Source organism: Lipophrys pholis (genome assembly GCF_963383615.2).
Source record: "Lipophrys pholis genome assembly, chromosome: 5".
Classification (NCBI taxonomy): domain Eukaryota; kingdom Metazoa; phylum Chordata; class Actinopteri; order Blenniiformes; family Blenniidae; genus Lipophrys; species Lipophrys pholis.
This window is the reverse complement of record NC_137628.1, coordinates 13,539,078-13,683,256: the sequence shown is the minus strand read 5'-3', so window position 1 is coordinate 13,683,256 and position 144,179 is coordinate 13,539,078. Positions and strand designations below refer to the sequence as shown.

The 144,179-nt window shown below is 40.6% G+C and overlaps 8 protein-coding genes across 9 annotated transcripts in view; 4 read left to right on the top strand and 4 right to left on the bottom strand.

Annotated features, from left to right (window-relative positions):
• The window catches only part of LOC308109806 (somatostatin receptor 3), a gene marked incomplete at both ends in the record, with an annotated part of 3,981 nt that extends 3,364 nt beyond the window's left edge, over nt 1-617 (bottom strand). Inside the window, one exon of the mRNA XM_080463612.1 lies at nt 1-617. This exon is cut by the window's left edge and continues 160 nt beyond it. Coding sequence (XP_080319738.1) covers nt 1-617 — 617 coding nt within the window.
• Nucleotides 618-30,715: 30,098 nt separating this feature from the next.
• Nucleotides 30,716-32,386, bottom strand: LOC308110218 (trypsin-like). The gene is made up of 6 exons (XM_080464389.1): nt 32,281-32,386; nt 31,959-32,145; nt 31,576-31,770; nt 31,417-31,478; nt 31,131-31,276; nt 30,716-31,054 (listed from the first exon to the last, which is right to left on the bottom strand). Exons 1-6 carry the CDS (start codon nt 32,327-32,329, stop codon nt 30,869-30,871), a joined length of 825 nt encoding a protein of 274 aa, XP_080320515.1. The 5' UTR covers nt 32,330-32,386; the 3' UTR covers nt 30,716-30,868.
• An 11,035-nt stretch (nt 32,387-43,421) lies between these two features.
• Nucleotides 43,422-61,571, bottom strand: rac2 (Rac family small GTPase 2). The gene is made up of 7 exons (XM_080463299.1): nt 61,351-61,571; nt 55,529-55,600; nt 52,529-52,646; nt 51,794-51,856; nt 49,129-49,288; nt 46,811-46,944; nt 43,422-44,464 (listed from the first exon to the last, which is right to left on the bottom strand). The coding sequence occupies exons 1-6, from the start codon at nt 61,383-61,385 to the stop codon at nt 46,814-46,816; spliced, it is 579 nt and encodes a 192-aa protein (XP_080319425.1). The 5' UTR covers nt 61,386-61,571; the 3' UTR covers nt 43,422-44,464; nt 46,811-46,813.
• Nucleotides 61,572-63,787: 2,216 nt separating this feature from the next.
• cyth4b (cytohesin 4b) lies at nt 63,788-76,203 on the top strand. The gene is made up of 13 exons (XM_080463298.1): nt 63,788-64,033; nt 66,510-66,592; nt 66,803-66,867; nt 68,143-68,209; nt 68,850-68,968; nt 69,053-69,133; nt 71,116-71,228; nt 71,399-71,547; nt 72,492-72,603; nt 72,776-72,852; nt 73,671-73,742; nt 73,868-74,022; nt 74,986-76,203. Exons 1-13 carry the CDS (start codon nt 64,015-64,017, stop codon nt 75,065-75,067), a joined length of 1,194 nt encoding a protein of 397 aa, XP_080319424.1. The 5' UTR covers nt 63,788-64,014; the 3' UTR covers nt 75,068-76,203.
• A 2,252-nt stretch (nt 76,204-78,455) lies between these two features.
• fam83fb (family with sequence similarity 83 member Fb) lies at nt 78,456-92,633 on the bottom strand. The gene is made up of 5 exons (XM_080464588.1): nt 91,963-92,633; nt 85,059-85,226; nt 83,569-83,690; nt 81,837-82,543; nt 78,456-79,697 (listed from the first exon to the last, which is right to left on the bottom strand). Exons 1-5 carry the CDS (start codon nt 92,455-92,457, stop codon nt 79,651-79,653), a joined length of 1,539 nt encoding a protein of 512 aa, XP_080320714.1. The 5' UTR covers nt 92,458-92,633; the 3' UTR covers nt 78,456-79,650.
• A 4,567-nt stretch (nt 92,634-97,200) lies between these two features.
• Nucleotides 97,201-111,199, top strand: LOC308110140 (B-cell receptor CD22-like). Of its 2 annotated transcripts, none has more exons than XM_080464248.1 (12): nt 97,201-97,374; nt 101,844-102,200; nt 102,302-102,526; nt 102,627-102,971; nt 103,667-103,876; nt 105,008-105,262; nt 105,932-106,192; nt 106,711-106,971; nt 107,095-107,176; nt 107,280-107,340; nt 110,258-110,469; nt 110,548-111,199. In XM_080464248.1, exons 1-12 carry the CDS (start codon nt 97,320-97,322, stop codon nt 110,621-110,623), a joined length of 2,400 nt encoding a protein of 799 aa, XP_080320374.1. In that variant the 5' UTR covers nt 97,201-97,319; the 3' UTR covers nt 110,624-111,199. The 2 variants fall into 2 exon arrangements, with proteins under 2 accessions (XP_080320374.1, XP_080320375.1); XM_080464249.1 differs by having other exon boundaries at nt 97,250-97,374; nt 102,302-102,530.
• Nucleotides 111,200-111,472: 273 nt separating this feature from the next.
• On the top strand, nt 111,473-119,547 carry LOC308110141 (cell adhesion molecule 3-like). Its single transcript, XM_080464250.1, has 8 exons — nt 111,473-111,663; nt 114,999-115,334; nt 115,503-115,715; nt 115,821-116,087; nt 117,918-118,002; nt 118,114-118,174; nt 118,810-118,985; nt 119,100-119,547. The coding sequence occupies exons 1-8, from the start codon at nt 111,606-111,608 to the stop codon at nt 119,161-119,163; spliced, it is 1,260 nt and encodes a 419-aa protein (XP_080320376.1). The 5' UTR covers nt 111,473-111,605; the 3' UTR covers nt 119,164-119,547.
• Nucleotides 119,548-122,488: 2,941 nt separating this feature from the next.
• LOC308109805 (hemicentin-2-like) lies at nt 122,489-143,282 on the top strand. Its single transcript, XM_080463611.1, has 18 exons — nt 122,489-122,668; nt 125,257-125,514; nt 125,655-125,915; nt 126,081-126,168; nt 126,292-126,425; nt 130,502-130,867; nt 133,132-133,332; nt 133,588-133,938; nt 135,416-135,637; nt 136,504-136,854; nt 138,644-138,868; nt 138,954-139,211; nt 139,308-139,565; nt 139,699-139,956; nt 141,390-141,471; nt 141,798-141,855; nt 142,746-142,927; nt 143,004-143,282. The coding sequence occupies exons 1-18, from the start codon at nt 122,548-122,550 to the stop codon at nt 143,068-143,070; spliced, it is 3,741 nt and encodes a 1,246-aa protein (XP_080319737.1). The 5' UTR covers nt 122,489-122,547; the 3' UTR covers nt 143,071-143,282.
• Nucleotides 143,283-144,179: the final 897 nt, after the last annotated feature.

Here is a 144,179-nt window from a genome sequence, read left to right as displayed (position 1 = left end):
ACAACTGGCAGCACGACCACGAAGGATCCTGCCCAAACTGTGGCGCTGATGGCCTTGGCCACATGGGGGCGCCGCCACCAGGACGATCGGATGGGGTGCACCACGGCCAGGTATCGGTCCACTGACATCACAGTGAGGCAGAAGATGCTTGTAAACTGGTTGATGGCGTCGACCGTCATGACCACCCGGCACATTAGAGATCCAAAGGGCCAGGACAGCAGAGCGTTCTGAACCGCCAAGAAGGGGAGGCCCAGCATAAAAAGCTCATCTGCAATGGCTAAGTTAAGGATGTAGATGTTTGTGACAGACTCGTTCTTGGTGTAGTTGACAATGACGTGGATAACCAAACTGTTTCCCACTAATCCAACGACACACACGATTCCATAAATAAGAGGGATGAAGATTCCAGCCAAACCGGGGAGAGAATCAGGGGTACTTCTACTGCAGTTTTGACAAGAGCTGTTCGAAGGGAAAAGACTGTTGGTTGAGTTGAAACTAAAAAACGGCTCTGATGGAGAGGAGAGGAGCAGGAAGTGGGAGTAGGGGGATGCAGAGATGTTCGATGTGGAGGATTCCTGAGGTAGCAAAGAGACTTGGGTGGCCTGGATGAGCTCCATGGAGGCATTAAGCAATACTCAGCCAGAGAAGTTGGTGGGATCCCATCAGAGACTGGTCAACGGTCCTACAAGACAAAGCAAAGTTAGACCATTTAGCTCCTTTCATTCACAAAGGTGGCCAGCTTTATATGTTGCATTGTTGGTGTTCGTCATTAATGTGACAATAGTCATGTGGATTCATGTTTATTTATTTTTATTTGTAAAAGGGTCACACGGCGGTGTAGCAGTTAGCACTTACAGAACACCTACCCCTGGTTCATTTACCAGTTTTGCAGGCGTGTCTTTGTTGAGTTTGGAAGTTCTCCCTGTGCATGCATGGGCTTGCTCTGGATACTCAGACTTTGTCTACAGCCCAAATTCATGCATATTAGACTAAACAGTGTCTATATTGACTGCAGCTGTAAATGTGTGGACCAATGGACTGTCGACCTGTCAAGATCAAACCCTGCCTTATGTAAAACATAAGTATAAGGAAAAAGTTCTTGTCTCTGGCAACCTCAATACCTAACATGTAAATGCTAACATCCAAATGAATGAAAAAGATCATTTAACCAAACTCAGTTTTTTCCAACCTGTTGAGAACACTACTTTAAACTAATTAAGTGGTAATTTGGGGTTGGAAAACATGCTTAACTTGATGTATCCCAGTTGCATTAACTTAGGAAAAAAAATAATTTGTCCCAGTGTCCTTTGCGTATTCTTTCAGACATGTGTAGATCTACTTTTATCTTACACTGTGCCCACTTATGGCTCAGTTGGTAGAGTGGCCGTCTCAATTGGAAGGTTGCAGGTTCAATTCCCATTTCTGCCTGCCTCCAAGCTGAAGTATCCTTGGGCAAGACACTGAACACCAAGCTGCCTGTGTGTATGTAGTGAGTGGCTGGTGGTGGATGGAGGGGCCAATGGTGGAAAATGGCAGCCTCACTTCCATCAATGTGTATGGAGTGAATCAATAATGCAATGGAAAGTGTCTTTGAATGTAAAGTGCTAAATCAAACCAATGCATTATTATGTTGACTTTAATATGATGAATGACTAAAACTTAAGATAAGCTTTCAGTTACTTTGATTACTGCAAACTGAAAATAAACAAGTTACCATGATCTAAATTCTTCAATTCATCAACAGCGTTGACTTCATCACAAAATCACTGTCTGACATGTTGTTGAGCTTGTTGGTGTTGGCAAGCCTCAGCCTGATGCCCCAGCATGCAACAGCATAAAGGATAGCGCTCCACAGACTCAAAGAAGACCTTCAGCATAGTGCGGCAGATTTTGAAAGACCTTCGATGCCTCAAAAAATGTAGACGGCTTTGGGCCTTCTTGTAAAGGTCTTCAGTGTCCTTAGCCCAGTCCAGTTTATTGTTTATATACACCCACAATAATTTGTAGTCCTCCACAATGTCCACATTGGCCACGTGGATGGAGACGGGAGGACGCCGACACTCAGAGCTGCAGATCGTTCTGAGATCATGTCAAATGACAAAGTTGTTCACCGTCATCCTGTACTCAGTCTCATCACCACCATCACCATACATCCAACTACTGCAGCTGCATCTTGGTTTCTACATTCTAAAGTTAAAACATCTGAATACAACACCTGAACAATAAATTGGAAAGACAGGCAGTCCACAAACCTTATGAACTGAGTAGCAACTGAGAACAAAGTCCATAAAAGGACCTGTGAACATCTGTGTAGTGTCTGCTTGCATTTTGTTTATCTTATTTATGTCATGTAAATTACATCAAACCATACAACCCTTTTGTTCTGTTAGACTCAATAGTTTGCCTATAGTTTGGAATAAAAACCCTCGAATGGTTCCATCCAAATATGTCCGAATTGTGACGATAAAATGAAATGGATGCTGCCAAAGTTGCTAATCTGGCAGAAGTTTAAAACTGTTGCAGCCACCTTCACCCGGGAACCCCGCAGAATACTAAACTGCTAATTAACTTAACTGCCTTTCTCACAACGAAAACACAACCAGCGCCCAGCAAAGATTTGATGTAAATAGTTCTATTAGTATTAGTCTTGTTTATGAAGCCATCCTGGTCTTTCTTAATGACCGCCACGCTGTACATAGGCACATGCTCATCCCTCACAGCGATGGTCAATAATTGGTGCTCTGTTGGGAACAAAATGCCCTAACCTATGAGCAGAAAATAACCGTGGCGTGTCCTCCACAACCTTGACTGAACTATATTAATGAATATTTGAGGATGATGAGAAGCAGAGAGGCGGGAAAGGCGGGAAAGGCCGGGAGATGTTTGTTTGCCAACGCTGCAGGATACAAGCAAGTCACATGTTAATGCATCTGAAATATTGATTCCATGAGGTCAGGGGATCAGTTCTTCAGTGTAAATGCTAGATGAGTGTTAACCTTTACACTCTGGAGCCATGCAGTTTGCTTCTAAGGCCCCGTTTACACAACGTTTCAACTGACAACGCATCTGTTTGTGTTTCAGTTTCAGAAAAGTTCCACATTTATACAGCAATGTTTTGAAAACAATGTCCGTTTACACGGAAACAGCAAAAATGCTGAAAATGATGTAGTTAGCATGCATGCTATGGTTTGGTGCTGTTGTTTATTTTTCTAATGATACCACACACACACATGCGCACAGAGAACAATACGCTAAACAGTAATATTGGCAAAAACACCGACATTCGTAAGGTCAGATGACAAGATGGATTGCTATTCCGAGTCCCAGGAGAAAGTGAACTGGAGTCATGACACTCTGTAGGTCGCCATTGTTCTTATTGTGTGTGTGCAGAATAACTACTACTGCTGTGGTGTGCATGCTCAGTTACAGCATTTCATAAAACTTTTACCCCGTTTCCACAGTGATGGAGTGGGACTGTTTCAAAAAGTTGCATTTTCTCCCATTTCCATGGATGTGCGGCATTTTCAAAAAGTTAAGTTTTTCTCTTTTTTCACGGAGAGCAAGTTTTTTGAAAATTTCCAACTTGGAAGCTGTTTTCAAAAACTTGCGTTTTCAGTTATTCCGAGCACCATTGTTTATTACCAATGTAAAATGTACATTTTGTTAATAAACGCCTCTTAGCTTAATTGAATGATTCCTGGTGATTATTGAGAATTAATTGTGACAATTACTGGTTACAACAGTCAGATCTCACACCTTCTCTTTTATTGAAAGTGTTAGCTTATATTTTGTAAAGGAATATTAACAAACTGAAGTAAATTCTTTCAACTGAGACTGATAGTTTGGTAATTAGTCCCTGATTCCAGGTAGTGCCCCATAATTATTAATTCATAATTTACTAATTTATTTCAACTGATAATTTCAATTAATATATATTTTTTAAATGATTCATTAGCCTTAAGTAATTAATCTATTTCTTTGTGTAATTATTAATGGGTAGATTACATTACTTATTACATAACATAAATCCCAACACTGTTCTCCCAGAAACACAATGTAAGTTTTACCTTTTCACTTCAAATCGTTGTTGTGTCAACAGCCCCTTAGTACTTTTTATCCAGTGATCAGAAATCCACCATGCAGCAACAGTATCTAATCATCCTGCTAATAACAAAAGTCTAGATTTGTATTTATGGAAGCAGCGTTACGTTGAACAGATGGACGCAGTTCGTTTCAAACCTGCATCATGAACACCAGAAAGGCTTTACCACCTAGCTTATTGTACAAACATAAAAGGTAAAGGTAATATGAACAAATTAGCAAGTCAAGCAACCAATTTGCACCGCCTCCAGAGAGCTCTAGGTCGGTTTTGAGACCACACAACGGTGGGAACAAAAAGCCATATACCCATGTGACATTATAGGTCTCTGCCCACAGAATGTCCGGAGATAACTAGTCTCTCAGAGTCAATATTATCATTGAGTGAAGGTTGTTTTCTAAGAGAATAAGAAACCGGCTTACCGACGACATCCAATTTTTGCATTAAACAGAGCCACATTATTCAAAATGCACTTCTTTGAGTATTTTTAAAGATTGCACCTGCCCCCCCCACAAGGCCTGCATGAGGAAAAAAGCAATCTTTTTTACCTTCTCTTCTTACATGTTTCAGTAAGTGTATGTCAAAAGAATCCAATTTTATTCAGGTCTTTTTATGAGGTCAGAAAAAGGCCTAAAAGACCACATATTTTATTTATAGTCCTTGAGCAGACTGCCCTGGACCGCACCGACTGAAAACCTTACTCTGCTTCACTGTGGACTGTTGCATAGTTCCCTTGCTGCTGCCAGCGTAACATTATGTTGAATGCCTTGATATGGTCCTGATACATAACCACTGTGACCATATGTAGAGGCAACGAGCTGAATCCTAATCTGCCTACTCAGTGCAAAACTGAATTGAAAGGGTATGTTGTTGTATGCTTGATCCAAGAAAAGTCTGGTTTTGGCACATTTTGACACCTACTTTAAACTGATCTAAAAAATATCTATGTTTATGTGATATCTTTAAATTCTGCTGTGAATCTCTTCTGCTCCGTAAATTTCAGGGATTTCTGGCTGCACGGTGGAGTAGGAGTTATCAGTCTTACAATCAAGACTGGGGTGGCTTCAGATTTGAGAGCTTTTCTTTTTCTTGAATTTATTCTACAAATCAACTGGGAGAACATCTGGTCCAGCTCTCTTTCCTGGCTTCATACTGTCAGTGGCCTGTCCAATTTCTTCACTACTAATTCAATTTTTTCTTTAGCTTTAAAGGGGATACATACACATCTGTTTAAAATGCCCCATAGTCTGTTTTCCTGGAATCATCCCCTGAAACGTGTGACAACTTCCTGCATTGTCTTATTGACAAGGTTCCTGCCACCGGGGCCCTGATTCCAGCTCCTGTCTCTGATCCCTCTGACTCTGCTCCTTGTCCGGTTACATTTGATGAGATTGAGCCAGGGACATTGCAACTTTTAGTGCCCTCAGGTTCCCCCCCCCAGGATGCTATCCCTCCTCATCTTTTTAAGGAACTCTTTCACAGCATAGGGCAGCTCAACCTCACTATTATTAACTGCAGCCTGTCGTCTGGTGTTGTTCCTGCGCTTTTTAAACATGCAGTGGTGCAGCCCCTGCTTAAGAAACTGACTGATTCAGCCCGAAACAAAAGCCAGACTTTCACAAAGAATGAGTATTCAATCCACGAGAATAGTCTTAAACATTGTGAAACTGGCCGTTTATAGTTTTTCCAGTGTGAATCGAGATCTCGTAAGATCGAGCGTAAAAGCGGGATCTTGCACACACAATGCCTCTGGAATCTACAGGAGTTTCTTTGAATGCAAAAAAAAAAATAATCAACAAACCCTGGGATTTAAATGTCGGAAATACTAATTTCAATGAGTGTAATGAGGAATTTCTTTCAGAATAATATTGACAATGTATTAGAGATGTATGTCAACAACTAAAACTGGGTCCTAAATGTTTCATTTTTCCCATGTGGATTGTGGTAGAGTAACTGGTAGAGAACTGTTCAGATAAGCCTGAAACCTTGTTCTATGCATCTACAGCTTGTATGACTGTTTGGACAATGTCATCTGATGAACTGACTTCTAATCTGGGCTCCCAGCTGCACTCAACTGGGATGTTAAAGTAAAAGCTTTTTTTGACCTCGGACAAAACATTGAGTGCCATAGCTATTGTTCGGGATGAAGGAGAGCAAAGTAAGTACAGTAACAGACAGTGTTCAAGCTGTACTGGTAATTTATCACAAGGCCATTTATATTGTTGAAAGTTTTCTCTAATGGACCGTCAATCAGTCCAGATTGTATCCTGTGTTCGCCCATAGTCAGCTTGGGTTATCCCAGCCTAAACAACTGTTGAATAAGGTTGAGCAAAAAAGGATGTTGAAGACAATTTAATTAGTTGGGGTTTTTTTTACCTGAAAACTGTCTTGGAATGTCAAGAACTAATTCCTGCCAAAAAAAGGAAAAAAAAGTCATACCTTTTAAAAAAAATAGCACTACATAAGAGCGTTTAGTCTAAACCACCTAACCCGAGTCCGTGTCAAGACCTAGAGTTTAAGGAGCTGGGAAAGGGTCAAGACCAAAACCACAGAATTCTAAAGTCTGGAGAAGACCAATGACCCAAGCATCCCAAGACCAGGACTTAAAGGGACAGAGACCAAGTCAAGACAAGATTTTGAAAATGTGGTGTTGAGATCCGTCTCCTGTGGTAAAACACTACGATGTAGGTTCCTGTTAGGCATCAGTCACATTCTTGTATTTCTCTGCATGTTTTTTCTGATAATTATGATTGAAATTGTACATCACCCTCTCCTTTCAGTGTGAGGGAACATTTTTACATGGTGAAGATTATTAGCACACTTGGTCAACAAAGTGAAGACGTATGACGGAACACTCACAAGTGCGAATATGAGTAAAGTAAGGCTACTGCTAGTCAGCAGGTCTCTCATCTATGTCTATGTCCTCCATCACAGAATTGACATGGAAGTTGGATGAAATGCAAAATGATTGTTCAGACTGAAATGTGTCCGATATAGGACCACATATGAAAGTGGTGTATGTCAGATGTAAAATAAAAACATGAGAAAAGAAATTTGCATTCATGAATAAAATTTGATATTTATGACATATGAGCAACAAAAAAGTCCGAATTGATCCACTTTTCCATGCAGTGTGATTATAGCCTAATTTGCATTTCATTAAATATTCACCATGGACCTCTCAGGGAGAACCGGAGGACGACGTGTCCCACAGGTCTCGACTAATGAAGTCCTAGATTGGATAAAAATACAAGTCAGTAAGACAAAATGATTATATGAAAAAGAATAAGAAGAAGTGCTCAATAAGGATTATAATATTGATGATGAGATATTAATAATAAATCCATAAGGAATACAATTCAATGATTGCAAATGTGGATAATAATATCAACCTATTCCAGTGGTTTGGAGCATGAATTAAACAAAACAGCATTGCTGAAAGGAACAACTAAAAAAACAGAAACAAGAAGACCTATGCCTGAGGCCGAGGACGATAGTTATTATATACTATTATATGTATATAATATTATAACTCAAAACAATAAAAGCCTTGAGAAAACCCTAATCCAACTAGTTGGGTCTATGTGAAAATCAAGCAAGTACATCCTGAATGGTTCCATGATCACAATAAGAGAAAAACAGCTGGAGTGCGCAAACTCCTTCTAAATCATATGAGACTCCATAAACTTCAAAAGATGAATCCTCTAAATGTCCCACTGAAGGCAGGAACTCCCACTGCAGAGCCCAAAAGAATCACCTACGCACTCCCCTACAGTCCTCCGGTCTCACCCGTCCACCATTTCCCCCTCCTAATCTCCCATAAACACAATAAGAGCAGACGAACGATCCGTCTTCCCAAAACACATCACCTCTTTTGTGTGCCTCTGTAACGATACATCCTGGGAGGTGTTGCCATGGTGACGTAAGGTCAAGACAAGGCTTAAAAGGCCCTATAGGGAGGAAATCGAGAAGATAAACGAGGGTGTGAATGCACACTGATTGAGGAGTTGGCGGCTTCTACAGTCAAATACAGACGAGAACAGAGAGCATTGTGCGGAGGCGAGTGTGTGATGAATGCTGCTGTGCATCTTTAACATGCAAAATCAGTGCAGCTGTTGGGTGAAGATACTATAGGTTTAGACACTCCTTGTCAATCAAAGAGTTGTGCGTCTTATACAGCTGATTTAAATTCCAAAATGTTCCACCTGAGCTTATTTGATTGAGTCCAAAGCTCCCACAAAATGTGACTGGTATACTATTTTTTATGACTCGAAGAACCGAGCGTCTCATGAGAACTATGGAAAAACACAAGCTGAAAAGAGTAAGGGTGGTGTTATTCTCCAGTAAAGCATTTCGTATTTGATGAGAGTACACGCTACCGAAAAAAATTGTCTTTCCTTTTTATTCTTTAGACACTTCAGTTTCACATCCCCTCAAGAAAATGTTTCTGATTGTTCGGATCATCACGTCTTTCCTTTTTCTTTTCATGAAGAGGTGAGTGGAGTATAATAGTGTGGTGAGTGAACAACAGGCAGCCCACTGGCCGCCAGATATATGGAAGCTTCATTTCTAGTAACCCAGCTGACAAAGTGAAACAGAATTAAATAGTTTTGTTTTGGTTTTTTTAGCAGGCAGTATTATAATATGGCGTTTGTTATGTTAGGCTATAGCGAGCTTGTGGACCCATTCTCAGTTTTGGTTGTGTTTGTGAATTATTATTATTATTTACTTTTTTTTTTAAATAAGGCAGCAGAAGGTGGAAGGTTCCCTATGACCCAATGCATTGATGGTCGATCTTTTACCATCCATGTTATCATGTTTGGCCCTTTCCTAAAGACCTTTTTGTTTGAGTTGAAACTTGAAATTTTGTGTTCCCATTCTTACGTAATAGGCTCTTTTAAGAAGCTGTCCATGGGTATCAGCAGTGTGTAGTTTGAAAAAAACAGCTCCCTTTAGCAGTGGCGTGCGGGGGTGTTTCAGTCAGGGCCAGCAGTAACAAATTCACTCCCTCTCCCCCCCACCCCCGAAAAAAAAAAGTATGGGTGCCTATGAGATACAGCCGCACATTATGTCCTACAGTAAAAACACTGTGTGGGTTCGGACCGTGCGAGTCTCGCGCACTACTGTCATGCATGTGCGCTCGTCTGTCTGTGCGAATGACAATAACGGAGAAAGAGGCTATACGGAGACGAATGAACGGAGCGATATCGCGTTGGTCGAACCAAACCTGACATAATTTAATCGTGGCGGCCGCCACGATTGTATGTGAAACACCACTTTATAATCAAAAACAGCACCAAATGCCAATCAGCAGCGCCAATCTAATCCAGAGAAAGGAAAGAAAACAAAACTAGCACTCACCCGTCACTTGTAGATGAAATCCATCCTGCGAACCTTTTTGATGAATGGCTCTATGCTGCTTAAACCACTGCTATTCCATGCTCTTGTACTGAAGAGTAAACATGGCCAGCAGAACAGCTTGGTGTGCTCCCAGCGAGCTGTCACCCAGTGGTAGTGTTGGTAGTTTCCCGCTTTGGTCTTCCTTTACTCACAATTTCCATTTTTTCTGCAAACTGGCGCCTTGAGAAAGGCCCCCGAAGCAGGTCCGCTATCGTATCACCAGATCTTGTTGTTAAATTAGCCGCCATCATCTCCAGAATAGCAGATAATAACAGTGCGTCGTCACGCACCTGCCCATTGGCCAATCGATGAAGCTCATTTCAATGACGACACCAAGACCAGCACTTAGAAACTCCGCTTGCCCTGGGGCATTCCGTCAATAACACATCAAAATTTGATTGGCTGATGATACTGTCACTCAACATTTTAACCCAATAGCAGCATCAAGCTTCGATCAGAGGTTAGTAATGCAGTTACTGCTGGCCCCGGCAGAGGAAAGGAGCTGTGATGCATTTAGAGGACATAGGAGATTTGAGCTCCACAAAATATAACCAGTCGTTTTCTGGATAAAGTTTCTGAACAAGCAGCATAATTGATTCCAGACACAGATTTCAGAATCACTTTTCAATTCTAAAAGAAAAGAAAAATCATTTTTGACAGGGCTAGCAGTGCTAGCGCTGCTGCCCCTGACTGCACACCACCGCCCTTTAGTGAGGTCTGACAGTCCATCTAAATGTGTCTCCAAAGTAGTTGAGCACAGCTGTTTAAAACTGTTATTGCACCTTATAAGTGCCCTCATTGAAGAGCAGATCTGACTGAACAAGCTATATAATATGGCAGATAGTCATAGTGTGCCCATCATTATTATGTGCACATATCAAATTGTGAGTTTTCAAAAGATCATAATAATCGCTTAAGTGTTATTTAGCTCTAAATAAAGCACTGCTGTTGATTCTTTCTTTGAAATCATGTCACATCGTATACCTATAGAATGTGCTGTTGAAGTCTTTTGATGTATATGTAAAAATATGGACAACTAGAATAGGCAGATGGTAGAGCACATACCTTCGACATTGTCACATTTATCACCATGGAAACCAATGGAACCGTTAGAGTGAGTTGGCATGTGATTGGCTGAGAGTGAAGAAGGGGGACGAGGCGGGGAGCGGAGTCAGCCGTGTGTTAGCAGATGGCTAACGACAGCGTCAGCCCTGACTGACGCCATGCCACGCAGCTCCAGCGCGTCTGCAATGGAGGAAATATCTTACCTTCCCAGGATCTGTTCGCTCCCAAAAATCTAATGACGACGACAAATCATCCCTGAACCGATCATGCCATTCAGGTCAATAGTTCTTGCGAAAAGTTGGTCAAATGCATACATACATACAAACCAATAAAGAAATAAACTAGAACAGGCACTCGGAAGAGCGCACATTTTAGCCAACACCACATTTGTTTGCGGAACTGAGTTGGCATCGCTCGCACGATAGCCGTTACCTCATTTAAATGCTAACCAGGTAGGTCAGGTAGCTACATCACAGTGTGAAACACTGAGCAGGGAGCATCTCCATGGCAACAGATGCTGCTCTCCTTTGACCTTCTCATCCGCTTTGTACTGAAAAAGTTTTTCACACTTTTTGGGGATTTATTCGTGAACGGTAAGCTGCTAAAGCCGCAAAATCGAATCGCTTGGTCCTTGGATGATGACAAATCATCCCAGAGTCATCGCCCTACTTTTGTTGGGGAAGGTAATGACAGGATCAAACAGTGCAGAGTGGAAGAACATGGCCAACATTTACGAAACAAGACAGACACAAAAACAAAAACACTATAAAGGTGCAAATGGAGATCGACAGCTACTTATTTACTCCTGATAAAATGAGAGTGAAAAGATACAGGACCTGATGGAATGAGGAAAATAGAAGAGCAGGGAGTGTTACTACTGTAAGTGCAGTGAAGGTGTTGACCCTCACACACCGTTAGAATAAACTGAGAAGTAGTTTATTGGTAACCACAAATGACAGGTAAAACACATTTTACCCATGAGCATTGATATTGTGTGGGGCAGAGGTCTCTAGCCTCGGTCCTCGAGGGCCCCTGTCCTGCATGTTTGAGCTCTCTCCCAGCTGCAACACACCTGATTGCAATGAGGGACTTGTTATTGGGCTTTTTCACAACCGTGGTGATGACATCCCCCCTGGTGTAGGGCTTGAAGAGTGAAACAGCTCCTTCTGATGAGATCCATTGGTTCTGTCTAATGTACAGTATCCTGATAGAAACTGTTTAGTGAGGTGAAGCATTGTTGTGAGCCGTCATTATAAACGCATGGCAAGCTGTCTGCAGGATCCCGACTTCAATTTCTTTCTTCAACATGTACCCAGACCTGTCGTCAATAGTGAGGTTAAAAGGATCAGACGTTGCTCATCTAGTCAAATTAAAATGTTTGAAGTTAGCCCAGTGAATGCGCTGCATATGAATAAACGGAACAATGTGTAGTCATATTTCTTTTTGCAAACTTTGTACAGGCACGTCGGGAAAATTAGAATATAATTAGAAAGTTAATTTCACCAATATTCCATATTGGGATTTATTTCTGTATATTTTAGATTCATCAAGTATCTCAAAATAATGCTCATTATATTTTACTCCAATACATTTTTTTCAGTTTATATGTTGCAAGATTTTCTCAGTTGTGTATTTATGTTGGAGTCAGAAGTCAGATCGGTTCTGGTCTAAACTCCACTTTGAAAGTGGAACATGTGGCACTTTCATACACTCCTGAGAAATGAGTGAAATCTCATTTAGTTCGATTGCATTTTAATATAGGAGGATGGCCTTTGAGATTTGCTTTCTAGCTAATTTATGCCATGTTTTTATCTGTTTCAATGATATTTTAGAATATTACATCACCTAAAACAAAACCAAAGAATCTAAGGCCTCGTTTACAAGCTTTAAAGTGAAAACAGAAAACTATTGTTCAATTCAATTCAATTCAATTCAATTCAATTCAACTTTATTTATTTAGCACCAAATACAACATAGTCGTTTCTAGGTGCTTTTAACAGAGAGAAACCCAACAAATCCACATGAGCAAGCATAAACAGCGGTGGAAAGGAAGAACTCCCTCTAACAGGAAGAAACCTTTGCAGAACCAGGCTCAGAGGTGGCGGCTTTCTGATATTCCCGCTGGGGTGAGGGGTCGGCAACCTTCAACGCTCATAGAGCCATTTGGACCCACTGAACAGAACACACCGAGTGCCGTAAAACCCTCCATACACTGTATATATCGATTTTAACCTCTATACTATGTAGAAATACGGAGGGATGGCGGATCCAAAATAAAAAGAATAAACAAAACAGCATCTTTAAAATTAACTAGGCATATCTAAATAAATTCATGTATCGGTGAGGACTCAAACTCTGGTCTCCTGCACGGCAAGTGAGTCATAACCACTGCTTGGAGGAAACTGAAAACACAACTTTTCAAAAACGGCTACCAAGGTGGAACTCTTTGAAAACGCTTTTAGAAATGGTGGAAGGCCTGTGGAACACTTGTGTAAACGGTGGGAACTGCAACTTTTCTGAAACTCTGCGACTGCCCTCGTGCACCACAGTTGTAGTTGTTATGCACAAGGACGAGTCGTCGGACAATAACAATGGCGGCCCCTGGAGTGTCATGACTTCAAGTCCATATTCTCCTGGGACTTGGTAGTTTGATATATAATTGCTCTCTACACACGTGTGCATAGTTTATAACAAAAACAACCAACAGCACCCACGAGTGACCCCACATGCTAACTACATAGTTTATCAGCGTTTCTGCTATTTCTAAGTACATGGACATCATTTTCAAAACATCACCATGTAAACCCAAAACTTTTCTGAAATGAAAACACACTTCACTTTCAACGTTGGAAGCTCAATTGTTTTGCACATTACCTTGAATCTATGTGTGCTCTCCTCGTCTGTACCGACGTGTCAAGACAAACTACCGGATACCATTTCTGTCACGTCTACACAGCAATCAATTTATTGTTCCCTCATAATGCCAAATGTACAATGAAATCAGTGTTTTAAACACTTTCCTGGCACTGCAGGGACAATCAGGAAGAACATAATAACAGAGGATCCTCCGTGAAGCTGCTGGACTTGTGATCACCTGCTGTGAGCTTCATCTGTCATCCTTTAAAATAGAGCGAGACAGAAAGTTCGGCAAAGCTTTTCCACAACATTTGATACCTGCTGTCTGTTCCATAAAGCACTCCTTTGATCAATTGTAATGCTCACACAGCTGTGATTTTATGAAAATTACATATTTTCAGCCCCTTTGACCTGTTACATTACTGGCTATTATCAGGCAGTAACCCCAATTCAGGAACACATCAGAATTGAAAATGTCCCTTAGAATAGATTTCCATAACGCAACTTTTATACTGACTGTATTGTCAGAGGGCAGTTTATGATTGCAGGGCTGATGCTGGCTGTGAGGAGAGCACTTTCTCCTCAATGAGCACTCTATTTACGCTTGTGTGACACTTCATAATTGCTGAGGCCAAAGCAGAGTACAAACAACCAGCTGCTGTGATCCAGAGACCTCAGGGTCACCATTAAATATATTCCCATCTGCTAAATATTCAGTTAGAGGAATTAAATTGCAAGTGGTGTCCAGGGTAAGAGCGAAACAAGAAAAACAGACTTTTAATCATTAAAATCAAATCTTTGGTGCCCAAAAAATACCCAAAACCATTGGTAACCTAAATCTTTTAAGGCATAGGTTCCCAAAATGCGGCCTGCAGGCCAATGGCGGCCCACAACAACATTTCTGCCGACAGTTGTAAATGTCCGTTTCGTGGTCTTTGTCGACATCTATAGGCTAGGCCTTGGGATAAGCGATAATGACAGGTGTGGCCTTCAGGGTCGGAACCGGGGCTTAGACGCAGACGCCGCAACCGTCCTGCCGGCTCATCCTGGCTGGTAGAGACCGGGCTTGAGTGACGCCCACCGCTCAAGTCCGGCATAGATATCGATTAGCTGTTTAGCTTAGCAACATCACCTTTGACATCCCCACGGGCCCATGTGTTGCTGATAAGTGTGCAGAGAAAGGGCAGAAAAGTGTGAATAAGTGTGAATATAATGACAACTGGTCATGAGAAATCTTCACAGTGGAGCTGGCATGTTGTGGAGATGGACCAAACAAGCCACCGATAGTCATTTTTCACAAGGAAAACCATTCCATAAGACTAAGTAACTTCCCTTCCTTACTTTTCTACAATGTTCTACTTGTTCATTCTTAGCTTAGAAACGAGACTTTCTGTGTGGTCTTTAGCTGATGGTCCAACTGTTGTCCATCCACCTCAATGTTTGTCATGGTGTGTGTTTAAAGATCATTATCTTAACGTCTCAGTCGATCAAGAGGTTTACTCAAGTCTGCTTTTCATCGTCTGATTAGTCTCGTCCAACCTCTGACAACGCTGAGTTGTCTTCAACTGCTTTTCACAGGATAGTTTCTCTTATTTAGACCATAATCTAAACTAAACTGATCATACATACATTATTAATCCCCTCAGGGGAAATTCCTTTTTCCGCATATACCCATCATATTTCTAGGATGTGGCGTGCAGCACCATTAGGGCTCTCCAGGGAGCTGAAGGGGGTCAAGGGTCTTGCTCAGAGACACACAGTGGTGACTTGTCAGCTGTGGGAATCGAAACTGCAAATTCTCGATCCCAAGTCTGCTTCTCTAACCTCTGGGCCACCACTGCCTCCAAATCCTACTCATACTAGACCTCGGTAAATCAGTAGTCTCTTACACCATCTGGCACCAACAACTTAGTCACATTATTCAAATTTCCGTCTTATGAGTCTTAAGTTTGAACCAATCATTCCAGTGACAGATGTCGGCAATCCAACATTTGTCACTAGATTATAGTCGTCTCCTTGAAGTAAACAGTAAAACTCAAGTTAAAAATATTCGTTTTATTAAGAAAAAAAGAAAAAGCTGATTGTTCAGTGCTTTTCATCCCTCTGTGAGACAGCACTGCATTTACTCGCCACTTAATACTTTTAATGATTTCCAAGCACGATTGATGGCAAACCTCATCAAGTTTATTCCTTTGTGGACTAAAATACAATTGGATCCCCAATCACCACAACCCTACCATCAGCATTGAGCTGCAGCCTTCTGAGTGGCTGTTTAAATCCTTGGAATGACAAAGATAACAGGTGTACAAACTATTGTGGCTGGTTAAATATGTCCATTGCCTGGAACTGTAAATGCTTCCCTGCTCCAAATAAATGGGCCCATCAACTCTCTAGAAACTGGGAGATATTCTGAGGTGCTGTAACAGTACTGTATCCGTTCCTGAGTATTGTTACCCATTGTATTTTCATAGCCACAGAGAATGCAAACATTGCAATAAAAACATGCAGTTTTACATTTATGGCACAACACAGCAATATTGAAGAGCCTGTAGGCAACCCAGTATTTGTTATTAATTCAGTGTCGCGAATCTCACTGTAAGCTTTGTGTTAATTTTTTCTCATTTGCGATTCATGTAAATTTATGCTTCAACACTGGAACTCCCCCTTGGGATCAATAATGTGATTTATCTATTTATTGTTCCCCAAAGGAGTCTATTTCCTATGCTGCTATTCAGTTAATGGATTCGCAGGGTTTGGGACTCAGTCTGTGGCTCATCACAAAGACCAGAGAGAGCTCAGAGGTTGGTCGGTGTCTGGTGATCAATACTCTCATGAGCTCATCATGCAGACAAAGACGTACAAAGCCGAGTCCTGCCACAGAACAGTGCTGGGTGTAGTTGGCTTTTTTTCCAGACCGCCCCTGTGCTCAGGCACAAAGACGTACAGCAGGGTGCCGTGCATGCAAATGAGTCATTTACTTCTAAGTGAGGGCCTGGGAGGAAAACAACCAACCAAAAAACTGTACTTTTCAGCACCCAGTGTGCACATAAAGTGGGTTTTTTGGAAGGTGTGGAGCTCTTTGGAGTGTGCCGACACACAATGTTAAAGGCCTGCTAAACACAAATATTGGCACCAATTATCGTTTCTTCCCAGGCGGTGCATACCAATCCCAGCCAAATTGGCCACATGCACAGAACAGAATAAAAAGCTTTATAAGCTACGGAGTTGATGTTGACCAATTAAATAAACAAGAGCGCTCCTGCATTACCATAGATGGATAGAAAGAGAGAGAGAATGGGGCAGAGAGAAAGCAGAGTCACGAGAGGTTAATTATTTTTTTTCTCTCTTTGACTGCAGCACATTAATCTAAGAAGCAGGATTTCAGTAACAGGTGCAAATCCACCCCTTTCAAGAAGAGCAGCATTTGAACAGCACACATGCCACAAATGGTTTCTTATCTGTAGGGAGAGGGTGAGGTTTTCATTACTCTCCACTTCTTTCATATATCCTTTGAGTACCTTGTCACCTGCTTTCATCTCTTGTTGCTTCTGCTTTCATTGTCTCCCCTTCACTTTCATTACCACCTTCTCTGCTTCTTGACTTTGTCTTTCCGTCATTACTTTCGACATCGAAAGTTGGGCAGAAGGTTATGATTTTGTCCACGTGTTTATTGGTTCGTATGTCTGTATTTTACTCTTTTAGCAAAAACTATGAACCTGAATTGAATAAAATATTCACAGATGATTTGTCATCATACAAGGACCAATTGATTAGATTTTGGGATGTCAACGGCAAACCGTTTTCAAATAAACCCCAAAAAACTGCAAAAAAAAAAAAATAGGCCATGCAAAGCGTATGAGAGAGGCACCTCATGGAGGAGATGAAAGAAGATCAAGGAAGATCAGCATCTGTTGCCATGGAGATGCTCCATGCTCAGTCTTTCACACAGTGATGTTGCTACCTGGCAGGCCAGTTAGCATTGATATGAGCTACCGATTAACAAACATTGCAATGCTCACTCGATTCCGCAAACAAATGTTGCATTGGCGAAGGTATGTGCTCACGGAGTCCCCGCTCTAGTTTTGTCCTGTCGTCTTTCAGTGACTTCCAAACTTTTCAGGTGTGTCTCACATTGATATTAATAACTATAATGTATATTATGAATTATAGCCTTAATCTGGATACAATATAAAGAAGTCTAATTCAGCATTTCATCAGTGAAAAGATCACTTTTGAGAGATTATTTTAGAGACAAAGGCCCAAGTCACGTTTCAAGTGAAATCCCATTGTTTTTGTGTTTTTTGGTTTCAGAAACACTGAAAACGATATTGTTTTCATGTAGGGCCACCAGTGGGCGCTGTTGGTTGTATTTGTAATGAAACCACACGCACATGCGTGCAGAGAACAATACAATATAAACATTAACAATGGGAGTAAACAGACGTTCGTATGGACAGACTATCAAGTTATTCTGTGTGACTCAACTATAAAACTACCAAGTCAAATGATAATATGGACTGGGAGTCATGACACTCTGGAGGCCGCCATTGTTTTTGTTGTCCATTTACTCACACATCGACAGAAGAACTATTTACTATGGGCGTGGAGCGCATGCACTGTAGTCACAGTGCTGCACTCACAGACGCTGCACATGCTGCTGCTCTGGTAAGGGAGTGAAAAAAAATACAAATATAAAAACTGGAAGTAAACAAAACTGTGTTAATTACGTTACATTTTTTTTAACGCGTTAAACGTTTCAAATCAATTAATTAAATTAACGACTTATTTTTGACAGCACTCGTTCTTTATTCTATCTTCTCAACTCTAACTGAATTGGTGCCCTTGTTCCTAATGCACCCTGCGACAACAAATATCTGTTGCGCAGATCGAAGGACGTGTTGTACTTGATTACATTTCTAAAGAGATGACAAGCGGGAGGCTGTTAGACCCTATTTCCATCCAATCTCATCCCCTACTTTCTTCTATTATCCTCGATTTTTCTTTCTGTGTTCAGTCACTGGCCTTTCTGTTGCTGCCAAACTGACAGACAGAAGAAAACATCACTGTGCCTCAGTAAATTCCACTTCATTAGATTTGATGTGACATAAAAAAGAATTAAGCTGAATGCAAATGGCCTCCAAACTGATGTCTGCTATCAGACTGTGAGGCAAATGTATTCAAATGAGAGTTCTGTCAGTGTGAGGATAACTGCAATAAGAAAGCAGCAACTGAACATATACTCACACATCATATATGTAAATTCACCATTGAGTAACTTCTTACAGCCATAGTGTAGAATTAATATAATGTGTTCAAAGAGCAGGGCTGCATATAATTAGGCCACGTTCACATGGCAAGTGAAAATAGAAAACTTTCGTTGTTTTTTGGGGGTCCGTTTACGCGACAAAGTAACGCCTTTTTATCCAGAAACTGATTCTGATGTAAGATGACTCTATTTACTGGAAAGGCATCTATAGTATTTGCTCATTGCCACATAATTTTGGTATAATTTATCGGTTAACAATATTTACCTCGACATGACTCGTCATACCCTCCGTGTCTCTGATTGACTGGTCAGCCCACATGCTGCAGACTAAACGTAGACATTAACAAATCAAATCAGTAAGTGCAGCGAGTTCTAGGTAATTGGAGGCAGAGTAAGGCGGGTCATGGCTTCATCATCGTAAGGGAAAACAAATACTGCAGAGTGGTGCATTGAGGGGATTCAGAAGTGGGTCTACGCAATGCTGATTAAAAAATAAGTGAGTATATGCCGCATACCAGGGTATTCACCATGTCGGTTTACTTCTGTTACAGTTTTCACATAATGCTGTTTTTAAAGTGAAATACACGGTGTAATAGTATAACCCTTGCAAAAAGAGTTCTTGTTTCTTGACAAGCAAATAGCATGTCCGCCCAATCAATTCAAGCCTATGAATATGATTGTCTCAAGCTTAATACCAGAAAAGCCTCCCTCATACCTTCAGTAGGATGAAGTGGAAGAATGCTGCCGCTGAAATAAAAGGGGCTGAGGAGTCAAACTGTTCATCAACCCCACCTGTTCCATTGAGTTTAACAAAGCCTCATCGACACCTCCTCTCCATTTAGTAAACCCTGGGCCCTGAGTGGTTCACCTTGACAACCAGCTGGACTGTTAATGTAACATTGAGGCTGGAAGGCAGGAAGCAGCAGGGCGGACTCTGCAGCTCCTCACATGTCAAGAACAAAATGTCCCTAAACCTTTCTTTATTAGTGCTCAAACTGGAAAACTAGTTTTCCAGAACCAGAAAACCAGAATTTCTTTTGACTTTTTTGTGATTGTATGAAGATTCTTTTGTCGCTCATCTGCACTCTTATGCACCGTGCCCTTCCCCGTGATTGACAGGTGGGAACTACTTGTTCTGTTTGACTCACTTTGCAATGACATGTTGGTTGTTGTCCAGCCACAAGGACACATCCTTGGTATAAGGGGGCGTTACTACGAGATCCAACAAGTCCTTCTTAGAACCCAGAAAATGCATCAATGGATAAGTGTAGGTAATGTGCTTGTGTGTTTTCCTAATGCAATCAGGTGGCATCACTAAGGTGGCCTACTGCTGTTTTAACTGCTTTAATTCAATCTAACAGCATCAAGGAAAAAGCCATGCAATCTGTACAAAAGTGGGAAAACTCAAAGCTGCCAAAGCCATGCCAGACAGAAACAGGTGATACAAACACAACATGAACAAATACGAGATATATTATTGGATACTTTGTTCTGTTGTGGAACTTTTTGAATTTAGCGACTGATGAAAATCAGATGAAAAGGACTATATCACGCTGACATAATCATAGCAAACAAGAACATTGCTATTACAGTAAAATGCAAACTGAGAGAATAGAACTATAAAATTGTTTTTTTTTTACTGACAGACCGACACAAACCAGAGTGTTACTATACAATCTCGTATCTACACATTCATTACTCTTTATCTTTTGGAAGAATTTTATCCAAATATTTAATGCGTCAGTAATGTTGTGGACCATGGAGGGTTTTGATGACACACCTGATGCATTCTTGAGTGCGTGTGGTTGGCAGAGCGGCCATTTCCCAATCGGAGCATTACAGGTTCGATTCCCATCTCAACCTATTGATATGCCAAACTGTCCTTGAGCAAGACACTGTGCCCCAAATTGCTACCAATGGATTAGCACCAGCCTCCATTGGTGTGTGAATGTGATTAACCATGTAAAGCATCTTTGGACTGCTCACGCAGTTGAAAAGTGTTATATAAGTGAAAAACATTTACCGTTTGAAAATCCTCGGAAAGAGACTTTCTGATAAATAGAACTTTACTCCAATTATTTCAAACTCAAGAACCAAGACTCATTGAGATCTAAACATACATAAGTAACGACATAAAATGTGTAAATGTGTGCTAGTTTGCGTCCTTCAGCCTGAACGCTTCCTGTTTTGAGCTTTTATCCCCAACATAACCAGGAAATACTACAGGCATTTAATTTTGTTTTAATTGTCACAAATACACCAGTGCTGCAAGTCTCCGCCTTCACAACAGAGTCCTGGTGGTTCAGGTACTGACGAACACACCCGCCGCTGGGGGGCTGAAACAGGACTGTTGCCCAGGGAAGAAGGTCGGTGCATTAAGTTCCTCGTGCTCGAGGTGCGTCCAGTGGAAGAGTCAGAACACAGGCAGGATTTTGGCTGAAACCAGTTTAAGCAGCGGCAGGTCCAGTTCAGTGTGAAGTGGGGGTCAGAGGGTCTGAGCAGACTGGATCACATCTGATCAGACTTGATTTGAGTTATCCTGCATTTTTGTCAAATTAAGTGAACGACACAGAGCAAAACAACTACCAGCAGATGCAGAGGGCAAGGAATTCACACTTTATTTAATTATTTAACAGTTTCCACATCCCCCAGTGGACGGGAAAAATTGATAGGGACCGGACAATATACAATAGCTCAGAAAAGTCCTTATTTTGTATACCATTATGCTCTTCTCCTGTGAAGTAAAGGAAAACTCAACTAGTGTCCTGTGTGAAGTGGCTTTGAGTGGCTGGAAAACACATCCTGGGCCCCAGCAAAACTGTCAGCTGGCCTGCTTACCAGTACTACGGTCAACTCCAGTTAACTATCCCGAAAGGAGCGGGCGATGTACTGAGCGGTGTTCACCAACAAAACAATCAACCAACTAAGTGACCGACGAAACAACCAAACATCCAACCAACCAAGAGAGATGAAAACAAACACTTATTGGAGAGGTAAATGACGCAGCTCGGTCTTTAGCATAAGTGCTGCCGCTGTGGTGAAAAGCATTTCCTCAGCTCGATCACCACGACTTTTGTTTACAGATTTAATTCCTCTACTTTACACTCCTAATGTTTTCAACAATAATGTATGTAAAACCTTCCATTGTGTACTTCTGTTTGCATGTAATGTCACTCACAGTATTATTCTGAGTTGTAGAACATGCAAAATACACACACATTGTACCTACATGCATTGTATCTACATGCAATTAGGCAGGCTTCGTATAGGCAATTAAATTGAGCTCTTTGCTTACGTCTGTTGGAATCCTTAAACAGTTAACCCCTAGACGCCTGAATTCCACAGTTATATAAAACAAATATTTATGTTTTCCTTTCAAGCTGATGCTAAATTATGTTAAGATTGTTAACATTATATTCAGGACTAAACATTAACATTTTGGTTGAAATCAATATTAATAGGCATATGCTGATCTGCAATTCAGATATACAGTATATCTGAATACACCTCCCATTCCGCCACTGCCACGGGTATCTTATCACCTGTTTTATTACTATCTGGTGTGTAAACATCATTTATGATATTAAAAATATAAAAAAAACAACCAGACAGCAGAAAATTAAAGCTTTGCACAAAAACACAATGTCTTTATTCCCATCCCAGATTGTATCCTATACTTTGTATATTTCATATACACTACACCACTGGGTTACATTAGGCAATATATATCCTTTCAGCTGGGGCTATGACCTCTCCTTCAGGATACACCAATTAGAAGTAGAGTGGGTGCAAATCTGTGAGTGGGACAAGACACCATGCACGCCAATTAGACTTGAAGTGAGCCCGATGGGTAAACTGGCCTATCTGCCATATGTCATATCCAGTCAAGGAGGCAAAGACAAATGTTTTTCTGACATTCAGTGATTTTTTTTCTTTTTACTTTTTAATAATAGTACTCACAGGAAATACAATTTAGAAAGCCAAATTTAGTTCTCCAATTCCATGTTCCCATTTCTAAATTTCAAATATGAAGCTGCACAGATCACATATCATCAACAGCCGCAATTTCCTCTGCAGCAACCTTTTGGGGTGGCAGGATTTGAGGCGGGGACGGTGGTAAAGAAGGCTGTCTCTCCACTGCAGACCATAGAGGAGGACAGGACACAAAGCAATCATTGTAACATATAGAGGCGTGACCCGCTGGGCAGACAGCGGAGGGCTGCTGTAATGGACAGAACGCCAATTTCTGCCCACCAGACTAACAGTAATAATCCCTCACATGTGGCTGGAGGGGAATCAACGCATTTCATACATTTGTATTTTATCTACCTCATTGTCAGTTCTGTGCAATTTATGCACTTTTTTATTCATTAATTAATTAATTTATTTATTTATTTATTTATTAAAGTCAATTGCTGGTGCTCACCACACTCTCTCATAGAGGATCAATAAAGTATTCTATCTATTGAACGATCTGTCTATCTCGTTCCCCAAGGGAGGGTTTATTGCCACTGCTGCTGTTCAATTAACAGATTTATCGAGTCTGAAGCCTGTCTGCCTCTCAGCCACAGGGCCTACACTTCAATACAAAGACTCACAGGAGCAACTACATTGGCCAGTTTGTGGTCAATGTGAGTGGATCCTCGTGTGGATCAAGAAGTAGGAAGCCAAATTTAATCGCGCAACATCTTCGAAATGTATTTGAAGTAGAAATCTGGCAAGCACGTCCAGATTATTGTAGACAAATTAAATGAGATTAGATATCAGAGGAAAACATAACACCTCGCAGCATCCCTAGTTCATGCTTTAGAAGGGAAACAGTCATGCTAACTTTGTATATTAATGTAGAATGTGACAAATCTGCTAATTACCACCCAACTACGAAAATAAATAAATAAATAAATGAATGAATGAATGAATGAATGAATGAATAATTAAATAAATAAATAACTTTCCTGCCCCAAGCGGGTGTATTACAAGGATAATTAATTCAAACAAAACTGACTAGATGAAGAGAATGAAGGAAAAAGAAATTCTGAGCCCCCCATTAAACGACATACACTGTCTTTCTATAACACTTAACAAATTGTGAATATCAGTTTAGAAAACGATTGTGGGGACTGCATAAAGAATATACAGTATATTGGTGCCGAGTTCCTGTATAACTGGTTAATGGGAACACACAAGACGTAAATCACATCACATTCTCCAAAACATTCAAACATTCAAGGTGCCGAATCCATCCATGAGGACCGGTTCGGGGTTCAGTGTCTTGCTCAAGGACACTTTGATATGTGGACGGGGGGAGATGAGAAATCAATCAAACCTACAACATTCTGAGCCACAGTCACTTCAAATATAAATGTATCAAATACAGATGAGTCAGCAGTTAATCCCTTTATGTCAAAAAACGATGAAGTTGCAAGGGGATTATTTATTTAAAAAAGACAAAAATAATTACAAAGTTTTAATATATTATGCAGTAATGGGTGTTTTGAACATGGACGTACAGTCTGCAGTATACAGGGAGAACAAAGGATGAAGCATCAGGCTAAAGAGGAGGACCATTTTGTCAAAAAAGAAAGATGGAGTACCAAGAGAGTAAAATAGAATATGGCTTCATGAAACCAATGGACAAAATTGGAGCTGAATCCATCCAAATGTACCTCACATACAGTGTGTTGGCGTTTCTTCATTATGTTTTAAATAATGGGTCCCTCGTGAAAAAGGTTGCGAACCACTGTTGTAAATCATGAATCAAGGCATGAAAACAAGAACATGGTAAGAGTGCAAGCGCATATCAAAACTACACATATTTTCACTTTATTTGAAATATTCTGAACGGCGGTATGAAATACCCCCACGGCAGGCATAACAAGAGACTTTTAACAAGAAGGTCTCAATTATCTCCATATATGGCAAAGTAAGTGCAAAGACGTTGCCTAGCAACCATGTCTTGAACCTTCATGTTTAGCACACTAGTTAGCCTACGAGACTCAATCATGTTGAAACGAATCGCTTCTCGTAAGTCACCCTCCTAGAAACATGAAAGGTTCAGTGGCATGTGGCAATTAATTCAAATAGCCAAAATAGATTAAGTAATTATGAAAACATGGATTTTGAAAAAAAAAAAAATAAATCATTGATTTGGTTAGTGATTTGTCTTTGACTTTTGCTTCAGTTACATCAAATATTGTAATGCTGGATATTTTAAGTAGAATGGAATGAATAAAATCTGCCAAAACAAAGTTGGAAATGCAATAAAATATGAACTTGATTTGATGAGCATTCACCAATTAGATTATATAATTGTGTAAGGTACCACAACATTCTTGCCAATATGCAGCTTTACTAAGGCCCTGTTTACACAACAACGTTTTACGTGACAACTAATCCGCTAAATAAAAGGAGTGCGTTTACACTGCAGCAGCGGACACAGAGACAACGATGTAGTTAGTATGCCGGGCCACTGGAGGGCGCTGTTCCTTGATTGTGTAATGAAACTACACAGACGTCTGTGCAGAGAACAAAACACTATAAACTTGAAGAAAATGGAGAGCACCCGACATCCGCATTGACTGAGGACACATCGGATGCTATCAGGGGTGAGTCTCAACTATTAAACTACTGAAATCGTTCCACCTTGGGATCCGGATTAAAAACTTTATGGATTAAGTGCATCCGCCAACTGGTGCCGTGTAAACGGACCCCCCAAAAGTGAAGAAAGTTTCGCGGATACACTCAAATGCGTTGTCGTGCAAACGGGGCCTAAGAGTAGTGTTTTCCAAAGGCCGTAGTTCGATCTTAGAAAACAAATTACATTATGTAAGGTACGTTTGGATGAGCAGTGGCTAAATTGGTAGAGCAGGTCGTTTCAGGACTGTTCAATCCCTCATCTCTTTCTGTTCGTATCTTGGTGCAAACACTCAACCCCAACTTTTTGAATTTCAGCCATCGTCATTGGTTTGTGAGTGAGTGAATGATTGTGAATCAAAAGGTTGATATTGCTGATCATATAAAAGGTGCTGGTCAAATGCGCAATATAAGTCAGTAAATCCTTCTTGACATCAATACATGGCATCAGAATATATGATGTATGGTGAATAAATATGTGATGGGCATTAATCTGTGTGTAATGTCATGTTTGGCCAGGTAGGAAACTTTTCAGAGCAACTGAACCCTTATTTACACATTGTTTTCAAGTTAAAACCGAAGACTTTTGTCTGAGGACTAGTGTCCTTTTTTTAAAACAGTGCTTGGAGGCACTGAAAACACAACTTTTGAAAATGTTACTACTGCACACGTGCACCATGTCCATTGTCAATATTTCTTCTACACATGTTTGAGTACACTGACAATAGCAACAATATGGACTCCCAGTCCAGATTCTCCTGTGACTTGGTGGTTTTATTGTTGCGTCAACTGGAATAGCAATCCTGGCCATTGTTAATGTTTTTGTGTGTGTGTGTGTGTGTGTGTGTGTGTGTGTGTGTGTGTGTGTGTGTGTGTGTGTGTGTGTGTGTGTGTGTGTGTGTGTGTGGGTTCATAACAAAAACAAGCAACAGCACCCACTTGTGGCCCGGCACGATAACTCCATTGTTTTCAGCATTTCTGCTATTAACGTGTAAACGGACACTATTAGCGACAATGTAAGAGGCGTCAAAACCTGAACTTATTATCAAGTGATACATGAGAAGTTTTCTTTCTGCAGGTTATTATTGAAAAGGTTGGAAGCTTCAGTGACCGTTCAAACTGAAATAAAAAATGACCTGGATGAACAGTGCACAGCATTGCTGGTTTACTCTTTCCTTCTCCTGCCCTCAACTCAACCTCCCAACATCCTCTGCCTCACTCTCACCCTTTTACCCCCCTGTACATTATCACGTCTCCCTCCTCTCCTCTCTCATCTTCATCAACAATAACATTTCCCTCCCAGTTCTCTCTTCAAGTACCCCCCCCCCCCCCCCCCCCCTTCCCCCCTTTCAGGTTATTTCGTGACCACTTTCGCCACTTCTCTCTCCTTTTGGCACCGCTGCTGATCACTTTATAAGGATTAGCAGCAGACAAATGATCTGTGTCACTCGTACGATGCAGCGACGACAGATAGATGATGCCGAAACAGGAAAAATGTTCCTGATTCCTGCCAAAACACATTGGATATTGCGCTTGGAAATGTAAAAATACCAGCTATAAACGTCTGTTTTGGGGGTATATGGTCAATGTTATTTGAATGACTTGAAGCAAGATTTATACTCCAAACAAACATGCATCTGATAAAGCCTGTCTAAGAACAAAACAGATAGTCCGACAGTGAGAGGAAACACTTCCCTGACCATCGAACTAACTTTGCATTTCATTTGTGATGCCACGTGCCAATTTGGGATTAAAATAGTTGCAACCTGAGGAAGAAAAGAGTACAACGAGAGAACGAGTGAAGTGGGGTAGAAACGCGCTTACCTCTGTGCACCCGTCTCTCCTCCCCGTCAGCGTGGAAATGGAATAAAATTGGCTTCAAGACTGTCGCGATCCTCGCACAGCTCCGTGTGTGTGTGTGTGTGTGTGTGTGTGTGTGTGTGTGTGTGTGTGTGTGTGTGTGTGTGTGTGTGTGTGTGTGTGTGTGTGTGTGTGTGTGTGTGTGTGTGTGTGTGTGTGTGTGTGTGTGTGTGTGTGCAAGAGCAGGGAAACTGAAGCGCAGACTTCAACCCGCCCACCCTGAACCCCGATGCGTAATTACGCACGCACACAAACACAGTCCGCACGAGCCAGAGCGTCTCTCATCACGGAAAGCAATAGTGAGAAAAATATGTACTCATTAATCATTTTTGTAATGGCACGCATGTGCTAGAAACGCAATTTCTATGTGATTCCATTTTATTTATACATTTTTTGCAATAAAAATGGGCATATTTGCGCATTTTCCCTTCATGATCCTCAATCACTCACTCAGACATTCCAATATTGACACGTGAAATGCTTCTGACTAAACACCGTTCCCATATGAACTAATTTTCTATTAAAAAAGTAATATACAATATTAGCACTGATTAAATATTTACTTTAGCTTATGGGTGTCAAACATAAGACCCTCGGCCAAAACGGTCCCTCAACAGACTCCAGTCCAGCCAGAGCACCAAGCAAATTGTGACATTTTAAAAGAATAGACATAGATTTATTTATTTTTTAAACACATTTCGTGATGGTGGGATGCTGGGATGAAAGCTTCTTGCAAAAAAGCACACTAGCATTATGGTGACTTTTGTAAAAACATGCATAATACAAAAGCTTTAGTTTTTTGGATATTTCACTGAATTTTGCACTAGAATGTTATCATAATCAAAATTGGCTTAATGTTGAGATTTAAGTCATTTTCAGCTGTAATTATTTTTTTGTTTTTTTAAAACAATTTCAGCACACACACATATTTTATTTATATATATGTGTGTGTGTGTGTGTGTGTGTGTGTGTGTGTGTGTGTGTGTGTGTGTGTGTGTGTGTGTGTGTGTGTGTGTGTGCGCGTGTGTGTATACTGAAAATAAAAAAAATTAAAACCGAGCCCTCAAAAAACAATTAAATTAGGACATATATAATGTACTAATAACCCGGTCTATAATCCGCTTTCTCATACAATTAAATGCATATTTACATGTATTTCACAAACTCCACTCTGACCTTCTCCATGTATTTCTGTATGAGTTCTAAGCCATTGGACATGATAAATAGTCATGGTAGGATTGTGATGATGAATGCAATAAATGGAGAAAAAAGATGTCTGTGGCCATCTATGTACCTTTTTATTTTTCTTGTGGTATTTTGTCCCTAAACAACTCAATGAAGTTCAATCTAATCAAAGGCGATCAATAGTCATTGTGTAAACTGAAGAGTTCAGTGCCTCTATTGGGTTCATACATTTGTAAATATCACTCTGGAGGAGTCAGTGCCTAAGTTCGTGTATTTATTTAGAGTTATTTATTTTCCACTGCCAACATTAATATGAGCTCGGCTTGGTTAAATTGCAGCATCTTGATCGATGCAGTTATTAAGCCATCCATCAGAATCCAGAGCATGTTGCAAAACAAGATCATCACTTATTTTACCATTGTCAGTTACCACATATTGTGACGCCGATAAAAAAAAAAAGAATAATTATCCTCAAACTGCAACCAGAGACGTACACTTTTGTTTCACACCACTTTCAGGCTTGATTCTTTGACTTTCTTTTCATCATAAAGTGATGGACGGCAACGTCCCATTATTACTTTGAGCCAATGACGGCACCCACCAATCAGATTAAAGGGTGTGGTATGTTGGCTCGGCTGCTGCTGGAGTTACATTGCAGTTATCAAATTGTATTTTGGCTGTGCTGTGAAAGAGATGCATTGGGTGTTGTGTTACTGTTTGTGTAAAAACTCATTTAATTGGGAGGGTGAAAGAACCAAGAACCAAAAATCCAAACAACCAAAATCCTAAAGTCCTCCAGATCAGCCGGGATCCCTCCACTGTCAGGTTTCAGTCTGCTAGTCTTGCTCGTTTCATCCCATCCTGTTTTACTTTGACACTCACTGGCCTCGTCTTGGTGGCTGCACACTTCTCGTCTGCCCTCCCTCCGTGCATCTCATTCCTTTATTTTCCTTCACCTCCTTCCCTTCCCCTGCTTGGGGATTCGCCCGAGATCCGTGAGGGTTAACTCACCCCGATCCCCCAAATCAGGAATGAGACGAGCCGGCGTCAAAGCCCTGTCCCTCCTCGTCCCTAACTTTAGACTTTTGAATAACTTTAGATAAAAACTAATGCTGTAGGTAGACAGGCAAGCACATTAAATACAAATAAAATGCATAATTAGAGGGCTACTAAACATCTGAACATCAAGGTGCCTCCAGGGATCGCCAGACCGATAGTTAGAGATAGTGCTTACGTTAAATTAATTACGTGTCATTCAAAATCAACTCTTTATTAGAAACTGCCATGGCTTCATAAGAGTACCAGGAGAATCCTGCTACTCACGTGATTCCCTTGTATAACTTTAGGACTTAATCTATGTATGACTTAATGTAGGTGTCCGCCAATATGTCTTGGAATGGACCAAAGGAGAACAGAAGCACTTTGATACAAATCAAATAAACAACAACTCATTGTGGACTGAGTGGCTGCTCAACTGGCACGAAACAGTGTTTTCTGGCAGGTGTTGTTCGAGATGTGGGAGGTTAAGTAGGCTACACACCACGAAACAAAGCGCGTCATGGTGTGATCAAATGGTGAACTTACACCAGGACGATGTGAGGGAGGAAATCAGATTCTCGGTTTTGGATTCTGCAGTGTGGAGCATGGACAGCTTCACAATCATGCCGGTGAATGAAGGATCAGTTCCAAAGTTCCCAGGAGGTACAGATACATTACAGGAGTGAAAGCCTGAAAAATTGCTCCATGAAATAGAAGCATAAACATATGAAAGAGCAGTGAACCATGTGCCATCGTCTGCTCCTGGCTATTAGACATACAACAACAGTATTTACAGATTGGCGATACTCTCATGAAATATATCAGCAGGGAGTGATCCTACTGTGTAATATAATCACACCTTCATGCTAAGATATCCTTTGTGGTTTTATGCATTGCAGCACCATAGGGTCTGTAGTTTCTGGGGGCTTTCTTTGTCCTTGTTTAATTCAAATGCAACCTTCTTGGATCTAATATTTGCATGGATATGTGATATTGCAGATTCGTTGTTTGTTTCAGACTGCAAGAGATGGAAATGACATATTTTCTGCTTCCAGACTGAGGGAGCTTCTCACCAGGAACATATTTCCACAGCTGTTGGTTTCACCCTAAACTTGCACACATTTAGTTCAATTGCTTGGCCATGGCCCCCCAAAAATTGTATTTATGCGTCATTTGTCACACAATTTGAAAATTCCGGATGGACTTTTCTGGAATTCACTGCACATGATTGATGATTATGACAGTGACAAAAAGTTCCCTTATAAATGGAACAAAAGGATAAATGGAATAAAAGTCAGCGTAGAGTTTGTTTGTTTTTTTATTTTATTTAAAGCAGCCCACTTTATTTTCATTGACACTGTGAAAAGTGAGCGAATAACAGCTTTAAAGATCAGCGTTTCTCAGCAAAAAAAATTTCAGAAGCTCAAAATTAGGAGTAGCTGCACAGCATTTTCAAATACATGCAGTTATCCACACTGCCTAAAAAGCGATTTAAGGCAATTTCTTCTGTTAACAGTGTTCTTGATCCAATTGATGTACTTGCAAACGTCCATAACTCCTGCTGGCTCGGTACAGGCGTAGAATCCATTACCGGTGAAAGCCTGGACGCCATAAATTCTGTTTTTGTACACCACACCGCCACCAGAGTCCCCCTGAAAAAGAGTTGTGTGTGTTTTAACTATACTGGTAGAACATGTAACGACTACAGGCTTCGGAGTGGCAACTCACTGGGCACACATCTTTCCCAGGGCTTTGAACGCAGAACCAGTGCGAATGCCGATAGTTTAGAGTGGAATATTTCAGAATGTTCCGGAGCTTCTTGCAGTCCACAACAGTAAGGTCGGCACATTGAAGAGTAGGGGAACGAACAGATCCTACATAATAAAAACATTGAAGGAGTCAACAAGTATTTTTGATAATGAACCAATTCTACAAATAATCAGATAAATGAAAATCAATGTCATTTCAGTTAGTTTTTTTTTAATCAGTTGTAATTAATTTAACTTTGTCTCACCTCTGCGATTGTTCTGGTCCATCTGTGTTGCACCATATCCTGCCAATCGAACCGAGGCGCCTCTGAAATACAATAAAAGAGTATGAACGTCTACAGAAAAGGTTTCTTAAAAGAAATCTGAGGTGTCAGGTTTCTTTAGTGTGAAAGTCTACGACTCACAAAGGAGGACGATTTTGACAGTCATGAGGAAGAGCTATGGGCTCAATTGTGGATGGTTGAGGCAGCTTAAGCAGCATGATGTCGTGGCTCCTGATATTGTTGTTGTTGTCTCTGTCTGTGAATATCACAGGATTAGCCATGATTCGATGAGTCGTTCCCGGCCCTGGATGAACCCCTAAAGTTGCTTCCATGATCCTGCAAAAAGAATAGGTTCTGTTCAATTACTATGGATGCCAGTGACTACCAACATGCAAACAGTAGCAGTGATAGGAAGACAATATCTAGTTCAGGCTTTTAATGCATGACAGGTACTGTGGATATAGGATCACTCTAATGTTACCAACAGTTACTGGCACTGGCATAAAAAGCTGGCACTTTCTCACCATCCGGGTATCCAGCAGTGAGCTGCAGTGAGAATCCACTGGTTATGGATCAGAGAGCCACCGCAGAGAGACTCATGTGAACCGTTTGTCGCCAGGAGTTTCACGTGGTAGTTACGCTCCCCTGGTCCACACGTGTTCCCTCCAATGAGTCTCTTCTGCCGATGCAGCGCCGAGCTCGTGCCAGGACCTGCAACAGAAAATATTTCACCTCAATTTTTTCTTCTTTCTTTTGTTTTTTGCGCGGTAGAAAACAGCAATTTACAACATGGAAATAGAAAATGAGCTACAGTAGGACAGAATCGATTTGGGAGTGTCAGCTCACCAAGCCACAGCATGAGGAGAAGAAGTGTGAGATGAGCCATCGCCCTCATTTGCTTGTTGATAACAGACGGGCCGCACTTTCTGCTTTTAAAGCATGTCCACTCAGTCTGATTGGCCAGTAAGACACGGAGAAATCTCCTTTTAAGGAATTATTAGCTCAAGGACCTGGACTAAACAAAGAAAGAAAAAAAAAACATAAAAAAAACAAACACTCATCATGTGTTAATGTTGTTTCACAACCTCAGCAGTCCTGTTGCACTGTGGTATATGACAGGGTGTTATCAACACATGCTTCGAGTCCTGTAGGGTGTATAGCGGTGCCTCCGTAGGACCGCGTGCATCGACGCGCCTTGGCTGCCTGCGGCCCGGCCGTCGGTTCACCACTCTTTCTTCCTTGGTCTGTTTTTCACAGATACTGACCTCTGCGACCTGAAAACACTCAACATGATCCGCTTTTGCATACAATCATGCATTTATCGCAGTCTAGGTCTTATCAAACCAGCTCACGTTCTTTTTGCTTTCACACTTGTTACTAAGATTCAAAGATTCAAGATTCAAAGTGTTTATTGTCATATGCACAGTAAAAAAACATGTTTCCCTGTACAATGGAATTCTTACTTTGCCGCCCACACCGAACGCCACATAAGTTTAAAAAACTATAAAAACTATAATAATTTACAAACACTGAGCAATAAACCTATATATTAAACTACGCAAAAGTACAAGTGATATGTACAAGTGATATATAGAATATACAAATTAAGATAGAAGAAAAAATATATATATATATAGTCTGTACATTAATGTGTGAGGTAGTCAGCAGTACCTGGATGAGATGTGACCTGTACGCGTGCACATCTAAAGGGCACATACAGTACAGAAGTTCTGCAAATTCAGTGTAAACAAGAGGTATGGGGGGCATGAATAGTCCATTGGTCTCCTGTCAGCTGTTTAGGAGTCTGATAGCAGAGGGAAAGAAAGAGTTCTTAAGTCTGGTGTGAACAGTCCGTGTTGGGGTGAGTGGGCTCCTTGATGATGGCGGCAGCCCTCCTGTGGACTCTGTGCTTGTAGATGCTCCGCAGAGAGGGCAGTGGAGTCCTGGGGATCTTTGCAGCGGTCTGCAACCCCCTCTGCAGATGTTTGCGGTCCATTGACAGTGGTGCAGCCGTACCACACGGTGATGCAGCTGGTCAGGATGGGCTCAACAATGCAGCTGTAGAAGTTGCTGAGGATGTTTGGAGACATGCCAAACGTCTAACCCTAACACATCAACTTCAGGGACACCATATTAATTACTCAATATATTCCACTGAACATCGTTCGTCACAAACCTTGAGACCTTGGCAGACATTCGAGACATTTTCATTGTCACCCTTTCATTTATTTCTGACCTTGGTAATATGGTATGTATGGAATTGTGTGCAATGTATGTGATTGCTGTTGAAAATATCTTTACTGCAGTTTTCAACCTGAACAGCTTTTCGGGAGCCGCCGTCCATCGTCTCCTCGCTCCATCTCATTGTGATTGAATCAATGTTGTCATCAGGCTTCCATTGCCCATTAACTAGCCAGTTATAGAAGAAGGTGCATATTTTAGATCCAATTACATTAAATTAGACTTTATTAATCCCACTTAGAGAAATTCAGTCATTACTACAGCGGTTTTACATTGTGCAAAATAGTTTTGCACACGGAGAACAGACAATGTGTATGTGTATGTGTATGTGTATATGTATATTTTCTATTTTAAAAAAAATTTTCAGAGAGGAGAAAGTAGAGCAACTAATATTATTATGATATTCTAGAACGTGCACATTGGAGGACATGCTTTTGAATCTTTACTTTGGTGTACAAACAACACAAGTTAAATTGAAAACAAATAAAACGTGATAAAATCACACGAGTAAATTGCTGGGTCATTCTTAAAGCAGAATAATGAAAGCTGTTCAGAGAGATAAACTTCCACGCAACTATTTCAAGATGGGATATTTACTCAACTTGAAACTGAGGAAGGAAGATAATACGTGATCACATTCATGAAGGCTTGTTAGAGCACGATATGTAACAACGACCCAAAATGTTAAAAAAAAAATTATTAAAAAAGGAATAAAACCCAAAATGTAGTGACTGGCCAATAATGGAACAAATGTGTTGAAGAAATAAATGTAATAAAACCCTAAATGTAATAAAACCCAAAATGTAATAAGTGATCAATAATGTAACAAGATGCTTAGCCCAAAACCTAAAAGCTTTTTGCCCAAAATGTTTCAACTTGGTACATTTTGGGTCTGTTATTACATTATGGCAAAATATTTTTCCCCTAATAGTGTAATACTTTTATTACATCATAAAGTCAGTCAATGATTTTGATGATTTGAATCCATAAATCATTGGCTCGCTTTATGATGTACTGAGATTATTACACTATTAGCAGAAAAATATTTTGCCTGGCCAATGATGTAATAACGGACCAAAATGTAACAACTTTAACTGGTCAATAAAGCATCTTGGTACATTATTGACCAGTTATTACATTTTGGGTTTTATTTATTTATTTTTTGTTACATTTTGGGTTCAACAAATTTGTTACATTATTGGCCACTTATTACATTTTGAGTTTTATTCTCTTCTTTCGTTTAATATAACATTGGTTACATATCGGGCTCTAACATCCGCTACGGTCACTGTCATGGTGCTGACAATGTGATTGTTATGCTTACATGTTTTGTTTCTCATGTTTTTGGACATTTTTTCCATTTTTCTGGCTTTAGTTTCGAGTTATTAGTCCATGTCAGGTTTACATTTCCAGTCGGTATTCACTTCTTTGTCTTTTGGTTCTGCCATCATGTCCTTGTCTTCTCCTGCTCCTTTGTTGATTACCTGGATGGTTGTCAACTGTGGCTTATTCTGGATGCCTGTGTCTGACAAGATATGTTTGTCTTCACCTCTTTCCCCCTATGTTTTATGATTTAGTTTTTGTTTTTTGTTGCCTATACTTGAGAACCAGTTTTGCTTTTTGGATCCTAACATCTTTGACACAAGGAAATCTGATGAGTTGCTCATGATCAGGCTTTATGCAACACTTCATGATGGCAGTTTCAAACTATTGAGGTGTATTTGGGAAGGGAGGTTTTGAACACTTGCAGGAAAACGATCAGGGTCTATTTTCTAAAAGGCTTTATTTTATTTTTATTTTTCGTCTGAATTTGTGGATAAATCCTTTCTGCTGGTAAAGATCATTTGGACTGATACAACTGTGGATTTATTTGGTTTTTTTGGGCAGGGGGGGTGTATATACTGTGTTAATTTTAGGATCTCAGTAGTCTTGTTTATCTTGCTTCATGGTCAGTTCTAAGAGGGTTAAGGCTCATCATACTTTGGTCCATGGAAAGACTCATGTGGAATGTAAACAAATGCAATAAGCAAATGTTATTCTTAGATTATGAATTTCTCAAGAAGGGAAAAACACGAGATCCCTGCGATCTGAAGCTTGAACACTTCACAAGCAAAACATAATGACTGCAACTGCAAGTGATTGTAAATTTATGAGCCAAAATGGAGATTCCCTCCAGGCACTCCTCAGTGGACTGGAGCAGACGATCTGCAAACGTATTGCACTCGGCCTCAGGACTGAATATGGCACAGTTCAGTCCCCCGGCAACCGGACCATTATTTGATCTTCACTTGAGCAATTAACTCCCGGGGACCTGCATAGCTTTCCCCTCGGTGGTCTCCATTCAAAGTGGCAGCAGGTGGCCCCCGCAAGGTCTCTAAGGGCTGCGGTGATAATTTTGTTGCATCATGACGGCACCGGTGAAAATCAATAACACCATTACCACGTAAACCTTATCACCTATAGCTGTTGTGACATGTATAGCACTTGTGGCTGACGTCTTCTGTTGCATTTGCGTTCCTTTTGCGATTGTATTGTTTCATCAAATCTCAGTTTCTCAGTCAAGTCAATAAAGCCATGATCTAATTTCTTCAAGTTATGAACCTCTGTGTCCGGGTCAAGTCCCATACTGACGTCCAATTTTAAATAACAACTCAACCTCAGCGTTAGATCAATGCAACAAGTCGAATCTTTTTTCACCTCCATCTTTCACCTGAGTCGGCGTTTATTGATCACAGTGTAGAGCCGATTAACGATCTTCACCAGTCATCGTTATTCCCTTCAAACACCTCCACCTCCACCAGTGTCCAGGTTCTAACATGGTTATAATCTCTTGCAGTTCATCCACAAAAACATGCTAAGAAAAACTCATATTGAGGCTTTATTCGTCAAACCTGTTCATGTACTTATTCTATATTTCATATGATGAAAGTGAAGGCCTTTCACATTTGGCTTTTTCCTGTATCAACTTTGCTTCTGGAGTTCGCCAGATATCACAAGTCCCCTGAAAGGTGATATTTATAACTTTTCTGTCTTATTCTATGGCATAAAAGATGAGATATGCATTAAATTGAGTCTGAAAGAAACAATTGGCTTCAAGCTTGGATTTCAGATTTTTTCAAATGAGCAGTAAATGACAATGGGACCATTTTAATGCAAATATCTTGCAAAGTAAGCCCTTTTTATGTCATTATTTATTATTGGCTTCAGCTGTGAACTTCATTCAAAATGGGCACAGAAATCATTTCTTTTTCTGAGTAGATCACAAACATGAGTCAGCTGTTCATATCAAGATCAGAGACTTCCGTCTTTAATGAATTTCTTCAGCTGCTGGACCCATGTTGGTGGGTAAATATTGGCAAATGTTGATGAAGCAACTGAGTTTAAATCATATTATGTCCCTCGATATCATCACCCAAAAAGCTACGTTTTACAGACGATTGCAGCTTTAATGACGCGTGGTCATTCTACAAAGTAGACTGGAGACATGAAATCCTTAACAAAAATATGAATCCAAAGGCCTCAAAAAATATCTTTCATACAGTTTGAGTGGAGGAAAACGTTCTCAGCACTGGGGCCTAGTGACCTACAAGTTGGTGATGGAGGGGTCAAGTCCCCCACCTATCCATCGTCTTGAGCCCGGTGAAGGCAGGATTCACCCTGGACAGTCGAGCACAGAACAAACACACACACACGCAGACAGACAGACAACCACTCACACTCCCAATCACACTTATTGGTAACGTCGCGGAGAGGTCTGCAACACGTTATGTTTTAGCTTCACGGTAGCAGCTCCCTGAAGCTTTCATAATGTGTCGTGTAAATAGACATTTGTTTTCATTCCACAGCTGTTTTTCAAAAATGGATGAAAATGGGTAAATAAGGTAAATCAGCTCGAACTTTGAGGAAAAGAAAAAGGAAAAAGAAAAGGAAAACAAAGGTAAGAAAAAAGAGAAAAAGAATGAAAAAAAATGAAAAAAATGAAAAAAAAAGTTGCTGGGAAAGCTAAAACTGGTCTGACTATTAGGAAACAGAGCGGCCGTAAACTGCTAAAGAGGATAACATTGCCAAGGTGTATAAAATGGCTGAAGTCAAAAAGGCTCTTTTGGTAATAAAGGTAGCAGACTCTTGATTTAGGGTCAGCAATTAACCTCACATGTGTGTTTTTGTGGAGTGTGGGAGGAAACTGGAGCGCCACGTTCAACATTCAGCGTATTGAAGGATGAAGTAAGTCTGGAAGGTTTAAGCTTCTTTTCATGAAGCTCTCTCCCGGACCAATAGAAGGAGAGGTAGGACCTTATCAAATACATTTAATATTTCATCATATCACTATATATTTATTTGTTGGCAAAAAAAAATTATTTTTAATTTATTATTTTTATACCCTAGAAATGCTAACCCTAACTTCATCCATGGGTGTTTTTCCTTTGCTGTGTGTTTTTAATTTTTTTATTATTTTAACAGGTTGGCTTACCAGTGGTTGTTTACTTTGAAGTGACTTTTTCCAAAGCCAATAGGCAGTGAGCTAGTGTGTCGAACTCTGTAGCACATGAGCACTCATTTGGACAGGCTTTACGTTAGACTCTTTACTGTTAAAAACTCTGTGAGGGAACCAGCTGTAAGTGTATCTTACGCATTTCATTAGTTTGATGTCAACATAATGTCTGCATGATTCTGCATTTATGATAAATATCTTTGTCAAACCTTACTTCTGTGTTTCTCAACACTTTTCTCAAATAATGAAAATCTTAGTGCCCTATGAAGGCAAAAAAAGAAAAGAAGAAAAAGCGTAACACTTTTGTTATAAATCAAGTGGATATAAACGTGTGTCAACTATGTCCTGTATCATGGATTTTATTCCTTTGCTCCTGATTCACCTTTCATTCTTCCAGCAGTGCTGTGAATGTTTAATGACATTCTTTAAAGGTGTTACCTGTTTTGTGTGACATTAGACGAAGCAACGTCAATTTCCAAAGAGAAAGTGGGAAACCTCTCTTATTCCTGTTTTAATATGTTTCAGTTTGCACAGTGAAATGTGTCTGAACAAGACATTTATCACTTCAAAGGGAAAAAAAATGACATTTTGCACAAACACCTACAGTCAGTTCTCAGGAGTTAGCAACACGAAGAATAGGATTTATTCATTTATTAAATAATGGTGAATCTGGTTGTAACAGTCATTTAACAAGAGTCAACAATTTGACGAGAGATAAGAAGTAGCCTTCATCACACTGTGGGGGGACTTTTATTATGGTGATTTGTCTTCAGCACAACATGCCACCATCAGAAGGTTCAATCATCAAAGCTAGATTGACACTGATAGATCTTCATGCTTTATCAAGGTTTTCTGATGCTCGGGAGGCATAAACATTTTAGTTTATTGTTGCTGTTTGTGTCACGGATGTTAGTTCCTATGGAAAAATAAATGCTCATGGATTGTTTGTTTCTCATTCTAAATTTGATCATTTTATTATTTCTGAAGCTTAGTTTGTTGGCAGGAATCAGACAACCAAATGCCAATTACAATGATCAGAAAATATCAGTCGCTAAAGCCAAGGGAATTTAACGGTTGTTGATGAGAGACATTTTCAAAGGCATTCCAATCCAACTGCTTCAGTAAAATCAATATGGAAGTATTTTTTGAAATGGGAAGTTGTGAGAAGGTGATGTTCCCTTCTCACTGTGAACTTACTTTTTCACTTACTTTCGCACACACAGTGTTTGGTGTTTTCACCTAAGAACTATTAAGTGGGGAGTGCTTGTGAACATTGGGAGTTTGTGTTAGGGATGGGTTGTGGCGCCACAGTCAGCTAGTGGATCTGGCTGAAAACAATCATCTCGGTTTTTGATTCATTGAGGCAAAGACAATTCATTTCCAGCCAAGATTTTGGAACCTCTAAACAATTTAGTAGAGGCTGTGATGAACCTGCAGAATTAGGTCTAATTTGTAGGTAGATCTGCACATTGTCAGAGTAAAAGCCTTGAGCTTCCTTTCTCCGTGACACAGCTTAAAATTCTCATTGTGAACAGCAGCATCCAGCTCCCACTGACTCTCCTCCTCTCCTGTTACTGAGAGGAGCGTCTGCACCTCGTTGAAATGCCGCCAAGCGACATATGTAAACAACAACGTGATGGTTTACGACCGATATTTATATATTGCGAGCATCGAGAGTGATGGTCGTCACTATCAATCAGCAGATGGCTGCGTTGTCAGTCCTCCTTATGAGACCCCTTCCTTGGTACCCGGTACCAAAATGGAGGGGTGACAAAACTCCGTACTATCCACAACTTTTGCCAGTGGGGCCACACGAAAACCCGTCCCGCCCCGTTCTGTCCCGGCACAAAAAGTGCGGTGGGACCGCAGCTTATGATTTGTACTGCCGCAGTGTTAACATAGTTTAAACAGTCACTCAAACCCTTTTGAGAGCCAGGAAAGCAAGCAGCCTTGCTTCTTTAATGACTTCTTGTAGCTAATGGCGCTTTTTCACAAGCTCCTACTCAGCCTTACTCGACTTGACTCGACTCGCCGCCGATATAATGCTGAACAAACGTGCTTCGGACATCAGCTCAAATAATACATTTAATAGTATATATTTTTATATGTTTATTAATATTACAACAAAATGTGGATCGTTACAATCGTGCTTCACTGTCCGGTGTTTCAGTTTCACTGCTGCCCCTGTTAACTGGTGACTTCTGCCACAAGCCTTTAGCAGCAGCTGATGTTAAAATATAACAAGCAAACAGTACAATACTTTAAACTTTAATGCAAATGCAGTTAAACGATGTTCGCCAGGACAGCTATGGATTCTGGTCGGGTTTTTAACATCTGCTGTGAAAAAGGGACACTCAAGGAAGCCGGTCACCAGTTAACAGGAAAACCATTCAATCCAAAACACAGCGGCTCGGAAACCTCCCAATAATCGTAGCGGGTCACTCCGTCGAGCTCCCTCGGAATCCTCCGGTCGGCCACTCGACAAAAAACGCCTCCACATCGTTGCCGCTCCACAGGGTTTATTTTTTGTGCGTCTATCTCTATTTGTGAGCATTTTTGTTGCGATCGGTTTAAAAAAATGACAGGGTGAATGAGTCGCCTTCGGACTCATCTGTGTCGCGATGCGCCGGCCAATCAGTGGCCTGCCGCCTGCCATCGTCACATTTTCTACTCGCCTTAGCTCGCTTTGAACCTCAGCTGCGTAGGTACCACGGAAGTTCCTGGTAGTGGGGTAGTTAACACGTAATGGAAAAGTGTCAATATCAAGTAGAATTATGTCAATTAAGCCTGAGGAGGAATTAGTAGAAAAGCGCCATATGTCACTGACAGTCAAACAGAGTGAAACTAAAAAAAAGAGAGGACACAAAATCTCTGTTACACAGACACAAAACTCTGATACACAGGTAAACGTCACAATAATACACAAAGGGTCATTAAGAACTTGCTGAATATGCACATGAACATAGCTAAAGCTAGCACATAACAACTGTGGCGCTATGCCTGATGGCTGTAACTGTCTTTTGACTGTGATCAGACGTGGACTCTCATGCAATGAGTGACGTTTGAGCCAGATCCGAGCATGTACACCCCACTTCCTGTTTCCAGCAGATGGCGCTAAGCTGATGGTCGTCATTGTGGCGTCGCTGTGATGGGGGTCGGTCTCTGATGCAATGTTTGAACTTTGAGGCCGATCAGACCATTTTCAGGCTATTTACATTGCACCTCCTGTTCCGTGGCGTGATTGGCCATTGCTGTAATGGCAAATTGAAATGTATTGTCTGTATATGCAATGAAAAATGAGATTTCATCTGTACAAAGATGATTGTGTACACAAATGTTCTCTCTCACCCTGGTTTAACAATTGCCTGTTGTCATTGGCCACAAGACCATGACAACGGCCGTCCATGAATTGCTCCCATAGTGCTACGTAGGATCTTTCGTAGATGAGAATTGCACAGTGTGTAGCGGCCAAAAGCTGGTGTGACTCTTACAATTCTGCTGCTGTGTTTTTCCTCTTCTGACAAGTTAAAGATTCATCAATCTGATTAGATTGTAAAGGATAAATAAAGAGGATTTCTCATGGCTGAGAATGAACTTTATAAATTTTCCTTTATATTAGAATTTCTGTCAGTGTCATGCAGATTGTCGCATAAAGATGCTCCAAGCCTCATGTTACTGCGACTCTTTTGTGCCTTTTGTTTTCAACCAGACTGCACATCTGAGGCACGTCTGTACCTTGTCAAGTAAGGGCTGTTCCGATCCTAATCAGAGCCGTCGGCCTCAAGAACTCTGTAGTCGTCAAGTGGAGTTTAATCTGGTCTGAAAAGGCTGCCTACCTCACTGTCGCACGCAAAAAGCCTTGCTTACAACTGGCTGCTGTTCGACAAATTGCAAAGCCCGCTGAAAAGGCTCTGACAAGACATTGATCAAAGAGGATCATCAAAAAGCTTTCCATGCTCACTTACTGTATGTTTTTTACTCTGCAATTTGTCAACAACCTGACAGAATCTTGTCTGTGGGTTGTTTTGATTTTTTTTTTTACTTGTCTGAGTGCCTTTTTTTCCATTTTAAGGCATATGGACTCTATTATTTTGTCATAACTTTCCCTTCACGTACAGCCATTTTTTTTTTCAGATTTAAAGACTGAGCATGTAGCGTCAGTTCACTAAGGCTCCGTTCACACACGAACGTTTGGAGTGAAAACGCATAATCTTTCTGTTGGTTTTTTTTGTTTACCAGGAGAATCTGAACTGGGTGTCATGACACTCTGAAGGCCGCCATTGTGGTGTGCGTGCCCAGTGTCGGCATTCTCCATGCAGTCGGTGTGTTTTCAAAGAGTTGCGTTTCCTCCCGTTTCCACAGAGAAAGATTCACAGGAAAAATTCAACCACAAGCGCCATATAAAGCAAGAATCCCCAACCACTGGGCCACGGACCAGTACTAGTCTGTGCATCCTCTGGTACTGTGCTGCAGAGATAAAACAGAATAAAATGTTTTATTTTGAAAAAGTACATTTCCATTTCCATCAGTCTGCATTGAGCTCGCTGTCTCAATTTTTTTTTTCATGCATCGTTAATTCTTCATTAAGGCCTGGAAAAAAGAAATGTCAGTCCACGGGAAAATGATGCTGCTTAAAACTGGTCCATGGTGAAGCAAGTGTTGAGGACCATTGCCATAAAGCACAAAAATGCATTTTCTTCTTTTTTTTTTTTCTGAAGATCTCTCTTACAGGGTGTAATAATTGCACCAATTACTAAACAGCTGTAAATTGTGCGTTCAATGAATTTCACTGATTCTATATTTCATGCACTTTAATTACCTGGTGGGTCTTTGAAAGACGTCTCCACACCGACTCCTTTCCCGTGAGCTAATGTCTACTGTACACAAACCCACTGTGTACACAGGCATCTGAGAGTCATTCTGCGTGAGATTGTGATCTTTTTCTGTACCCATCATTTCACATCAGACACACGCATTTAAACAAATAATGAGGGATGATTCCCACCTGGCGTGGCGATTATAAAAACCCCATTAGCGACACTGATCAGCTGGCGACTGATAATTGGCTCAAACAAAGTCAGATTGATACGATGGTCTCGGTGTCTTACCCTTTAGGAAGGCAAAGTGAGACGGATGGCGCTCGTAACAGATGGCAGGGAAAAACCATCAGATGGATCCGCGTTGCAGTGGACAGAGTCCGCACCCTGTGCTCATTCGTTACCCTGATGATTACCTGAGGCTGGCAACAAAAGACTGCAAGATAATAATTACCTTTTTATTCAATATCAAACAAATAATACACTTTATTCAAACGTGACCAGACAGCAGACACTTTTTGTTCTGTCATTGTTCATAACTCTCGAGAAAGAAGTCGTAAATCTTGCTGAAACACTGTAACAAATGCTATAGGTTTTAAAGTTTAACACAGTACACGGAAATACGTTGGTACACTTGATGAAGATTGATGAGTGAATCAGTCAATCAAATAAAACTGTATATTAAAGAAAGCATTAAAAATGTACGTAAAGACCCCATAAACTGAATAAGACCTTTACCCAGTTTTTTTCATCTCATGTCTATGAGCTAATTATGACTTTTATGTGTTGATTTGTGACAAATAATATACAAATAGACTTTTCTCCTTTTCTCTTCCAGCGTTGAATGTGTGATGACTCCTCATGCACTGATTCTCCATCCAATAGAAACTTTCTAAGCAACAGCTATAGGAGACATTTTTGGGACATTTCACTGTAGTCTTTATTAAATTGGCTTCACGTTATAATTGTAGTAATTGTTTGGTTTGTGTGAAATTATTGACATTTTCATTATGTATACTCTGCACCGCAGCAAGGAAACACTTTGATTGAAAGGATATTATGGCACTACTTCACCGCTCAAAGATGAAATGAGGCTGGATGTCACAACTTAACTAAACTGCCTTGACAGCCCCTGGTGTTTCTAACCACGACTTTGAAGTGCAGGTCCCACTTCAATGAGAATGGCTTTTGAAAGTGTCAATCAAATACGGAACACACCCTTTTAACTTTTCTGTTTCAGAGCAATACATAAATGTCCGGGATCAAACGTTGGTCACATTGGTTCACAGGGTCTTTAGGAATGCGCCTGAGTGTGCCTCACTGAAAACATAAATGCTAAATTACTGCTTTTAAAACTTTTAGACAAGACACAGGTTAAAGTTTCCATGCCGAAGTAACAGAACATTCAAATCTTCTTCTTTTAACGCGGGATCATCAACAGCCTGAAAGCCTTCTTCTCTTCTTCTGTGCTTCTGCAACACTGTAAAATTAAAGGTACACAAGTCAGAGGAGGAGAGTGAAGCGGAGCGAATGTGGCGCCCTCGGCGAGGTTTACTCACAAAAGAAAATGGATAGCATGTCTTTGATTTATGAGACAATGTGCCACTCAATTTACGTGATCGATGTAACATGCAAACATAAAAATGATGATTCCTAAAAGCACGAATGGAGAATCCAGTAGATACACGCTATCTATGCTTGTATAGTAGAATAGTACAACTTTATTGTCATTACACTGAATTGTTGATTGCAGATGCAAAGAAGCAGTAAAGTGCAGTTAAAGTGAGGGAATGCTACACTATGGAGTACTACTACTACTACTACTACTACTTATTAATATTATTAATATTACAACAACATGCTTTAGACAATATGAACAGTAACTCGGGTTAACAATGTGATATATAAAGGGCTGAAAAAGGAGCATTTTGACTGAAATCTGGAAAAATCTGGACTTATTTTATATTTTCATTTTGTAGTCATATTAATGGCCTTTGCTTTACATTTGAATCAATGTGAGCGTTTCCATTTTAATAACTTACTTCAGTGTTACTATTTGGAAGTTGAATCCCCCCCCCGCGCCTTTAGCATTTGCCTGCATTGCCTAATAGGTCAGCTGGCGCGACGCATATGTTGGTGGAACACAACAGATTTGATTTCTTTTATCCCAAATTACTTTTCATCCTGTAGATTTAGTAAAAAACAACAATAATGTTTTCATGTATCATCTGCACCTTGGCATATTAACTGTGAGCAGGATTCAGCAAGATCTTCAATTATTATGGTAATGTATTAAAAGGGAGGGGGGGGCAAGAACACCAAATTACTTCTTTCTATTCTTCTTTTCTCTTTTTTTTTTTACTCTGGATGTGTTTTTTCAGTCGTTAATCTCATACGGAGTAAAAATTGGATCACTGTCTGTCAAATAATTGCAGAATTTCAGGCTCGGTGAATTATGTGTCTGTCCTCCTCCTGGCAATTTGGAAATATGCCCCGAAGGTGTGGAAATAATTACCCAAGTGCTGTGACAGGAAGTCTTATTTCACATATCAAATGTGTCACAAGTTTAACCACCATCTGTTCCCTCCTCTGTGGCCTGTATGTGACGGTCTGACTTTCTCCGTGGCTCACTTTCATTCTATTTATGCACCTTTTGAAAGGGTCACACGAAATCTTTCATTAATGATCTGCACATGTTTTGCCGAGGAAGATGGAACGGGATATTGAAGCCATCTTTGCTCGATAGCTAATGAAAGCAAGTGTGTTTGGTATTGATCGATTCGATTACTTTATATCTTATTAAAGATTGAGCTGAGCCACAAGCCAACGGGTTTGAGATGTAAGTGGATTTACATCCATAAGCGCCAAACTCCCCTACTTGAAAGTAAACAACAAATAAAGTAGCCACCTGAAAAACCCAAATCAAAGCAGTATCATGTAAAAGAATTTGCATTTCATTTGACCTTCTGATGTATGTTCATCCATCTTCTGCTTAATCCTGAGCAGGGCCGTGGGAGCCGAGCCCAGATTATTACGGGACACACGCATACTCACACTCACACCTAGGGGCATTTTAGGTTCACAGATTAACCTCACAGGCCTGTTTTCGGACTATGGGATGAAACCAAAGAGGCGAGAGCACGAACCACAGTGCTGCCTTCTTATGATAAAGTTAATAAAGTTATCATAAAAGTCATGGGGAGCCAGCTGAGGACATGTATTATTTTGTGAGTATCTTTGATCTAAATGTCTAGTTCTATGACGCTATTACAGTTCTTGTTTTACAAATTTTACCAATGTGTTTCTTTTTTTTTTACTCTTCCTCCTGTTAAGCACCTTGAGATGTAATTTGATTTTAAAATGTGGTATACAAATAAAATCTATTATTATTATAATTATTATTGTTATTGTTGCTGTTGTTGTTGTTGTTGTGTGTTCATTAGGAGATCGGCTTCCACGTGTTTGTGCACAATATGGAGGTATAACCATTTTTTTACGTGCAAAACTCTAATAGAGCACCAATAAGCTTAACCAAGTACATCCAATATGTGTTGATAAAACCTGCACTTGTTGAAAAGGGAGCACATATGTTTTTATAACAGATGAGTTCACACAAGACCAACAAGCCACTCGTCCAAACTTTTTTCTTTGAATTAAATAATAATAAAAAAAAAACAAAGGCTCTGGTCCCCAAAATCTTGTGCTTCATCAGAAACTTCGGCTGGATGAGCTTACTGTCATCCAGTTTATCTCTTCTTTAACTTTTATGAACAGAACGTAATCGGATGATAACTCAAGTGCTAAAATGAAAACGTGTTTCTCTTACCGTTTACAGCAGAGTGCAGATCTTCTTTTTCACCTTGGTGGGCTGGGGGCAGAGGACAGCTCGGATGGCCTCATCAAACACAGTCTTCAGACCGCGCTGGGTCAGGGCGGAGCATTCCAGGTACTTTACTGAATCTAGAACACGGGAATAGACCCACACACAGTTGAAGGTAAGAAATATGCTCTGTATTGTAACCAACTTCTAAAACTGATCAGTAACACTCAACACGGTATGGGCTGAGTGTTACTGATCATAATTGAATTATTACTTAGAGTGGGACAGCATGAGTTAGAATCTGAGAGTAATGGAAACGTTTCATTCTCAAACAACTCCAGCTGTCAGTTTCACATCTGCTTGACAAAACACTGCTGACAGTATTGCACACAAGTTTTAAATTGATTGAGAAATGGAATTCTGAATGATTTATAAGAAATAAGTACATTAATTATTATTAGCAATATTAAATTGAACACACAAACATTGAAAAAAATAATTAAATGAAGCCGAATAGTCTTTTGTTGTTTTACACAACAACGTTTCAAGTGAAAACACATTGTTGTTGAATTTTTGTTTCAGAAACGTTTTGTGTTTACATGGCAATGTTTTGAGAACGATGTTTGTTTCCACGGAATCAGCAGAAAACGTAGTTAGAAAACCAGGCCATGAGTTCACACTGTTGGTTGGTTTTGGAATGAAACCACACACACACACACACACACACACACACACACACACACACACACACACACACACACACACACAGGCAGACAATGATATGCTATAAACACAAACAATGGCAAGACGTGAGTTGCATTGCTATTCTGGGTGACTCTCAACTATTAAACTACCAAGTCCCAGGAGAATATTGACTGGGAGTTATGACACTCTGGAGGCAAACATTGTTGATATTGTCCATCTACTCACACATGTGCAGAAGAACTATTTACGACAGCTCTGGGCCCTCATCTATAAAGGTTAATTATGCACAAAACAGGTCCTGAAAGATGTCTACGCCACTTCCCATGCAAACTTTGTGATCTAAAAAAAACAAAAAACGCTGTGACGATGTGCTGCAGATCACTTGTTTATTCTTTTATTAGTGATGCCACTACTATGACCACCAAATAACATCATTGTCCCGGTCTCGGCTTCCCCCATGTCTATTTCGCTCTCAGTAAAATTCAGTTGCTCGCGATCAGCAGGCTGATTGAGATTGCAAAAAATATTAACAAGGCACTTTGCATTGACCATTTATGGTAGAATGTGGGTGTGTTTGGGGTGAGATATGAACTGCGTTACCTTCCAGGTGGACTGTGATCTGTAAAGGGAAAGTGCGTGCAAAACAGTTTTACTGATCCGGATATTTTTTGGCACGTGCCATCTTTAACTTTTGGGCGCAAGTTAATTTTTAGTATGGGTACGCAATGTTTTTTAGATGAGGCTCCTGTGGTGGGCATGTGCCTTTCAGAAAAGTAGTTTTCCCCCCATTTCTATGAAGACTGTGTTTTTGAAAAGTTCCATCTTAAGAGCCATTTTCAAAAAGTAACATTTTCAGCTGTTGTGTAAACAGGGCCTGAGTTTCACTGACTTAAGAGACAACATTCTGTCTGTGTGCATAACAAGTCCTAACAAACCAAAATAAATCACCAAAAAGAGCTGAGTAGACAATCTCCATACAAAATCAGGCGTCATCTTTCCACAAAACACCCGTTTCCTCACTCCAGACATCCTGTTTTTTTTTATTTAGGGCTTCATTAGCGTCACATTGACTGATTAGAAAGGTTAGTAATCTTCAAAGCTTTGAGGTCCCGTTCACACAAAAACATTTTCAAGTGAAAACAGAAAACATTGGTCATGTTTCCAGGTCTGTTTACATGGCAATAGTGCAAAGAGCCACTGAAAACAGAACTATTTGAAAACAGCTCCCCAGGTGGAACTTTTTGAAAACTTTCCAAATCTGTGGAAACAAGGTAAACGCAGCTTTTTGAAAATGCCCCAAGTCCATCTCCGTGGGAAAGAGGGAAAGCGCAATTTTATGAAAATGCTGCAACTGTGCTTGCGCATCATAGTAAACAGTTCTTCTGCAGGAGTGAGTAGATGGATAATTACAATAATTGCACCCTCTAGTGTCAAGGCTCTCAGCTAACGACATCGACTTCAGCATTCCTGCCGTTTCCATGTAAACGGATATCGTTTTTAAAACATTGCCATGTAAACATGGAACTTTTCAGAAACAAACAACAATGCGTTTTCACTTGAAAGTTTGCGTAAACCGAGCCTGAAACCAAATCTGCGACAGCATCCGGTGCGTGACTGACCTATCTCTTTAGCCAGAGCAAGGCCTTGTGGGTAGGTGATTGGCGCGAGCTTCTTCTCCTTTAGCTTCTCGATGGTGTCCTTGTCGTCCCTCAGATCCAGCTTGGTGCCCACCAGGATGATGGGTGTGGACGGGCAGTGGTGGCGAACTTCCGGGTACCACTGGCAGGAACGGAAGATAATAAAAGTGTTGAGGATGAAGGAAACGGCAGGAGGTGAGAGGCGTTCGAGGACCTCCGGTACAAAAATGTGGATGAAAGGTGAACAAAATTGACATGAAATGAATTCAGATGGAATTCAGGAGGAAGGAAATATCTGAGTAATCTCTGATGCCTGCAGATTACCGTTTTCAGTTCATCCTCAGCTTATATAAAAAAAAATAGGTCAACAATGGCTTTCTATTACAACTCAACAATGTATTGGATAAGCAGATGCGTTTCCTGCACTCAACCCCAAGCAGGTCTTCAGAATCTGCCTACAATCTATAGAACCTTGAAAGGGACTGAAGAAGGAGCAATAGTTTATCTTCTTTCCCCTCTCTTCATTCCACCTCCTCTCATCTTTGCTCCCTTCTTTAACTCCATCATGGATTTCCTGGCAAACCGAACCTATTTGAGATCAGATTCCTCCTGATGAACCACACTTACTTTTTTCAGTTAATTATCCTTGAATCGATTATCGCGTCGACGTACAATTTGGTCAAAACTGACCAAAATCACGTGTTTGTCATGATGATAGCTTGAAAATATTTCTAAAGAGTTACATATCTCTCAAGGAAGGGATGTAACATCCTGTTATTATATTGAATAATATAATAACAGGATGTTATTATATTATATTGAATAAACTACTGAGTCATACCTGGCAAGAGTAACATGTTTTGTAAATATGACGTGGATGTTTAACACATACTGTAGAATCCAAGTATGGCTTGGATTTCCTTACTCTCATAAACTCGCTTTAATTAGTTTGGCCGATATGTGGAGGTGGCCAAATGTGGTCATTCGGCCCAACAAAGGGTTAACATTTCGACCTTTTCTTCATTATGTTGCCTCCTGGCCTCCTTTAATACCAACTAATGGAGTTGGAACCATGTTCCTGTCGTTACTATAGAGACACAGAGGTGGACCAAACTTTTAAACGATCGATTCTGCTGCATTGTTGCACTGCGCGGTTGTAGGGAGGTTATTTATAGAGCTGAAGAACCTGAGTGGTTCATGCTGTTGAGGCTTGCGTTTGCTATGAATCCACGAGAAACGGGGGAAAAGAGACCGTACAAATGTGAAAGTACTTAAAGGTATACTCCCATGTTGTCATACAATCTGTTTTTCCAGTGGATTCATGGAGGAATAATTTAACCTCTGTGACCCAGAAGTGGAATTACAACAGAGATGGATGGATTTAAAAAAATGCTTTTATTTTTGTAATACTGACCTAAAAGTAAAGCCTCGTCTCCAAAACGCGTGGGACGTGTGAAGAAAAGATTTTCATAAATGCAAAAGAGGTGATGTAAAGGTGCTACGAGTTTCAAAATTTTTAAAGTAGTCCTAAAAATAATTATTGAAGTACAACTACTAACATAGTCCTCAAAATGTACTCTGTTACAAGTAAAATGACTGTTGTTGAAAACACTCAATTGCACTTTATTAAAAATGAAACAGACATTCAGCTAATTTTCTTTTTTTTCACCGATTGATGTTTTATTTTTGAAAATCGTAGGTTCTCCATTCAATTTACCTTCATAAAATATTTGAGCAGATCTATGTGGTCGATGTTGGTTTGAGAATTCTGCATGAGATGTTTTACTCATTGACATCCTGCGTCTGTTTACATTTCACACGATCTTTCTTTTGATCGATCGTCGTAGGCGTGTGTCACTTGTCATTATGTGTGAATGCATTTCTGTTGATAAAGCAAGGGTCTATATTTAGTAATGTAATAATTTCTTGGTGAATGAGGAGAACGTTGTGTTTGTTCTGAGATCGGTGTTTCATTCAAGTGAAATCAGGATCATTTTACACATACTGCAGCCAGTGACAATGTCCTCCAATCCAAAACCACACAGAGCAAAATCTCATATAAAAATGACATGCTGTACAGTTTATTGCTAGTAAATTTAAAGTAATGAAGTTAATATCTTGGAACAGAGTCCAATAAATCTCATGTGGTTGAAAGTGGCAGTTTTTATAATTAGAGTATAAGGGACTATGGAGGACTGCGATACCCCAGATGTAGAACGGAGAGGCACTGAATGCACCAATCAAGACGTCTTTTCACTTAAAGGCGGTGAGACGAACCACCTGCTGTTTATGATGCTATGAGAGGTTTCGATCTGTGACTGAAGACGGATGAATGGAAACCAGCAGCCGCATGTGGCTCCGCTCACAATGACACAAGAGCAAATTAAGAAGCCCCATAAGAAATATCTCTGCTCTGCCTCCAACCTGCATATTGTTCAAAGACATGAAAACGGAGTCACCTACTAAGAACGGACAGTGTGTATCTTTTATACACACACACACACACACACACACACACACACACACACACACACACACACACACACACACACACACACACACACACACACACACACACACACACACACACACACACACACACACTGTGTGGGTGGCTGTTTGAAACAATGCGTCACCAACGACTCACTTTGGCTCTGACGTTCTCGTACGATGCCGGGCTCACCAGGGAGAAGCAGATCAGGAAAACATCCTGCATGGACAAACACAGAGGAGCCATGAGCTTTAAGACAGTGACACCCTCGCTCTGTGTCTCACGTGGTTAAGATGATTGAAAAGAGCAAATTTCCTATTTAAGTATCCCACATGCATGGTGTGTGGCTTTATTGATTATATTTAATCAACACGAAAATTCAGTGGTACTGTTGTTAAAATACATGGTAAGCTGTACAAATGTAAGAAATTATTGTTGACAGACAGACAGATTGATCGATAGATAGATAGATAGATAGATAGATAGATAGATAGATAGATAGATAGATAGACAGACAGACGGACGGACGGACGGACGGACAGATAGATAGATAGACAGACAGACAGACAGACAGACAGACAGACAGACAGACAGACAGACAAATCGATAGTCTTTCCTCATATTAAACTTCCTTTTATTCATTTTCTGTTCTTTTTTTGTAGAAATGTAACGAGGCTCTCTCTCTCTCTCTCTCTTTCTCCCTTTATATATAAAATATCATACATATACTTTATATATGATATTTTATATATTTAGATAAATAATTTTGTCACAGCTGGAGACAAAATGATTTTAATCTTTGTGTGTGTGTGTGTGTGTGTGTGTGTGTGTGTGTGTGTGTGTGTGTGTGTGTGTGTGTGTGTGTGTGTGTGTGTGTGTGTTGATTTATACCGTCTGTGGATAGGACAGTGGGCGGAGCCGGTCATAGTCCTCCTGTCCAGCTGTGTCCCACAGGCCCAGGTTGACCGGCTTGCTGTCCACCATCACATTAGCTGAGTAGTTGTCAAACCTGCAGAGAGTAAAACAGGGTCAGCGATCAGTCAGTCGCTCTAATTTAAGTGATTATTTCAACAATCAATCAATCAATCAATCAATCAGTGGATGTGTCACTGACATCACATGTCCAATCATCTAAAATCTGGTTTTATTGAACCGAGAGAAGAAACTTTATGGCAGAACTGCTTTTACAACCTTGATTACTTTTACTTTTTTCAAATATAAGAAAAAGGAAGGAACTATTCAAAAGACACATGAAGAAAAGACATTTTCAATATGTAAGCGTTGTTGAGTCTTCTCTTTATGCTCAAACCGGAAAACATGCAGTGAGATATAATAACATTTATGCAACACTGACCCCGTGTGGTCACCTTGCAGAACTACAGTTTATGCATCCATAACAGGAAAGTCCATTTTTAAATCCCTAAACGCAATGAGGGGCTTCTCATTTAGGTTTTTCCGCAGCTGATGACATAATCATTACATTCAGGATATTTTTAGGCAGACAACACATATAACCTTCTTCTATTACATACCTGGAGTCGAGCTTATTATGGGAGAGAAAGATTATAAAAACATTTACAGAGAATTTAGAGTCATACTTTTCCACCAAACACATGTTTTTGGACAGTGAGAAAAACACCGGAGTATGAATGATCATGCAGACTCTGCAGAAAGAACTGGACTTGAACTGGGGGTTTGTGTACTGTGAGACACCCGCGCTGACACCATGAAAACATGTACCTACTCTAAATACATCATATAACTCATTCAGAAACTTATGATTGAAAGACAATTTAACACTGATGTCTTCAACATTCATATCGTTTATATTGACTCGTTTTTATTTCAATTTATCACCAAGGTAAATGTCGTCTTTTAAATATAATTATTTAGTTTTTAAATGTGATTGATTCACAGCACTATTTCCTAAAGGTGCTGTGTAATTCCAGCCGTTATATCACTAATTAGCACATGTTGCCAAAAATACAATCGCTTGTTGTTCAGTTTGTTTTAATTAAACAGTTTCTCTGTTGTGGATTTGAGACCAGGTTAAACATTTAAAAGCTTCTCGTGAAAATCCGGGTCACATCACATAGTTTTTGTCATTATTTAACAGTGAGAGTCACAGTGAATTTAACATGATCAGTAGTACATCCTCCTTTTAGCTTCTTATGATCTTATACATTTAAACAATTTGGACAGTCTGATGTCCAAAGTTAAGGTGTTTTGTCATTATTTTGTTCAATCACTGTAAACTAGATCCCCTCTTAGTTTTATTGATTATTTGAATTCATTCGGGCTGCACAGTGTGTGTGCAGTGCTTTGCACTGCAGCTTCGGGGACATGAAACTCAGGTTTGATACTTTTTGTCTCCAGCTTCTCTAAAGAATAGACAGACATGTAAAGATAATGAACTGAACTGGCTGTGCATGTGTGTTATACTTCAGGTGGAATCCACTTCAGGCCCACTGGTCATAGCAGGTGTGGAAATGAGTATGGAAAAATGCTTTATATATATAAAAAAAAAACAATCTTAAGTTTTCAAAGGAGCTCACAACTGTAACAATCATACATAAATGATTTGGACTGGATAATGTACCAACCACAAAATCATTTGTATTTGTTAAATGTATTTATTTTTTCCATTACTTATATAAGCATAGTATGGATAAATGGAATATCAACATTAGAGCCCATATCTTTGAAATCGAAGAATTTGCTGGGAGGTGCGGTAGGAACTGGTGTCTTCAGGTACAGTGGTGAGGGGAAAAAAGCCTTTTATTATTTCGTTTTGTTTTGTTTTGTTTTGTTCCAGTGACCAAGTTACTTTGAAAATTTAAGACATTTTCCATATGAATGCTATTTTTTTTATTGTTTTGCTTTGTTTTAATATGTGGCTGGTCTGCTTACTCTAAAAGGGAGATGATTGATTTATTTTTTTCCTCCAATTTATATAAACTGTCAAACACTTGTTTCAAAAATGTCAATGTCCTGCCGTCATTGCAGTTCCTCAACTAACCTGCAGATGGAGTCATTGCTCTAGATCTTAATCCACACAGAGGCAACGCTTGTATACTGCATTTTGGAGAGTTAGTTTGTGATTGGCTGATAATTGGGCTGATATCACAACGGAATGGGCAACTGCACATAGAAAACCTGATACGAAGCACAGTGCAACCCCCCCCGTCTTTGTGATGGACAGACGAACAGGAAAGATAATTGAAGTTCGCTGTGCCATGTTGAATGTCCACTGACCATCTATCCTCACTGCAAGAAGGCTTCACACCCAACTGCACTCATCTGAAACGTTGTTTATCTGCAGCTATTTACAAATCATGCAATAAAAAACAGTACCATCAAAAAAATAAAAAAATATTTGGACTGATGCACCTCAGTAGCTCAGGGCTATGAAAACTCTGCTTAGAGAAGAAAACGACTTTTTTCCCCCACTAATTGCTGCAATTGGTTGAGTTTTTCCAAGAAAGGTTTTCTCAAAGAAATGAATGTGTTTTCCTCACCTGTGGGCTGCTGCCAGCCCGGACCTGTCTACGCAAACACTGATCTTACACACACACACACACACACATGTACACACACACACACACACACACACACACACACACACACACACACACACACACACACACACACACACACACACACACACACACACACTGTACATTTCTTGATCACCACTCATGCAACAGGTAACAGACACACTCATGCTGCACACACTGTGTGTGTGTGTGTGTGTGTGTGTGTGTGTGTGTGTGTGTGTGTGTGTGTGTGTGTGTGTGTGTGTGTGTGTGTGTGTGTGTGTGTGTGTGTGTGTGTGTGTGTGTGTGTGTGTGTGTGTGTGTGTGTGTGTGTGTGTGTGTGTGTGATACTCACACAGTAGGAATGTATTCCCCTGGGAAGGCATTGGTTGTGTAGCTGATGAGGAGACATGTTTTACCCACAGCTCTGGAATCAAGTAAAAACACACAGAGAAACACGTTAGAAAGGTGAAAAACATTTTTAAAAGGATTAGCTTTTTAGTTAATTCCACAAACCTGCAGTAACGTGAACATCAAGTTGGACCAAACGTGTCCACTGACATTAAAATTTATCATAAGATGATGAAAGAAAACAACAGTCATGTCAATGTGAATGATATTTAAGTTTGTATGTAACAATGGCAGGTTAATCAGTGAGCCTCGTCCATAAAGAAGAATAAAAGCAGAATAAACAGTATTATAACACAAAAGTTAGAGGTCCTGAAAACTATTCATCTAAATAAAATTACAAATAAAACACAGACAAAAAAAATTTGATGAACTGAAGAGGAACTGTAATACAGCAACTCATTACTGCCACCTATTGGCCATGATTGGCATTCCATACATTTTAAATACTGCACGTATAGAGCGTGACTGAAATTCTTCCAAAGAAAGTTGTCAAGGGGAAATTTGATATATAATTCAAAAGGCCGTCTTCACGGCAACATTTTCAAGTGAAAACAGAAAACTTCCATTGCGTTTTTGGGGGGGTCGTTTAAACAACAGCGTTGCTCGGAGCCACTGAAAATGCAACGTTTTGAAAACAGATCCCAAGATGGAACTTTTTAAAAACACCCGACTCATTCTCCATGGAAACGGGGGGGGGGGGGGGGGGGGGGGGGTTAACTTTTTGGAAATGGTGATTGTTCTGCTGCACATGTAGACGGACAATAAGAACAATGTTTGCCTCCAGAGTGTCGTGACTCCCAATCCGCATTCTCCTGGGACGTGGTTGCTTCATAGTTGAGAGTCACTATTATAACAATCCAGCTTGGCCATCTGTCCATATGAATGTCCATGTACTCACCATTGTTAATGTATATATCTTTCTTTTTTTCTCTCTGCAAAAATTATGCGTTTTAACTTGAAATGTTGTGTAAACGAGGCCTTAGAGTAATCAATGGAAATAGATTGTTTAATTTCATTACAGTCTTTATTATTTCATTTAAGCCATTATTACAAACAGCAGTTGGTTAGAGAATAGCCAGCAGGCTGATGTGTCATTGATTTAATTTTTCCTCTTGGTGAAGTGTATGTGATATGTCTATTTTCCTTCGTCAGTCTTTGGACATATCTTTTTTTGTTACATTGCTCTGTTCCAACATCTTCTTCCTCGTGAGTTCAGTCAGTGAGGATCAGGATCCTGGCAAGTTTTAGTGGTGCGCTTTAGCACTGTCAGCTATCACATCAAAACAAAACAAGAAAAACAGAGCAAATATCCCTATAGAGAACTACAATAAATAATAAGTCTAGTCCTCCAGTCCTCTCAGCGTAAATACGGGTACCAGCTGAAAGGATGATTTCTCTTTCATATATAACATTGGAGGTCCCCGCCCACCCTGTGGGACGCCGCACGGCACAAACAACATGGCAGAATCACAACATGTCAGTACTGAAATAAATGCCAGACTTCCTGATGTTTTTCACTTTATAATATGTCATAGTTAGCAACTGTTGGGATCCGCAGGCATTCCTGTCACTTTTCTCAGACCGCTTGAGAATAGCGGTTTTGTTTTTACCAGTGAGGTCCGCTTACGGTTTTTTGGTGAAGTGCTAATGTGCTAATGTCGGGCGGCGATGCTTACGTTAACCAGTGGTTGCAGTCTTGTCTCAATTTTCCGAAGCATGAAGAACGAGCATGTTGGCCCTTTGTGGTCGTGTGTGAGTCAAACAGGAAGTAATCCGTTTCAGAAGCATCGGCGCAACGTGAAAACAGGAACCAACCAGACGATGGTATCGGAAAGAAAAGCCTCCAACTTCATGATTCGATCTTTCTCTCATAGACCCTTTTGTTCTGAATTTGGTTCTGAACTTTAGTTTCCCCCGTGGATACATCCGACATTTAGCTTTGTAAACCTTTCAAAACAAACGTCTTCATCGGCTTTTCTTTGTTTCTTTCTCACCTGCTGCTCTTCCTTTTTTCCTCCATTGTGTCACTCAGGGTGGTTTTTCTATTGGTTGGACACCTGCAACCATAACTATGTACTTTCTGGCATTTCTTCTACATTTAGTCCAAGACACCCATTTTCTAATCACTTGGTACGTTCCAGTAAGCAGAAGCACAGAAATAGAACACTGAACCAACAAACTATACTCTAGTAATGCCCTTGGGGAAATCCTTTTTTTGTATTTACCCATTTGTGGTATGCGATGGGCAGCCACATTAGGGCCCTCGTGGGGGAGCTGATGGGGGTCAGGGGTTTTGCTCAGGGACCCTCAGTGGTGACATGTCTGCCGTGGTATTTAAAGCTGTGGAGTCCACTTCTCTAACCTCGAGGCAAACACTATCAAAACATGCTAAATTATCATTAAAGACAAAAACAATGAGAAAGTCCTCCTTCAGGAGTGGATTGAGCACACAGTCATATCCACAAATCCTAATCCTATTGCTGTTCATAAGAACCTTTTTGAAATATTTATTTTGGAAATGTGGCAACTTGCAGTCGAAAGAAACTCACCATGGTAACAATTTTCGGGGAAATGTTTGGCTTTGCTGCCAGTTCTCAGCAGTGGTGATTCCTGGTATTGCAACATGATCAACGTTCCCCCCCAAAATCTAAAAGATATATTTCTCAAAAAACCTTTAAACGGACACACCTCCAACTGTTAGCACTCTTTCCTTGTTTTAAGCCTTTTAAATAGATGTTTTATTTTTGTAAAATTCTCATGAAAGTGGAAGAAGTCCACTGGGGGAAAAAAAAACAAACGCTCATGGGTAATCAGACGCACACCTTGGGAACAAAACCAGCAGTTAAAAATGTTTTTTTTTTTTACTTCACAGTGAAAGAGTTTTCTTCAAACCAGAGAGTGACATAAGTAGTTTCAGCTCACATGTTTTGAACAACCTTTTCTTTTCTTTTTTTTTCCGGCATAAACTTCATCTAATAACCAAAGGTCTAGCTCTCATTGCAAAACTAAGTTTAGTTATGTTTCCATTTTAAAACAAGGCCTTAACCAATTCTGATGTGAAATTCTAAACTAATCCACAATTCCTCCAAATATGTCCTATCTGATGAACTTTTGTCGGAATTCGAAGAGAAAAGCTTTTAAACAAACAGTCCGTCCTTAGTGAGAAACAAGCTTATGTTCAATATATAGAGTGTGTCAAACTTCCCTACGACCTCAGACCAGCTTCCTCTTCTCGGTCTGCGCAGAGAAGCGCTATTTCTTTTTTTGGCATCTGGTCGAGTCACATGGACGAACACACACATGTTCCAACAGAACAGCCGCTGGGCTTTGTTTTAAACTTTTCAGGTCAAAAAGAAAAAAAAAGTATTACAGGCCTGGATATGTGTGAAACCTCTTAAAGACAAACGTTTGAGACATTCTGTCCAGGATTTGTCATATTCATACCTGAGTCATCAGGTGATGGCCGAGGTCCAAGCTTTTCTGAATTATGTGGAAATAAGAGATTTAATCCAAACAGCTGTGATTGCCTTCGTTCTTTCAAAAACACACATAAAACGTAAAAAAAAAACTGCAGCGAAACAAAATATAATTCGACCAAATTGTTTTTGTCACTAGAAGTCTTTAGTTCTTTTTTTTTTAGAATTGTGTGCTTTTTGTTCGTGTCTTTTAAATTTCTTCCTGATGTTATTTCAGAAGACACAGAATATATATGTATATACATTTCACTTTAGGCTACATCTTGTTTAGATCTGTCAAGGTATCCCATGACTGGTGACATTCAGCTGTTCGGTTGGGCAATTTTTTGTTGCTCTTTTCACTGAAACTTTTGTAATAGCAACTTCTTTAAAAAAAAAAATCTGGTAAAAAGAGTTCAGCTAATAAACGTCTTGTTCAAAAAGTCTGGATCCATTATAAAGAATTTAATGTTTTGGTTCTTACAATGTGAATTTAGTTTAAAGATGTAAAGCTGTTTGATGAATCTCGGTGCTTCGAAAAATCAGGAATCTTGTTTAAATGATCTGGGTTTGGTTTGAATATCTCTTGTCTTCCTTTGAAAGAACCAAGCTCCAAGTAAAGCGGTCTTTTAGAACTTTGAGTCTACTTTAGAGAACCTGGGTCTCTTTAAAGGAGTCTGCTCTGATTTATGAAGCAGTTTTTCCATTGAGGAGGTTAAAGGGTTAAAGTCTTTGTGACGCCTACAGATTTTCCCATATTATATTCTGTAGTTTGTGGTGAAACAACTAAATATTGATGGAAAAAAAAAAAAAACAATCAACTGAAAACCAGGACTAGTTGCTGCTAGTGGTTAACTTAAAGCTGGTTTTGTGTTCTCAGCCATCCACATCACCGTTTCCTTTCACCCTCTGGACTCAGTCTCTGATTACAGCATCACATTTCATCGTTCTCTGCATCAAATAACTCCTACATCCACCTTATTAACTCACAAATATGGTAATATGCTATGCCAGAAACGCAAACCCTCTCCAAATATACTGTTGTTGATTATCACTGGAGTTGGAATATAAGGTTTTCACATGACGTCTGAAGAGGAAACACATTATGTTTGTATTTTCAATGCAGAAATGTTTTGTATTTACACGGCAACATTTTGTAAACTATGTCCATTTACAAGGACATGGCAGGAACGCTGAAAACGATGCAGTTCGTACGCCGGGCCACAAGTTACTGCTTAAGTTGGTTGATTTTGCGATGAAACCAAACGTGCGGAGAACAACACACTATGGGCATTAATTTGTGAGGAGGAACAGATTGGATTGGGATTATTACGGTGACTCTCAACTATAAAACTGCCAAGTCCCAGGAGAATATGGACCGGGAGTCACGACACTCTGGAAGCAAGTATCGTTATTATTGTCTGTTTGTCCACATGTGAAGAAGAAGAATTTACTATGACGTTCACTTGTGCAGTAGCAACGTTTCAGAAAAGTAGTTTTTGTTTTTTTCCCCCCCCGTTTCCATGGAGTATTTTCAAAAAGTGTCAAATTGGGAGCCGTTTTCATTAAGTAGCCTTTCCAGCGGCTCCCAGCACCGTTGTCCTGTATGTGTTTGCTTCTGTTGAGTTTCCGTCAATGTGCCTGTCAGAGGTTTTCTTTTTTTTACCGCTGCCCGCTGATCAGTTGGAACCAACTCTGCAACTTCCGCTTACCAATTTCCTCCTTCGTGACAACCAACTCTTCTGCCCCACCTTCCAAGCTTAAAAAAAAATGTGTAGAACTCTTCGGATCCAACCAGGGTTTTCAAATCTTAAAGAGTAGAGTTTAGACTTCTGATCAAACGTCTTGACATTTCGACTGAGGAACTCCTCTGTTTGGCGTTTCGCGGGTTTCCATCTGCAGACAGCAGCTTGTACTCTTGAGTTTTGCAGCTTCAAAGCATACCCTGCATGTTCTGGCCTGCACGGCTCCTCTCAGCGCCCTCGCTCTGAGTCCCAGCTGTCAAACACACACCTCGAGATCGAGACGTAACCCTGGACAGAGCATGCTCTCCAAACAAGTCAAACAAGCACAGAAACCTTCAGGTTCTCCTGAGAAAAGACCGAGTGACATCGTCTGCAGAAGTCGATCGAACTGTCACCCGCGCCATTCGAGGATCTAGTTGCTCTAAAAGGCGGACCCAGCGCTCGCAAATCCAGAGCCCGAGGCCAAACATCTCCAACGTGGAGGGTCAAAACCAACACCAGAGTTTTTTACCTATCAAGGAAGCTCAAATTATTAAAAGGTGAATTGAAATAAAGTCAAGGCGTACCCATCTCCCACGACCACGCATTTGATAGCCTGCATCCTGTTCCGCTCAGCGTCGCTCGCGCTTCTTCACCCCGACAGAAACAGACCCGTGCAGGAAGGTCGAGGGAGCTGAAGAGCATGCAGCTACAGGAAATTGTTGCACACCTCCCTCACTCCCCTCCCTCAGCTGCACTTTTTTTTCTCTCTCTCTCTTTCGAACTATCTTCCCTCATTTTTGCACTCATCGCTCCTTCCTGTTTTCTCTCTTTTTCTTCCTTCTAAACAACTCGACCTGCCCCAACAGCAGGGTGAGCGATTTGGACGGAAAGTCCTTGCTGCAATAAGATAAGTACAAAGGGGAAGATGCCGCAGCAACAATGCCAGCTTTCTTTAAAACTTCCTCCTGTACATGTTTTCACTCTTTCATGCATGAGCTGAAGAAGACACAGACGTGATTCAGCACATCACAAAGGCTCGTCCTCTTTTCCTGGAGATTTACCGTCGACGTCAATCACCGTCAAACAAAATGTCCTTGATTTAAAATGTAATGATTGACATCAAGACGACTCCCAAAAGACAACTGAATCCCCGCGAGACTGAGTCTCAGCTCAGACTTTATGATCCAGAAGCAGCTGCATCACCATGTCAGTAAGATTCATATCATCAGACGCCAGCAGAACTTGTAATACTCATATGTGACCACTAGATGACGCCTCAGCATAATTTCGAATACTGTGCACATTGGCGGCCTCTTAGAGGTATTGACAGAATGATCTTATTTAAAAATAGATGAATTCTTCATTAAAATAGGGGGGAAAAAATTTGTTAATCCGTCAAAATGTTTTAATAGTTTTTACCTAATTTCATATCATTAACATCTCATTTTGTTGCTCCTACTGGTGACAAATGGGTTATATTGAAGGTTTCAACTGTAATTTGTGCAGCTCATTAAGAAAAGAAGTGAAGTAATGGTACAGGAAGAGTAACAAAAGGGTCAGATTTGAGTGTTGCGTGACAGTGGCCTCGATCTTAGCCCACGATATGATGAGTTTCCTGACTTACAAAAGTCACTTCCTGGACTGTTTGGCAACCAGCTTTAAAGACGCTGAGTGAAACGTACAACCTCAGAAATACAGAATGTTTGTTTACAACGTTGCAAATCCATGAATAAATAAATGAAACAGGGCAGACATTTTAGTTGAGGGGCGACATACTGCACAATTTCATCTTGAGTGGGCCAGACAAGTAAAATAGTCCCATAATACCCTTTAAACTTCAACTTTAAGGTTTTTCTGTGTTGTGGCACAGAGTGTACATGATGAAAATGTGTATATTTTCAAAAAAAACTAACAATCACTACAGGAAATGACTACAATCTCAACATAAAGTCAGTTTTAATGAAAACTTCTGGTGAAATATCCCCCCAAAAAAGTAACACTAAGCTTGTTTTAACAAACTCACCCGGACAGCATGACTTTGTGAGCAATGGTAGTTTGAGATCTTTCATGGCAGCATCACCAAAATCTCAGCCCAGGTCATTTTTCTGGAACATAACTTCTGCTTTTTTATCCTGTGTCTCCATCCATCCATCCATCCATCCATCCATCCATCCATCCATCCATCCATCCATCCATCCATCCATCCATCCATCCGTCCGTCTTCTAAATTGCTTTCTCCTGTTCAGGGTCACGGGGCGCTGGATACTGACTGTGGGCGAGGTTCAGGATACACCTGGACAGGTCGCCAGTCTGTCACAGGGCAAACACACACAGAGACAGACGACCACTAACACTCACTCACACCTCGGGGCAATTTAGCTTCACTAATTAACCTCACAAGCATGACTTTGGACTGTGGGAAGAAACCAGGGAATCTGGGAGAAAAAAAAACACGCCCACAGGGACAAGAATCAAACGTCACACAGACTTTCAACAGAAGTCATGCTCAGATTGTTATGACAAACGGTGAGGGAGCCGTTGCTTCTCCAGAAAAGCATCTTTTTTCTTTCACTCAGTGCAGCTGATTGATGCATTTAACCTGAAAAGTTTTAATCAAAAAGGAAATCATGGTTCTTTGGAGAATAAAAAAGCCGAGGTGTATCTTTTTTGTACAAGCCCAGTGAGAAATGTATTCAAATTAGCACTCCGCCTCACAAAAATCCACAAGAATCTGGAGAATATGAACTGAGAGTGACGACACTCTGGAGGCCACCATTGTTGTTATTGTCCATCCACTCGTGCACGCGTAGAAGAGCTATTTACTGCGGCCGTGGTGCTCATGGACAGAAGCACAGAAAGGTTGCGTTTCCACAGAGATGGAGTCCGAACGTTTTCAAAAAGTTGCATTTTTCCTGTCTTGTGTTCCCTTCATGTACAACCGGACTTCTGCGTTTCACAACCTGTGGCAGGAGCTCATGCTCCCACACAATCACAATACCCGAACACTGAAATCCACCACTCACACACAAGGTGACTGTCGCTCTCGGTCCAAACGTTCACTGTGAAACGTGTTCCACTGGTCACGTTCTCACTCTGCTTATGTCAGCTCGACAGAGCGCTGGGTGGGGAAGAGGTGGAGTTAGAGGAGAGCATCCACTTCACTCAGATGGTCTGTTCAAGCAGCCCCGTTGCACCTTAATGTTGGATCTCGTCGCTTATTGACTTCATTCATTCCTGCCTGGATATAAATGACTGATTGCCAAATGGGTAAGAGCTGATCTGATCTCCTTCTGACTTTTAACCGATTGTGAGAACTCCAACTTCTTGGTTACAGTATCAACTTAAATATTGATGGTTGTCATATTTGTACTGGTGTAAATATTTCATGTGATTAGTATCTTTTAATTGATTCGAACGTATGGTCCTGTATGTATTTGATACTGGAGATTAAAAACTGCTGTTTATAAGCTGCTTGCACTTTCTCACACTGTCAGATTTCTAATGTGGAAACAGCCGTCAACCTTAAAAAAAGCAAAAAAACAACCCTCTTGTGTCAATTATCTGCTTCCTTTGACAACAGTTGTGCTTTGAGTAGTTCAATTTGAGTCACAAATGTCTGGGTATGCCATTGTGTCCTCCGGCGAAGCCGTGCAGAGTGCACACAGAGTGAGCTGAAATGGGGAAGAGACACTCATGCTCACACACCTCCGATAATCACACGAAAACAGAAGTTGCTATCTTTGTTTGGACGTCCACATACCTTATTTATTTAAAGTGTTATGGACTCTACGGTGTCTCGGATTCACAATAAAGTCTGGGGAGCCTGACAGGGGTGACGTGCGTCAGGTTTGTTGCTCAAGATGAGTGAAGGAAGGGTGGAGAAGTGGAAGTGGTCTGATCACGACCAGCAAACAAGTGACATCTGTACAGGAAGCAGCAGCTGATACTGCTCTCCTAACTCCTCGGAAAGATCTCGCTCACAGAGGACCGGGCCGTGCTTTTAGTTCTAATCATGTGAAATAAAAAGCTTCTAAAGGAGACTATCAGTCTCTCCAAAAAGCAATGTGTACCTGATTACAGTTAATCTTTAAAATAGATGCTGGGAAACGCATACTTAAATAGACGTGAAGCCAAACTAACTGAAATGAACCATTTGTGGTGTTCTTCTATAAATAGATTGTTACAAAAACTCTTTGTCTGTGGGAATTTAGTTTGACTGAAGGGATGCACAATGGTGCAGACTCTCCTGTGTCATAAGGGGAATGTTGTGGGTTCAAGTCCTGACAAGGAAATCTGCTTGTTCCCCAATACTCATGTTTCTTTCCATAGAAAAATGACACATTTATATTAGGGTGTGTGTGTGTGTGAGAGAGAGAGAGAGAGACAGAGACAGAGACAGACAGAGAGACAGACAGACAGACAGACAGACAGAGAGACTGTCACCTTGTGTCAGAGTTACTTCAATCAGAGGCGTCTCATCAGTATTTCCATAGCTGTTTGTATTGAATGTTGAGACTTTGTTGTTTGTCAGACAGGTACAAAAATGTACCGTTATTTTCAATTGCTTTTACATTACCACGTGAGGCTGGACCTCGGTAAGGACCACTTCACGTGACGACGTCTCAAGTGAAAACGCATCGTTGTGCATTTTTGTTTAAGAAACGTTCTGCAAGGAAAATCCAAGTCTGAGCCGGGAAATGATCGCAATGCACACAAGTCAAGAGAAAATAATCTGAAATGGCTGTGACTATTTCTCTAACTATGATGTCTTAATACATAACATAACCTAAGCAAATAATATTATAATATAATTTCTAAAGTCTTTTTTTCTCCATTCATCAGGCATTCACTAAAATACTTTGCTGTTAAGCTTTATTTTTGAAATTCACTTTATAGTTAATATAAAGATCCACAATTACATCCAATGATGTAGTGATGTCTCTTTAAAAGTGACATAAAACTTACGCAAAATCACTTATCACTTACATATTTCTCATTTTTAGATTCAAAAAGAATTTGAAAAGACAATGATGGCTCTTATTGAGTGTTGTTGTTTATTTTTCACAAAGAAAGGACACAAAATATGTCTATTTGAAATGACTGAGTGGAGGTTTGAGAACAGATACGATCAATGGCTTCACAGTTCTGACCGACTGTAAATAAGAAATGCACTGATCACGCTAAACACTGTGGATAAATACCCAGAAAATAACACGTCTCAGTTATATTTTTCAATACTAAAATCTCTTATTCACCTGCATGAGCACACATTTCATTAAAAAGTAGCGCGAACAAGGGAGGGAGATGACAGACTTTCTTTACTTCCTCATACACAGGCTATGGTGACACATATTACTGATATAGAACTATCATAAAGTGAATTTTGCTTAATATGGGACCTTTAACATTATCTACTACCTGGTAACGCTGTACTGCGTTTTCATCTTTTAGTAAATCTTTGGATTTATTCATAACTCACTTCTAATCTCAAGCTGTTTGTAGAGCAGAGACATGCTCAGGGCTGAATTTATAAATATACCAACATGGGTCTTCATGCTTGTCTGAGGGTTTTTTTTAAAGAATGGTATTCATAGCACCAGTTTCATTCTCAGATGCTCACACACACTGGTCTCACGCGTCTTCCAGAGAAAACCTCCATTCGTTGTTTGACGACAAACACAAAACATATTGATATGAAGTGAAATCAGAGATCCGTTTATAAAGTGACTTTCCTTTCCTTCAGTTTCCTCAGATTTCACGGCGGACGAGAAGATGGAGCTCGAGAGCATAAAGACGTATAAGAAAGACCTCCTGGATGATATACAAGTAATTTGCACACCACAACAACATATTCGTCTGCACCCTGATAATGAACATGTGACAGAACCTTGGAAAGTATTTAGTTGATTTTTTTTCAGTGCTCCTTAAGAGGGTTTGTCGTAGTATGTTGACTGTACTTTTTAAATGATGACTTAGATTTGCTTGGAATTTCAGGCAACAATTATTTAATGACGTCTTCATTTTCACTCCGTCCAGAGATTAAAGTTGGAGATCGACAGTGTCATGGCGAATATACTCAGCTTCGAATCTGCAGAAGAAAAGTGAGTTTTTTGTCTGGGAAAGACCCGGCACTCACGTCACACACACCCGATGATTTATTCTTATACATTTGCTATTTAAGGGCTAAATTCTAAGTGTCAGCCACATGAGTGCCTCACTGTGGTGATTAAACCATTTCCCACCTCCAGGTCACATTCGCATGCCATAAATGTTCTACTTTCGTACATTTTTCAACCTACACACGCAAAAACAAGTTGAAATCGGATCTATCTTTGTCCAGAAAAATCAAACACTGTCATGATTACAATTGAGTTTTAAGCATTTAAGAAGCTCATTTTTCAGGTTTTTTTTTTTTTGAAGAGTGGGTTCTATTTAATTGATTTACCAGGACAAAACAAGCTGAACACTCATTGTTAAGGTTAGAAATGGGAAATTACTGTTGGGAACTTAAAATAGTAACAAAAAAAAAAGTTCAATTGTAAAACCAATGTAATTGGTAAAGCAGTGGCTTTGTGGGTGAAGGTTCATGATGATATCCATCAAACCACAGCTGACTCAAACACTTTCTACACTTGTTGAACTCTGGTCCTGGAAGACCTGCATCCTGCATGTTTTAGCCTAAAAAAGTATGGCTCGTGCTACGAGCACACTGAAACCTCTTATCAATATTACATCAGTCCGAACAGCTGCAGCCACTCCGGGTCGCTTTCTCCTCCAGTAACATCATTCAGATAAACAATAACAGTCTGTAAAAGCCAACAGACAGCAGTGAAATGCAGCTGAAAAAGTTGGAGTAAGAAGACATTCTTTTGTCTTTTAATTGACATGTTTAGAAGCAACGGTACTTCTACCACCTTATTAACTAAAAAAATGTTTTAACATTCTTATTGGGGTAATTCTTGGGGAGTTCTTTTTTTTTTTTTTTTTAATTATGAGACACATAACCTTCTGATGCTTTAGTATCTGTGATTCACAACTGGACTGTAATGAAGTCAATTCTCCATATTTGTTGTTTGCTTTTATTTTCTGGATGATCGCAATCGCTATATATGACTATTTTCTAAAAAATACCAAAAAAAAACATGTTTGTATCACATTGCACTGCATTACAGTGGTAGTACAGATGTTTTGCAAAACATGTTGGCTCTCTGTTGTGAGTACGGCTCGTTTCTTCATTTGGACCACAGCACATATGCTAGTACACTGGTAATAAAAGTTTAAAAGGGATTTCAACAAAGAACTGGAGCACAAAAGTAGTAGTTTCTTGTCAAACTTTCAATTAAAAACTCTTTTTTTTCTTCTTTGTGGATTTTCAGCAAGACGCTTGAGAGGAGCAAACGATTCTTAATCGGAAAGAAGAAATTCAACATGGACCCCAAGAAGGTGGGCTCGGAAATGTGTCAGCCTGAGTATGTGTGCGTTTGGGAGTCGATGGAATAAGAGTGAACATGTTGCAAGTTAAATAGCACGCCTGACATCATGTTTAGCGAGAGTCGTCTTGCTCCTTGCTCAGCTTCTCTTACGTCTTTCCTCCTCGCCCTTGTTTGTCGCGGCGTTCACTTCCTTTAAAACTCTACAGACGGCTCTGTAGCACAGTTTCAGTGGTTTTGCAGTCAGGTCAAACGTGAAAATTATGTAAATGGGATCATCTGCACCACGAAAATTCAACCAACAAGACGTATTTGGTACTTTGGAGTTAGAATCTGAGGAGTTTTTGTCCTGAACGCTTCACGTTTTGTGGTGCAGACGTGAGAGAAGCGTTGCAGTTAGAATTTTTCACCATAGTTTTCCTCTTGAATGTTTGTTGTGGAGCAGAAAGGGGAAGAGAAATACTTTTTTTTTTTTTCCGGAATCCAGTTTACAGAAGCTGCGAGCTTACCAACACGAGATGAGCTCATTGTGAAACTTTTGAAATGCTTTTAACCACACGACGACAGCGCATGTTCGCATGCATGAGTCACGGTGTCACGAACAGCCACAGCTCAAACACGCACATGTTTATCCTCAATGTGTTGACTCGCAGGGTATCAATTACTTGGTGGAGAACAAGCTGCTGGATGGGGGCGCTCGCTCCATCGCTGAGTTTCTCTATAAGGAAGACGGACTCAACAAGACGGCGATTGGAGAGTTCCTTGGAGAAAGGTGAGGAGAGCGGCCACACGGGGACGAAGCCCTGAGTGTTTAGCGCACAAGGAGGAGGTCAAATCTTCCATCTTCACCCCACAGGGAGGTTCTCCACCTCCAGACCCTGAAGGCCTTCGTGGAGCTTCACGAGTTCTCCGACCTCAACCTGGTCCAGGCCCTCAGGTTAGACCGCTTCCCTCCGTACTCGTTCACAGGATTAAGAGCAATGGAACCCACAGCCGATGCATACAAGGTTTTACTGCTTATCGTAACAATGTGGCTCAACGTGAATCCATCCCAACATATCCAACAGGAGAAGGGACCACGTTTGCCTCATTTCAGACAAACGTGTAGAATTTCACTGTGATTACCCAACAATAAAGTCATTTCCACATCTTTATATATCGAGAAACCGCTATGAACGCTAAAAGGAATTTCAAGGAATGAAAATATCATTGAAAATATCAACAAAGCATTTTAGGCATAATGCTAGGCTAAAATCTACATAAGCTTCACTGAAGTTACTATTTACTAACTTTATATAAGAAATATATGTTTGGAACTACACATTTATCTGTGCTGTGTCATATGACAACAGAATCTTGATGGCGACGATGAGATCCGTCAGACCACAGCAGAAGCAAAGCCCCGCTAGCACACTTAGCCCCCCCCCTTCACACGACAACGGTTCAAGTGAAAACGCATCATTTTTCTATTTAATTTCAGAAAAGTTTTACGTTTTGAAAACTATTTTTGTTTTCACGGAAATGACAGAAACACTGTCAACGATGTCGTCGGCATGTTTGGCCATGAGTTCGTGCTGTTGGTTGTTTTTCTAGTGAAACCACGCACACACACACACACACACACACACACACACACACACACACACACACACACACACACACACACACACACACACACACACACACGCACAACAAAACCGCGCCAAGAACAATACACTGTTAGCATTAAAAATGGCGAGTACGCAGACATGGACGGACGACCAAGTTTGATGTTTTCCAGGAGTCCCAGGAGAATATGGACTGGGAGTCATAACACTCTGGAGATAAATATTGTTGTTATTGTCCATCTACTCGTGCATGTGCAGAAGATATAGTCACTACAGCCGAGGTTCGCACGCGCAGCAGCAGTGTTTCAGAAAGGTTTTCTCCGTTTACATGGAAATGAAGCATTTTTTAAAAAGTTGCATTTCCAGTGGTTCCGAGCATCGTTGTCGTGCAGACGGACACCCAGAACAATACGAAAGATTTCTGTTTTCACTCAGATTACATTACATGCCACAATAAAGCACCTAAAAACGAATTGAAAGTTGTTTTGACACCATCACGAGTGTCTTCTTACCAAACTGGCAAACAAAAAACTAACAAAAGGGTGAATTTGAATTTGGTTCAAAGAGGTTAAAAGAGTCATGATTACATTCGTTGGTGTCGGGAATTTTCATCTGTCCTGGTCTTGAAGACCCTCGTGTTTCTGATCAGTAACTGAATGCAACAGCAATTAAAAGCAAATACATAAAGTCCTACGTATCTCACTTCCACTTTCGAAGTAAGAGCTTCCACCTCGCTCATCTTTGACAAAAACTTTGTATTGCTTATGGATTACAAAAGCAGAAATCAATTGAATTATATCCGATATCAAACAAAGTCTAACTTAGTGAGTCTAAGTATTTCACTTCCTCACGCAACCATCGAGCGATTGCATGAGTTTTACTAAGTCAGAGGGCGCTCTGCTCTTCATGGGTTTAAACCTAAACTCATTGATTATCGCTGCCATCTTTACTAAATGTTTCATCTTCAAGAATGAGAAATATTGCTGGTGGCATATTAGGTGGCAAACCGACCAGAAACAAAAAGTCCTCTAATGCTTTGAAATGCTTCAGCAGCGTTTTGTGTAACGTGCAGGAAGACTTTGGGTGCTGATTTGTGTTTGAAGGGTGCTCTATAAATAAAGGTGCCTTACCTTGTCTTGCTGACCACAAACCTGTGTCGGCAGCTTACAGAAGTCTTACGTGTGTGTGTGTGTGTGTGTGTGTGTGTGTGTGTGTGTGTGTGTGTGTGTGTGTGTGTGTGTGTGTGTGTGTGTGTGTGTGTGTGTGTGTGTGTGTGTGTGTGTGTGTGTGTGTGTGTGTGTGTGTGAGACAGACAGTTTCTGTGGAGTTTCCGTCTCCCTGGTGAAGCTCAAAAGATCGACCGCATGATGGAGGCTTTCGCCACACGTTACTGTGACTGCAACACTCATGTCTTCCAGTCGACGGGTGGGCTTCACTAAATATATCAACTTTCCATCCATTTCTTTCTCTGCCAATCTCTCTTTGAATATCTCTTTCCCACACATGTTCACTTCTGAAATGCCCCACGTTACCAAAAACCACCAGGGTTCAAATGTTCTGCTGTAATTCCTCTTCGTCTTTCCTCTCAACACCAGACACGTGCTACATCCTGTCATTTGCCATCATCATGTTGAACACCAGCCTTCACAACCCCAACGTCAAAGACAAAACCACTCTGGAGCGTTTCATCTCCATGAACAGAGGCATCAACAACGGCGAAAATCTACCCAACGATCTGCTCTCGGTGAGAACGTTACGGTCGATCCCAGGGAAAGGATCCCAGGGAAAGGATCCTGGGGAAACGATCCCAGGGAAACCACAGAAACGTCCTGTCTTATAAGCCTTTTAACTTTGAAAACTAATATCCTGTGTTCAGACTTGTCAAAGGTCCCCACTCTTTCAACTGAGTATAGCCGTGCAGATCATTGATATATATTGTGTGTTATGTTTGCAGAAGTCATTTTAAACCACTTGTGGTAATTTTACATCTGTTTATTGATGTTTTGCATCACATTGGGATCATTTAGTCTTGCAGTGTTTTTTGTGTTTCTCTCCTAATGATCGTTTTTGCATTTTTTTAAATGGTCTTTTATACTTAATTTTGGTCATTTTTTCTTCTCTATTTTGCCTGTTTTATGTCTAATTCGCTAAGTGAAATTAGAAGACACTGTATATATTATATCTGGTGTAGGATGAGATTTTCTCAGACTCCTGCATATCACCTTAATTTCTCTGTCCAGTTATTAATTCATGAATTACCCTAAGAGCACAGGAGGATTTAGCATTTCTACTCAGATGAAGTTAACTTCAAGGCCCATCCTCATACCATGAACCTTCACCTGACTGAGTCGTAATGTGATGTAAATGGATCACACAAACACATACAAACACTACTTCTCGTATCTCACAATGATCACATCATTAAAAATGTACACACATCCACATAATCAAGTCTCCTGTCATTGGCTGGACCCCCACATTGTACCTCCAATTGGCATCGCTGCCTGTGCATGCCACTTTTCAGGTGACTTCAAAAACCCTCTTATAATTCGGTATCTTATAAGAACATGACACAGTGACACTGCCTGGTGTATTGCCGTTTTTATGGAGGTTATGGAAATGATGATGGAAGCCATTGTTGGCCTCATATCTCTAATTGTTCTCACCGTTTAACTCCTCAACACTCAGAAACTGTACGAGAGCATCCATAATGAGCCTTTTAAAATCCCAGAGGACGACGGGAACGACCTGACTCACACCTTCTTCAACCCTGACCGAGAGGGCTGGCTCCTCAAGCTCGGTACGATCGTATGGCCACATTTAACTTTTAAATTACTGTGCTACATCGACACCCGATGAGACGGTTAAAAACAAGAAAGTAAAGAGGAAGCACCAAGAAAATGACTAAATATTGGAAAGTACATCTAACTGTGGTATTTGTATGTTTCACTACCACTTTCACCGTTTTTCAGGGGGTCGGGTAAAGACGTGGAAGAGGCGATGGTTCATCCTGACGGACAACTGCCTCTACTACTTTGAGTTCACCACCGTAAGCTGCCCACACAGTACCTGGTCAACTCTGTCAGTGTCATCTGAATCGGCCCAAAACAGATGTACCTATTCATTCCTTAACCGACCTGTTTTCTCCCCAGTTTTAAGACTGAAGGAAGAAGCAGTGGAACCATGATTCATCTATAAAAAAAAAAAATCACATGTCGTCATACATCGCTCTTGACATAATTCCCGCAGCCACAAGCGAATGCCGTAGATAAATCTAAAGCAGAAGTCCAATCATCCTGACTCATAGGGTTTATTTAGTTTGCAAATTTGATGATTTAGCCAGTTGGATGTTTTACGATTTACAAAGAACTTCTAGTCGTGAAGATCTAACCGGAATATCGCTCAGGATGTGATTAAGCAAAAAGTCCAGATGAACTATCTTTGGAGGCTGTCTCTATGTTCAATGCATCTTGCCAACTGAAAATCATGGCAGAAATGTGCCCCTACGGTACGCATTAAATGGGAATAATAGATAACTCACTGCAAAATCTTGTTATTTTTAGGACCTACCAGTCATCATTTACCTTGTGTCACTGTCCTTCTACCCACTACTGTTATGGACACGTCTCTGTTGTTGTCTTTATGGTTGCCTAGCTTGCGTCTGTGTATCAAGCAGCTGTATGAGTGCTGTTCATTTCACTTTATGTTTGAATGTGTTGAGTATTCCTTCGCTTCAGCTCATAATTCTCAGTCTCTTCTGCTTCCCCTTTTTGCTTAACGCCGGTAGTATTTTTAATCGCAGCTGTTCTTTCTTGCCTCTGGAACACGTCGACTGACTCAGTCCTTGTCTTTGTGAACTGTCTGCAGGATAAAGAGCCAAGAGGCATCATCCCTCTGGAGAATCTCTTTGTGAGGGAAGTGCCATACCCTCGCAAACCGGTGAGATCCTCTCGGCAATGCTTCCAGTGGACACAAGCGTGGAATTAGGTCAAATGTGAAGGTTTGAAGGGCTGATGGATGAACTGAAACACTGACCATAATGTTTACGGTCTGGTGTTATTCAGTACTGTCTGGAGCTGTACAACCCCAACGGTCGAGGCCAGAAGATCAAAGCCTGTAAGACGGAAACAGACGGCCGTGTGGTGGAGGGGAAGCACCAGTCCTACACCATCTGTGCTGCCAGCGCCGAGGAAAGAGACTCGTGGATTGAAGCCATCAGGTAGACAGAAATCTAGTTGACCTTCTCGGTTTGCCGCTCCAATGACTGGCCCGTTCGTGCATGCTCCCTATCGTCCAGGTACGATGTATCTCAAAGCAATGGAATCGGGTTAACTGGACTTGGACATGTGTCCAATCTAGTGGTGTAGTCTGGGGTATACAGTGTTTGCCAGGTTATTTTCCACTCAGCGTTACATACAACCACTTCAAAAATCCCCCATGATTCATCACTCAGCAGTACTTACAAGGCAGATTACCAGTTTTTGTCCCGAAGGATGATGAAGCCGTGACCCGTCCTGCTCTGCCTCTGGTTGGCTAATACTCACTGATTTGATTGGTTAATGTCTATCAGAGCAGGGCGAGCCATGACGAGGTAAATATTCCTCACCCATAAATCATACTGAAATCATGTGACAATGAGCAAATACTATGGATGGATTTTCACTGAATAGAATCGTCTCACATGCCAGAGTGGCGTTTCTGCGCCGCTTTAAAAGGAAGCACACATCGAGAGTAAACCCATTTCTCCAGGAACACTACACCACTGGTCCAATCTACATCTGACCAGGTTCAGTTGACCTTATTCAATTGCTTTGAGAAAACCAGAGGCCCGATTAACACAAAATTTGCCAGAGTAAAACGCATATGCAAATTTGGTATTGTAAGCAACACTTAGCTCATCTCCCAGCAGTGTGTGCACAGATCTGCATCTACATGATGCAGTTTCACAACTGTCTAGTTAATGCTCATAGGTATAATGCCAAAAAGCCATTGCATAGTTTATTATCGCATCTGTAATTTACATGTTCAGCTGTTCTCCCTTGGTTCCATGAAGGACTTTTCTTGCAGGATATACCCCCCCACCCCCACCCCCACCCGATCACATTCTATTAAAATAGATAGATTTTGTGAAATTCCATTAATTTTAGTCAAGACTAATGAGAACCATCTTCACTCCCCACAGGGCGAGCATCACCAGGGATCCTTTCTACGACTTAGTCTCACTCCGTAAGAAGAAGGTGATAAACCAAAGTCCTCAGGACTGAGCAGCGTTTGTGGGATCCGGTCCTCCTGTACGGTTTCTTGTGCAACACGTTTGTGTTGATGACGGCCGTGTCTCATCGGAAACACACGGGCTGAGGTGCTGTGGGCTAAAAGAGGGACTTCGCTTTCCGCTTGTTTCCTTTCTTCGGAGACTGAGAAAACCAGTGCCGGACCAAGAGCATGTTTCAGCTTGTGCTGGTATCAGCGTGACGAGCTACAGATCCTCAAAGGTATCAGGACTTCTTTGGTCCAGAGATGCTGTTCAGGCAGTGTCCAAGCTGCACTTTCTGTCTCCCGGTACTTTTCATCAGGCGCACAAATGGACATTTCGAGGTCAAATAGCCGTATAAATCTTCTCCGTCAGATCATCACATAATGACTCTGCTCAGTTATGTGTCATCTCAAACTTCTTATGTAAATATTACATTTATCCAACTTTAGTGTTTGTACTTTATCGTGATGGTGTTGAATTAAGGAAATGCAGTTAGTCTCCATTTTTGACCGTGCAATATTGGCAACACAAATCGCCTGCATCATTAAAAGCTTTCTTGTGTCTTACTGTAATATTTGGAAGGAATCATTTTGCCTTGTTTATATATTGTTGTTCCACGTGTACCAGGCTGTGGGAGTTCTGTTCTCATGAGATCATTATTTAATAAAAGAAACTACTCAGAATTTTGTTTCACATGGGAAAGTGGAAGGTGAGCAGCTGCGGCTCAATTCCTCATATTCACTCACCTCACTTCCTCATGTGTCATTTGCATCTCAAAGCGCCTTCGCAGTTTTAGTAAATGTAGAAACTGACAAGACAAGTAATGTTCCTCTGATCTTTGTGGTATGGAAACAACTTCAGAAAAGATGCAGTGTTTGTATTCCACCTGAAAACTCATTTCACAGTGCTGCACTTTGTGAGCAGAGATGGGCCACTGTTATCATTGCTGGGGCAGCAAAAGTTTCATTGTTCCCCCGAGGGAGGTAAATCCAAGGATATAAGAGGATTATGGCAACTAATACGATAAACTCTCAGTTTAGGCGACAAGGTTTTTAAGTGGAAATGGAAAAGTTCTGTTGCATTTTGGGTTCCCGTTAACACGATGGCTCTTAGTGCCACTGAAAACACAACGAACAGGACAAGGGCAAAAAAAAAAAAAAAGAAAACACAACTATTTGAAATCGCTGTCTCTATGGAAACGGGGAAAATGCAAACTATATGGCGTCCATCAGTTCTGCCGTTTCCCTTGGAAATTGAGATTGTTTTTAAAACAATTCCAGTTCTTTCCAACATCCATGTATTTCTTTAATACATTTTTTCCCCTTAAAACAAACTCATTCATTCGGGAATTTAAAGTTATTTTAGCAGATTCCTTGTTGAAATTAGTGTAAAATGGCATGAAAACTTTAAAATCAAGCAGGCAGTCTGTGGTTGTTGGAGAAACTGACCATTACTCACAAGCGCACCTTAAAATAGGCTCCAACATTTTAGTTTTTAGCAACTTTTTTCGACATAAGGAAGTCGTGTTAAATCCGCTCGAACACATCTGTTCGGGTCTTCAAAACTTTTCTGAAGAAGCTTTTCTTTTTTTGAACACACATTAAATGTGTCACAGGAAGTAACAATCTGTCTGCTGTGTGCCAATAAGAACACCTCCTTCTCTTCCTCCTCCTCCTCGTCCTGCAGCAGCTCTAACTTCCTGTTTCAGCGTTGCGCCACATCCGAATCGCAACCCCCCGTCAGCTTTACCTCCAGTTCCCATCAGCCCAGGTTCCTCTCTGAGCAGAAACGCTACAGAAGGGGCACAGAGGCAGCTGGCGGCGGCTTTGTGAAGTACAATCATAAGTGGGAGGGATGGGTGTGACCGAGAAGTAAAGATTTCTTCCTAAACTTCTGATAGAAAGAGAGAAAGACTGCAGTATTATTACATTACGTCTTGAAAGCTCCAATTGGTGAACTGTCAAATTAACTCTTTGCGCCAAAAACTTGGTTCCTGGGTCACGGTTCAGCTTCAAACTTATACTTAGGATGCATTTGATGTAATATGACCCAGATCTGATTTTTTGCTGTTATGTGGCACAGATAAGATGGATCTGCTTTTGGACCGTGTGAGCAGGAAAAAGACACATGCGTTCAGATATTTTGAGGACTGGCCTCACAATGAGGAAGTAAATCAGATATCTATTGGATATATGTAAATGCGACCGCATTTTCTCCTTCACCGTGTACAAATCCTTTCAATGTTTGGTGAACTGCTCAGCAGAGCGACATTAACATCAAACATGTACCGGGAATCATCCATTTCTTTGCCTTCGCAGTTAGTGCTTGGTTCAGTGGTATCCCGACGTTTTGGAAAAACTACAAGTGAGCATGCACGAGGCAAGTGTAATTGAAAGAATCGCACATTTAAAAAAAATATCGTCTTTAGGCAACAAAGTTAAAACCCCTGAAAATAAAGAGGGTTTCGCATCACCCCCAATGAACGAATATGAAGACAACCAATACACTTATTTTTGATAAGCAAAGTGTGAAACGCCCGCAAAAAATACCCTCGTACTGGCTGCACTTATTACATTTTTTAAATGCTACTCTTTCATGTAATAACTTGGCAAAATGTTATTACGATAATGGCTCAAAGGTAACGGCAAGTTATTACATTATTGGCATTATTACATATAAAATGGACAAAAATGATGAGATTGGCAGGTATAACATTTTGGCTTTCATCACATTGAGTTGGTAATGTGCATCTCAATAGACTTGAATAAAATTATTTATAAAATATTAACTCAAAAGTGTAAAGTTGTTTCCATATTAATAATTATAGCATACTATTGAAAAATGCTAATACTTTGACAGTATTTTTTTTAATTTTCCTGATACACAAGCTAAGATAGTTTAATTTTTTTTTCCTTTTAAATACTGCGTTTATTTCATTATTAAACATGGTTTACCACTTTATACAAACTATATGTACTGAAGTCTTTCTTAAATTGTCTAAAAGACAATTTTTGTATTTTTTCAAGTTGTAATTACATAAATATTGTTACAGTTTTAGAAGCTTTTCAATAAGTTTATTCATCTATTAGGAATGAAATGGAATATTAATCTAAATATATTCTTTAAAATCTAATAATCAAAATCACATTTATTTTGCATTTAAAATTAAATTTTTATATTGATTTATTCTTGGTAAACAAGAATAACCCTCAATTCGAAAGTAAGAGAGCTCAGTAAACCTTCAGTATAAACTGACTCATGCTGTCCATGATGTCATAGTGTTGTAGTTTCACACTATGGCCACCAGGGGGCGCTACAGTCAAAGTGATTAATCTAGTTGAGAAGTCATGGGAAGCTCACAAAACCATTCACACACAAAAGTAATCAAAAAGAAAGTGAATCGATAAAGTAGAGAATGCAGAAATGTATTACCAATGTACAAAATCTGGGCATGTTGAGTATTTGACATTACTGATAAATGCATAATAATAATGTATTGATCAACAAACAATGGAATTACTCTTAAAATATTTTCTTTACATTAGATGTTCACTTTACTGAAGTCCAGCCACAACCTCCCTCACTCACCCACCCACTCACCTATGGGGATGAAGGATCACCACTGGAGTGCTGAGAGAATAAAAACACACACAGAGAACATGCAATCTCCATTCAAACCCACAAACTTGTCGCTCTGAAACCGCTGCACTACCTGATGCCTTCAGGTATAATAAGATAAGATATTCTAATTTGAAAATTCTTGGGTTTACACTGCTTTTGTCCCCAGTTTACTCGATGTTTCAAGTGAAAATGCAGCATTTTTGCATTTTCAGGAAGGTTTTACATTTACACGGATACCTTTTTGAAAACAATGTTCAGTAGTTTAACGGTACAGCGCAGGCGCAGCAGCAGCGTCTCAGAAAAGTTGCATCTTCCCATTTCCACACAGTCGACTTTTACTCCTAATAACACTCTGCATCTTTCAAACCGTAAACAGTTTTGGGGTTTTAGATGAAAAGGAATTCAAGGCAGGGCTTCTGAAGTGGATTGCATAAGACTGAACCTGGTGATGTGGCAGCCGATTGTCATTTGAAATCTTCCCAACAAACACACACAAGAACAAATGAGCCCAGTTTTACTCGTGCGTCAGGCAGACATTCACAACGTACAGATAAATTACAACATTATGAAACAGAATAGAATGGCCTGCATGACCAGGCTGGACATAACTTTCCACCGTCGTGACACTTACATCAATTGTTTGTGTGATAACTTTGGAAGATCCCCAGTTTTTTAAAGAAGGAGAAAGCAAAAATAAAGCTGAATCAAGGTGTGGTTAAAAACCCACCGGAGAAAGGAGGAAACGTGTCGTCAGGAGTCAAAATAGAAATATTGTAATTTGGTCAATTCATTATCGTTTTCACATTTGCTACTGCAGCAAAGTAGGAAACCGAATTTGACTCTATCATCCTCCTGGTGTGACATCGATACCACATCAGTACCGTGTACATTCATCTGGTCTCTAACAAACCCCCCCCCCAGAGTCTTGTTTCTGATGCGTTTTGAGAACGCGTGGCTCAGTTCCACCTCAGCTCAGGACACTTTGCAGGGTTGTTTCTCTTTCTGCTGACTTTTACCACCTGTGAGAACAAAACACAGCGTTACAAAAACAGAGCGTTCGAAGGAAAGAGGCAACGAATGCACGAAATGTGGACTAACTGGAACGGCTGCCCTGCGTGTTGAAGCTCCTGCTAAACTCAATCAGACGCTGATGCTTTTGCCGACACGCATTATGTAATTGAGAGTGGTAAAAAAATCTGCTTAGGTGTTTATTGTTGGTTCACATTGAGTTTGTGTGAATATTGGAATACATTTCCATGAGATATAACGCATTTAGAAAGACTTGGACACAAATGAGACTCTAATCTGACTTCAAGATGACTTTGTAAAGTGTAAATATAAAGCAATCGATTGGAACATTCTCCTTGTTTGTTCACTGATAAGTGTTTTAGTAAGAGTAGCGGACATCACACGTTGAGTGGTTAGTGCTCTCGTCTCACAGCGAGAAGTAGCCTTTCTGTGTGGAGTGTGCATGCTCTGCGTGGCCTTCCTCCCACAGTCCAAAAACATGTATGCGAGGTCGGCCGGTGACGCTGAATTGCCCCTAGTTGAGTGTGAGTGTGGTTGTTTGTCTATATAAGTGTTTGCCCTGTGACCGACTGGCGACCTGTCCAGGGTGTGCCCTGCCCTCGCCCACAGTAGGCTGGGATCGGCTCCAGCGCCCCTGAACTGGATAAGCGGGATAGAAGATGGACGTTGAGAGCGATTGAAGTTCTTTTCGGTGAAAGAAAAGTTCAGAAAAGTTTTGTGTCTTCACGGCAACGTTTTGAAAACGATGTCCGTTTACATGGAAACGGCAGAAACACTGATAATGATGTAGTTAGCATGTTGGGCCACTAGGGGTGGTGCTGTTGTTTTTCTTTTTGTGATGAAACCACACACATGCTAGCATACAACAATACACTATAAACTTTAACATTGGCGAGTATGAGACATTCATATGGACCAACAACAAAGTTGGATCGTTATTCCCGGTGACTCTCGATATAAAACAACCAAGTCCCAGGAGAATATGGACCGTCCAGGAGTCATGACACTCGGGAGCCAACCATTGTTGTTATTGTCCAGCTACTTGCACATGTGCAGAAGAACTGTTTCACCCCCATTTCCACGGAGACAGAACATTTACAAAAAGTCCTACCTTGAGAGACATTTTTCAAAAACCTGCATTTATAGTGGCTCTGAACACAGTTGTGGTGGAAACGGTGCCTGATCCCCGAGTCAGTAAATCAGTGGTACATTATTGAAAGTACACTGTGGGAGTGAGTTTTTGTAAAAACATGCAATGCTGGAGGATCCAAAACTATTTTTTTTAAGTGAATTCATCATGAGTGCAATCTAAAAGATAAAAGATATTTTTGACAGAGTTTGATTTGACATGAAGAATCACCACATATTTCTAATGAAAATCATCTAAAACGCATGCGTATAGATTCGATTTTTATTGCGAAAGTGAAAACATTAGAAAATGTGGCGTCCTATCATTGAGTCCAAGGCAATGTTTAAATGTGAGCGGATATTGCTCTAAAAAAAACCCTCTTTGTACTTTAAAGCATCGATGATGTCTTTCCAGATGTGCCGGCTGCACACACCTTAGGCATTAATAACACCTCGTAACATCAGAGACGCAGGCTTTTGAGTTGCCCGCTGAATAATCCCAGACCACGGAACAGTTTTACACTTTGCCTCAGGCCATTTTTTAGTGAGTTTTGTCCCTGGAAATCTGTTCATTGTTTCTCTGAATCACGCTCACACATTCTAGGGGTGCCTCTGAGCCCAAGCAGTGAGATCCAGCAGAGAATCATATCTGTTTACAATCCAGTGCTGGATATGTACCAATATTGCTAAATCTGTGAACCTCTGCTCAATTTTAGATCTGAGAAGCTTTTCCTCTATGAAATGCTCATTGTTTACCCAACAAACTTTACTGACCTGTTGTCAATTGATTTGGGTTTTTCTTCGCAAAATGTTCCCAGCATGGTTTTTGTAATGCAAAAGTTAGTCTTTGGTTTGGCTGGAAAACATTCAATGAGCAGTCATATTCCATAAAATGTTAAAATATCTCAGTTTCAACACAATAAATGTTTAAGGGTTATGACATATATTACATCTAACAGTGTCCCAGCTTTTGTGGAAATGGTGTTATACTTGTGACTTACCCTCCTTGTCTTGTTCAGTGTTGATGGTCTGCTCAGACGCTGTCCTTCGACTCAATCCAAACGGTTTCTTATTCCCTTTGGGCAGATTTACCTCGACACTATCCTGGATCTCATCAGTCTCGCTCGTTTCTGGAGTTGGAGTCCCCGCGTTGCTGTTGGAACGTTTAGTAGATTTCCGGAAGAGCTTCAGCTTCCATGGAAAACGCGATTTTTTGTCCGACCGAATTCCGTTCGGCTTCTTGAAGATATCGCTGGGTGCCTCTGCGGGCAGCAGACTCGGTCTGTCCACCTTCTCGCTGTTGGCCAACCGCAGCGTCCCCTGCTTATCTTCCTCAAGTAGATCAGAGATCCTCTTAAGTCCTGGCTCCTGCAGAGAACCCGTCGGACGTTTTGCATCGTACACCAAATCGTACTTCGGGTTGTAGAATTTGTGCGCGGGCACCTGAATGCCAGCCTTCTTTGAATCCCCCAAGGTAACCTGGAAGCGGGATGTGGTGGCCGGTAGCGGCGGCCGTTTGGAGCCTGCTCTGGAACGAGCTGCGTCGATCTTCTGGGCGGCAGGCAGACTGACGTGAAACTCCTTGTATAGGTTCAGTTTCTTAGAGATGGCATAGAGCTCCCGGAAGTCCTGGTCAAAGACGTCGACCACCTGTCCTGTCATCACGGTGACCATGTTGCGATCCATACGGGACGTACACCAGGAGAAGCTGCAACACAGATAATCAATGGTTATGTTGATGATTTTATACTGAATTATATTTCTTCTCTGATAACTTTAGAATAAATTTGAAAAATGTTGCAATTAGTAGGCATTAAATGAACTTAAAACATACTTTTGTTCCTTAGTATTCTTAAAGAATGAGCAGTATAGACTAAACTCGAAAGTACAGAGCCCCTGAGTGACTTATTATCTCATTCCCATGCGCTATCAACGCGTAGTAATGACTTACTATGTTGTAATCACGCGTTATTTTATTTTTTTTCTCGATGGCCACTCTCAGGCCCCGTTTCTACAACATTTTCAAGTGAAAACGGAAAACGTTCGTTTCATCTTGGAAGTTTTTTAACACAACAACGGTGCTTGGAGCCACAAAAGAAATGCAACCTTTTGAAAAAAAAATTTCAAGGTGGAACTTTTTGAAAACGCTTCATGAAAACGGTGGAAAATGCAACTTTTTGAAAATGCTGCGACTGCACATGTGCAAAAACAACCAATAGTGCCAACTCGTGGCTGGGCATGCTTGCTACATCATTTTCTTATGTTTCTGCCATTTCTCTGTAAAAAGGACATCGTTTTCATAATTTTGCTGTGCAAACAGGGCTTTAGTGACATTAAGGAGTTTATTTGCTTCACTTAACGTCCCAGGCTTCATAATTAATCTTCATGAGACGGCCAAACCTGTAAGTGCAACTTTCCACCCCAAAACATCAACATTTCAGAAAACCTGATGATCAGGTTTGTCGCACATCTCCTCGGACCACAACATCAAGGCACGAGTGTTGAGGTGTGGTTTGATTAATGGATATGATTAAATGCCTTTTGTTGTCGAGCATCTCGCTCGTTTATAATAACGTTTACTGGCAGTATGACTGCAGTCCTTTGTGCTTTCTATTTAATGGCAAACAAGTTTCTATGGAGTTTACTACATTTCAGCAGAAATGTGCCTAAATGCAAACAAATAATAGTCTGCCTTACTCCATAAGTTGCAAACACAGACAGTTCCGATCTCACCTGTAGGAGCCAAACATCACTTTGTCTCCATCCACCAGCATGTACTTATTACAGACAGCACCAGGCAGCCGTCCGGTGCACAAACCGAAGCCCACTCCCTGAAGTGTTCTGGCTCTCATGTTCTGCAATGACAAGAGGGTCAAAGTCACGTGAAATGAATTCATATATGGAAATTATGTCAGGATGTCTATGCATGTTCTCCTTTGTCCAGGTTGGACGCATTTTCAATGAAATGAATCAGGTCGACATGATGTGGGTGCTAAGTTTTAGAGAACTGATCAATTATTCAGAAGCCTCAAATATGAAATAGCAGACAAAAGCATCATGGTTCTTTAAATACAGGGTAGTTCTTATACAATTACAGTATAAGACCTTGTTTACACGTTTCAAGTAAAAATGCAAGTTTCACGTTTACACGGCAACGTTTTGAAAACGATGTCTGTTTAACGTCGAAAACAAGGTAGTTTTCATGTTGGGCCACTAGTGGATGCTGTTGGTTGTTTTTGGAATTAAACCACTCATACATACTTGTAGAGAACAACATGCTATAAACATTAACAACGGCGAGTACGCAGACATTCGAATGAACCGACGAAGTCGGTTTGTTATTCGTGGTGACTCAACTATAAAACTACCAAGTCTGAGGAGATTACTGACTGGGAGCCATGACACTGTTATTGCTGTTATGCGCATGTACAGAAGAACTATTTACTACACATGCATTTCCCCCCCGTCTCCAAAGAGAAAGAGCGTTTTTGAAAAGTTCCACCTTGGAAGCCGTTTTCAAAACATTGCATTGTCAGTGGCTCCAAGCGCCACTGTTGTGTAAACGGACACCCAAAACTCAACAGAAGTTTTCTGTTTACGTTTGAAAACTCTGTGTATACGGGGCCGTAGGCACTGAAAGATCAGTCTTCACGATTACCTGCTGGCAAATGAAAAGTTGTTGTTTAAATTTCAATTAAGTGTCTTTTTATATTTGTAACAACATAGAAGCACATGTTTACTGTGTTCTGGGTTGTACGTGTCTCATCATCCACACGGTGACGTTTCTATTGGTTCAATTTGATCAATAAATTGTTCCTTGGGGTGCCGCTTTCATTTGTAAAGTGCATTATTGTACAATTTCTGCTTCAACTTTCATGAAAAGGAACAAAAATAGATTAAATTAAATATCATAACCACCTTTTGATGGCAGTGGAACACTCCCGTTTGCTCCACCGCCCCATCAGGAGATGTACAAACACACTGAGGAACAGTTTCTTCTTCAGAGCTGCAAGACCCTATCACCCCAACAAGCCAGAGCTGGAAGTCCCGCCCCCTCACCAATTTATTTATGTATATATTATGACTTAGTGACTCAGTGTTTGTATAAATAAAGGATGATAAACAAATGTTCCTTGGGGTTTTTGTTTAATCTTTTAAAGATTAACCAGATTATGTTTTTTTCCTGCTGTGTCTGAAGTTTGTAACTTGCATGAAGATCCTACCCGAAGGTGGTGTGCACCAATCTGCAACCTGGAGCACATATCCAGGAAGTGCGGCATGCCTTGCTCATCCAACAAGATGTAAACAGGGATGGCACGTCGCCAAGCTGCATCCATCAGGTCCTGCAGGATCTGGACGTCCGTGAGCAGGTCCATCACTATTGCGATTACCTACAAGAGGAAACCAGTGCATCATTTTATAAAGCAACATTGGCAAAAAATAATGTATGTTTTGTCTATTTACTGCATCAGAACAGAATGAAGTACTGTGGCAACACCCAGGCCCCGATGAATTTCTCAGAAACTCCAGGTTGGCAAAGAAAGTAGACAAACCGCCTCCTGACTGTAACTCTTCCAACCCGGAAAGTTGCAAATGACGAGTGAAGAAGACAATCTAATATGGCGGCATTATTCTAGCAAAAGCTATTTTTTTATGCGAAGGGAGAGTTGTCTGTCTGTATCTGAATCCGTCTGTCCAAAGTGGTGAGTAAACCCTGGCTTTACAGATACAAATCTTCCCACAGCAGAAGTGTAGCAGAAGTCATACGTGAAAAGACTGCGCAGCCGCTCGACTCGCAACTGGTGATTTGTCTGTATTTTCAGCACATGTAGCAGAATACATAGAATTTTCAACTATGAATATCTTCGTACGCGTCAACAACTCTTAGTCGCATTGAGAAATGCTATTAAATGAACAAATTCTAATACAGATGAGCAGATTTTTTTAAACATTTGAAAACCTAATTATTTTTGCAGATTCTGGTTTGCCTTGACACATTTTTTGGTTTTTTACATATTAACAAATCTCCCTTTGAGCAGACTGACTCCATACGCATTGACAGATGCTCCAATAATGCTCCAATATTCAAAGTTACTCAGTGCCAATGTAACAAATGAACTTGTTGGCTGAAATTAGACTAGTTCACAGTGAACGCCACGGCAACATTGAATCAAACGTAAAGATTTTGATGGTGAACAAGCGACGCAATAGTGACTCTTGCTTTTTGGCTTTTGAAACGTAGGGCCTTGTTTACACGACTACATTTTCAAGCGGTACTTAGAGACATCTTGTCTTGCAGAGAGCTAACAGAGAAAGTGCACAAAGTGAAGCTAATCTGAAGTGAATCACTTAACCAGCTGCATGTGTTGTAACCTCGGGGGCCCTGCAAGACTTCACGGAACAGCCTCAACTACCACTCATTCAACAGTAGAAGGAACCTCTTATCCTGCTTTATTTCATTCAGGCCGACGGAAGATGCTGATAAAGCGTTTGTGACACAAAAGCAAATCTCTTAAGGAATTCAAACATGTCTCTCTCACACAGCTTGTGCTTGGTCCCTGTTGAAGCAGTGAGATTAACAAAAGTTTCCACTTCGCTTCCACCAAATAGAATAACTGCTATGGAGTCAGTGGTTATACAGGCAGGCAGCACAGTACAGTTTTAGGCCCTGTTGACACGACAACGGTGCTCGGAGCCACTGAAAACGGAACTGTTTGAAAACTGCTTCCGGGTTCTAACTTTTCGAAAACACTCCGACTCTGTGAAAACGAGGAAAAACACAACTTTTTGAAAACGATTGTGTTGCACATGTGCACACGGCCATAGTAAATACTTCTTTGACGCATGCTTGAGTAGATGGACAATAACAACAACGGCGGCTTCCAGGGATGACTCCCAGTTCATATTCTCCTGGGACTTGGTAGTTTCTGCTGTTTCCCTGTAAACAGACATAGTTTTCAAAATGCTGCAGTGTAAACGCTAAACTTTTCTGAGATGGAAATAAAAAAAACTATGTAAACGGGGGCCTAACAATTGAATAGAAACTTGAAGGGAAAAGAAATGCGTATCTTTCACTTTTGCTGTCATCACTAATGCATAATGGTGTAAATATCATTTGGATGGTTCAACCACATTGTACCACAAAGAAGACAATGTTGGTACTTAAAATAAACACCGGTATCTCTCATTCAGTCAAACAATGAGTATGCTTAACGCAAAGTTTAGAAGAAAACATATCAGCGCTAAAGAACTAAGACACATCTAATCTGATAACCTGTGAAATAACAACTGAGCCACAAACAAAGGAAGGCAGGGAGGCTTACTCTATTTATTGACACTTTTAACATGTTGAGACATGTAGAGTGCAAACCAGTGAGTGGAGGTTTAGCAGAGTTGTATTACTGTACAACAACTGTGCCAAAGCCATGGAAAATTGGGGGGAAAAAGGTTTCTTGTAAATTTGCAACAAATGTTCCTCTGTCAGGGAGAAAAGACCCGCTGTTTCCACGCTTATGTCTCAGTCAGGAAAAATGCTGAGTGGGCCCGTGAGGAGAACAACAAAGTTACAAGCTGGGATTTGTGGATGGCTGACTCAGAACTGGATCAAACAAAACTTCCCAGACTAAGAGAGTCAACGTCATATCTGTCTACTAAGAATCAGACTTTGTTCTGATGTAGGACTGAAGGCCTCAGTATACGACTGCGTCTGGAGTTCCCAGAGGGCAGTGGACAGAGAAGTAGCTCACCACCATAACACGAGGGGCAAAGACGAATCGGTTACTTAACCGCATGAAAGTGGTTATATAGATAGTGTTTATGTTCAGGTTGTGCACTTGAGGTCATAATGAGCAAGTTGGCTCAAAGATCGGCTGTGGTTTCCTTAACTTCAGGTGTAAGCCAGCAGACTGTGGCGGCGATCTCGGCGCTCGCTTCCTGCATGGTGTCGTCCACATTCTCAGAGGTGTGTAAAGCATCGCGGACGGCACTGCGACCGGAATGGTTTTTTGCCCTGTCCCTGGACGGTGTGTCCTGTTCACTCTTGAATTTTGCGGCACTGCAGGGACGTCATGTATCGTTTGCCTACGGAGAATAAGCGAAGCACACGACAGGCCCGTTTGTTGCGTTCTGCTCATGCTCACTTGAGGTTGCCCACCTGCTTGTTGTCTTTAAACAAAAAAACTTGAGGAAACGCTCTCCAAACTCAAATTAGCCCCTGATTAGTCATGGAAAATGCCGAGATATAAGTAAACACAGCAGACAGATGACCTTATTGTGAGCTCATGACGAGAGGCGGGAACAAGCAGGAACTGACGCACTTGTTGTAAATCTTTCTCATGGAAAGCAAATAGATAAGAAGGGCAACATTACTCTGTTATGGGCCAGGTGTTTTGTCCCAATGCTATGAATACCAACAAGTATGGAAGCAATTGTGGAAATAACAGCGTGTAAGTCATCAAAAAGGAATGAAGCTATAAACACACGACTGAGTGGGAAGTGAAGGAATAGAGGGATTCCATCGGAAGACTACAGATAACTGAGATGAGCTGTGCACAAAAAAATAAGATAGCCGGTGTAATAACCTGGAGTAATTCAATGACACACACTCTGATCCAGATTTAAAGAGGCGTAATGAGGCAGACTGAGGGGAGTGGAGCCGGAACAGTTGAGTCAGCGCGGCTCCGGCTGGCTGTGAGGAAAGACTACGACTGGCAGCTCATATAAACCCACCCACTCCAGGCCCTCACTTTCTGTGTGAACAGGGATCGACTGTTCATTCACGTTGCCCAGGCATTGTGTGAATGAGCGGAATCCCACAGAGCACTTTGTAGCCAACAACCCTCTAAGTTACTTGGAAGTAAATAGACACCAGTGTCCGCTCTGTGAATGGAGCTGGTTTTCCTTGGAAACAGTAAAGAGATATTTTACATTATACCACACAATGACATTAGTGGAAGAAGTGAGCTGAAGCTCTGAGCAAAAGCCTCGAGTGATGCTCTGTGAGACCAATTCAAGCAAGTGTCAGCACAGACGTAATCAGGTTCACCGAACCGTTTGGGTCCTCAAAGAGCTTTCTCCAAAAGTTATTATTTAGTGTGTAAAGTAATCTCTCATCAATGGTTTTCTGAGTTGCGCTCAAGGTCAGGTCTGGTGTGGACGTTCACGTCTCTGTTCCTGGTTCATTGAAGCCGCCAAACGATCCATTAAGAAAACTTTCTTTTGCATTTTGGGGGTCCGTTTATATAACATCGGTGCAAGGAAGCCACTGAAAACACAGCTATTTTGATGATTTTTTTTTAAAGAACGCCATGTCTCCATGTAGACGGGGAAAACACAACTTTTCTGACAGCCAAATTCCACCGCCGGTGCGACGCCACGCCAGGCACTCACGAGGGAATTGCAGCATTGAGCAAAAGATCACACCAAGACATCCGTGGATACAGACAACAACAAAACACTAAGTTCATTTTCGTTACGGGCATTCATTCTTCAGTGACTTCAATGATTCCTAGTGTGCTGCGAGCAGTAATGCTGACACTCTCAGAAGGGGTGTCTTATTTTGAAGGACTGGATGCTCTTGTTCATGCCCGTGTGTGACTTCTAGGCTGGTGCAATCGGCCCTGTTCAGATTGAAGCGTGTTGGCTGTGGCAAGCGGGGAAAATAGACTCACTGCGTGTCATTGATGCACACCATTGACTGGAATGGAGACAATTCAGAGCTCCTGGTGTGGCGGAGCCATAACGCAGCTGTAACGCAGGCCGTGGAATTTCAGGGTGAAACGCTGCTACTGCACATGCGCATTCCAGTCATAGTAAATCCTTCTGCCCGTGCATGATGATTAATTCATAACAATGGACGTAAATGTTCACTCCTCAGTTTAACAGTGCTCCTCTAATAAAATGGACATTTCCTCCACCATCATCCGGATCACATGTGGAGACATATTTTATTTCAAGAAAGAGTTAAAAGGATTTTCAATATTTACAGCGTATTGTTCTCGGCATGCATTCATGGATTTATAACATAAAAACAGCACCCACTAGTGGCCTGAAATGAAAAGTACCCCGCTTTCAGCATTTCTGCTGTTTCAAAAAACAGTTTTCAAAATGTTGTCATGTAATTGTGAAACTCTTCTGACACTAAAATGCAAAAACCACACGTTTTTACTTGAAACTGAATGGGGCCCAAGTGTATGTGTGTTAGAGATGCATGATGTTAGTTAAACATGCAAAACGCAATAATATTTGAGTATAGCATTGGCAATAAACACTCGAGTATAGCACGCCCATGTGTCTGTGCTAAGAGATTTGTACTTCTATTTGAACTAAATATCACTGTGACATAAGTGTGTCTAGTTTTTTTCCAATCTCTTCTTTTTTGTTTAAAGTATTTTTTACTTGATTTTTGTGTAAATCTAGTGCAGCAAGGTGAAGTCTGATTGGCTGTGTGTGTTGTAACACACAGCATGAAGGCACATTCAAATTATAATTTATTGGCTGTTAAGTCAGTGTTTTGAGATATTCAAATGTCAATATCACCATGAAAAACCATTTGTGCCATTTCATGTGCCAATACTGTGTGTGTGTGTGTGTGTGTAAGATTGTATCTGAACAAAAGGACTTTACAAAAAGGTCATAAAAGGCATTTTCTGTTTAAGCTGACAGATAACAAAACTGTGTTCACACACACACACACACACACACACACACACACACACACACACGGTATTGTGTGTATTGTGTTATTTCACAATAAGAACAAATTCAGGTTGAGCGAGGGAGAAGTGCTTGTATTGATTCATCAAATGAATAATGTGAAAAATCTTTATGTCCCATAGAATATGGGTCTAAAGAAAGGGTTATTTTATAGCAATATATCAGTCTTCAAAATGTAAGGTATGTTGATAGAAAGACAAAAAAAAAAAAATCCTTTATTCACAATAAACTAAACTTGCTGAAAAATGCTGAAAAAGTCATTGACTAAATTCTTGGTGTGTAAACCTTTACAGTTTTATAAGTTTTCTTTTACACTCCAGACAAAATCATGTCTTTTGGATAAATAAAGTAAGTGAACAAGCTCATATCGCAGGCAGCATGTTCTATAATAAATGTATCCAAGTTACATGAAAAATTTGGAAAATGTTCCTATTACCGTATGTTCCAGACTATCCGTCGCATTTTTTTAATTGTTTTTTCTGGTCCTGCGACTTATAGTCAGGAGCGACTTATAGATCAAAATATATAACCTGTATAACACAGCTCGTATTATGGTGAGCTTCTGTCCTGTTCTGTCCAGGACACACTGCGCTTTAATGTATTTTCAACCGATATGATCGCGTATGAAACCTTGGCGTGGGGAGCACACCACCTACCCGGTGAAGGCCGGGAACAGGGGACACGATGCGGGGACAGACGCTCTACCGTCAGCCTCATGTGGGCCAGAACCGGGCTCAGACACAGACGCCACAACCGTCTGGCGACTTATATATGTTGTTTTCCTCTTCATGACACATTTTTTGACTGGTGCCATTTGTATTCCGGAGCGACTTATAGTCTGGAAGAAACGTAGTTGACTGCATTGCTGTAATAATAGTGGCAATAGAGTGTTTTACATTAGATTTTAGTGCTGTTTGAAGCATACACTGTATATAAACTCAGGAAGCAGGATGAATATAAACAGTGGTATAAACTGTGATTATATTGGCGAAGGGGTAGGATTAAATAACTTTTACGTTGCCCTTTCCCTTTTTAGACATATTAAACTTTACATGTTTTATATGTGTATGTACAGTATGTCTTGATAAGTGTGTGTGCAAGGTATTGATTTTCTTATTTTATATATGCAAAGTCACAAAACATACATTTATTGCTATAAATGTAGGTGTTTATGTGTGTGTGTGTGTGTGTATAGATATAATAAGTAAATAAATACATTAAATAAGTTTATCAACATATACAATATGCTTATAAACTTTATGATAAAAATAAGCTCATGATTAAGTTCCAAATAATTAAATACATTTTTACATAAACAAATAGATGAAATAAGTTTATGAATCAATAAGTAAGACGGTCAATCAATACGTTTATAAATAAATAAATAAATGGTTAGAGGTCCGGAGCCCTCACCTTGCTGGCCTCCTGGATGAGCCTCCGGACCACCTCCTTGATGTGGGGCCCGTTGTCTTTGGGCGGGTGAGTGTGCACGGCCACCCGGGTCACCCCCTTGAACAACGCCCCGCTGGGCCAGCCGATGTCCAGCGGCGGCACCTCGGTGTCCGACATCTGGGGCCAGTAGGTGGAGGGGACCCCGGAGTCCGCGTCTGCGTCCTCCGCCGCCCCCTCCTCCTCCTCCGACCCGGTGGGACGCACTCTGCCCCCGCCTTTCTCCCCGTCCGGGTCGTACTTTGTGAAGGTGCTGACGAGGAGCTTGACCTCCCTGGCGGACAGGAAGTCCTTCATTTTGTCGTCTTTGAGGCGCATCTTGAAGGCTCCGTCCCCCCTGAGCAGCAGCTCCTCGATGGCGGCTCGCTGCTCCTCGCTGTAGTAGAACTCCGGTCTGCTCTCCGGGACCTTCACCCCGATGTGGCCGTCCTCCATACACATCAGCTGGGAGTCTGCCATGGCCGCGGCGGCGGTGGGGCTCCGCTGCTGGAGCTCAGAGTACCGCTGGCTGCTTGACCTGCTTCCCAGCACAGGTGAACCTAAAAGTCCGGGGAAGTTTTTTTTTCTTTTTTTTTTTTCTTCCTACCTGAGCTCGAGAGGCGGAGGTGGGGCAGTCAGCTGTGCTGCGTTCAAGTGCCGGCGGAAAAAACAGTGCTCCACTTCATGTGCAGAAAACCGAAAACCTGTGATGCGTTTTACATCCCACCAGAGCATTAAAAAAAAAAAAAGTTAACTTACACAAACCTGCACAACAAAGATATTAGAATATGATGATAAAGTTCAATATCTTTTGTCACTCATTTCAGAAACGGAAACCTGAATATTATATAAATTCATCACACATAGAAATAATATTTAAAGCCTTTGTTTCTTGAAATTTGTGTCTCACAGATAATAAAAACCCCAAATTCACTGTCTCAGAACTTTATAATAATGCATAAGATCAGGTTGTTGTTTTTTAAAAAAAGGACATTTTCAACAGCCATGTCAGGCTTCTGGAAAGTATGCTCATTTCTATGCACTCAATACTTGGTTGGGCCTGCCTTTGCCTGAATTACTGCATCAATCCAGCATAGCACTGTTCTGCTGTAAGGTACATTTTTTGAGATGTACCTGTACTATAAGCATGTGTAACAAGAAGCATAAAGCCTCTGCTTCTCGACATATCACAGAAATTTGTGAATTTAAATGAAAACAAGTCAAAAGCATTTGTAAAAACAAGCACTGCTTTAACAGCACTCAATAGTCATCGCTGTAGCCAAATTGTAAACACGGGTCACAACCAATTGGACCCCATATTGTGACATTAAACCCTGTCTTCTCCCGTATGTCTACATGCAAACTTAAAGATTGAGTTTTTCCAAATCTCCACTTTGAGTTTTCAGATATGAAAATGACTTGTAGCTTCGTTTACATGTAAACAAAAGGCCCAAACGTATTGAAATATCACAGTTTTTGTTACGTGCAGAGAGGGACTTAGGTGTCCGTTTACACGACAACAATGCTCGGAGTCATTGAAAAGGTAACTTTTTGAAAACAGCTCCCAAAGTGGAACTTTTCAAAAATGCTCCAACTCCATCTCATTTGAATCGCGGGAAACGCAACTTTTCTGAAACGTTGCTACTGTGCATGCACACCACGGTCACAATAAATCATACTTTCAACAAATTACTGAACATATTGTTATTAAAAAAAAAAGTAATTATATAAACTATCAAAATGTGGCAAAAAAACCTATATTGGTTATTTACAATAGAATAGAATTACTTTATTGACCCAGAGAGAAATTCTCATAAACTAAACCAATGGTTAAGTGTTCATCCAGTGGGAGGAGTTTATGGTTCAATGTCTTGCTCATGGACACTTTCATATGGACAGAGGGGTTTGAAGAATCAAACCAGCAACCTTCCAATCGAGACACGACCACTCTGCCAACCGAGCCACAGCCACCCTGAATTCAGTTGTTAGCATTCTGCCCTCAAGAAGGTTATGCTGGACCTTATTGTGAAGTGTCCATGTTCTCACGATGCATCCACGGGGTTCCCCCGGGTCCTCCAGGTTCCTCCCAGTCTGAAAACATGCACTTGAGACTTATTTGTGGTCCTAAATTGACACCAGTGCTGAGTAGTGTTCTGTCTCTTTGTGATTGCGTTGTGTACAAACCTGAGTTGGATAAAGTAGTATAGAAGATGAATGGATGGATGAATGATTCAGAGAAAACAAACCTCCCTGTATGAGAATAGTCCTCCATTCAGCTTCTCCGCTGCGCTATCTAACTAACACACGGGTGTCACGCAATGTTTGGTTCAGAGGCCACATACACCCAAGTTTTATCTTAGGTGGGCCAGACTGATAAAATAGGGCCATAATAACCTATTTTCTCTTGTGGTGCGAGGAATATATGCAGTGAAAAAGCTCCTCAAAGCCCCATTACAGACAATTATATTCAATCAGAAAGACGCCTGGGCAAATTTACAGTCACCAATTAACATATGTGTTTGAACTGTGCGAGGAAACTGGAGACCGTGGACAAAACCCATGCACGGGAATGATATGTGAACAAATCATACTCCCCCAAGATCCCCAGACTAAAACTTGCAATGAGGACAGAATATGTATCAAGCTATTGTATGCAATCTATAAGAAGTCATATTTCTTTGAGGTAAATCAAAAAGGGGCAACCGAAATGTAACTTGAAGCAGCAGAAAGGCTGGTGCTGTAAACGCATGCTGTCTAAAGATTATCTTTACCTGGTAGGCTTCCTGTTCTTAAAAACTAACCTGCCTAGTTACTAAACAGGCCAATCAACACGTACCAGGCGAGGCAGAGTGTGTCTGCTGACCAAAGAAGTCCACACATAAACCTTCATTTAAATCAGGCTTATGTTTTCTGACTCCAAATGTAACAGATTATTTACCTCAATGCATGTTCTCTTGACTCAAACTGAACAAAATAATAAAATCAAGTATTCCGTTTTGAGTATCAGCTACCAGGTGCTCATTATACAAACAAAACATGAGAGCCTTTTGCTTTCCCTTCATGAATTTCTAAGCATGCTTGATCACGAGAGTGAACAAATAATCCAAATGGATTACTTATTCAGTGCTTGCACAACGTCTTCATACATGGTACACTTGCAGTGAGTAATCAGGTAAAGCGTCAAACGCCATTAAACTGCAGTGATAGCAATGGCTCATGTCATTGAGATATAGAATATGTATGATAAAACATGATGAATTGCACAATTTATTGGGAATTGGGAATTCAGACAGAGGCTGGTAAGAACTTTTTCGTCACAAGCAGTTTTGTATTTCTCAGGTCGTAAACACTGGAACAAAATAACTGAAATAGATTTTTACTCAGTGTCACCTACAAATTTGCTTTTCTTTCAGAAATAGATTTTAGTTCTGTCTTCATCCTGAGGACGTTCTTGACAGGACACCTCTTTTTCTGTCTGCATGGGGAGCAAGGTCCTTCTGAATTTCTTCTTCTCTTTTCTTCTCGACATATCTACTGTTTTTTTCTCTTCCAAAAGAAACCCTCATAAATAAAACATGTATTGATATATATTTTCATATATATCAAACCTCTGTGTTTCCCAGGTTTTTTTTTCGGGAGATCCGCCTCTACCAACAACATCTTTTTTTTTTTTATCTGACTATGATAGTTACCATATACACAAAATATTGACACACTGACAAATTAAATTCAGGGTTTAAAAGACCAAGCGATGGTGTTTCAAACAGCCTGAGTCCTGTCTCGTGCCGCCCCCTGGCGGCAGACATAGAGGCAGCACAAAGCCACCAAACGCAGTCTGCATAATTCAGTTGCATATAGGTTGTATAGAATGACATAAGAACACTTGAACCACTTTTTAATATACAGCTAAAAGAAAAGATAAAACAGTGGGGGACACTATATTGTGTGTTTATTTTAATAAAAATTTAAATTCAAAATAAAAATATTTTGATTTTGCCTCAGTTCTATTTAAGGCTCTCAGAGGATTCTGGGAGTACCGGCTGGGTTAAGCCTTTTACGATGTTAATGGCTTGCGTTTCTGAATAAATCCCCCAAAACAAAAACAAAAACAAATGATAGTTTCTTCTTGTGGTTTGTTTGTTTCACATCTGTCGGTTAGCATTAGCATTAGCCAGGGCAGTGCGCTGTGACCCTGATATAATGTGAACGGATATAATCAGAATAGCAGATGCATGGAATGTTTTCAGTTTAGCACCGGGATGCTACAAAACAAAGGAAGAGGGACGCAAGCGGTTCTCAGACTCTTTAATCTTAGTGAAAATCACTGAAGTAAGACAGAGTGTAAAACCTGTTCTGCCAAAATATCTCGAGGAGGAGAAAGATAATTCGTACAACACCAGCAACTTAATCTGCAGAGCCATTTGGCCCAGCAGTTGGATCCAGAAGGATTTTACTCCGAGCCATGCCACCTGCTAAAGAGTTTAGGGGCTCATACAACAGCCACGCCACATGTTGCACATGAGGAAAATATGAGTGATACACTCATTAACAGTGAGCTTGGAGGTGTGGCGGCTCACAGCAAGCTTAGTCCCACCGTGTACAGTCAACAGTCCGCAGAGGGCAGGTTGCGTTTCGACTCTATATTCGGCTTAACCGCATTTATTAAGTACTTGTACTGGTAATCAACATTGGCAAGTTGTTAAAGGTTAGTACTCGTACTTTTTTTTTTTTTAATCGTAGCATTGGTGCATCCCTAACTCAAATGTATGTTCTTCACAATTGTGGCGTCATTTAAAAGGGGAATGATCCGATTTTCCATTTATTTATGATTTCTGGCTGAGAAGAATTGTCACAACAAATAAGTAATCCACTCAACACAGGTTTTGTCACTTTTTTTTTCTTCTGATAAGTTAATCTGATAATTGTGGATCCAGAAAGTATTCTCTAAGAAACAGTTCCGGGGCTGGGGAAGCTGTGATTTGCTCCCTTGGTTTAGCAGCCAGGTATAAATAAGCAAACATTTAAAGGCAGTACACAGTATTTTTCTATTTTCTTCTTAATCACCTCAGTTTCACACTCCCAGAGAATCAGTGATCATCATAGCCGTTTGTTTTATTTGCAGTTTTGCTTTCATGGTGAGGAAGTGCAGCATCTCGGACAAAGGCCTGCTAATAGTGTAATGAGGAAGGAAGACAGAACACTCTTCGGCAGCTGTGTTGTATCAGTTGCGACCACAGAGGTCTCTCGTTCAAGACCACATCCTTGCAGCTCCACTCATCATTAATCCGAGTAACTGATTCCCATGCACTGCTCTTCACCCCGAGACGAGAAGAAAAGCAGCCATGAGTTTATCTACGGCTGTGAGAGGATTTGTGGCCGTTATTTTCTCTATTTCAGGTACTGAACATTTACGTTTTGTTTTCTAGAATGACTTTTTTGATGTAATTTAGTTGCATTTACACAATGTGCCATAAATATTTCATTGAAAGGTAATAATTCCCTTTTAAACTCAGATTTCCCTTCCTGTATGGTTGGTCAGACATCCTGTACATCTATTTGTTATGCCTAACAGAATATAGTGATCCAGCCTGGAGATTGGTGAACCCAAGCATAAACATACCAATATAAAAGACTAAAAGTATTCTCTTCATCTAAAATTCTAGAGTCACTTCCAGTCACAGACCTGGCCGGTGAACAGCCCGCATGAATGCATCGCTTTTGCATTTTAGTTCAAGAAAAGTTTCACATTTAGAAAATGATGTCGGTTTACACAGAATTCTAACTGTAACAGTAGCTGTCGTTATCATGTCATAGACGACCGGAAGCCTTTATTTGCGCTATTTCCAAACACTCGTGTTTTCTGTATCACTGTGCGTAATGGCACAGGCGGAGATAACAGTGAATTGATTTTATACCATTTATTCAAATATATGTAGTTGAGAGACACGTTTTGTGTCTTATATACCATTAAACTATGTTACAGTGATTAATACAGCAATAATTATAGTTTACAGCAGTAATACACATTTTTAATGATAATGGTAATTATCTCCACGAGACACAAATGGTATTTGTCTGTCTGCAGTCCGCTGCGTGCGTAACGTGTCCAAGGCTGACAGAGTGTCATCGATCATGAAATACGGTCAATACGTTCAATACGAAATGATTCGGGCTGCATTGGGCCGTGAATGTGGGTGATTCTTACAGTATCTAAGCAATGAATGAAGAACTTCTGTTGTGCAGATAAATCTGTAGTCCCAGAGAAGTGGTGCGCCAGAGCGCAGTGTCATCACACACAAAAATATCAAATACTGAAATTATTATAGATGTTTGTTTTTTTTTACATAATACAGAATTATTTTACAATGATTTTGTATTTTAAATTGGTATTTTAATGAATTAATTCTACATTTAATGACACTGACAGGACATTTAATGATGTTAATGCTGAAGAGAAAGTCATGAAGTGATGATGTTCAATTCCAGACGGTGAGAAAACTGATATGATATGCCTGATATGAAACTACTGCCTCCTGGATGGTCTTGTGACTTGTGGTAATGAAGTGAGTTCCTGCCATATTGTTATTTCTAAAGTACCTTGGAACTTTTCTGGTCACCACAAAACCTTACAGGCAACCCAAAGCCATCTTTGCGCAGTAATTCTTTAGTAAAAATCCCTACATATGACATGCATTGACTTGTAGTTCTTAATTCCTATTTTGCAGTAAGCTCACATCAGTTAAATGTGAGAATCATCCAGTATTTAAATTTCTCACCATTAAGTCCAGCTGGTGTTCCATCCTTCAACTGTTCTTTTTTTAGTTGAAGGTGTTGATGAGTTTCACATCAACATTTTATCTGCAGTGTCACGGTACAGAGATCACAAACAGGAAACTCATTTGTCCTGTTGAACTTTCTTTAAAGTTACTGGACCAGAAGAAAATCTTTAAAATATACTTGCCACACATGGTATCACTTCTGTACAGAGAATAAACCAATACATGAAAAAAAAAAAAAAAAAAGACCATTACCACTCACTTCCACAAATTTCCAACCCACAGTTGCCTAAATTGATCACACCAAAGTCGATGTTTACAAACAAACTTGTAGCCAGTAAAAATTGTGTTTATGCTTCGCGAACTGATGTCATCATTGGAAAAGTGGATTTCTGGGATATGAAAAAAATCAAGATTTGACCAATTCAGCCAAAAAAAAAAAAAAAAAAAGCCAGACTATCTCAAAGAAGGAGTATTCAAGCCCCGAGATTAGTCTCAGATGTTGTAAAACTAATCGTTGATCGTTTTTCCAGTTGCAAATCGAGAGTGCGTGAGTGTACAGCTGGGATCCTGACCAATCAATGACTCGGGAAACTTCTGGAGTTTCCGTGACGTTAAGGACGTCAAGACACCGGATGTTCAAATTTAAAAGCTGGAAATATGTGTTTGTCTGTGTGAGAAGGTGATATTCCCTTCTCCCTTTAAAATAAAGACTCGAGGACACCTGCACACTGTGGAAAAACGGGAGTGCTTGTGAACATGGGGAGTGTGGGTTGGAGACGGGTTGTGGCGTCGCGTCACCCGCACTGGCATGGGTGGGGCCGGAGTGCGCCTCAGCGCACATTTTGCCACAACAGAGACGGAAAATCCATCAATCACCACGGCTGACAGTAGTTATCAAACATCCTGGGCCTGTAGGGAGGTACCTCCTACATCCCGGGTCAGTGGCTACAGTATAACTTCTGTATAGTGGCAAAACTCCCAACAGAACTCACCGCACGCACTTCCTGCACTGGACCGTCAGACTTTTCCTCAGCGGAGCACGCGCCACTGGAGGAGCTGCATTTCAGCCGTCAAACTGTAGATGGCACAGTCCACTGGGTGTAGGGGTGCACTGTTTGTATAGGTACGTGTAAATATGTATAGTGAGGAATTGGTGACGGGTTAAAATAGTGTATTGTATATGGGTTGAACTTTATAATGGTTTTTCTGTTTGCTCAGATACTTTATTATTAGAATTTTTCAGTCATGTTAATTTCGGGTGGGTTAACACCCCTTGGACATTTGTTTTATTCCGGCCTGTCCTGATTGGCCAAATTAAGGGTGGGGCGGGCCTTATTTAAGGGGGCACACCTTCAGTGTGAGAGGGGGGGCAGACTGAATTAGCAAGTCTGTGGAGGGAAGCCTGCTGTGAGGCTGGGAGTGAATGAGTTTTTCAACATTTGCAAAAAGAACCTTTGAAATAAATCTCATTTAATTTTTGAAACGACTGTCACCTCATCCTTTTCTCATCCTCGCAACCACCACCAGGCCGAACACATCCCGAGTCGGGGTGACCGCCTCGGTCCCTCACAGTCTGAGTGTAATGAAAACTTAAGCTGGCTCCGACATGTTTCCCCGAGTGGATTCTGGGAGAGGAACTTTAAGCTGCAGTCGCAGCAACACAGAGTTGCCTTTTGTTTGTTTTGGCGAGTGGACGTTAAGCTAACGCGCGTCATCGCGCGTGCACAATACCGCGCTTTAAGTCAGCAGTCTCTCTCTCTCTCTCTCTGTGGATTCAATCTTTCAGCTATATGAGCCATCTTAAAATGTTTTCGCCATTTGTTTGTTTTGACCTTTGACCTTTGCTGTTTAAGCTTGTTCAGTTCGGCTCTTTTAGTAGTTTTGATTTTCAGCGATTTCATTTAAGCTGTTCCTTTCCACATTTTCTCATGGATTTTCACATTTTTCATCTGCTTTTAGCCACTTCAGCTATTTTTTTTTTGGAGCATTAACATTTTTGATTTAGTTGTTGCTTTGACTTTTCAATATTTTGACAGTTTTTGTTTTTTCTGTTTTCAGACCTTTTGTCAAATTTTCTCTTTCAAGCATTTTCAATGTTTTAGTTTTAGTTTTTAGAATTAATTCATTTTTAAATTTCTCGCTATTTTAGACATATTCGTTATTTTATTTTGTAAATGTTTTTCATGTGCAGATTAAAACAAAGGTTTAATTCAACTAAATTTCAGGAAAGCTTTATGGAGCTGCCATAAATCAACCCCTGAACCACAGGTTGCAGACCGCTGGTCCGAGAGTTTCCAAGAGTGTTGGAAAAGTTGATTTAAATATACAAACTGTTCATTCTGATAGAAGAATGGTGCTGATATTTATTATAAAAGCATTGTACACCACAAAGATGTATCACAGCTGTGTATTACAAATGATTTAAAGAGAAAAAGTCACCACTTTCGATTCTAAAATTGTATTTATCATGATAGTTTGGCTGTTCTTTAATCTGATTTCCTAACATAGCAACAGCAGCATGGTGTGTGACTTCCTGTCTCACTTACGCCTTCTATAAAAGGAATGGTGAAGCGCGTGTCTGATAAAAGCAGCTGACTGATGTGGGAAGTGGAAAATTAAAAGACAACTCTTGTGGCGCACAGCACAACCAAAGATAAAATCTTTAAATGCAAAGATAAAAAACTACAAATATACATGAGCAAACAAAACTGAAAACTGAGGATGCACATATAATGAACATATATCCTTATACATCAAAGATATTTAATTGTGATTAATCAAATCATCCACAGCAACCCTGTGATCAATCTGAATAAAAATGTTAATCGTTTGACAGCACTCATTTAAATGTTATACTTGATGGCAAAAAAACGGAAGTGAGAGGCACTAAAGCAGAGGAATCTCAGGAAATGTTCCTGAAAGAGAACAATTCAAGAACTGCCTACTTCTGAAGGCACTCCTAGGAAATAGAATTGCATTATTAAGTATGGTGTCAGGTCCGAGAGTTCGCGGTGTACTGTTAATTCTGGTAACTTTCACTTCCCTGTGTGAATCTGATGGAGGTTTCTGATGTGTTCTCTGTTGCAGTGACACAGGGTCAGACCGACTGGGGAGTGAACTACAATTCAGCTGAGATCTGTGCCTTAAAAGGATCAAGAGTGGACATGTCCAGCACCTTTAATTATCCTCTCAGCGTAAATGGACTAAATACTATAGTGGAGCAAATGTTCTGGTACAAGAAACTAGTAAACGAAGAACCTGTGGATCTGAGAACAGACTCCCAGTATGCAGGTCGTGTGCGATATCGCTGCAGTGAGAAAAGCTGCACTCTGAGCATCACAGACCTGACAGAGAGCGATTCGGCTCTGTACAAGTTCAGGTTCATCACAAACCAACCAGGTGGGAGTTTTACCGGCCAAACAGGAGTCCGTCTGTCTGTCACAGGTAGCAACAGTTTTTCAAATCCATTAAATAACGTGAAATGTTCAGCATTTATCACCTTTGATCACGGCTAACATGCTGTCTTTGTTTCTTTGCACGCTCAGGTCTGCAGCTGCAGCACAAAAAAACATCCTCGTGCATCATTAAGTCCTGCACATGGTCAACAATGGAGTGTAGAAGCAGTTGTGCACCTCAACATTCTTCCTACATCTGGTACCAAAATGGGAAGAACATTGAAAAACCAAACCCATATTCAGATTATATTTATTCTGCATTCAGCTTTTCCTGTGCTCTGAAAGGCTATGAGGATTTGTCCTCTCCCACAGAGTGTAGGTATACTTCATAATACTGTTTCATAGGCCGCAGCTTGAGCTGATGTAAAAAGATCTATTAAAGCTTTTGACGGAGGTTTTATATATTCATTTCCAGGTGTCCCCAGTGGTCCATGCACTTCGTTGACATATGCTGAGAGAAGCATCTGTGCCTTCATCGGATCATCAGTAACCATTTCTTCCACATACAGCAGCAAAGATAATTATGTCAAAGGGCCAGAATTCTGGTTCCGTCAACGAGAGACGACCACGCAGCCTGAAGATCTTCGAAGAGACCCCCGATACACAAGTCGAGCTCGGCTTAATATGAGGAATAAGGGACGCTCCACACTGACCATCGAGAACTTGACCGAGAGCGATTCAGGAGAATATCGCTTCAAATCTGGAGGGAAAAGTGATGAGTGGACAAATACTTTCCCTGGAACAATTCTGATAGTCACAGGTAAAAACGAAAGGTAGCGTATGGTACAATGTTACACCCAGTAGTGTAGTACCAGGGTATACATCATATATCCACTTATTTTTCAGTCAGCATTGAGTACAACCTCTTCCAAATCCCCCCCGACGCTCCACTCCGGTGTATCCGTGTATCGATGATCCATTTTTCCCCCCTTGAATGATGAAGGCATGTAAATAATTGAATAAAATGAAAATAGTAGTAAATTCTTAAATACAACAGTCAACATCAAACACAGTAACTATACATAAGCTACATTCACGCTGTGCAGTGACTATAAACAAAACTAATCAAAACAACTATATACAGAAGGACTCATGTCTTCTTAACATTTGTAGTAGTATTGATTGGGCATTGCTTTACATTTGAATCACTGTAAGCATTTCCATTTCAAGAGGTATTAGTAATAACACATTTTAATATAACCATGTTGAAGGTGAATTTTTTAACTTTTATTTTATGGCGACCCCTGGAGGCCTCGGCGTTTACCTATATTGCCTGTGACTTAACTGTCGATCCAATTGGATTTTAATGAGCAATCAAGATAAAAAAAATATATATATGTGATAGTCTAAACGTTGCACTTGTTCTTTTACCGTACACGTAATGTGCTGAATCTATGAGAGGGGAGGTGATAATGTCTGTTGCTGTGTGTTTGACTTTTTCCTCCTCACGTACAGATCCAGATATCGAGGTGCAGGTGATCTGGTCTCCCTCTGGTCCAAAGCTGATCTGCCACAGCAGCTGTTTACGTCCTGGCCCTTCCTCTTTTGAGTGGTACAAGAATAGAGAGAAATTACACAACGAAAATTTGTTCCTATACGAAGGAGTCGTTGATGGTGACGACAATCACTTCTGTGTTTACGACGGCTACCGCTCTCCCTCAGTGTGTGAGTTCACTGCACAGTACCTTTACAGAAACCACAAGACTGCAGCATCTCTGTGTGACAGGACGACACTAACGCTGCGTTTTTAACTGAAAACTTTAGTTTGTACATATGATAGAGAGCAGGGATACTCATAACAATTCCAGAAACCTGCAGTATAACAGGAAAAAAAACGAACGAATTGGATTAACAGAGGCACAAATACTGACCCTTTATGTGAAGTGCGCTGAAACTGCTGTAGCAATAAAAAGTGGAAAAAAGTGTGTGCGCATAACTACTATTGTGGAGAAGCAATTGATTACACACTCACACGTGATGTTCTATACAATAATTGTCATTTTTGTTTAACCAAGTTAAGTTAGGATAATAGAAGGTAAAACAGGAAATGATAAAAACATCAATATTGGTCTGATTGTGATATATTTACTACTAAGGAAGACTAGAAGTCTGATATTTGTTGGTTTATCATGCCTAAATGTAGGACTATAACTCAATAGAAACACTGATGCTTTCCATATTTAACATATTATTCGAAATGCATATACAATGTCGTATGTTGCTGTACATATCCCCACAGCCATAATATTATGAACAGCGAAAGCGACATCAATGAAACAACCACTAACAATCGTTTTGACCATTTAATGTAATGAAGCTGTTAATGTCATAACTTGCCTATTATGTAATCAAGTACCATTACAACCGTATCTGAGGGACTATGTGGCCTCATTGAATAACTATGATCACCATCCACTACTACTATGTTTGAAAAGAAAACTGCACATAAACTGGAAATCTTTTATTTCCTGGAAATGTGATACAATTGATGTATTATTGCCTTATTGGGCGCAGTTATTCAATTTTCAATTTCTTATTGCCACTTCATTAGCAAGTTATGAAGTCACCTGCCATTATTACAGTATTGGTTTCAACAGTATCACACCCTCTTATTACACACTATCTCATTACCATGGTACTTGTTAGTGGGTTGGGTATATTGTGTATATTATGCAGCGGGTTAACAAAGAGGACACCATGATCATTTCATACTTCTAGTCACACATTTAACCTTAAATTCTCACATGTGGTGCATCTGAAAGCCACTGAATGTCAATGCATGTTCCTGTTTTACAGATGCTCCAACAGTTCCCAAAGTGTCGATGAGCAACTCTGGTGACGTTATTAAGGACAGTTCAATGTCTCTGAAGTGTAGCAGTGACGCTCATCCACCAGCTGCATGTTCCTGGTATAAGACGAACCAAAAACTGGTTAACAAGAAGGAGCTTGACTTTGGGTCCATCCAGCCCTCGGACTCTGGAGAGTATCACTGCATGGCTGAGAATGAGCTGGGACGCACTGTGTCCAAAGCTGTCGTTATTAATGTGAAATGTGAGTAAATCCTCTATGCCTTCAAAATTACAAAATATCTCAGGTTTGGCTGAGTTCATGTGTGAAGGTAATCAGATTAAACAGAGTCTGAGGCCCTGTTTGCACGACAATGTTTTCAAGTGGAAATGAAAACCTTTCATAGCATTTTGGGTGTCTGTTTACACGACAATGGTGCTCGGAGCCACTGAGAATGCAACATTTACAAAATGCATCGACTCAGTCTCCGTGGAATCACAAGAAAGTGCAACTCTTTGAAAACAGTCTGCCTCCGTCTCCATGGAAACGGAAGGAAAACACAACTTTTCTGAAACACTGCTGTTGCACACGCGCACCCCAACCAAAGTAAATAGTGTATCTACTCATGCACAAGTAGACTGGCATTAACAACAGTGTCTGCCACCAGAGTGCCATGACTCCCAGTCCATATTCCCCCCCCCCCCCCCACAAGCGCCAAAGCGAGGCCTTGGCATGCTCACTACATCATTTTCAGCCATTCTGCCATTTCCAAGTAAACAAACATCCTTTTCAAAACGTTGCCGTGTAAAAGTGAAACTTTTCTGAAACAAAAAAATGCAAAAACAATGTGAAACGTTGTCACGTAAACGGGGCCGAAGTGCTTTCCTCGGACCCAGCAGCTGTCTCCAATAAAATTCAGTTTGCTTCTTTCAGATCATCCAAGAAACCCCTCAGTGTCTGTGAGTTCGTCTGGTGAGATCGTGGAGGGAAGCTCAGTGACTCTGACCTGCAGCAGTGATGCTAATCCAGCAGCGACTTACACCTGGTACAAGGGGACACAACGTCTGTCAAGAGAGCAAAAAGGCCTTCTTCAGCTTACCTCCATCAGCTATAACGACAGAGGGAACTACTACTGCAGATCTGAGAACCCACATGGATGGACCAACTCTACGCTACTATACTTAGATGTCCAGTGTGAGTCGGAAACACCCATCAGGTCCGCGGGTTGCCAGATTAGACATATTTGGAACTACTTGCGCTGATTTTAAAAACAATCAGGTTTTTTGATAATCACAGAAAAAAAAAACATGAACACAATAGTTGCTGTTATGTGTGAAGAAAAGGGTAGAAAAACTTAAACTTTTTAACAAATTGCTGTGTCTTTTCACTCATTACCGTTCATTGACTTTGAGCCATCATCAGTGATGGTCTTTGGAGAATCCAGTGTCACTCTGAATTACCGGTGTCTGGATTTCAAAAACAAAACAAACTAATAACAGAACAATGTCCACAAGAAAAAACAAGTAATAAATTCAACAGCACTGGACAAACTAATAAATCAAGTTTCCAACATAACAAGCAACTCAATATAGAACAAATAAAGAAGAGAAAAAAGGGGGTGAAATAAAGAAAGCGTACAAATAAGCAGGATCGCATGAGGAGGTTTTTTTCGAGAGAGACTAACATTTGTTTCCTTGTATTTTCTCCTCCAGATGCTCCAAAGCTTCCCTCAGTGTCAGTGAATTCATCTGGTGGGATCAAAGAGGGAAGCTCAGTGACTCTGCTCTGCAGCAGTGACGCGAACCCAGCAGCGAATTACACCTGGTACAGGGAGGATGAAGACTCGCCAAGAGCACACGGTCAGACCTTCATCATCGACAACTTCAGACCTGAACACAGTGGGAGTTATTACTGTGAAGCTGAGAACACCAGAGGACTTCATAAATCCGCCTCATATCTGACAACGATAGCGGGTCAGTCTGGCGCTCAGTAATTTCTATTCAGAATCTTCATTCAGACGGTTTAATAAGTGATGAAATGGTCTTGACACAATCAAACGTCACGGAAACCGCCATTGTTTTCTTCTGGCTCTCCAGGCTCATGGAACTCAGCAGCTATTGGAGTATCAGCCTTCAGCATCTTGACTCTGGTGGTCCTCGCTGTCTTTTTTTGTATGAGGTTAATGTCACAATGAGCATTTTCATTATTATACAAAACAATTTATCATATGTTGGCTGAATGCATTGATAAATTTAACCATTCATTCCTTAATTACGTGCAGAAGATCTAAGCGATTTAAACATCACAGTCAGGAAGGAGTGACGTCTGCCAACACAGAACAGGTGAGAAAGTTAAAAATCATTGAAGTCTAAATTCACATGTAGCATTGTGATTTACGTTTTATATCTGAAAATGTTTGTTCTGGATGTATGCAAGGTTAAAACCCCTCTCTGAAGAGAAAACTTTATGAAAATGTTTTGAATTGGTTGCTGGGAACGGCCTGAAATGCAACGCAAAACCTAGTCAATCTCTTCAGTTCTGCATTAATATGGGAACAATGCAAAAACTACATTTTAGATGCTCTCGGGAACTTTGACTTACCTGAATAACAACTATTAACCAATTTTGAAGAATCTGATGGGGCCAACTGATAATTGATCAACCGCCAATCCAGCAGTTTTCAGTTCACATCTCATCCCCCAATTTGCTCCCGATGGTGTGTGTGCAGCTGGCACTGCTTTTGAAGAGTAAACGTGTGTGTGGATGTGACATGTCATACGAAATGCATTGTGACTACTGATCTGGTAAAAATAACAATGTGCCTCCATTATGTCCTCAAAATCACAATGTACCTTTAATATTACTTGAAAATGATAACGTACCTCCAATATTACCTCAAGAAAACGATGTACCTCCAAGATTAACTTAAAAATATCAAAGTACCATCAACATCACCTTTAAAATACTAATGTGCCTCCTGTACAGTGATGCCGGTCACGCGTTAATTAGTAACGAGTAATCTAACTCGTTACTCTTTCCAAACCAGTATTCAAATTAAAGTTACTTATCCAAGTCACTGTATGTTGCTATTGTAGCGTCCTGCGTTGGAAAGGAAGATGAGCTTCTTGTCAGTAAAGCTGCTTTATTATCAAACAGAACCGGGTTCTGCTTCCTCCAAATGAACACACACACACACACACACACACACACACACACACACACACACACACACACACACACACACACACACACACACACACACACACACACACACACACACACACACACACAGTGCATGCGGCCACAGAGTTCAGGTGACTCAGAATCGGAATCAACAAATATAATCGCTAAACCACATCATTGCAACAAAACTGCAGAGATATTATACTATTTCTGTAATTGTCCTGAGTAAAAAGATTTATTGGTAGGAAGCCCCGCCCCCTTTTTCAATCAATCAATCAATGAAAGACTTTATTTGTCCCGAGGGGGGCCATTAGGAGGTTGCATAGAGCAGGTATTGCAAATGAATAAATAGATAACTAGTGCAACAACAGACTATAACGACATCACCGGGTAAATGAATACCAGTAACAGTCAAATCTGATAAGAAAACCGTGAGTCAGATATAAATACAAGAAAGAATGTAGGTCAAAGGTTAGAACGTGTATCAGCAGGAGGCCAGGCAGTGATCAGAACTGAGTTTTTGGTAAAACCAGCTGTCATTTTTACGTTGAGACGGTGGGGGGTGTTGTCGACAGCTCCTGAAAGTAACTAAAGAGTTACTTGTAGTCTAACTTAGTTACTTTTAAAAACAAGTAATCAGTAAAGTAACTAAGTTACTTTTTAAAGCAGTCACTAGTCATTTGTAATTTAATCATTTTTTTCAAGGTAACTAGCAACACTGCTCCTGTATTACCATTCAAATGACGATGTCCCCTCACCGATACCTTAATATTAACTCTTCAGTGTTACCTGAAAATACAGATATGCTAGTAGTCCTCTTTACCACTATATTATCTCACTATACCACCAACATGTCTGCGGGTACTGTAGGGAACACAGGGAGCCATGATGTTGGCTTTTGCTTGCGCCATTATGTTGCAAACCCTGGTTGCGTATTGGGCAGTTTGGCTGTCGATAATGATCCATAATTACCAAAGAATATTGTTAATTATTACCAAAAATTGGAATTTGTTATGCATCAGATAACCTCTGAAGCACCACATGTTTAAACAAGAAATGATAGGCGATTTGGTGATATCAGTCTCATAACATATTAGAGACAATTCATTTGGAATTTAAATTAATAGCGCAATGAATAACAATCACTGAGATTAATAGAAAAGCCTGAAGAATTTCAAAGTTGCTGACATACCTTTGTGCTAATTAATATATAAGAATGATTCCAAAATTATATTTTTATTCACAATGAAACCAAAACAAAACGCACAAATTCTAACTACCTTGGTCTGTATATGCGTGTGTAGATGTGTGTGTGTGAGAGATGAGGGATAGGTTGCGTGATGAGAACTACAAAACAAGATGGTAGATCACAAGAAACTACATTCAAAATGGTGGTCACCAGAGAAGCAAGATGGCTGACCGAGGTCTTGATGTTCGAGAGAACAAAGGAGGATGGAAGCCAGACTGCGTTGCATCGCTATTAACGGCCAATTTTGAAATTCGCATTGTAAAACCTCTGGAGCAGTCCGCGAGTGTTCGATTACATGTATGCCGCTGTCCATGGCACTTTTCCACTTGTACCTACTCAGCCCTACTCAACTCGACTTGCCTTGCCTCGCCTCAGCCTCAGTTGTTTTCCATTACAATATACTGTATGTAGTACCACCACGGCGTGGATGGAGTCATCCGAGTTTTCCCTTCTGTGCACAAGTAATCACCCCCGATATGATGCGGCTCGAACGTGCATTTGATATCAGCTTAAATGAAAAATTGAAGAGTATATTTTGATAGATTTATTGATATTACGAAATGTGGATTGTAACGAGCGTGCTTCACTGTCTGGTGTTTAGGTTTTACTGGTGCCCCAGTTAACTGGTGACCTCTGCCACAAGCCATTAGTAGCAGGTGATGTTAAAATGAGACAAACAAACAGTGCAATACTTTAAACTATATATGAAATCCCAACAGCACATAGATGTTGTATAATGGTATTACTCCACAGCACAGTGATTGAACAAAAACACAACAAATGTATTTTTCTGCAATGTGGGTTACAAGTTGTCTTCTTCCTGTCAGATAAACATGGGTCCAGTTCACAACACTCCATCAGACGCAGAAGAAAGACCAATAGAACCAGAGGAAGACCGTGACTACAGCCTTATCACGTCCATTCAGAGCCAGCAAGAGGCTGTGTATTCAAACATTAGCAGAATCACGCCGCAGACAGAGAAAGTTGAAGAAGAGGATTGTTTTGACTACAGTGTCATCACATTTGATCACATTGCAGGGTGAGTCTTTGTAGAACAGGAACACAACGTTGGTTAAAGATTATGACATTGTGAATGGTGTTTTGTGTCTTTCTGCAGAACAAGATATGAAGAAAAAGGAAATGAATCAATGACAGTGTACAGTACAGTCAACAAAAAAGATGTGACAACTTGACACAAGTTGTTATTGTAAATGTTTGCTTGGCATTGTCATTTTGATACAGATAAAATGGGGTAATGCATGTTTTGTTTTAAATGCATGCATTGCTTGTAACAGTTTTTGTATGTATGTATGTATGTATGTATGTATGTATGTATGTATGTATGTATGTATGTATGTATGTATGTATGTATGTATGTATGTATGTATGTATGTATGAAAACACATATACACATACACATTAAAATTAAAAATTTTGCTCAAAATGGGGCAAAAAAAAATTATGCAGAGGAAGTAGAGGAACTTCACACTGTGGTTTGAATGTTTACCCGCATTGGAAACACGGTCATTGGGATCAATGTCACTGAAAATCTTTTAAAGTACATCAGTACCTTTACTTTCAGTGGAATGATATTCATTGGATTTAGCCCACTCTTTTATATTTACAATAAATTCATCATTCAGCATGAATGTACATTCAACTGTTACGCGACAGCTCATGATGCATGAAATCCAATATTTCTGCAAGTCTTGGGCAGATACAAGATTGGTTTGAAATAAATGGTTAATAAAATCCCCCAGACACATGCCATATTGTGTGAAGTTTTAAGACAATGATAGTGATATTCAGTAATCCAAACTGCATTTAAAGGGTTAAATTCCTGGACCCAACTCAATATTCAGAAGTGTCATGTAGGATTGAAGCTGGTTAAGAGAATTATGTAGAAGTAGTCTGAAAAATATGAATCTTTACAGCAGTTTAATGGAAGATCTTTGCCTTTATGAAACAGATGTCACAACAGTGCACTGTCAGTACGAACGGACGTTTCTTGGTAGTTGACTTATTCAGCATATTCAACCTCTGAAGAGGAAGTCTTCTCGTGTTCAGTTCGCTACCACAAACCACAACAGAAATCTGCAGTATGTTTTACTTCAACAAAACCTTGGAAATTTTTTCCTTCATGACCAGTTTGATTGACGACTCAGAGGATCGGCGATGAGTTTAACAGCAGCAGCAGCATGCGGATTTGTTGTCGGTGTTTTCTCTTTGTCAGGTACTGTATGTCAACGTTTACATTTCACAAAAGCGAAACTGAATATGCAGGATGTGAAAATAACTTGGTTATCCTTTTTGCCGGTTTGCGATGACAGAACAGGCTTTGATTTAAGATGAAAGATTTTCTGTTGGAACGATTCCCCAGTTTAACTTCTGATTTCCAGTAATTATGGATACGTTGTGGTTAGCCTCCCAGGGAAACTGCAATGTGGAACCAGGACTGGCCGGAGAGCAGCTGGGTCAGTGAGTAGCAAAAGGATATGATGAGGCAGCTTGTTGGGCAGTCAACGTTTTGTTTAGTTGAGTTTTTTTATTTTCCAAAAGTGCAAAGTTTATTGGAAGATTACAGGAGTGTAGCTTCTTCAGCAGCCGAACAGAGAATGATGTGAACAGGCGCCTTAAATACAGTCCACTCAACTGGATTAAACAATTACAAACTCCATGGTTGATACCAGGTAACATCAGCTTCATGAAACCAAAAATCACAACTTAAATGAAAGAAAACCAAATTGACAAATAAACCTCAAAACCAAACATCTAAATAATAAACTAAATTATAAACTCTGCTAAAACTAAATGCAACACACGAGCTTGCTCTTCCTCTTGGTTCAGCCCGGACCTATTTTAAAGATGTGTGCTCCCTGGGGGAATCTTTTGCCGAGACACAGGAGACGGTGAGTGAAAAGCTTTTACACTCGCGTACTGCAAAACACTCTCACCAACACCTTAAAAACATTCAGCACAAGCACATCAACACCCGCAGGAATCAGCTGCTCTCATCCCACAACAAAAGCTTCTAACGAATAGATTTAAAATGACCACCATGTGCAATCTTTTCTATGTGCAAAACTTACTACATTATCCTTAAGTGCTGTGTGTTAAAGTGCTTTGTGAACATCTAAAGTGCTGCGAGTGAGCACGTGGGTAATGAACTGGCTGTTCGTTACGATGCTCCTCAGGGGTTCATGAAATGAATATAGATTCATTTGAACCTGTATTTGTTTCCCCTTGTTGATGTCATCAGTGGACATGTAATTGATTTTCACAGCTCGTGACACACAGCTTGTACATTTCCATGCCTCCTGGAGACATGCAGCCAATTCAACTTTGTAATTTTAATTTAGATATTAAATCTTGGGCGACAGAAAACATCTTCCAGCTCAATAAGAACAAAACTGAAGTTTGTTACTGGTCTGAAGGTGAGGAGAGAGAAACAATTGTCAAAACTACACCTGTCAAAACGTCGGATCAAGTAAAGAACCTGGGCATCATTTTGGACATTTTGGCATACTTTATTCCACACGTAAAGCATGTTCACCACATGCCAGGATACCATGACACTAGTAATAAGGGTATTGCAGTGGTAACGACTTTTAAAAGTCTTTGTATGCTAGAAATTTCGTTTAAAAGTATGAACCCTCAGGTCCACAAACACCAGCCTTTTAATCATTCACACCATTGATACAGGAACTTGTGGTGAGGCTGCTTTCCTGCACGACGCTCCTCGCAGCCTGTCAGAGAAGAGAGAAGACAGAGCAGAGAGCAGAGAATGTTCATGTTTTTAAAACCTTCCTTTTAAATAAGCTTTTTAACTAAAGCCCACCTTTTTACCTGTTGTGGGATTTCAGAACTGTTATTTATTCATCTTTGATATGTACGTATATACAACGGCAAAGGGGGTGGATATCACTAAATCTAACCCAAACCTCAAATTGTCCGTTCATCTCAAAAGCTGTCGTCCCACCTGGTGACGCATCTGTCCAGTCCTTGACATTCAGTTTGAGGTGTCTGTGTTTGAGTCCCCATTTGCAGGAAGAGCATCTGGTGTTTCAACTAACCAAGCGAACCATGTAAGTGATAACGACTTGTTGTGGCAGCTCCTGGGGGAAAAGGGGCAGCCTAAGAGAGACTAAGGGACAAATGTATAAAGGCCCTGTTCACGTGACAATTTCAAGTGAAAGCGGAAAGACATTTTCTGGAGCCACAAAAAATAAAACTTTTGGAAAATGGCTCCCAAGGTGGAACATTTTGAAAATACTCCGGGTGCCTGCGAATAGTCCCTCCTGTCTCCTTTCCAATCCACTTTTCCTTAACCCCCGGAAGTGTTTAAGTGGCGGCCATGATGAGGGACATTTGAATTCCCTGAAAGCTAAGGAAATGGAGCCTCAATGATTCCTTTAGAGCAGCGGTCTCCAACCTCGGTCCTGGAGAGCCCCTGTCCTGCAGGTTTGAGCTCTCTCCCAGTTGCAATACACCTGATTGCAATGAGGGGCTCGTTATTGGGCTTTTTCACAACCTTGGTGACGACATCATCATTAGATTCAGGGATGCTGAAGCAGGGAGAGAGCTCAAACATGCAGGACAGGGGCTCTCCAGGGCCGGGGTTGGAGACCCCTGCTTTAGAGGCTCCTTTAGCATAGGAAACACTAATACATCCTTTATCAAAGAAGACTTGATCAAGCTGCCCCACAATTCCTTGTGGCGACAACATTTAAAGGGATCCGCTCGTCCGAACGTTTACGGAAACTCACGATGCCGGAAAAAGGACGCAGATCATGTAAGTTACCAAAGCAATATTCTGCCTTGAACAACTTTAAATAATCTAAAACCCACATCTTAACTATGTTATGCAGCCTATTGACAGTTTGCATTAGTTATTTATTCACCTGGTAGCCTTTTTTCCTTTGATTTCAATTCAAAAATTGTGATATTTGAGATTATATCAGTGGTTAGAGGCACAGGGGAAAGTGTTATAAATGTGCTTTCAATAGTCCATTTTCAGACTTTTTTTGTAGTTTTTTTTTTTTTTTTACCACGGGAGACCTCACTAACCTTCACCACCTTTGGATTATTATTACGTCACTCAGAAGAAGTGTGGTCTGATTGTCAAAACAACATGATTGACTTTCTCTAACTCCTTTAGGAAGTCTCCTAACTCCTTTACCTGTGACGTCATCCATCGGGGTGAAGGAAAAGTGGATAGGAACGGAGATAGGAGGGATTGTTCAGACACACCCTCTGACTCAAATTTATTTTCTACAATTACTATTTTCTACTTCTTATTATTCTATACACTGCTGCTATATCATCAATAGCTTCCTCTACCAACGTGTCTGACTCCAGTAAGACCACATTACTATTCAGGTCTTTCAACCAAACAGTTCCAGTCTTTGAAACCACCGCCCTGCATGCTTTAGATTCTCTTACAAACCACATTCGAAACAACGTTTCACGTCCTAGATTTATTCACTGATAGCAGCTATGACTCTGTCCAATAAACAGCTTGTTTACTGAGGTTTTTAATCCTGACTGTGGTTTCTGTCTGTGTTACAGTGGTACACGGTCAGGATGACTGGGGAGAGACGGACTCGACTCCGTTATGTGCAGTAGAAGGAGGAACAGTGTACCTCACTTGCACCTACAGATACTTAGACAAAATAAATTATCAAACCCAAGTCCTTAAACAATTGTGGTTCACCAAAGAGGGTAATACAGCACCAGTGGATCTCAGAACAGACTCAAGCTCCAAAAACCGTTTGTGGCATTATTGCAGTGGATATGACTGCTCCTTGACAATCAGCAACGTGACAAAGGGCGACTCTGGATTGTACAAATTTGAGTTTGAAACAATTCCTCCTTGTCTGGGGGCCATCAAGCTGTCTGTTACAGGTAACGTTTACTATGAGAGTCTCTCTCTCTCTCTCTCTCTCTCTCTCTCTCTCTCTCTCTCTCTCTCTCTCTCTCTCTCTCTCTCTCTCTCTCTCTCTCTCTCTCTCTCTCTCTCTCTCTCTCTCTCTCTCTCTCTCTCTCTCACGATGTGTGTTCTGTGTGTTTCAGATCTCCAGGTGAAAGTGATCACTTCATTGGGTTCCTTCAACATTGAGCTAAAATGTCAAAACCGTTGTCCTCTTCCTCTTGTTTACGTGTGGTATAACAATGGGCGGGTCATAACGAGAGAAACATCATCTTCAATGTTAGTCGTGTTTCAGTCTCCGGACCGATATTCCTGTGCCGTGTCAGGATTCAACAAGATTACCTCGCCATCAGTGTGTGAGTAGTCTTACGTTTTTTAATCAGGTGGAAGACACAACATAAAGCGTGTCTCATTTGAAGGTTCTAAGGGAAATCAGATGTCTTCATCTTTTTTTTCCCCAGATGCTCCAAAGCGCCCCGTTGTTTCAGTCAGTCCCTCTGGTGAGATCATGGAGGGCAGGTCAATGACTCTGACCTGCAACAGTGATGCCAACCCAGCTGCTGCCTACACCTGGTACAAGAAAGGACAACCGTCCTCTGGAAATATCAGTCATGGTGTGCAGCTTGTCTTCAGGGCCATCCGGCCCTCGGACTCTGCAGAGTATTATTGTAAAGCTGATAACAACCTGGGAAGCAAGCTGTCTGAATACACCTCTCTTGATGTGAAATGTGAGTAAAAGTAAATCAACATTATGCTAAACAATGGCCTAAAACACTAAAAAATTCCTGTAGCTTACCAGGAACAACAAAACGTACTGGCATTGAAGCCTGGTCTACTGAAAGAGCAGCTGACCCTCCAGCCGATCCAGAGACAAGAGTACTCACTCACATATAGACATAGACATAAAACACACAGAGCACTCATTCACACATTGAAAGCTAACACAGAATAGAAATACAAAACCAAAAATAATACAGCCAGGGAGATGAGGAATCTGGCTGTTCTTTTGGATTCTCCAACTCTTCCCTCGGTCATGAGTGAAGGGAGGACTCAAAAGCCAGAAAAAGCAGGTGATGAGAGAAGCACTCTTTTTTTAAATTAAATTTTTGGACCAGTATCTTTTCTCTGTTACGAAAAGCAAAAATTCAACTGAATCGGGTGTTTTTGGTTTCACAGGATCAGAAATGAGTTTGGTATAGCCACAGTGCCACAGATGGATTCTGTTATGTAGATTTGTGGATTATAGTTTCACGGACATCAGTGAATACTGACATCTTGCTTGACAAAAAAATGTTGGGGAACTTCCTGTCACTGATTCACCTCAATGAGAAACAATGAGTGGGGGTTCTCCTGGACAGCCTGCTTATCTAATTATGTTAGTTATGGTTCAAAGTTCATAACTGAAGGAAGGGATGTTGACCGACCACAGTCACGCATGGGATATGATCTGCTTACTTGACACACTGAGAATTGCTTCTGACTGATGCACAAGCTATTTATTTACAGCATTTGCCTCCATGGATATGGAATATCTGTCATATCTCCCAGATTGTACAAAAGCTGAGAGGATCTGTGCACAATCTGATTAATTACATCTCAAAACATTTGTGATATTGATGATTGTGCCTTCGGGTGCTCCAAAATATAGGCAAAAGAAAGTTAGTAATATTGATGATGGTATCCCCCATATTTATTTCTTTTGTCATCCTGATGATGTGTGGAAAATTTAAGCTCAATGTCTTCAGATTTATAAGTGGCTCATCACTATCTATTTTATTTCTATTGATTTTTATTGCACTGTATGCAATATGATGACAAAAGAATGCATCTTGGTAAAGTAAGAAAAACGATTTCATAGACAATAAAGGAGTGTCGTACGCTGAACTGTTCAATCTGCAATGGATTTCCTAAGAAGTTGTTATTGTTAAGCTGTCCCTTTAGTAAATTGGATGTTTTTTTTGCAATGAAAGTTGTCCGTCTTTTTTCTTTTAGTTTTTTTCTCCTCAAAAAAATTCTGAAAATATGGGAAAATTTGAAAATGTAAAAAAGCCCGTGGGCCACCTCTTAATATCATTCAAATGAAAAAACATTTTGGGATGTTCATTTGAATGGTACAAGGAATAGAATTAGGGGGTACCATCCATGATTTACGTAGTTCGATTTTTTTTTTGGACCAGCCTATTGTGCCTGTTTTGAAGTGCAGAGTTTGGGTTTCAAATTGCAAGCCAGCTCTTCCTTTAGCAGAGGTTCTGATCTTGTTATTGTGGTGAGATGCAATTTGTCATCAGGCTCACTACAACTTTTGTTTGCTGCCTTTATTAGAAGGTAATGTCACATCTGAGCCAATTGCAAGTGAAGCAATGTCTTTTCTTGAATGTTCTCCAGTTCTAAATCATGCAAAACTCAAAATGAATGTCAGTCTTGGTGTCATTCTCAGTTATACAACGGGACGTCAACATGCACGCATTTTGCAAATATCAATCGGCCTTAATGTCTGTTTTGATCACACCACACCCGCTGCATAATGCCATTAACGGTCAGCGTTATATTTTGATCAGTGTCCCCAGGTAAATACATTGCTGCTGGAGTGATCACTGCTGTTCTCCTGACTGTTGCATTCATCTTTGTGTTCCTGTGGATTCGGTGAGTATCGCTTTTATTTTATTGGTAACAAATTAAATTAGGGGTTTTGGAAATGTGTATCTCAAAACATGTCAATACAACCATTTGCTCATTGCCGATTCTCCTGATAAGCAAAAAGAGAGATGTGAAGGGATCATCAGAGCCTGAAGACAGACCAGACAACATGGGTCAGGTGAGACAGTCATTCTCACACGAACATAAAAAAAGAAAAAAGAAAAAAAGGTTGGAACTCTTTTGAGAAGTGTCACACATCCTTCAGGCTTGTTTTCAGTGATTTCATGTTTGAATATATACTTTTGCTACCGTTCCTCGATATATATTAGAAGCTTTCCTTCTTCACATGGTGCAATAATCCTGCTGTCTAGTCAGCATGTTGATCTGCCACACACAGGTGGAGGGATTATCTCCACAATGGAGAAGTGCTCACTAACACAGATTTAGACACAGCTGTGAACAATATTTGAGCTAAATAGGCATTTTGTGTATACAGAAAAAGTCTTCGATCTTTCAGTTCAGCTCATGGAAAATGGGAGCAAAAACAAAAGTGTGTTGCGTTTATATTTATTTGTTCAATGTAACTGACTCAACTTCAACTGAATACTTGAACTCGATGCATATAATGCAGACAGCTCATGTGTCTCACTGCAAAATTAAAGTAATACACCTTAATAACACGTTCTAAATGAAAACTTCATTTTCCAAATAAATAGTTACCTTTATTCTCAGTCATTGTTATTGTACGGTGACTCTCCTTTCTCAACGTAAACATCTTCTGCTACATGACATAAAAGTGGTTTCATTCTGCAGGGGTTGCCTGATGCTGCACAGCCAGAGGAGCAGTTTGACCTTCACTATGCCAACATCCACTTCATTAACAACCAGACAGACTGTATGTACTCCAACATCGGAGCACATCATGCTCACAGACACATGAAGGGCGAGGATGTTACTGACTACTCTGCTCTTAAGAGTGCAGCCCTGAGGTGAGCAGCGTCTCACACACTCACAATAACCTCACTCATTACTAGGAACTCTTATATCCAGTTGTATTTGTGGTTTTGTTGAATGACGTGACTTCAATTATCTCTCCATCTCAGAAACACGAGCCACGACATCAGAGCTGATCCACCTGAACTGTACAGCACAGTCAACAAAACCTGAGAAACGTCAAGTCTAACTCGACTTCACCTTTTGTGTTTCAACCTCCAGGAGAAGAAGTGACAAAGAGTAAATATAATAGTGATGCATTATAACAGCAAGGGGAGCACATTAAAGTTAATGGTGGAAAACAGAAAACAAACAAAAAAAAAAACCTGCACCAGGCAACATGGGCAGTTAGCACAGAACTGATAACCAAGGAACAACCAGCTTCCTCCAGTCTGGGTGACAAACCAACTCGGTCCATAAACTACTGGGAATTAGTGAAACAAGTAGGCTAAGCACAGAACTGTTTACATTTCATGAAGATGTGTTGATTTGATTACTTGTGGTTTGTCTTCTACTGGTCATGATATGAGGTCAGTAACCTGTAAATCAATGGTAGCTGTGCCTCACACCAACACATGGTGTGCACGCTAATCTAATGGTAGCTGTGCCTCACACCAACACATGGTGTGCACGCTAATCTTTCCTTTACTAACCTGGTAAACTCGCAATCCTACACAAATCACACCAAACACAAGTAAGTGAACACCCCCAGTCGGCCATCTTGCTTTTGTTGCCCGCCAAATTGAAATGTAGTTATTTGTGATCTACTATTTGTAGTTTCCATCACACGTCACACTCTCTCCACCTCTTTCTCTCTCTCTCTCAAACACACACACACACACACACACACACACACACACACACACACACACACACACACACACACACACACACACACACGTATATAGTAGGAGTTAGGATCTGTGTTTTGTTTGCTTTGTCTTCTGTGAATAAATAGAATTTTTGGAAACATACTTGCTGCCTTATTATTGTGCATAAAGGAGAAAGACATGTCGACCCCTCCTGCATAAAGAACTGCAAAATTCTTCAAAATTCTTATTGAGCTAAATCCCAATAGTTTAGTGTATTTTACGAGACTGACATCAACAAAGTGGCTATTAATCTCTGTGAAAGAGGTGGTGAAGGCATCTGATATCATATCAGGTCTCTTTTTTGGAAATAAATAATTATCAGTGATTATCTGTTCGCAGAGTCATTTTCTCAGCGTGGCATAAGACACAGCACAGACACGTATTTCCTCTTTTGTGATCACCCACACCGGGCACACACCATATTTATTTACGCATGTGTTGCACGTCAGCAATTAGATCAGCATTAGTCATATGATCGATCAGCGTTGCCATTGACAACTTGTAAACAAAAACTATAATAAAACACATGTAGCATATAGCAAATCATAACAAAATGAGAGCATAGCTCAACATTATCAATAGCCAAACTGTCCATAAAGTTGAATTCCCAATACCTCTTTTCACAAAAGATCACACTTTTTCTCCCGTTTGATTGACCAGGTGATCCTTTTAATGCTGATTTGTTTCTGATTGTGTCTTATGAATTACCAAAAAGTTCGGCTCGAACAATCACCGATCAAGATCTTACAAAAAAGCTTGACGTTGGCACTTCCTCTTTGTTTGCACAATGTGCATTTTAAACTTGTGAAAAGGAAGGAAGTGTTGTATATTCTAAGAACTTCCCTTCAGTCACCATATATCAGAAAAGAAGAGCATCTTTATCTGCAGTGCCCTCCCCTAGATGGGAATCTGTACTGTGTATATTCTTTACGAGCTGGAATGTTTTGTTGTCTCTGAAGTGGCGATGAAAGACTCAGAGATGAGTCTAACAGCAGCAGCGTGTGGATTTGTTTTCACTCTTCTCTCTGTGTCAGGTACTGTGTCTTCATTTGCCACGAATTGATTTCACTATTAAACAAATGCGGGGGGTTTAAAATAAGCTGTAGGTCCCAACGGTGGGTTTTTGTGTTGGAACTATATTTTCCTCCCGCATTCCAAATGTTTGAGTGATTTTGGTGTCCCGAGATGGCAAGCAGTGCTGTTATTTTATAGACTTCGGTTGCTGTAAGTTGGTGAGTGTGTGTCTGTCTTTAATGCAAAGTTAAAGATTAGAGAGGGTGTTCACATTCTTTCATATAGGAAATTTGGGAACCACTGACCAACCTCCCCACTGTGAGATTAACAGTGGAATAAAAACACTGAAGGAGAAGAATCGAAGATAACAAATCTCCCTGTAACTTGCCATGACAATATGTGCATATAATTGGGTAGTGGTGGCGAGAAGATAAACAGACTTGATCTCAGAAGGTCACAGGTTCAAATCCCACAGGTCACCACTGTGGTTCCCTGAGCAAGACCCCTGGCCTCAATCAACTCCCTGGAGTGCCTTTATGTGGCTGCCCAAATCATTCTCGAAATAGAATGGGTGAATGCGAAAAAAAGAAATTTCCACAAGGAGGTTAATACAATACGATTAGTTTGGTTTAATTGAAAATGTTTTACATTATATCTGAAATGTAAAAAGCAAGAGGACTCCAGTTAAGTGTGTTGGTTGGTCACACTGATTGTGTGTTTTCTGTTTGTGTTACAGTGGTACATGGTGAGGATGACTGGGGAGTGTCTTACTCTTCCACTCAGATCTGTGCTCTGAAAGGAGGAGCGGTCAACATAAGCTGCACCTACAGATTCCATTGATGGTCGAACGACTGAAGTCGTTAAAATACTGTGGTTCATTAAGAAAAATAATGGAATACCAGTGGATCTGATCACAGACGTGACCTACACGAATCGTTTGCAGAATTATTGTGGTGACCATCGCTGCGTATTGACAATCACAGACCTCAGAGATAAAGACTCCGGCGTGTACAAGTTCAACTTTCAAACAAATCAACCTGGCAGAGGCTTTATTGGTTTACCTGGAGCCACTCTGTCTGTAACAGGTAACATGTTCACCAAGTACCTAATAATTTGCCAATTTCTTTTGAAAGCAGTCATATGTCCTGTTTCTCGGTTTTCAGATCTCCAGCTGGAGGTGATCAGCTTTCAATCAGGCTGGATATCAGAATTGGTTCATCTGAAATGTCAAAGCTTGTGTCCTGATCATCATGACTATGTGTGGTTTAACAATGGGCAGGTCATAAAGACAGAAACATCTTCTTCTGTGAAAGTAGTATATCACTCGACAGACAGCTATTCCTGTGCTGTGAGAGGATTTGAACAGCTCCCCTCTCCATCAGTTTGTGAGTCTCATTGTTTGATTCTTCTTTATGATTGTAGTTTTTAGTGTTGAACCTGTGTGATTACATTGATTTTGTAACTTATGGGACTGTCCGACAAACGTTCCTGTTTAAAAGTATTGAAAATAATAATTTCTCCCGCAGACAGTCCAAAACTTCCCAAAGTTACGGTGAATGCCTCCGGTGAGATATTGGAGGGCAGCCCAGTGACCCTGACCTGTAGCAGTGATGCTAACCCAGCAGCAACTTACAGCTGGCACAAGAGAACTCAATCAGGTTCTGGAAATATCATGCATGGTTTGCAGCTTGTCTTCAAGTCCATCCAGTTTATTGACTCTGGAGAGTATTTTTGCAAAGCTGCAAACACAATGGGCTCGACACAGACCACATCCACATCTGTTAGTGTGAAATGTGAGTTAAAACCTGTAATTCTCTTCCTTTGGCAATTTTTCGTCAATCGTTGCCACAGCGGATCACCTTCTTCCAATCCCTCTCCATCACCTGTGTTCCACCTTTCTCACAACAATTGCCTTCTTGTCCTCCCTTACTGCATCCCTGAAACGCATCACTAATCTTCCTCATCTCCTCCTGCCTACCATCACTTTAATATACATAACTATCATGTCTCGTGCATACACGACCAAACCTCTCACTCTCCACTCCCCCACCAAACTGTCCAACTTGAGTCGTCTAATATCGTCTTTCCCACTCCAAGTGAAAACGTCATTATCCTCAACTCGTCCTCCTTCTCGTTGCCTTCTGGTCAGGGTTCATTGTCTCTAAACGATACAACATGGCTGCTCTCGCTACTGTTTTGTAGCTCTTTGCTTTCATCCAAGCTGCAGCCTTTTGAAGGAATCATCTCTCCACTTGCTTACACTAATGCTGCCAACCAACAACACAAAAGTGGGAGATTACAGGGTTAGCCCCATTTACATGACAATGTTTCAAGTGAAATCACGTTATTTTTGCGTTTTCATTTCCAAAAAGTTTCGTGTTTACATGGCAACATTTTGAAATCATTTTGAAAGTTTTTCTTTTCACATGCAAACGCTGTGTAAACCGGGCCTTATTCTCTGTTTTTGGTGCTTGGCTCTACAAACAAGAGAAGGCCCAGAGCATATCCTCCACCTCCACTTTAATATCACAGCACACGTCACTGCTGTCAGACGTCCCCCATACATATCCTGTACCACTCTGACGTACCTCTGAGTAACCCCGAACTTCCTGCGCAATGCAACACTTTCTTGCTCAACACCAGATCATTTACTGTCTCTTAAGTCACATGTCTACCATCTCTACTCATCTGATCTACAGTTTACATGTCATTCTCCCCGTTCATCGCCTCGTCAAAGGACTCCCTCCTCCTTCATTCCCTTCGTGTCAGCCAAGTCGTTTCCTTGTAACATTCACATTATCGGAGTCCATCTTCTCACCTCAACTTTCCTTTCCGCTGCTTCTGTCTCTTTAGCCACCTTTCTCTTTTCCTGTTTACATTCGGAATGGCACCAAGTTGGTTTAAAACACCAATAGGTGTTAGATCAACAAGCGTGGCAATAACTTTTGTCTTGTCATTTGGTCTCATGCTGCCTCAGTGACTCAGGTTGTCAGAGATCCAAATAGAGCCTGAAACAATCTCAAATTCAAAACAAACATCTCACCACATCTCATGGTGTGAGGCGAGAATGCTGCACGTAAACCCATTTAAATGCAGTGAGAAGAAACACAATGATCGTTCTGCAGTGCATCTTTGATGTAAATTGTCAGGATGAGAATAAAGTAAATCTATTTTTTAAAAATCTATAAATATATCTATAGAACACTGGTGCTACACTCAAACATAAGACTATATCAAAAATACCTTAAATGGTTTTATTTGTTTATTCCATGTGATTTCTACTGGCGGTTTCCAAATGCGGGCGAGTAACACCCATCAAGAGATGCCATCAGGTCAAGAAATGGCTGAAAAGTGACTTTATGTAGAGTCATGTGAATTTGAGCGTTGCTCCTAATGCTCACTGAGCGATGAATCCATCCAAAGCAGTCCTGGACTGTTGCAAACAGCCCAGATCAATTTATTTTAGTTTGTAGCCACCCCAGACAAGTCCTGAAATATATACATTTTTTGATATGGCCAGGATTGTTTCAGACCTGGTCCAGGACCAATAAATCCTGTCCACTGACATCACAAACCAAACAGAACGGGACAGATTGCTTGACTGTCCTGATGGGCTCTGTTTGCAGCATGCTTTAGTGATACTGACTATGCAGTCTATGCCGATACAACTTGATGCCATACCAAAGTTTATGAGATCTGTTTTGTACATTAGATTCAATTTAAAAAATGTTAAACCAATACAGTTTGAAATCGGCTTACGACAGGGGTCGACAACCCGTGGCTCCGGAGCCGCAGGTAGATCTTTTGTCCCTCTGCTGCGACTCGCAGTTCATGCTGGAGCGGGTCGGGCCGGGACGGTACGGTAAGGAAAAGCGCACCCTTACCCAACTCTGTTGTGTAGTCCCACCACAGAGTACGGTTCGAATGTAGGTGGGGTTGTGAATGCCACGTAACGACGCAGGTATATAACGTCATTCAGCAACAGTAGGCCTGAGACCAATCCCAATGTGTTCTGTTCAGTGGGAAACGGGTCCAAATGGCTCTTTGAATGTTGAAGGTTGCAGACCCCTGCCGTAGAATTGTGAAGGTGTCTTCTTTAAAATGTCTCTTAATGGATAGTCAGTTTTCCCATAAATAAATAACTTTGATATCACATATGTGTACACAAAAACAGCCTTTTGAGTCAATGTTTTTGTGTTTACTTTCAAACTGTTTCACCATTCTATGACGTGGACATTAGCATCTTTCTGTATTGCTCAGAAAATATCAATAATGTTTACAAGCATCACTGCATCACCATCATTTTCATAAAATTTGAGCATCTAATACAGACCAATTATCATGTTGTATGATTTCAGTCTTTACTTGTGATTTTCCGCAGATGCTCCAAAGCTTCCTTCAGTATCACTGAGTCCCTCTGGTGAGATCGAGGAGGGAAACTCAGTGACTCTGACCTGCAGCAGTGATGCTAACCCTGCAGCTAACTACTCCTGGTACAGGAAGAACCAAAAGCTGGTTAGTGGACCAGAGGGCATTTATCATTTCTCCACCATCAGCTCAGAGGATAGAGGGATCTACAGCTGCAAGTCTGAGAACCAACATGGACACAAGTCTTCATCCCTGTCAGTGGATGTTCACTGTAAGGACAAAGCAAGTTTCTTTGTTGTTCTTTGGTTGCGGACAAATTGGTTACCAAGTAAAGGTTGAGAGGCTCATCACTTGAAATCAATTATTTTCAGATAAAGGCTTGTGTACTTTAATGAACTTTTTCTCCTCCAGATGCTCCAAAGCTTCCTGTTGTTTCAGCGAGTCCTTCTTGTGAGATTCCCAAGGGAAGCTCAGTGACTCTGAGCTGCAGCAGTGATGCTAACCCGGCAGCGACTTACACCTGGTACAAGGAGGGGGAAGACACACCGAAAGCATCTGGACAGACTTTCACCATCATTAACTTTATGAATGAACACGGTGGGAATTATTCCTGTGAGGCTCAGAACAACAGAGGAAGACAGACCTCCAACTTTCATCAGATTGTTGCAACAGGTACATTTTTAAAAGGTTTAAATAACATGGCCCACTGATGCAGACATTAATAAGATGTTCATGTCCAAAATAAATCAGAGACTGATAATCCTCAAAACTGACAGAATCACCTGGTAAACTGATCTATTCTCACACTGCAGAGACCTAACTTTTTGTTTTTGTAAGGGAATATTGAAAAGACGGTGAATATCATCCGACTGATTCTGGTGGTTCTGATGCCGATTCCTCTGCCTGTCCTCTACCTTTGGATGAAGTAAAACAATACAACCTCAATAACATCAATTATTTCTTTTACAATTTCTTACAAAGGTCTTTAGTTTTAAAATCGCAAATTCAAATGAACATTCTATTGAAATTGTTGTTTGCCTCAATCCAGGAAGAAGAAATCCTCACCTAATGTGACTAATGAACGGATCGAGACGATAGAGGTGAGATGTCTTTGTGACAATATTCCTTTTAAATTAATAACATGTGAAAGTGCTGGAACGGCTTGTGAAAAGGATCAAATGAGTACCAACAAAAAATAAATTATTTGTTCAGCTCTGTAATGTTTTCAGTGCTGATTGATTAGTAATTCACATATATGAGTTAAATTTAATGTCACTGTTTCATCTTTATCATCAGCTGGACTGTGATCCTGCTTATGAGAACTCTGCAGACTTGAATCCAGATGGTCCAGAGCAGCAGGAAGACCAGCAGTAAAATCCAGTCAGCTTTAAACCTACCGGAAGCAACAAGGACGTTCCTGTCAGATTTGATAATGCTCCTGAAATACCAAGAAATCGATCGTGTGTTGTAGAGATCGCGAGTAAACCACAGGTGAACTTGTTCCAACGATGTTCACGGGTCACGTAACCTGGTCCCTCGTTGATTTCTCGGTAAAGAGAACAAAACCAGCCACTGCAGGATCCATCATGGAGTTTATCAGGACTCTATCACCGGGACCATCCTGCCCTCTCAGACATCTCCAGCAACCTCTTTAGAAGCCCTGCTCACCATTTACTGAGTCTTAGAAGTAGTTTGCTGAATGCACCGATAACAGTCTGACTCATTTCTCACTGCATATAGATTTTGCCAGACCTTCGACACTGTGTTCCCTTATTGTACCCGCAAAGAGAAAACCTGCCCTAATGCTACGCTTCCACATCGGCAGGATGTGTTACGAATATCATTTCCCCGTCATTCCACTGCTGTGAGAAACATCGAACTCAGGTTTGGTGGTTCAGGGACTATGTTTTATCAAGATAAGGTCCAATGCTGACTAAACAAATTATTTAAACTATTAATTAATTTTCAGTATCATTCATTATAAAATATTTATTGTAGCTTGTTTTATTAGAACCATTTTTTACTACTGTATTCAATATGTTCTTTATTACTCTAATATTGTTTTTATTATAATCCAAGATTTGATAGTTATTTCTATTATTATTGTTTTTCAGAACACATGGTCTCAGGCCACATGAAACAAGAATGCTGATCACAGACTTCAGCTACACTTTTTAGCAGTTTATGTCAAACTTGGGTGAGCTGGCTGTCCCAGAACTCAGGTCTCAAACTAGATTACCCCCCTCATGTTCTATATCAACATATTAACACCTTTTTAAGAGTGCCATACTGTAGCTGGTAATGCAAACCAATGAATGGAATGAGGAAGGAAGTGTGGCAAGTGTATTTCGCCTTATCTGTGCAGAGCTTCTCCCTACCTTCTGTGTTGCAGTTGAAAGTATTTGTTGTGTGTCTCTGTCACCCCTCAGTGACAGGTACGGCACAAAGACTATGTGCTGGAGACTATTTTTACTTGTTTTGTATTTGGATTGAATTTGAAATAGTTTCCAGCTACTGGATAAGTTTTACGTCACCATCTTCATAGAGTGAACACAGAAATTGACAGAGACGGATGTTCAGTCTGCTTTTAAACTTTTTAAGTCACCCTTTGTTTTTAGGCTTCCGCTGGAACACCTGTATATTTTTTGAATTTGTGCTTCCATCGTTTTTGTCAGGTTTGTTGGTAGCCTGAAGTGTTAAACCACTGTCACGGTCAATTTGATTACCAAAGTTACGATAGATCGTTTGTAGTAGTTCCTGTGGTTGGTATATGAGGATGTGAAAATGGCTGATACCATCTTATAGCTTATCCATTGTTCAGTTTGTGACAAACATCACACATCTTTACATGATTAGTTTAGTGATTTGTGTTATTTGTGGCAGAGTTTTTGGTTTCCCCAAATTTGTGACACTTTTGTGGGGGGGGGGGTAATAAAACCACAAACGTGTACAGAGAACAATATGCTATCAACCTTTCTGAGTGACTCAACTGTAGAACTACCAAGTCCCAAGAGAATACGGACTGGGAGCATTCTGATGGCCACCATTGTTTTTGTTGTCCATTGGATGCCAGTATTTGTTTTGTGAAATCTCAACTATTAAACGACCACTGTGGACTATAAAACTACAATCCGACGAGCGAGTCATGCCATTACAGATGACACGTTTGTTACGTGCACATGACCAGAAGGACTATTTACCACGGAGGACATGCGCATGCGCAGTAACAGCGCTCTGTTGCTCTGTGCAAAAAAGTCCGGGCTGCAGTGGAACCGAGCATCAGTGTCGTGGAAACAGACCCCCCCCCCCCCAAAAAAAAGTGAAGAAAGTTTTGCGGTTACACTCGTTTTTGTTGACGTGCAAATGGGGCCTTATTGACATGTTTCTACAATCATGAAGACTTAAAACCGGCTTCAACAGTCAAAAGCTGTTTTTTCTTTTTGTACACAGACCTGAAGAAGAAAGGTTCCCACTATTTACACCCTGACCTGCTAATGAGTCCATGACAACTACAATATACTGTTTCTACATGAGTGACTACTTTTTTTCACCTGATGATGATTGTGTTACAATTAGGGCTGTTGATCGATTAAAAAAATGTACTAATTAATGAGACGATTGTATGTGATTAATTGCAATTCATCACATTTTTTCTACATGAGACTGAAGCTTGTGGTGGATATTTAATTTGTGAAATCATAGAATTAACACACAGAAAGTATATCTAAATTCAGAGACTATTTTAAAAGTTTTCTTTCAGCTGCCAAGTTTAGCAAAAAGAAAAGAAAAAAAACTATTTCTAAAATCCTCTAACAGACATTATAACAAAACCCAGTCTTGTATGTTAAAGTGCAGGTCCACCACTTTGACAATTTAGAAATGTGTAGAAACAAAGTTGTAAAATTATTACATGATCAAAGTTGCAATAATAAACAGTAATATCCACTAACACAAAAGAAATGTCTCACGCACACGCATACGAGCAGTCAGGCAACTTTTTTAAAGTGAAACTTTCCGACTGATATTCCGTCTTCCGTCATAGCTGTGAGCTCATGCCATAAACATTCCAGGATACGAAAGTTATCCTTGACATTTAACAATGTGAGCAGTCATTGCGAGTGAACATGCGCCGTTTAATCTGTATGTGTCCTTATTGGGGGTTTCTATTGTGGTCAGTGTATGAAATGTGTTTGATAAGTGAAGGCTGTTGTGATGAGGGATGAGCGCGGCAGAACTCACTTAAACAGGCGGGGCGTGTCCGCCTGGAAGATGGGGGTGGATGAGCGAGGGGTATCGATGTGAAGAAGAGGAGGAAAAAGAAATGGTGGTTGGAGGTTTCTCTGATCGAGCAGCGAGGCGCCGCCGTGTAAAATCAAAACAACCTCAGAAGTCTCACAGCAGCTCGTGATCTCCCACAGCCTCGCGCGAGTTAAACATTTAAATTAGTCAACAGAATTGAGGTGTTGAGTTTGACAGCACTAGTTACGATAGTTTGATTCATTGACGTTTTCAACTCGGCTTAAGCACATTCAGAAGGGGGAAAGAGACTTCAGGACTTCATTGAAAGGGCGTTTCATAGTCTTATCAAGTCAAACCACAAAACTTTCCATCACTTTTCTGTCTAAAGAAGGACTCAAGTCAGATGACATTTTGAAACGCTGTCATTTGGAGAAGTACCTCCCCTGCTCTTGTGGCTTCTGTTTCCATCTGCTTTCAAGTTGCAGAGAGGAAGGGTGTGCAGTGTTTTTTAACCCCATCATTTGTATTCTCGACTCACTTCGACCAAAGAGGAGTGTTCATATAAAGACATTTTTACGAGCACTAGTTCGATCCTGTGGATTTTATTTTATTTTGTTTCCTTGCTACTGATTCCGCCAAGCGTCAGCTATGGGTTTAACAGCAGCTCGCCATGGATTTGTTGTTTTTCTTCTCTGGATGCCAGGTAATAGATTTATTGTATCCATCTGTACTTGTTTGTTGAAGGATTTTAGCATATTCGCACTGAATTGCCCAAAAGAGAGTGTGGAAAACAAAGCAAACAAATTTCAAGTGTCTGAACGTGTTTCTGTTTCATATGTGACCACAAATTCAGCACGGGCACTTCTGGCTGTTGTGAGAACAGAAAGTCTGCTTCTCTGAATCAGTTCCTTTGCAATTCCGTAGCCGTTTCATTTTTCAAATGAGAGTGTAAAAGTAAAAAAAAATTTAATAAAACAAATATTGAAGAGATACTAATTGGTGATGATGATGTCTTACAGTGATTCATTGTTGGGAATCGTCTTACACTTCTGGTTGGGGAGTGACTTACAATTCCACGAACATCTGCGCTTTAGAAGGATCCACAGTGAACCTCTCCTGCTTCTACAAGTCCCCACCCGCCTCACACAAGGTTGTAAAGACAATCTGGTGCACATCATGTGGTGAAGCGGAGCCGTTGGACCTGAGAGAAGACCCTCGATATGCAAAGCGAGTGCAGTACCGATGCAGTAGCGTCAGTAACCACTGCACTCTGACAATTAGAAACGTGAGCAGGGAGGATTCAGTGAAGTACTGCTTCAGGATCATTACAGACAAAACAACTCGGAGATATACTGGTTCAACTGGAGTCACTCTGTCTGTTGAAGGTAACTTTATCCTCCTGACTTGTGTAGTTTAGCTGTTTTTTTTAAAAAAAAAATCAAACATATGGGTGCCCAATGAGTCCAATCCGGCAAACAGGAAGACATTAAAGAGTGACATTATTTACTAAGACATTTAGGCTCCTTTTACAAAATGGTTTAATTCAAATTGCAAAACGTTTGTTGTGTATTGGGTGTGGTTTGAAAAGGCTCCGTCTTCATGGAAACGGTGGGATACACAACTTTCCAGAAAAGCTCGGACTACATCTCCATTTCTGCATAAATGGAGGAAACACACTTTTTCTGAAACGCTGCTCCTGAACATGGACATCACAGCAGTAGTGAATAGTTCTTCTGCACAAGCTCAGTAGATGGACAATAAGAACAGCGTTCGCCTCCAGAGTGTCATGATTCCCAGTCCATATTCTCCTGGGACTTGATAGTTTTACTGTTGAGAGCCACCAAAATAACAATATAATTTTAAAAAATGTAAAAAAAAAAAAAAAAAAGGTACATTTATGAGTAATTTCTGACTTTTACTAAGAAAAATCAAAAACAAAATATATTATGTGATAAATTAGTTTCTTTTGGGATCAACCAATGAGAAATGGGACTATTTCATATAGACATTAACAGAATTCAAATTATGAAGAGAGAGCGAGAGAGAGAGGGAGAGAGAGAGAGCGAGAATATGAAACAGGATAACGGCTTAAGTGTTTTTATTTTTAGGTTTTTTTTTTTTTTGTTTTTTTTTAAATGATCTTTGAATTTGTGAGTAAAGCAAACATAAACCAAAAAATTTCAACTTTTTTTTTTTCATCTTCAAGAAAATTACTAAATCAAATTTTTAAGACCAATTAAAATTTATTTCCTTTACACAAAATGTCCACTTTAGTATTCTTATACAGTTTGTGGAGTCACTGAGCTGTGAAGCCTCACACACCTTCTTTTTTTTCCCAGACTCGAGCACAGTCTGTGAAACATTTGCATATAGTGAATTTAAGCTCACATTGATGGGAAATGAAGTTCTTCTTTAATTCTTGTGAAACAACATTTTGAAACCTACAGACTAAGAAACTGTGTTTTTTGACAGCAGTAAAAAATATCACAGATATTTCTTTTCTTTTAATATTTCAGGTCATTTTACAAAATGTCCTGAAATTTCAAAACAACGTTAAATCTAGACACAACCAGTAACGCTGCTACAGGTACCAGTCAGTTCTGACTTGTATGTGTTGAGATGGAGTTGGGATCCACCAGTGTCCGTCAAATTTGGGGAAATGATGGTTCAACTGTGTTTAGATTTAACAGCGGTTTTGTTTTCATGCGTTATGTCAAGTTTTCCAAACCTTACTCAGCATCATTAGCATACCATATCCAGATCATATCCATTAATTCCTTTAACATCATCCTTCAATACCTTCTCCGCAATCAGTAGACAAAGTGCGGAGCTCAACCTATCCTTTATCACAAAACCAAGACAGAGGCCCCATTTACACATTTCAAGTGAAAACGTATCGTTTTTGCATTTTTGTTTCGGAAAAGTTTTGCATTTACACAGCAATGTTTTGAAAATGGCAGAAGCGTTGGAAATAAGATATTTAGCATGCCAAGCCACGAGTTGGCGCTATTGATTGTGTCGTTTCTTTCCAAAAACAAAGAACAATACACTACAAACATTAACAATGGGAGGACACAGACATTCGTATGGACAGACGACCAAGTTAGATTACGTTTCTGAGTGACTCAACTATAAAACTACCAAGTCCCGGGAGGATATGAAGTAGGAGTCATGACACTCTGGAGGCAAACATTATTACGGCCATGGTGAGCGTGTGCAATTGCAACTTTTCACAAAGGTTAGAGTATTTTCAAAATGTTGCATTTTCCCCCCGTCTACACAGAGTCGGAACAATGCTGAAAAGTTTTAAGGTTTCACCTTGGGAGCTGTTTTCAAAAAGTTGTGTTTCCATTGGTTTCGAGCACCACCGTCAGGTAAATGGACACCCAAAATGCCACGACAGTTTAGTCTTTTCAGACATGCTCATGTTTACTTTAGCACCATTTATGGTAAACATTTAAAAGCTTGATTTTGAGTTAGAAAAAGAATTTACTTGGGGAAAACCCATATAGGTGAAAGGAGAACATGCAAAATTCCCCACAGTAAAAGCGCTGAAGCAAAGCTTCAGACAGCACCAACCGATTGCCTACGCCTGAGGTTGTACGTGTATGAATATAAATCCCCTTTTTTTGCTTCTACATGAACACAGGTCTTCAAATACTGAGAGGATATTATACTCGTGTGCCAGTATACAAGTGTCATAGTACATGTCAGCAACCCCATCATGTTTCCTACGTCTGGTACAAAAACGGAGAGAAAATCTCAGGAGAGCCATCTTTCAGTTATTATTCCACGGACAGCTACTCCTGTGCTGTTGAAGGACATGAGGACTTCCCCTCTCCTCCGGAGTGTGAGTGTATTTCAGGCTCATCAGCAAAACATGTAGAAACTCATCATGGTCATAACGTCATAACTTCATTGGAATAACAGTTCAAACTGTAATCTACTAAAATCATTATGTAACAACTTTGTACATAAAACTTGGGAGTAAGTACCAGTAGTAGTGGTAGTGTTAACTCATGATGTGATTACATTATGGACTTCTAGATTATCAACAGTTGCTGCCATTAATGTTTTTCTATCTTAACAAAGTTTCTTCTTTCAGGTTTATATGGTCAATCCTGCAACCGAGTGATTTATGGAAACAGACATATCTGCGCTGTAAAAGGCTCCTCAGTGTCCTTATCTTGTTGGTACAAGAGCAGAGAATCTATCACAACAAGCTTCTGGTTCAGTCCTGATCAGAGATATCAGTGGGTGAATTCTTCACAGCCGCAGAAAATCACCGAAGACCCGTCGTTTGGACGTCGTGTTACAGAAGAACATCGAAGTGTAAGCTCTAAGCTGAGCTTCAGTGACGTGAGAGAGAGCGATTCAGCAGAGTACCGCTTCAAATTCAAAACACAAAACTTTGAATGGAGGAGTAGTTTACCTGGGATAATTCTGACTGTCACAGGTACGGAGACACAAACACTCACCACCAGAGTTTATTTCAAACTGCTGAAAAACATTTCTAAACTTTTCCGTAGATCTATAACAATAACAATGTGGGATTCCAGAGTGAATTTAACTGTACGTCCTGAAGAAATCTTCACTTTCAAACAGGGTCCAAGTCACATTTGACCATTTGTGTGACCACCGGTCATCGTAGACAATGCTTGTGTTTCCATCTGATGTGGCTCATGTTGAACTCCATGAACAATATGTTCAATATTCACAGAAGTTATGACAAGTTACACAGAGAAAGTCAGGTCAGAGAGGAAGTCGCCGCACAAAGGCAAAGTGAATCCAGACATATTCAAAATGAAACAGCACAAAGTACAACACAGTCATCTCCGGGCTCTTTTACAGAGAGAAACCCAACTGTTTGCCACGAGGAAGCACAGGCGAGAGTGGAAAGGAAAAGCTCCCTTTTGGAGATGTGGTGAATGTTACAAATCCTGATTCTTACAGGGGGTGACATGCAAAAAGAGCAAGAAACAGCTAAAACAAAGTCGTAGATCCACTCGCTGGTTAAGGTTGATTCCCAGATTCCTCACAGTGGTGCCGGAAGTCAAAGAAATACTAGCCAGTGTATGTTTAAATAATATGTTAGTAATAAAGTTTAAATAATTTGTTTCTCAGGTGTTTTGGGCCAAATATAATAAGCATAAAAAATTGTCCTTTATGTCTTTAAGACAAGCTTCTAGTTTGATAAGTTAATCAGTATCATCTGGTTTCATTGATAAAAAGATTTGAGTATCATCTGCAAACAATGAAAGTTAATAGAGTGTTTCCTAATAATATTCTCTACCAGAAGGATGCTTAATGTGGAAATAGTGCATCCTAGTACAAACCCTGTTGAATTCCATGGTTAACTTTAGTCTAAGCTAAAAACAAAACAAAAACTAACATCATATGCTAGCACGCACCAAAACAAACCCCACTGATTAAAATACATTGTCTGAGGTTTCATCTTCAAATAAAGGCAGAGAGTCTGCTTACACACGTATTTATTGTTGGGCTATTTATAATTTATTTGAGCACATCTATTTAGCCAGAAAGACCAGCAGGACTTTAAAGGTTAAATCTACTGAACAAAAGTATTCAAAAGATTGCATTTTGAACTACAGGTAATGTCATCTCTCAGGAATGATTATGTAGCTTGAAGCTAAACTATCTGGTTACTGTAGGATAATGGTTCGACTCTAGGTTGTGGGTCAGGGGATGACAAACACATGCAGTCCCTACAAAGATAGTACATGTGTATGTGTAATTGTAAAAATGAAGCAAAACACCACATGTTTATGTGTATACCTCCACTGTGTATGTTATTATTCCTTTTTTAGAAAAACAACATCCCAACAGATATGTTCATTTGTTTTGTGTGAGTTGTCATGTCCTCCTGTGAATATTTGATTAATTACTATTTGATTTTTTTTTTTGTATAAAAGATCCAGATTTGCAAGTAAAGGTGACAAATGCAGGTTCTCCATGGGCATGGCTGATATGTGACAGCAGATGTTCACTTCCCAAGTCTCCCTCCTATGTTTGGTACAAGAATGGACAGATGGAGACAGGAGAATCATATTCATATTATACAAGCAACTTCGCAGCTACAGACACCGTATCCTGTGCTCTGAAAGGATATGAAGATTTTCCCTCTCCTCCAGTGTGTGAGTAATTTATCAAAATCTCCAAACTTGATGGCACCTCTGATGTGTTGTATCGTAGTGATGGGAAATCCTGCTCTTTAATCACGTTGCTTTGGATCAGCTCACTGTAAAGTGCCAGTTGTTTTCTTTCCCAACTGGCTCCTCGAATTTCGCTGAAGTAAATTTTCTTGCTAAAAATATTGCAAAACTCTGTTGCTTAAATACAGATCAGACATTGGAACGTTTTCTTTTTATATGGCTTAATATACCCAAGATTATTACCAGTTTCCTCCTCAGCAGTCGTTTGTATTACTGTGATCACAGCCTTTGGTACAAACTGCTTCTAATCCAGGAGAGTTTGCGCATTTTAGTTACAATCTCAAATGGGACCAGCCAGTAAAATTATTCCAAATATCGGCCTTCATTTAAGCCTTCAGTACAAGTGCACACTTTTAACTGAAATTTTTAAACGTTTGCTACGTCATCGAGTGATAAATGCCTCTCTTCTGTTTCACTTGCTTCTCAGTTATGGTCTCAGTTTCATGTTACGTCATTTTCTCCTGCTCAAGCAATATGTTCCCATGTGTTCAAATCAGGAACAGCAGTTGTATTTATTTGAAAGTTGCAGCTTCTCGGGCGGTTATTTCACAGGCTGGAACAGACTTTTCAGGCATGCAGTTTCAGCCCGCTGTTCTGGGCCATAGGCTTGTCCCTGTCCCAGAACCCCACAAAAGTCACTTCTATGGGCTTTGAAAAACAGAGAAAAGCCTCCCAGTAAAGACTGAACTTTAAACAGTTTGTGGAGATCTTTTCCTAAATGCTATACTTTATTACTTGTATTTATGAAGCAGAGTGAAGTTAACTGAGAAGTGCTTTCTATGTTTCAGGTGTCTTCGGTCAACAGTGCGACAGAGTGGTTTACCCCGAGAGAAGTATCTGTGCTGCCAAAGGCTCATCTGTGGACATTTCCTGCATTTACAAAAGTAGCAAAGCGGTTGACTCCATGTTCTGGTTCATTCTTGATAGCAGACAGGGAGATTTGGCTGCAGAGGACCTTAGTAAAGACTCACAGTTTGCAGGCCGTGTGACAGTCTCCGAGACAGAACAAGGACTCTCCACTCTGACACTCAGAGACCTGAAAGAGACTGATTCAGTCCAATATCATTTTAAATTGACAAGCAATCCCTCGCCATCCAACTGGAGAAGTACTTCATCTGGAACAAATCTCACTGTCACAGGTACCAATGAATCCAAGCTAAAATTTGTAACGTCATGGTTTAAACTTTCTTTCTATTCAAGATTCTAGTTTCCGTTGCAAAATGAGACTCATTCCTCTTGGTTCTTGGATGAGACGCAAAGCGTAAACTTGATTTTGCATGCAGACAAACGGAAGTTTATTTACAAACAGAACATACAGAAGAACATAACACGCACCGGTCATGAATGTGGAATCCAATTAAAAAACAATATTTTGGGATGAAGTGTTCGATATAAAGTTCAGCCTTTAGCGGAGATGCTGATGTTATTGTGGTGAGATACATTTCTTTGCTTGGCTTTTCACAACATTTATTTTCAGAGTTTATTATATTGTCTGCGTTGTATTCCTACACTAAACAATAAATCCCTCCACTGACATGTTCATCTCCATAGTATCACATTATGTTTTGTGCTTTTGGGGGCTCAGTGCTTCATCCAATCACTCCATGGCTAAAGCAAACATACAAAGTTGGAAACGATATTGTTTCCCTTTGGTTGCTCCCAATGGGAGGTGAGCACTCTGGAAGCGAACTGCATTGCCTTTAGTGTTTGTGTGTTTCCAGAATCCGGCTGGCTCTGACTGATCATGTCTAAGACATTGCTTCTAAGGAGGTAGGAGCAGATTGTCTGGCCGTTCTAAGCATCATGTTTGAGAGCGAGGCTGGACATGACCAATTCTGTGACGGTGTTTGAGCTCTTTGTCAGGCTGAAGCCATATAGGAAAGTCCATATAACGAATAAAGTAGATGGCTAAAGCAGTGAGAACACATTCTACAGGTGTGGGACATTTATTAAACTCATAAAAGTGGCCCTCATGGTAGCACTCTGGATTCATAGTGAGATTATCCCACGTTTGGAGTCTTGGATTAAGGCCTTCATGTATTTGTGCCAAGGTTGCCGTTATTGTTGCTGAAGTTGCCACCGCCTCTCTGCTGGAACTGGTTGGGATGTTGTATGTTTCCACTGTGAGTCATATTACTTCCACCTCTTGCGCTCATGTTGCCTCGGTTCATTGGACCATCTTGTTCACGGGCATGCTCAGGGTACGCTTCATTATTCCCCCACAAAGCTCTGTTAGGTTTCCCTCAGGTGTCAATGTGAGTGAGATCTACTGTCTTTCTTACTATCTTTAATGTCTGATGGACAATCTACCCTACCTCCACTCACTGTCAGCTGGTATTGGCCCGAATTCTCATCTAAGCTTGACATATGACACACATACGGAATGTATGAAGCAATCCGTCTACATTTGTGTCCATCTCCTGGAAGCTCAGGGATATGAACCAACAGAAAATGATGACCAATACTGTTTTAAGATTAGAATTTAAAAAAACAAAACAAAAAACGGCGAATGTGCGACAGCCTGGGATTTTTAAGAACGTCATCATCCACCAAGTTGCCTTCGATTGTGCCACCTTCTCAATATTAACATTAGTTTGACATGTCGTCGTCATCGACTTCCTTAATCTGTTTTCTGAAAAAGAACTTCAGACTTCTTCTTGATATCAGGCTGGTAGGTTTAAAGCGCCCATACCTTTACACTGATTGAAGCATTCACAGCTTTGAGGTGGATAAAGAAGTAGCTCGTAGATGAGGAGACAGTGATGACACTTTACAGAACTATAGTTTTGTTTTTTTCCTCATATTCTCTCCTTTAGATTATGATCAGATGAACAAAGTACAATCCAAGTATGCATATGTGGATTAGTTCTTCCAATATCTAATCTAATCATCTAATACCTTTCTGGTTCTACCTCCTTGACTTTGTAGCTCTCCGGGTGCAGGTGATCAGAAAAATCGTCCATCCATTCGATACTGAAGCACAGCTCCAGTGTGTCAGCAGATGTCTTCCAGCGAGCCGTTTTGACTACGTTTGGTTCAGAAATGGGGCGATCGTTAAGAAACAGAAGAGAATTTATGAGGCCCGCTTTCAACCAGGAGAATTCATCTCATGTGCACTGGCAGGACATGAGGGCCACGCCTCTCCTCCTGTTTGTAAGTTGTTTTGTTTTTGTAGCCAACAATGAAGGGGTTTTTTTTTTTTTTTTCAAGCCTTAATATACAAATTTTTTCCCTCCAGATGTTCTGAATGTGCCCTCTGTGTTATTAAGTCCCTCTGGCGATATCATGGAGAACAGTACAGTGACGCTAACATGTGGCAACAATGCTAACCAAACAGCTAAACACACCTGGTACAAGAGCAAACAAACAGTGGCCAGCGAAGGCCCAAAGCTTGTCCTCCGATCCATCAAGTCTTCTGACTCAGGACAGTATTACTGTACGTCTGAGAACGAGTGGGGGATGAGGACATCTGAACACATCTCTATTAATGTCAAATGTGAGTCAAATGGAAGGTATTGGAAAAGCAAATGTCTGCTCACAGAAAGGTTCTCCTGTCTACCACTGACTTATGTTAAATGGTCTCCTCTTCCAGATGCTCCAAAGACAACGGCAGTGTCAGTGAGTTCTTCTCCAGAGATCGTGGAGGGAAACTCTGTGACGCTGAGCTGCAGCAGTGATGCTAACCCTGCAGCTAATTACACCTGGTACAGGAAGAACCAAAAGCTGGTTAGTGGACCAGAGGGCATTTATCGTTTCTCCTCCATCAGCTCAGAGGATAGAGGGATCTACAGCTGCAAGTCTGAGAACCAACATGGACACAAGTCTTCATCCCTGTTAGTAGATGTTCAGTGTAAGGACAACCTTGTTGACCAACTTGTTTTAGCTTGATTTGATTCTTGCAAACCAAAAAAGAATCTCCAGATAAAGACGAGTAAGGTGTGTGATCAAATTCATAAGTGGTTTACTTGCATGTTCTCCTCCAGATGCTCCAAAGCTTCCATTATTGTGGCTGAGTCCGTCTGGCGAGATCGTGGAGGGAAGCTCGGTGACTCTGACCTGCAGAAGCGATGCTAACCCCACAGCGACTTACACCTGGTACAAGAAGGAGGGGAATTCACCCAATGCATCAGAACAGAGTTTCAACATCAGCAACGTCAGTCCTGAACACAGTGGCAATTATTCCTGTGTGGCTCAGAACAGCAGAGGACATCAAACATCCACAATATACCTGCTGGTCAGAAGTAAGTTTCCATTCCAACATGAAGTAAAAACCTGTAAGAACCTAAAGAGGCTGAGAGCCACTGTTGGAAGTGTCACCTGATTGGGGGGCCACTACGAGCCCCACAATACTTACGTTTACACTCACTGGCCACTTTATTAGGTACACCTTGCTAGTACTGGGTCGGATCCCCTTTTGCCTTCAGAACTGCCTTAATCCTTCGTGGCATAGATTCAACAAGGTACTGGACCATATTGACATGATAGCATCACGCAGTTGCTGCAGGTTTGTTGGCTGCACATCCATGATGCGAATCTCCCGTTCCACCTCATCCCAAAGGTTCTCTATTGGATTGAGATCTGGTGACTGTGGCCATTTGAGTACAGTGAACTCATGTTCAAGAAACCAGTCTGAGATGATTCACACTTTATGACATGACGCATTATCCTGCTGGATGTAGCAATCACAAGACGGGTACACTGTGGTCATAAAGGGATGGACATGGTCAGCAACAATACTCAGGAAGGCTGTGGCGTTGACATGATGCTCAATTGGTACCAAGGGGCCCAAAGTGTGCCAAGAAAATATCCCTCACACCATTACACCACCACCAGCCTGAACCGTTGATACAAGGCAGGATGGAGCCATGCGTTCATGTTGTTGAAGCCAAATTCTGACCCTACCATCCGAATGTCGCAGCAGAAATCGAGACTCATTAGACCAGGCAATGTTTTTCCAATCTTCTATTGTCCAATTTTGGTGAACCTGTGCAAATTGTAGCCTCAGTTTCTTGTTCTTAGCTGACAGGAGTGGCACCCGGTGTGGTCTTCTGCTGCTGTAGCCCATCCGCCTCAAGGTTCAATGTGTTGTGCGTTCAGAGGTGCTCTTCTGCATACCTCGGTTGTAATGAGTGGTTACTTGACTTACTGTTGCCTTTCTATCAGCTCGAACCAGCCTGGCCATTCTCCTCTGACCTCTGGCATCAACAAGGCATTTGCGCCCACAGGACTGCTGCTCACTGGATATTTTCTCTTTTTCGGACCATTCTCTGTAAACCCTAGAGATGGTTGTGTGTGAAAATCCCAGTAGACCAGCAGTTTCTGAAATACTCAGACCAGCCCGTCTGGCACCAACAACCATGCCACGTTCAAAGTCACTTAAATCACCTTTCTTCCCCATTCTGATGCTGTATGGAGAAGATAAAACTAAATAAATACGCTAACCAAATTGCATCATATTTTTGGTGCCATGGGCCAAAAGTGCACCAACCGGGTGTGACCCACCAACTGGGAGTTTGAAACTTCTTATGATCTTTGTAGTTTGCTTTGGACTGGGTTTATTATTTCAGACATTTTGGGTGAATATGTGAATGAATGATAACATTTCATGCAGGAGTTGTTACATTTACAAGGACAAGCGTCTGCTAATCACACACTTTCTGTCTCCTTTGCCCAGAATCCAGGAAAACAACAGTTGTTGGAGCTACCACTGCTGTTCTCCTGGTGCTCATGTTCTTTGTTGTCTTCATATTAATGAGGTGAGCTGTTTGGTGTCACTGTAGCAGCTGAGGTTTAAGGACATTATTCAACAAATATTGAATTACATTTTTAGAAACCTGGTGAATTATACTTTGTCTAATCATAGCTCTGGAAACTAACACTTTGGGAGTTAGGTTGGATAAAAAGAGGATGTGGTCATAATGTTTCTTTCACTTTTATTTCATTCCCCATATATATGGAAATGCAGTTCAATGAGAACTTCTGCTTATCTAAAAAGTAGAAATTTCCATTACTTTGTCAATTATCAGTATATTAGAAAGATGATATTTTATAATGAGGGTTCTTTTTGTTTTTGTTTTTTTAGAAGAAAGAGGATCTGCAAGCGAACACGTGTGCCTGGAGAGGGAAATATCACTAAGCAGGTGAGGAGGAAGTTAAAAAAAGAAAAAGAAAAAGACAACATTAACATTGCTGTAATATGGCTGTTTTGCTGAGCTGTCAGTAGTGCAGGTCTGTTAATGATTGATTCACTCAGGGTCTTTCTGAGTTTGTGTTTTTCCATCGATTGAAAAGAAAAAAGCAACTTCACGTCAACAGCAGCACATGGAAACTGAAGTTAACCTTTATTTAGGCCGCTAACCAAAACCACAGACTAATGTTGCCACTAACTTCCGGATTAATGATGTACAAGTACTCTAGACGGGAGCTTAGTGAAACCAACACCAACTATTTCTAAACACAGTGAGACAGAAGCTTTGCAGCTCCACGACTGGTAAGAAACCAGCTCTCTGAAACTAAAAAATAAATCATATACATAAACCAAATGGATAATATGCGAATACGGTGTATATTTGTTGTTAGAAATTCTATTTTCAGTGGAAATTGCTATATTTTAAGATAGCTTGTGGCTTAAGCTTTGTTTTGATAACTTTTCTATCGGCCATGTTGGGTTGCTTGTTTGTTTGGGGTTTTTTTGAGCCGGGAAGAAAGTGTCCAGTCACATAAACTAAAGTTCTTCGTTATGAACAAGCATAGGTAGTACACAACCTAGAGTGAGACTGGATTGAAAATACGCCGTTTTCACCGTGACCCGGTAAGCTGCTAATTTTAGGCCCCATTTCTACAACAATGTTTCCAGTAAAATAGCATCGTTTATGCATTTTCTTTTCAGACACACTTTGCATCATTTTGAAAACGATGTTCGTTTATACAAAAACTTTGAAAACGATGTAGTTTTCATGTTGAGCCACTAGTGAGTGCTGTTGTTACAATACTACCAAGACGAATTTGACAATCTTTCGTGTGCATGCAGCCGGGACACAATCATAGGCAGCAAGAAGAGCCTGGAGAGATTCACTATGCCAGCATCCACTTCTCCGCACATAAGGACGAGTGCCTCTACTCCAACATCCAGCCAGTTCAGCCACACAGACACACAGAGGAGGAGTACTCAGCTGTGCTGTACTCAGGCATCAAATACACTGATGGCAGCAGGTGAGTGTTTACAGTGACGTCAGCATGATATTTGGTTCGGTCTGTTTTCTAACCACCTGTTTGTCATCCTTCTCAGGGACACAAATCAAGGAAGTGATGACAATCTGACCGCTTTGTACAGTACTGTCAACAAAATGGGCTAAAATTAAGGATTTCCCCTACCTGTAGTGTGTGTGTGTAAAAGATAGCCATTAATTTATTACATCTCTGAGGTCAGCTAAAGAATGCAACATCAGTGAACCACAACTTAAGCCCTCCCCAGTTTATACATTTTCAAGTGAAAACATTAAAAAAAAAAAAAAAAAAAGTAATAAATTGCTCCGTTTTTGGGGTGTCCATTTACACAAGTGAAAACGCAATATTTTGAAAACGATTCCAAAAGTCCAACTTTTCCAAAGGCTTCTCCTTGAAAACAAGGGAAGACAACTCTTCTTAAACACTCCTACTGCGCATGCAATCCGAAAGCAAAATCAAGACACCGATCCTCACCTCAACAAACACTGTCGCTACGCCTTTGAAACGTGAGCGAAACTTAAAATCAGAAAACCATGTCAGTTGAGAATGTGAACAACTTAAGCCCACCACATGCCGGCCAAGCTAAACCCAAGCTCTGAAATTGAATCACCTCACCATAAATATCTCGAGCCTTACCTGCTTTTGTGATAAAACAAAAAAATGGTTAAACAAATCTCCTATCAATGGCATCGTCGCAGGAATCCACGCACTGAAACAACAATGTTTGTCTCTCCAGCAGCATGTCACTCACCTGCCTCTGATCCTCCTGATGAGGCTGGCCTCTCTTGCTCTACCTGCAAACCAGGTGTCACTCCGACCATGCTCAGCTTAATACCGCCCTCTTGTGTAATTCCTCCAGACCAAAACAAAGAAAAACCTGATACAATTCCAAACTTACTCAACACGACAATGGTGTTCGGAGCCACTGAAAATCTTTGGGGAAAAATCTAATTTTCTTCAGAATTCATCGTCTGTCCATACAAATGTCAATACACCCACCCTTGTTAATATGTATAGTGTATTAATGTCACGTGTGGAGTTTCATTACAAAAATAAAAGCACCCAACATGCTAACTGCATTGTTTATAGCGTTTCTATCATTTCCTTTAAAACAGACATTCTTTTTAAAACATTGCCTTGTAAACACAAAACTTCTCTGAAATGAAATTGCAAAACCGATGCATTTACATTTGAAATGTCGTCATATAAATGGGGACTAAATGATGCTTTGAATTAA

What these genes read in the sequence shown, in the direction of transcription:
- LOC308110218 (XM_080464389.1), bottom strand. Translation starts at nt 32,329, where the DNA reads ATGAGGGCGATGGCTCATCTCACACTTCTTCTCCTCATGCTGTGGCTT. An exon ending in CACTGCTGGATACCCGGATG is followed by an intron (nt 31,771 to 31,958) that starts GTGAGAAAGTGC and finishes TTCTTTTTGCAG; the next exon opens with GATCATGGAAGCAACTTTAG. An exon ending in TGTCAAAATCGTCCTCCTTT is followed by an intron (nt 31,479 to 31,575) that starts GTGAGTCGTAGA and finishes ATTGTATTTCAG; the next exon opens with AGGCGCCTCGGTTCGATTGG.
- rac2 (XM_080463299.1), bottom strand. Translation starts at nt 61,385, where the DNA reads ATGCAGGCTATCAAATGCGTGGTCGTGGGAGATGG. An exon ending in TGCGTGGTCGTGGGAGATGG is followed by an intron (nt 55,601 to 61,350) that starts GTACGCCTTGAC and finishes ACTTGATTCCAG; the next exon opens with AGCTGTGGGTAAAACATGTC. An exon ending in TGCTCTGGCTAAAGAGATAG is followed by an intron (nt 46,945 to 49,128) that starts GTCAGTCACGCA and finishes CCCGTGTTCTAG; the next exon opens with ATTCAGTAAAGTACCTGGAA.
- cyth4b (XM_080463298.1), top strand. An exon ending in TTCGAATCTGCAGAAGAAAA is followed by an intron (nt 66,868 to 68,142) that starts GTGAGTTTTTTG and finishes GTGGATTTTCAG; the next exon opens with CAAGACGCTTGAGAGGAGCA. An exon ending in TCATGTCTTCCAGTCGACGG is followed by an intron (nt 71,229 to 71,398) that starts GTGGGCTTCACT and finishes TCTCAACACCAG; the next exon opens with ACACGTGCTACATCCTGTCA.
- fam83fb (XM_080464588.1), bottom strand. Translation starts at nt 92,457, where the DNA reads ATGGCAGACTCCCAGCTGATGTGTATGGAGGACGGCCACATCGGGGTG. An exon ending in TCATCCAGGAGGCCAGCAAG is followed by an intron (nt 85,227 to 91,962) that starts GTGAGGGCTCCG and finishes TTCCTCTTGTAG; the next exon opens with GTAATCGCAATAGTGATGGA. An exon ending in TTGGTGCACACCACCTTCGG is followed by an intron (nt 83,691 to 85,058) that starts GTAGGATCTTCA and finishes TTGTCATTGCAG; the next exon opens with AACATGAGAGCCAGAACACT.
- LOC308110140 (XM_080464248.1), top strand. Translation starts at nt 97,320, where the DNA reads ATGAGTTTATCTACGGCTGTGAGAGGATTTGTGGCCGTTATTTTCTCT. An exon ending in CGTTATTTTCTCTATTTCAG is followed by an intron (nt 97,375 to 101,843) that starts GTACTGAACATT and finishes TCTCTGTTGCAG; the next exon opens with TGACACAGGGTCAGACCGAC. An exon ending in TGTCGTTATTAATGTGAAAT is followed by an intron (nt 105,263 to 105,931) that starts GTGAGTAAATCC and finishes TGCTTCTTTCAG; the next exon opens with ATCATCCAAGAAACCCCTCA.
- LOC308110141 (XM_080464250.1), top strand. Translation starts at nt 111,606, where the DNA reads ATGAGTTTAACAGCAGCAGCAGCATGCGGATTTGTTGTCGGTGTTTTC. An exon ending in GATTACCTCGCCATCAGTGT is followed by an intron (nt 115,716 to 115,820) that starts GTGAGTAGTCTT and finishes TTTTTTCCCCAG; the next exon opens with ATGCTCCAAAGCGCCCCGTT. An exon ending in TTTGTGTTCCTGTGGATTCG is followed by an intron (nt 118,003 to 118,113) that starts GTGAGTATCGCT and finishes TCTCCTGATAAG; the next exon opens with CAAAAAGAGAGATGTGAAGG.
- LOC308109805 (XM_080463611.1), top strand. Translation starts at nt 122,548, where the DNA reads ATGCATGGTTTGCAGCTTGTCTTCAAGTCCATCCAGTTTATTGACTCT. An exon ending in TTTTCCCTCTCCTCCAGTGT is followed by an intron (nt 135,638 to 136,503) that starts GTGAGTAATTTA and finishes TCTATGTTTCAG; the next exon opens with GTGTCTTCGGTCAACAGTGC. An exon ending in AATATACCTGCTGGTCAGAA is followed by an intron (nt 139,957 to 141,389) that starts GTAAGTTTCCAT and finishes TCCTTTGCCCAG; the next exon opens with AATCCAGGAAAACAACAGTT.